Raw genomic sequence first — 144,179 nt, forward strand, 5'->3', positions numbered from 1 at the left:
ACAGTGGTCATCATCTACTCACACTGTGCTTTTGAGGCATCATTCTGTCCTCTTTGGCTTGTGACAGAGGGTGAAGTTAATTAAGTAGGTCATTGTAATATGTAAATTAGTTACACTTTCATCATAAAAAATGTAGAGACTGTGGCCAGAGTCAAATTTATTGTAATATCCTTTTTATTTCAAACTTGGCAGGTTTAGAGATGACAAAGAGAGTAATTTCCTTTCTAGACAAACATGTTACATTCCCACCCTCTCATGATGAATTCATGATGATAATCAACCTCCAACATTAATAATGAAAGAATCTTCCAAGTTAAGCTTTCCTATGCATGTCCCAGCAGCAAGGTAAATGGAGAGTGCAGTTCTGCAGGCCATGAAAGCTTTTGCCTATTATAGATTCAGAAAGGCAAGGCTTTTCTCTTTTGGCAGGGATATGGTCAACAAATTTCATTCTGGATCGCTTTTTATTTTCACAGAAAATGTTAGAGGGCTATGAAATGATGTTGAATAAACCCGTTTCTCACTGTATCTGATGTCGCATCTTTTTGTCAAACGTGTGCCAAAGGGTAGAGAGGGTACAAGTTCATGACCAGTATAGCTGTTAAACACATATTTATTAATCCAGCCTTAAGTGCTAAACTGTGTTGCCCAGAAATTCTCGCATTTGCTGGTGATCTGGATATAATTGCAACATTAACCCAATCACTTAGTTGCTGGGATGGACTGTAACTGGAGATGCTTGGAGCATAAAAGGAGGTGGGTCTGGGTGACAGTGACTGAGTGTCAAAAGGCAAAGTGCCAGCACACAGGCAGAAAATCCAATAATGATTTTTACAGAGAGGGAGAGGAAGAAGGGGGGAGAAGATGCTCGAAAGATAGACGGGGATGCAAAGAAACAGAGAGGGAGAGACCATACACAAGAAATATAAAGCAGAAGAGGGAGACAGAAAAGTAGGGCAAGGGTAGGTGTTGGGGCTTGGGGGACAGGGACATACAGAGTGAAACAGACCCAGAAGGTGGCAACTGTTACCATGACTATTTGTCTCATTCTCGTGCAGCGAGGATTTTATTAAAATATTCGATTCTATCCTAATTGTAGGTACAAGAAATGCACCAGATACACACAACAGAATGCATCCTGATTTATTTTCAGAATCATCTGCCCTCTCAGTGCCAACATGTAGCCCTATTTGTTGACACCCTATCTGTGCCCTTCTACTTTCAGACAGATCTGAGTGTTTAAATTTTTGTTCCTCTTCCCCAACCCTTCTCCTTTTACAGTTAAACACCCCCCCCCCCACCCCCGCTGCTCTAGCCTCCGATCTCATACACAAGGATCTGTAAAATCTCATTACTGGAGACACTTGTTTGCATAAAACTCAACCAGATTCTGCATAATTTATTCTCTTTATATAACTAGATAGGGAGCTTGGAGACATCTGTGACGTACATTAAGAAGGCAAGGGGAGCGAAGCAAAAATAGAAGGGGACATGGTGAGACAGAGCTTAGCAGACAAATATCTGTGAGCAGGAACAGAGGGCAAAATTACTACTTTGTGAAAGCTGAAAGTGTTACTCTGGGTGCATTATGAGAGATGATATAATGAAATTTACATTGTAGCAGCTCAAATAGGCACCTCTACAATGAGTGGTGCTGTGTATTCAGAGTGACGTATACCCATCGAATAAGCTGGTGCACGCCTTTTATGCTTAGTCACTTTCTCTGGATAGTGAGAGCCAGGTCCTGGTGTCTTCTCTTCTGCTTTGGAATTTGGGTGTCTTCCTTGCATAGAGAAAGCTGGCCCCTTCCTCAAATATCTACTTGGGTCAGTTTGCTGATAGTGAGCTGGACCAGGAGTCCCAGACAGATCTTCTGAATGACCACCATGGTGGTATTTCCCAGAGAGGGAGAAGGCAGGGGCAGAGACTTTCCCAGCTGCCCTGGGCCCCAACACTGGGGGTAGTGAGTAAGAGTTAGGTGCTGGTACACGATCCAAGGACCTGTAACGTGTCCGGGATCCCATAGAATAAGAAGGGACTTTGCGCTGAGTCATACACTTCTCTGGACAGTAAGTTCCAGGGCCAGGAACCTCAATCTTTTTGTCTGTCAGAAAACATATATGAAGTAATACAAAATTACAGATAGAGTAATAGAAGCAATTACCCCAGACATTTCCTGGTGCCTCTGACATGCTTCTTTTGAAAATGAGACATGTTCGTTATAAGATGATCACAGGCTAGACACATTTACTGGAGATGATCTAATTATTGCAATATGTAAAAAACACATAATTATTATTTTAACAAAATATATTTCCCAGGATTAGTAGATATAAATAATAATATGGTAAACAACATGATTAGAATGATATCTAATAGGCCAAAAATGTTATGCTGTATACACCAACACCATTCCTATAATAATACTCAATACACTGCCTGGCACATCTCAATCTGCATAGTTTAACCTCGTCATCATATACTTTAGAGGCTAACCATCCATCAGCAATCTACCATCCCATTCAATAACCAATTAGTTAACATAAATTAAACATATTGGGCTGTGGTATAACTACCATTGAGTGGGCAGGATGTGCACTTGGGCCCCCTCCACTCTGGAAACATACCCAATCTCCTTCAGACACATGTCGCACAAACTTCTCTGCAGTTCTGCATGCGATCAGATGCCAGTGTGTCTCCTGTGGGCCCCAGGGGGGTGCAGACCCACGTGCAATCGCACCCCCAGTAGTCACTTCACTAATATTAGCTGACTATAAAGGCTTGGCACTGGCTTAAGGAAGAGGAGGAAATGTACCTGTATCACTTGGAGTTGGTTGAGTGATGTATTGGGTTGAGGAAGTAATGGCAGTGTTTGAAATGGTGGTAGCATATATATGTAAACTTATGGGCAGTATACTATATATATATGTAACCCTTGTGGCTAGAATAGGGTTCTATTGACATAAGGGAGAGAAGTCAGAGTAAATCTACCACTGAGGGTTAAGAGAGATCTGTATAGCATAGGGGGGTCTAAAAAATGGTTGTCCTGAACTAAGGGAGATGAGGCAATGTACATGCAATGCTATGCAATGGGGATGGGTTGTTCAGGGCCAAGAAAGAAATAAGACATAAAAAATGTATCACAGGTTGCTTAAGGGGCAATGTATTGATATGAGCATAGTCTGAGCTATTTCTAGTAACACATAGCACCCACAGCATGTAGTATTTACTTATCTGCTGTTAGAAAGCAAACAATTGATTTGGTTTCTTTGGGTTACTAGACCTGATGTATGCTTATGTAATTACATCAGTTAACTCTCTATGTCTCAGATACCAAGCTAGGCGTGTTTAACTTATAGTAAATAATGTACCCCAATTGTAAAATATAAGGATAGTATAAGGGTCATGAAACTCTGAGGTGATTTCTAATATCCTCATATTTTACAACAGAGGGTATAGTATATATTATGACACACAAGTTAAAGTGAATTAATTATTATAACTGATAACATTACTAAGCACTGTTTATATAGTGAATTAAGTACCCCCTTTTGTAAAATATAAGGATATCATAACTCATCAAGGAGTTCCATGACCATATGAAAGCACAAGGCCAATTAGAACTAATGAATGACATCACCAAGCACCATTTATAAGGATATAATTTATAGGATATTCATGGCTCTTGTGTATTATAGGGATAGAACTTGTGTTTTATATATATGAACACAAATTATAGTAAAAGTATGGGATCTATTAAATGGAAAACCTGGGATTTTTAACATAACATAAAACACATAATATAACATATAACATTTTACACCAAATAGTATTGTTTTGCAACCAACATGTATTTATGACAGCTTAAGTAACATCAAGTACACAGTATTTATTATTATAGAGAAAATAAGAATAACTAATGAAGTAGTTAGTGTTTAGGTAATGACTTCTTTTACTAGAGATATTTTCTACTAGAATAGAAGTAATAATTTAAATCTGGATACATCTGGATTTAACTTGGTACCCCTAAGAAAAATGTTTAAAAAAACCTGACCTAGGGTTTTTATTTGGTCAATCAATAACTGGTATTGCAAAATTCCTTCTTGGTCTTTTTTTAACTCTGCTGAGTTATTTTATAAATCTAATACTTTATGAAATTGAATTCTCCCACCTTTCAGGCATGATGCTTCCCTCTTGTGGGCACAATGTGAGTTTCAGTACATTCTCATTTTCAGTACATTGTTCAAGTATGTTTTATGCTGAGTTTTAGGATGGTATTTTATGTCACTGATTATGGCTTGGCTTTCTTTCTTTGTTTATAGAACAGGCTGTGTTTGTGTATACTGTATATTCAAAATGAAAGTGTTATAAAGATAAGGAAATGCAAGGATGTAGAGTGTTCACTAGACACACACACACACCCCCACCCCCTTTTTGCAGTGCGGGTCCATTCTGAAGGCTGTATATTATGTTTGACCACAGCACCCACTATTGATTTTTGGAGGAAGCGTGCGGGTACTATCAGAACAATTATATATATATATATATATATATATAGTCCACGAGGTAGCCAGCACTCTCGAAAAATAGTTTAAATTGCCTGGGTGTAGTATCAAAAAATTTCAATTTATTTCCAGCAAATAAGATCCACACTCTCAGGTCTTAGGCAAAAAGTAAAAAGCTTTATTGTAACATGCGAGCCTAACGCTTCGGCCTTTCTCAAAGTGTCTAATTGTTTGTAAGAAAGCCATATAAACACAAGGGTTGCTAGGAAGGTTGACAAATTGAAAGTGATGTATTAACTTCATTGCCGAAACGTAACAACAATTTACATAACACTCATTAAAAACATGTAGATATAAAATTGCATAACACTTACATAAGATCCAGAAATTAACAATCTCTGTGTTATAACACTACATCCATTCTACTGTTAAAAACAAGATACTCTGTAACTTTGTTCCATTAAGTTAATCTTGCTGTCATTTCCTATTTCTTTATCTCAGCGATGAACAATGTTGCAAAAATATCAAAAGTTTGAGTTAAGATAACAGGTCTACTCTGAAGCTGCTTCCATCACTTGTACTAACTTATTAAATAAACTAGTGTCAAAACTATCACTCAGTTTACAGCTTAATGGCTCCTGCAGTTAATCACATCTCTAAATCATTAAATATATGCCCAGCTCCTACACGGTAAATAACTACTATCATTATACCCCTCCACAGTATATCCTTTATGACAGTATATCACTATGTATGTAAACCCTCTATTGTGGATCTATGATCTATGATCTATGATAAACGATAGTAGTTATTTACCCTGTAGGTGTGGTATGATAGCATATGAAATGTATGATCTTAGACTTGTGACTAAAGGCCCAGTTTTTTTAAAAAAAATCTGAAGTTGCAAAGAAATAATTACTGTACTATAAAAGAAAAGCATTGAACAAATCCCCTAATTATTTTCACTTATAGTATTTCACTTATACCTGCTGATCTCCCACGTGCTAGCATGGAATAGGATGGTCCAGCACTGTGGCCAAAGCGGGTCAGACTGGGCTCCACATAATATCTAGGCCCAGGGCTGGAATCGCTCACATGTGCTGGAAAGACAAGGAATGAATGTTAGCAGATCATAAGGGGTCACTGGGGATGTCAAAGAATCCAAATTACTTTGGCACACCACTTAGTTTTTTGCAGGGTGCATCCAAGCCAAATTGAACAACTTCTTTAGAAAAGGGAAATGAAGCACACCATTATTTTCGGCTCTTACCTGTAAAGCATTCATTGCAGCAGAAAAGTGACAATTTTCAAAAGACTAACAAAATTAATTGAGAATCCTTGAATAGAATAAATACTGAAGTAGTAAGAAGGAAAGATGGTAAAGCTGTTAAACTGGTTTATTACAAATATATGGCAATGTACAAATTAAAGGGATTCTTTTATGATTTTTATGGTGCAGTTTTTATTCCTAAATTACACTGTTTACACTGCAAATAATTCACTCTAACATAAAAATTCATTCCTAATCCAACAAGTATATATTTTTTAATTCTAATATTGGTGTGTAGGCAGCCATCTCAGGTCATTTTGCCTGGTCATGTGCTTTCAGAAAGAGCCAGTACTGAACTATGGAACTGCTTTCTGACATATTGTTTCACCTACTAAATGTAACTGAATTGGGTCGCAGTGGGACATGGTTTTTTACTTGAGTGCTGTTCTTATATGTACAAGGGAGCTGTTATGCTGCTGATGGGCTGCTGAGGGGGTGATATCACTCCAACTTGCAGCGCAGCATTAAAGAGTGACTGAAGTTTATCAGAGTGACTGAAGTTTATCAGAGCACAAGTCACATGATTGGGGACAACTGGAAAACTGACAATATGTCTTGCCTTGTGTCAAATTTCAAAATTGAATATAAAAAGATCAGTTTGCTCTTTCGAAAAATGGATTTGAGTGCAGAAATCTGCTGCAGCAGCACTATTAACTAATGCATTTTGGAAAAAAAGTTTTCCCATGACATAATCCCTTTAATAAAAGGGTAAATATAACTGGTAATTATAATTGCATTTAGATCTGTATGCTTTTAACTTTCAAAAATATATAGCTCCTCATTTGCATAATTCCAATACTTTTTTTGTACTTACCTAGAAACTTTTAGAAAATTGTTTCAGTATTTCAGTATGGGGTCCGTTATCCAGAACCCCATTATCCAGAAAGCTCTGAATTACAGAAAGGCCTTCTCCCAGAGAGGTATATTTATCAAAGAGTGAAGTTAGAGATCGCCGCAGTCCTCTAGAGTGAAATTCCGCCACTCTCTATGGGATTTTAAAGGTATATTTATCAAAGGATGAACTTTCACTTTCACCCATTGATAAATACTCTTTTAAAAATCCCATAGAAATTAATGGAGAGTGGCGGGATTTTACTCTAGCGGACTGTGGCGATCTCTAACTTCACTCTTTGATAAATTTACCCCATAGACTCCATTTTATACAAATAATCCAAATTTTAAAAAATGGTTTACTTTTTCTCTGTAATAATAAAACTGTACCTTGTACTTGATTCAAACTAAGATATAATAAATCCTTACCAGAAGCAAAGCCAGCCTTTTGGGTTTATTTAATGTTTACATGATTTTCTAGTAGACTTAAGGTTTGAAAATCCAAATTACGGGAAACCCACAGGTCCCAAACATTCTGGATAACAGGTCCCATACCGTATATCAATGTTTAATCTTATTTTATTTGTCTGTCTCTCTACTTTAGTATGTACAAATTCTTACCAGAGTTGCTTGGCCTTCCATGGAAAGAATATGCTGGACTGGAGAACTTCGTGTAATCGTGACTTACAAAACCCACAGTGGGAGGTAGGTTGTAACGACCAGGACCTGGACCTGGAATGAAAAAAACAAATCATTGGTGCAGTAAAAGCAACAGGCAAAGGCAGTGGGTAGAAGGATAAAAAGGGAATTATTCTAAAAAGTAGGTTCATCTACTGTATATCAACAAATGCAGAATGAGGTTAGAAGACAACTAAGTTGTGGCTGATGCAGCAGCAGGTCAATACATATTCACAAAAACACTATACATTTATTTACATATCTAACATGGCAATGGCAAATGCATGGAAGTACAGGCTTAAAGATACCTAGTATGAATGTCAGTTTGTCAAGTCATTTCATACAAAAAGGTGAAAAGAGCTTTTGGCATGCATCCACTATCTCACACAATAAATAATAAACCGTACAAGTGCAGTGGATTAGCAGGAACATAAATAAGTATGACAAAAGCAGACAGGTCAAAAGCAGGCAAGATGATGAGCAATGAAAACAAGATATCCTAACTAAACATGGGGAACACACATAGCGCTTCATTGGAGGGCATTTCTCCCCCCTACTTACCAGGCATGGGAAAAAGCGGTCCAAGACTTGCAAAAGGTAGAAGATCTCATAGCTAGAAGGAATGGTACTTCCAAACAGTTTCTTAAGATTTGGCAATTATGGATTTTGGAAGATGTATAACTGTCTGTTTGACCTTTTTTTCTGTAATTCAACCTTGTGTTTAGACTGTTTTGGACGTCTGACTGTTATGCATATATGCACATCTACTGCTGTGAAACTGCTAAATACCTGTGTAATGTTTGTTCTAATAAACTTACCTGAACCAAAAAAAACATGGGGAACACATTTAGTATGACATACTGTATATATAAGTATGGCTACATGGAGAGAGGTAAATGACAGAGGGACACACTAGTATTTTAACTCACCAGTCACTTTGGCTGCAATAACAGCAGTCTTCCTTTCTGGGTACTCATCCATTCTGTGCAAAAAGAAAATATAGTAACACTCAATCCTTCCTTAATCGTTAATTAACATATGAATGACGAGGAAATGGTAAACTATGTAGCTTATTGAGGATAACCCTGAAGTGATACTCTTGAAGAACCAAGAAAAATAAATGGAGTGTCCTAAGTGTTTCTTTGGCACTTTGCATGCCACAGCCCTGGTAATGTGACCTGAGGATGTTCTCATACATGTAAGCTTATCTAGTAGCTGTCTAACCAACTCCCCCTCCCAAACACTCCCATCATAAACACATAACAAAGGTTCCAAGCCACTGGTGCAAGACAGGTTCCATTATCCCAATTAGATCTGGATTAGCCTTTACTGTGTTATACTGTATATTGTGCATGATCATGTTTTTGGGGTGGAGACAATGAATGGTTGAAATTGCAGACTTTTTAAGCTTCATAAGGCAGTTCACTTTCAAATGCTTCAATCAACATGCGAATTGAAATATATTTTTAAATGCAATGAACAATACTTATTCTTTTTATGGCTTTGGGAACTGTAGATTTTTGCTAATAATGGAAACCTTACTCTGTCTATGACCCTCCATTGCCTGTGCGCCTTTGCACATGTCCTAGATAAGTCACTGTATTCACCTATTTATGGAGCAGTTTCTGCTTTGTTTCAGAAGTGAATAGAACTCCTGTGTGGTGGTATAACTTTACACTGCATTTTGTAGTTGTCCGTTCTAGCCAAGTAATTATCATTCAATATAGTATGCTAATAGTTATAGAAAGGGTTCCATTATTCACATTTGTAACCACCCCAGAGAAGCTTGCAATCTAAATCCCCTGCTACAGGCACACAACAATGTATGTTTGTTTTAGCAGAATTCAGTTAATAATGTGCAAAAAACTGTGAAAAAAACCATGTAAACACAAGAAAAAAATTCCAACTTCATACAGATTCATACAGATTGAACACAGATCTCTGTTCAGTATGCAGTCCAGGATGACAGCACTGTAAGCCTATAGTACTAACCATGGTTACACAGTGAATTATGCAAAACAAAACAAGAAAACAGTACAATGGTGCATAAGGGCAAAACAAATTCTGCTTGCAAAGGAAGGCACATGTTGTGTTGATTTTGCACAATGCGGTTACTTGACTATGACTTTAGCAATATCTAATCTGTAATAATCAGAGAAAAAAGTAAAACAGATGGAGCGTTGGCCCTTTTGGATCAATTATTTATGAATCAAGTCAGAAAACTAACTGAAGACTAAAAATATAGTATATAAGTATACTGTATAATAGTATATACTATAGTTAGTATATAAGCATAGTAATATATAATATCCCATATATTATATATTTATAAAAGGTGTTTAGTGATGTCATTCGTCATAATCAGATCTTATTGTTGTAAAATCACATGATTCACTGAAAACTGTATTATAATAAATAAAGTAATATGAGTATGCTAGAAGTCAACTTGGAGTTCCATGACCTGAATTCAGCACATGCTTTTATATGTTCATATGCCTTGGTGACTTATAATAGCCTAATATTTTACAATAGGAGTACTTTATTCACAATACTATATATAGATAAAATACAGATTTATAAAGAAATGTAAGCAACTTAGAATACAGTTGGAATACACCTATCATCCAAAATATGTTTCCCCCACTGTAGGTGCAGGTTAATAGAGCTCACACTTCTGTTTAGGTATGCTACAGTTTTAACAAAAAATTGCCCCCTGTGAGCACTAAGCCACCTGTGCCAGGTTGGAATTTCCAATGCCAGGTTGGAACTTCCAATGTAACCACCATGTTGGTTGACATGTATGCACATAATGAGCAAGTCTCCTGACTTACATATACATTTCATACTTGCATGCTTAGATAAGCTCTAGGAGCACATGCTCCGTTTTGTAACCCTATCTTTTAAGATTTATTCCCCATCTGTATGATAATGTATTACGGAAACATACACTGTTGCATATACTAGTAGTTCTTCATAATGCTATACATATATTTTAATCTGAGGTTTTCTAGATATGGGGTCTGTCTGTAATTTTAAACACCAACATCAAGGTAAAATGCTACACCTTTGTACACGTGATTCATTTTTAGCAGACAAATATTATTATTGTAGGTTTCTTTTCATTTGCACAGATAGCTTTAGTACAGAGTAACTAATTGCCCTCCATCCAAAACACAATATAGGGATATGGGATCGGTTGGAAACCCGTTTTTCAGAAAGCTCCAGATTACAGGATGGCTGTCTCTCATGGGGGCAAATTTACTAAAGGGTCAAGTGACTAACGCTACCGAAAATTCGCCAGTGTGACGTCATTTTTGGCGATTTACTAACGGGTGCTGGCGTAAATTCGCTAGTGAAGGGGACCTACTCTAGCGCTACTTCGCACCCTTACGCCAGACGAAGTTGCGCTATGGTGAAGGGACGTAACTACGCTAATTCTCTAACTTGCGGATTTTACTGAACATCACCTCTTGTGGCCAGACTTGCCTTCGCCACCTCAGACCAGGCGAAGTGCAATAGAGTAGATAGGGCTTGCTTCAAAAAAAGTTGAATTTCAAGTCCCAAAAAACGCTGGCGTCTTTTACTTTTTTAAGGGTGATAGGCTGAAAAAGATTGTAAATTTTTTTGAGGGTATCCTCCTTCCCCCCTACATTTCCTAACATATGGCACCTAAACTATACAGTGGGCACATGTATAGGGCACTATACAATAACCACTCTATTTTATACTATGAAGCTTTCCCAGGCTTGTGTAGTGTAATGTATGTAAATTAGGCATCGCTAGCATAATTTCGCTTTGCTTGGCGAATTAACGCTAGCGCAACTTCGCTACCTTTCGCCTCCCTGAGCGCAACTTCGGATTTTAGTGAATTAGCGGCACCCTGGCGAAGTGCATCGAAACCAACGATAGCACAACTTTGAAGGTAAGTAAATTTGCCCCATAGACTCCATTATAGTCAAATAATTAAATTTTTTATAAATAATTTCCTTTATCTCTGTAATACTAAAACAGTACCTTGTACTTGGTACCAATTTAAGTATAATTAATCCTTATTGGAAGCAAAACCAGCCTATTGGGTTTACTTAATGTTTAAATTATTTTTTAGTAGACTTAAGGTATGGAAATCCAAATTACTGAAAGACCTCTTATCAGGAAAACCCCAGGTCTTGAGCATTCTGGATAACAGGTCCCATACATGTACAATAATAATTCCGCTATTCCACTAGCTAAACCACTATCTGAGAAAAATGCCCATTGGTGGTATACAGAAGAGAGCTTTCCCTTGCTAGGGACCCAGTAGAGGAATAACACGCTCCGATAATAACAGCTGAAACAAGGAAACTAAAACCATAAAAATGTGACTGGCCAGTCTACATCAATTATTTATGAAATTCAAAGGTCCTTAAAGCCACCAGTTCATCAGTAAGTAAGTAGACCTTTCTAAAAAGGCTTACTTAGTTTTAAAGGGGACCCGTCACCCAAAGAAATTATTCATAATCCTATTTTATCACATCAGTCAAGCAAAATGAACTTTAATTACACTATATAAATCATTTGAATCTTGTTTCTTTCAGTCTGGGAATTCATAATTACAGCAAGCAGGCAGGAGCCATTTTGTGGACAATGTTATTAAGACAAGCCTTGCATCATCTCAGAAACTTGTTTGTGCACCAAAATGGGGGACCTGATGTCCATCCCCATGTCCTGGTTACACAATTAAACGTGAAGAGAGAGGGGGAATGTGGGGAGAGAAGCGATTTCTAGGAAGTGCTGAATGAAAGTAATTGTCTGCCCCGCCTCTATGCCCAGGGCATAGAGGAAGGGCAGACAATATTTTATTGACAGCTGAGATGTTTAAATGAGCTTACAAAGCTATGAATTCTGTAATAAAAAATAGAAATTGGATTTCATGTTTAATTTGAAAAGGACTTTTATTATACAGCTTTTTGTGTCTGGGTGACAGTTCCACTTTAACCTAGTAAAACATTCTACAAAATAAATATAGTATTCTAGCTTGCACTATTGCAGCTAATCTATTGGCAATAAAATGCCTCCGTAGCTTTCCTTCTCCTTTAAGGTGAGAAACAATAGTGTGCTCCTAATAAGCAGCGAGAATTGTTTTGGTCTTTAAACACACTTTAAAGTTACTGTATTGTTATGAACTTCTAGGCCCAGTGGCACATGTGGTGTTTTAAATGCTAGTAACTAAAAGTGGAAAACTGCGGCGGTCAAAACTCCACTCACCACCTCTAAAGTGACAGGCTAAAAATAAATTGAATTACCAGGTGCCATAGGCCTAAGAGTTATCGTTACTTATATTAAAAAAATACAACTCAAGGTCACCAAATGAGCAGATCTTTACTGATATGCAATTATATTCAATGAATATATGGATATATGCTAGCTGTCAGTGAGCACTATGCATGGGTCCAAAAAGGATTTAGTAATATCTAAAATGAAGAACATGCACAGTAGAGAGCAGTGTTGGACTGGCCCGGCGGGACCCTCCTGGGCCACCGCCGGGCCAGACCCCTTCTCCGGAAGACCCCACTCTAAGAATTTTTTTTCCGGGGCTGCCCAGCGCCATAAGCGCATGCGCATGCGGCGAGCCGGAGTAGGGGGACGGTAGTCCCGGTGGGCCCCCCAGCCTGACCCTGGTAGAGAGGGTCCAGACAAGGGAAACTAAACTGGTAAAAGGTATGGAAAATCTCATGAGAAAAGTCTTGCCAAGTTGCGGTTGTTCACGCTGAAGAAAAGGTGATTAAGGGGGGATAGGATATGATAACTATGCATAAATATATAAGGGAATCGTAAAATAACCTCTCTAACACTTTATTTACCAGAAGGTCCTTCCAGCTGACAATGGGCACCCATTCCAATTAAAAGAAAGGAGGTTCCTACTAAATTAGGGATGCACCGAATCTAGGATTCGGTTCGGGATTTTGGCCACGATTCGGCCTTTTTCAGCAGGATTCAGATTTGGCCAAAACCTTCTGCCAGGCCAAACCAAATCCGAATTTGCATGTGCAAATAAGGGACGGGAAGGGAAATCGTGTTTTGTCACAAAAGAAGGAAGTAAAAAGACAGGCAGAAGGCAACCCTAATACATGGGCTGATAAACTGCAGACTCGGCCCTCGAAGAATAACACATTTGCAGTTAGTCTATTTTGTTCTGCAGCTATCTGAGCTATTTCAACTTGTGTTAAACTTTCTCAACCTAACAAGGCCGTGGCCTGGGAGACAGATTCTGAACACCGAGTAATAAAAGTTGTCTTTTTATGGTTTTGCTGTGGATTTTGAATAAAGCCAACACTGAAGAGATAGTAAGAATAACACGTCGTTAAACACATATACGTGCACACAGATGTTACTCTTGCAGCTTTTCCGACGCTTCATAAACGTCGGCCCCATTTCTGTATATTTATATTCGGACAAGCAGTGTTTGTATAGACTATCACTTTACACAGCTCATCCAACTACAGTCCCGCCTTCCTAATCACACAGGTGACAGGCAGTATGACAGCGCCTCCACACGCCACTCTCAAGATGGCTGCCCTAATGCTACTTCATTCTTAAATGCGTCACTGCGTACGACAAATCCATTTTTACGTTCTTTCTCCCCGAGTGTTACTACAGCCAATAGCTTGTGCCTGTGAACAGGCAGTAACCAGTCATTGGCCATGCTGAGCGCACTAGGAGGGGCGATTGGCGGAGGCCGGAAGCGGGTTGTAAGAGCTGGTAGCAGATGAGGAGGGGGCCGCGGTTTCCATGGTAGTGTGGCCCGGTAAGAGGATAGGGCCTCGTAGCTGAAGTGTACCCGGCGCCGTGATGACGGGCCTGAGCTCAACATGACCGGGGAAAAGAAAAAGAAGAAGAGGCTCAATCGCAGCATCCTCCTGGCTAAGAAAATCATTATTAAAGATGGAGGAACGGTAAGTATATAGTTAAACCATATGTTAGAGCACAACCTGGGTCTGTAGAAAAGCAAATGTGTTGGAAGGATGGGCTGTAAACGGTGCATCTTCACGTGAAGTAATAATATTGATAAAAGCGCATCCTAGAACGTTACTGGCCTTTCCAATGATGTTAATGCGTCTCCCATTAAAGGATATGGGCCATGCAGCCACAGACTGTGCTGATTGTATGACGTCAGTATTACGCAGTGACATCATAACTTGATTAAAACGAAGTAACCCAGAAGGCAAGGGTACATGGGTTCATAAACTAGAAGAGAAGTGCATGTATCTAACAGCTGTAAATGTGCCTGTCCATCTGACTGAGAGCTCCAGATGACTGAGACTGAGCACACAGCTGTTACACAGATGAAAGGAGCAGGTGGAACAGAGAACATTCCCACTAAACCATGCAATAGCGCTGGCGCAACATATAATAAACAGTGGCAACTCAATATGCCCCTGTGTGTGCACTTATTCTTAGCAGTGTATTCAACATCCAATTGTAGACCCGCTTTTCATAATGTGATAGTCCCTGATGAGAGTGATGTCAAGTGCACTGCCACTTTTATCTGAAAGTTGGGTTTAATATACTCCAATTTTTGTAGTTAAAAAATATCTATTTGTTTTTTACTTTCTGCCAGTTTCAAATATTTTGCAGATGATTTTCATGACCAAGTTAACATTTTGTGCAAGGCTGAATTTATAGTGTGTCAATTCTCTTGTGCTTAGCATTCCGGAATTCCATTCTATTTGCTCCCTAAGCCCAAGGCCTGCAGGGCAGTTTTCTTTACAGAAATGACATACAGAGTGGAATTGAGGTAAAAGTGCTGGATCTGTGGCTTTGGCATCTGAGCTTTCTCCAGCCGTAAGTCTTGATAATGAGCCCAGATGGCTAGATCTTCTTAGCAACACTGAAGTATTAAATTCAAATCTTTCCAAATCAGTAGTGATGTGATGAGTGCCAACCTCCTGTTTCGCCCTCTACCAGCCCCTCCCCTAGCCTAGTGTTATTTTAATCCTCATTCAGGTTACCCTTTCTAACATTACACTGTGGGGAATGGCCTATAACTGCCTAAGTCTGACCACAGTTTAACATGACTAGGAAGAAAAGCTCAAAGGATGATACTTGGCCAGCTGTGGTAACATAGGTATGGGCAATTTTAGTGACAAAAATGTATTTATTTATATTTTTTGCTTCACAAGTCCATACATACAGCAAAGTGATATCACTTAATCTGATAATGATCATGTAATGTTGCCTTTGCTTCTGCTGGTAGCAACTACTGTATGTGCAAATATCCAGAAGTTTTCTAAACTAGAATCTGAAAATAATAAAATGTAATGACCACAGTTCGGTATACCATAGACGTGAGGGAAATAACAAGAAGCTGAATGCTAAGTTGCCGTTTGATATATTGTTGTTTTTGTACAAAGGCAAATTTTCTAACTTTTGCATTTCAAGCTTTAGACATGAGGGAAATAACAAGAAGCCGAAGGCTAAGTTGCCGTTTGATATATTTTTGTTTTTGTACAAAGGCATATTTTCTAATTTTTGCATTTTGAACTTTCTGGAATATATGGTACAATGATAAAATATGCTCACTTTGTGTTTTTGCAGTGATGACAATAATGCACTTTTTTTATATATATATTGCAGTACATAAAATATACCCAGTGGGTTTAGTTTGCAGAGACCAAAGTACTAACCATGAAAAGCTAAATCATTGTTTTGTGGTCAGTGTATATCACATTGTTGGGTATTCATATGCATATGTAGAATGAGTTTACTCGGCATTCTGGAACTAGAGCAGGCCAGGATCTAATGGTAATTCCAGCATTCACCTAGTCCTATACAGTCCAACTTCTGTGGTACTGAGGGTCTGAATTTTACTGGCCTATGTGGCCAGTTTTAAACCACACCTCCTTTGAGCCACACCCATGTTCCCACAAGAACTTTTAAGACCATGTCCATATTAAGGGTGGTAGCACACCAAAAAACCTAATGGTTGGTGCTCACAGCAGGGATAAACAAGTATTTACAAGTATTACAAAAGTATTACAAAAACAAGTATTTACAAATGCTAACAAACCACCACCAGGTTCACTTCCCACAGGCAAAGCATGGCACACAGGCAGAGTATGGCGCACACACAGGTTGCATAGGGCAGGCAGAGTATTGCACACACAGGGAGCATAGGGCAGGCAGAGTATGGCACACAGGGAGCATAGGGCAGGCAGAGTATGGCACACACGGGGAGCATAGGGCAGGCAGAGTATGGCACACACAGGGAGCATAGGGCAGACAGTAAGGCACATACAGGGAGCATAGGGTGGGCAGAGTATTGCACATACAGGGAGCATAGGGCAGGAAGCATATCACACACAAATGGTGCATAGGACAGGCAGAGTATGACACACACAAGGAGTGTAGGGCAGCAGAGTATGACACACATACTCTGCTGCCCTGTCTTTATTTGGAACTCTTGGCAAGACCTGGATAAGCGATGTTTCAGGCTACAAATAGCCTTTATCAAGTGTTCCAAATAGGCATTTTTCTTCTACAAGATTTGTGGTGCTGTATTTCAAGAGTTCCAAGTAAAAGGAGTAGACAGTGGCCCTTCACGGTACATGCACCAGAACTTTCTGGTATAAAGAATTAGGAGCTGATTCAGCCAATTAAGCACACACAAGGAATATAGGGCAGACAGAGTATGAAACATACAAAGAACAGTAGACAAGAATACCTATCCGGACTCCAAGATGAACAGTTCATACTGTGCTACATACAGTGATATAATGTTGGTGCCCCTCAAGCAGTAGTGTGAAAATGTGTCACTAGTGTGAACAATGCAGGAGCTTTCTGTCTGAATTTGAGGTCTAAACAATGCAGGGGGACAGTTATTCTCAGTACTGATACCTTTAAAAGCTCACAAGGTAAGCAGTCACAGCAGGCAGACTTTCATGTGGGCCCCATACAAGGGGGGCCGCTAGTTGGACAGCACTGCCCCAGTTGAAGCATAATGGATGCTAATTTTGTTGACTTTGCATGTATTGGGCACCAGCATTCTAGATAACAGGTCCCATACTTGTATGATGATCTTTTGTGGTAACTGTGCTATTTGGGGCTTGTGAGACACATGAAATAAAGGTATATTCATCTGTACCGGCGTTTGGTGCAGTTGTCATGTTGAGATCTGTACATGACACATACATGATAATGCATATGTTATATTAAACTACTTAAACTCACACTCAGAATTTGTACTTTTTAATTATAAATGGTTTTCCCAGGTACACCATATGCAGTCCGTGTAAGTCAATTAGCCACATTTAACAGAGAAACAAATATTGGATGGTGCGGAAGTTTACACTGATTCAGCAGAAAGCAGACCATAATGGGTTAATGAGTTATCCATAGCCATATGACTGCCAAATGTAAGAACTCCATGCTTAGCAAATATTAATTTAGGCATGATGCTATGTATGTAAACCAGGCACCATATGCTTCACTTTTAATTTAGTTCTTACTTTGCAAGGTTCCCTAACCTGTCGATCGACTGAACGATCGATTGCCATGGTACGAAAAATGTCAGGTCTGAAAATTGTAAAAATCTTCGTTTCATATGACTTCATCTTTGTGTATATGGCCAGCTTTATAGTTGTCTTGGTGCTAGCATTTAGACGTCCCACCTAAATTACAAGCCTACAGAAAGTCGGGGAAAATTAATTGTGTCCACACCTCTGCACCCTATTAGAGCAATTTTGACAGAAGGTGATTGGACTGTGGCTGTCTGCAAATAAAGTACACAGCCCTACTGGCTTCTAAAAGAAGAATTTTAATATGGGGCGTGTTTCAGGGTCAGAGGGGAGTCTGTTTGATGCTCCTGGCATAAAAGGGTGCACATGCTTAATCAGACCACGGGCCAAACGGATGGAGAGAATACAATTGGTCACACATGGTATAGGTGCATATATTATTTTATTTGTTTGTGCAAAATGCACAATTGGACCAGCAGAAAGTGAACACGAGCCGTGGCTGCTCTTTACTTGCTCATCTGCCAGTACACCATGAATTTATTTGACATGGTGCATCAGCAAATAAAAAAACTTTCCTGATTCCCTGCCTCATTCCCAAAACGAGCCAATACCCATAGTACATAGCTGTTATTTGCAGGGTACCACACATGTATTAATAATGTATGTGGTACTTGTATGGCCATTTTACTATCTATCTTAGATGCTCTTGGAACTATAGCTTAATAACCATCAGGAATCTTTTAAATGTTTGTAACTTTCTGTTTTGGTCACAGAGACAAGGGATTGGGGAACCTAGCGTCTACCATGCTGTGGTGGTTATATTTCTGGAGTTTTTTGCATGGGGCCTACTGACAACACCAATGTTAACGGTGAGTAAGAGAAAAGAAACATAGTATTTGCTGCACCTATTTACAGACAAATTATGCATTTGCTGTTATTTTAACAGGTGCTGCACCAGACATTCCCAAAGCACACTTTTCTGATGAACGGTTTGATTCATGGAGTTAAGGTGAGAAACTAACATGGTAGGCTATTTTATCATTTGAAAATACCTTTAAAATGATGGTTCACCTTTAAGTTAACTGTTAATATGTTTTTGAATGGCGAATTCTGAGCAAATTTAAACTAGCCTTTTTTATGTATAGTTTTTGAATTATTTGCTTTCTTCTGACTCTTTCCAGCTTTCCAAAGGGGGTTAGTGATCCCATCTAAAAAATAAATGCTCTTTAAGGCTACAGATTTGATATTACTACTTTTTATTTCGTATGTTGCTATTCAGGCTCTCTCCTGTTCATATTTCAGTTTCTTATTTAAATCAGTGCATGGTTGCCAGGGTAAATTGGACCCTAGCAACCAGATTGTTGAAATTGCAAACTGGAGAGCTGCTGAATAACTCAAAAACTACTATTAATAAAAAAAAATGAAAACCAAATCCAAAATATCTTGGAATATCAATCTGTACATCATACTAAAAGTTAATTTAAAGGCACAAGGCAGGTGATTGTAAATGATTATCAGCATTTGGGAGGTGTTCTTATTTTTGGTAGCAAATCACTGTAATCTAGAGTCCTGTGCAGGTTCAATTTTTGAAGCCTTTATCCACATGGAACCACTGCAACTACGTTCCCCAAACCAGCCCACTACCTGCCATCACCATTAAACTGGAATTGCTGTTACTGCATGCTGGAAGTGATATGATAAACAGTAGGCAATTCTAAAGGCACAGAACCTGCTGCTGGACTATACTGTAATGCATGATACTAACCGGACTTTGTGTTCCAAAAATATCGAGAGCCTACTACAAGCCTCTTGACTCACAGGAACGTAACACTTGTGTGTTTCTAGTAGCTTTGAGAGTTAGTGGGATTTTTTTAAAGCAATACTATGCTAAATTTTTAACACACAAATACATGATAAAAGGTGCTTTGTGATGTCATGGTTCTAATTGTACGGTCATTAATAACCTATTTATATTTAATAACAGGGGTACATTATTAATTATGCAATCTAAATATCCTTTATATTCTAATAGTATTACTGCCTTTCAGGGTCTCCTCTCTTTTCTAAGTGCCCCCCTTATTGGGGCATTGTCAGATGTCTGGGGAAGAAAATCCTTTCTCCTTCTCACTGTGTTTTTCACCTGTGCTCCTATCCCTCTCCTCAAGATTAGTCCATGGTAAGTGTGGGACTACAAGCCTTACTTGAAAATATACTATGGTTATCTGAAATGTGTTTTTTGCAATTTGACACTACTCTTCTCTCTGAAGATATTGCACTTTTGGTGACTGTTTTTGGGGCCTCTTGCAGGTGGTACTTTGCGGTTATTTCCATGTCTGGAGTTTTCGCTGTCACGTTTTCTGTCATCTTCGCTTATGTGGCTGATATCACCCAGGAACATGAAAGAAGTACAGCATATGGACTGGTGAGAACACTGTTTATGGGATATCTGTTTATAGTTATAAGTAACTACACCTTTCTTATAAATCATTTTTAGAAAATTCGATTGACAATAGATTTCCGTGAAATCATAAAATTCAGTTTGCCTGCATGGGACCAAAAACAGCATCCATTCAGGGAAAACATAAATTGAGAAGGAGCTTAAATTTGGGGATCTACTGTTCTAATCTTGTATAAAAACTAAAGGGCAGTGGCAGTTCTACATTTTACTGTCTGGTCAAAGTGTAGCATTAAATTATCACATTCAAAATATCACTCCTTCCACAAAAGTCCATCGCATGTTTAAATATAATTTTGGATTGGTCATTCTTTACCATTATACAGTGTGAAATATAAGAATGTGTTTAATAATATGGACTTCCTCAAATAGATAGCCTTTCTGCCATTTGCCAACTGACTGTTCTGTGTGAAGTTGAGATTATTATCATGCTCTTTACTTGTTGGAGCTCTACTGTTTGTAATGAGCAGTCTTCCTTGCACTTCCTTCCCACATATCTTCCGAAAAAGTCTTTCCATTGCCAGAAAACCTATATTTTAAGAGGAAATAAATCCCCTATTGGTAAAGTGTTTTTTATAGGAATATGTCAGTATCTGCTCTGTTATTGCTTGGTGATTGCCACTGACACCTCTTCAGCTATGGCCACTTCAGAAACAGGACCAGGATTGTAATGTATGACTGAGACACATTCTTATTGATGGCAATACATTTTCAAATCAAGCCACACACTTTTGGAAAAGGACAGCAATGATTTTAAATATGAACACTTTTGTATGCCTCTTTCCTCATTGTTAAAAATCACACAGAGATTGGTTTCACCAGCTGAATTTGTTTATAATTTTATTCCTCACTGTCAGGTCTCAGCCACATTTGCTGCCAGTTTAGTAACAAGTCCAGCCATTGGTGCTTACCTGTCTCGTGCTTATGGTGACACTCTAGTGGTTGTGCTTGCCTCTGGGGTGGCATTGCTGGACATAGGTTTTATTTTGCTTGCTGTCCCCGAGTCTTTGCCAGAAGAAATGAGGCCAGTGTCCTGGGGAGCACCTATATCTTGGGAGCAAGCTGATCCCTTTGCTGTGAGTATGAGGAGCAGCATGCTTACTGTTATGTAATGATCTTTCTATTGCTGTACAAGTAACAAATTAGAACTATTTGTATAACATTATGTTTGCACTATTAATACATTTTGGATATCCTTATAATTCTTTATGCTGAACCCCATACTCTACAAATATGAATCTAAGCTTTTGTGGTAAGATTACATTTTAGGAGTTCTATGTGGCTTACTCTGGAGGGAAAAGTTGTATGTGTGTGATACTGTAACAATTTAATAAAATAAAGGAATTGCAGTCACCTAAGTCATTCTTGTGTTTTAGTTCAATGTGCATTGTCTCCTGCTTGTATAGACTGTCTCCTTGGTTGTACTTCTCTTTTTAAAGGCGAACTATCGTGAAAATGAAAATTTAATATAAGCTTTGGCATACTGAAATAAGTTTTCTAAATATAATCAATTAAATTTTAAACCATTTCTAAAATATTCAAGTTACTTTTCACTATTCCATTCTCAGCATCTGTCTCTCTTCATTCTGTCTTCATGCAGGAGTTGGGAGTCTTATTTTGAATGACCGTCAAATCCAATATATCTAGAAGATGTATTGTAGCTTACTCTATTAAAATCACCAGAAATTCTGTCTCTCTACATGCAGAATTTGTGCCAATGGCAGTTATTTTGTTTAGATTTTGTTTGTACTGTTTGTATTTGCATTAGCAAAATACAAAAAAAAAAGTTACTTTTCACTATTCCATTCTCAGCATCTGTCTCTCTTCATTCTGTCTTCACGCAGGAGTTGGGAGTCTTATTTTGAATGACCGTCAAATCCAATATATCTAGAAGATGTATTGTAGCTTACTCTATTGAAATCACCAGAAATTCTGTCTCTCTACATGCAGAATTTGTTCCAATGGCAGTTATTTTGTTTAGATTTTGTTTGTACTGTTTGTATTTGCATTAGCTCAAAATCTATTTTGTTTAGATTTTGCTTGTACTGTTTGTATTTGCATTAGCTCTAATACATCTGCTAGGAAAGCCCCCCTCCCCTCCATATTGGATCTAACTGAAATCTAAAATCTGATCCTGCGTGAAGACAAAATAGAGAAACAGATGCTGAGAGCAGAATAGTGAAGATAAACTTTATTTCAGAAACAATACAGAATTTTTAATTGGTTGTATTTACAAAGTTTCTTATTTCAGTATGATAAAGCTTATATTAAATTTTAATTTTCACGACAGTTCCCCTTTAAGAACATAAATGCTTACCTCATGAGCTTCACTAACAGTTTATTAAAAATACAGAGGCAGCAAATAGATTAAAAAAGAATTCAACTGTACTGCAATACCATGTAACAAAGTAACTGTTTTGAAGAAATTAATTTTTTTTTTTTTCCCCTTCCTCTGTCCATTCAGTCATTGCGGAAAGTTGGGCAAGACTCCACTGTCCTTTTGATCTGTATTACAGTCTTTTTATCTTATCTTCCTGAGGCTGGACAGTACTCAAGCTTTTTCTTGTACTTAAGACAGGTAAGAAATGTGGTACAAAATCAAAATAATGTTTGTTACCACTCCTATTTGAATCAAGGACCTACCTGTATGTCTGTATCATAAAGCATTCAGCCAGTCTAAGCTTAAGTGCAATGGCGCAGCAGGAGATTAATAACTAGCGATAAATTTCTGCTTCTGCAGGCGACTTATCTCCTGAAATCTACAGTAAAAGCTTTCCTATAGGCAATAATGTGAATCATTGGTGGTAAAACCCGTGTTGCTTCAGTCTCCCAAAATCGCTTGAAGTTGCTACAAGAGGAAACAAAACTAATAGGAATATTCCATATAAATAAATGTCACTAAATCCTAAATTGTTATTGAACATAATAGGAAATATTTGTCAGTCCTGACACTACGTAGCTACTACTCCCAGAATCCCTACTTCAGTTTAACATCTGGAGAAATATTTGATGCTTTGATGCATGTTTTGGCATGCCATACGTTTCATATTCCCAGACAATTATATTGAAAAACCATAACTACATTTGCCAATACACCCCAGGTCTTGAGTTTTGGTTTTTTTTTTCCCTACTTGATTCTAATAATTGTTAATTGCATCTTTTCTTGACAGGTTATTGGGTTCACATCTGAAACAGTAGCTGCATTTATTGGTGTAGTTGGAATACTGTCCATTTTGGCTCAGGTTGGTTAATCAATTCAGATCTTTCACTGATGTGATTCGTATACATTCATGCACTTTTTGAAGCATTCAGCCAAATCCAAAATTTCATGTGACTTTACTTTGACAACTAAACATGACGGTTTTCTGCTCCTATACAATTTAATTTGTTTTTATTTTAAATTGGAAATTAAGCTTCATGTTCAGTCTGGTTTTGTCCAAATTGGAGAATCTGATCAAAACTAAAAATTATGTATTTGGTGCATGCTGAATGGGTTACTTCAACTTGAATTTGTCTACTTTTTTTTAGAAATTTGATTTGAACATGCATGAAATGCATTATAACGTAGCATTTAAATCAAAAATACACAATGTAACATGGCTGTGTTAAAAGATAATGGAGAATGCAATAGAGCTGGTGAAGTCAAATTTCTCACAAAATATGTCAACAAATATTTTCTACCCTTAATAGATCTGACCATTAAAAAATAGCAGTAAAATGATTTTGTTTTTTTGTGTATGTTAAAATATAATATGTACCGTATATACTCGCGTATAAGCCGAGATTTTCAGCACCCAAAATGTGCTTGAAAATCCTACCTCGGCTTATACGCGGGTCAGCTGCCTTACCGGTAAATTTGTAGCGATGAATCCCCCTCCCAGCCGCGAAGAAAGAGCAACAGCGCAAGTGTCATCTAGGCGTAATAAGGCAAACCCCGCCTCTGCCTGCCCCACGTGACAGCTTTGTTGAACTGCGCTTGCGCGTCTCCTCCTCCATTCCGTGATTCGCGAGTGCGCGCACCGTCTTCTCTAGTCCCGTGCGCGCAACCGTGCTTTCTCAGTTTCAGTGTGAGCTACGGTTCTCGACGTCTCCTTTTGGCCTTCCAGTTTCCTCGCCATGGGTCAGGGCAGCCGGAATCCAGGTTTCCCAGCGCCTTAAGCAGCGACCATCATGTTGAGCAGCGAATCACAGAGCCGCCGTTGAGTGATCCTCCTGGGCCAAAGCCCTAACACCTTCCCCCGGAGGAGCCATGGCTGAGCAGACGTACTCCTGGTAAGCGAGGCTGCGGGTGAGGAGGATGAGGGGGGAGGGAACAGGCCAGTTGAGACGCGCTGTGTTTGTTATGGGCACTTGCAGGGATGCCATGTTTGCGGCCCTCCATCTGTTGTCCAGCTATCACTTTCACCAGCGCATTCACGGCTCCTGCATGTTGTAGTGAGGCATCCCAGCCGCACGCTGACGTCATCAGCTCAGCGCCGGCTGCAGGAAGCAGTATCCCCGGCTCTCCCCTTCTTATACACGAGTACCGTATATACGGTATATCTCTCAGTCTGAATTGAACTTGAACTTGTTAAGGGTTATTTTAAGGGTTATTTCCTGCTTCGTTTGCTCATTTCTCGGGCCAGGTAATACATTTCAGTGATGCAGTGATCATGGCTTGATTTTTAACATTAAACCGACTGTTTGATATTTCTGAGACTTTTCTGAGTTGTGTCTAGGCTTATACGCGAATCAATAAGTTTTTCTGGTTTTCATAGGTAAAATTAGGTACCTCGGCTTATACACGAGTATATACGGTAATGAATATGGCCCATTAATAAACTCAGAGATCAGTGTTACCTTCAGGTTCCAGCACTCTTGCTTAATGTTAATGGCACATGGAAAGATTTGTTGCCCACAGGAAATCTGTGCTACCTGCCGGCATCAAATATACCAAAAATACCTTTGCTTTGGAGTCTCTGGAGCTGAAATTTTTCTTACCCCTCGGTGCAGATTCTGTCCAGTGTAGTTTATGGGTGCCATCTTCAGCCGCTTTGGTAATCTTATCCCGGCGTTTCAGTGATTTCCTTGAGTTTTGGCGCATGCAAAGTTGTCGCTAAACAGAAAATTGCTCCAACTGTGCATGCGCTGAAACGGCACTTACTTTCCGAAGAAGATCGTAATGAAGAAGATGGCGTTTGTGAACTACGCTGGACAGAATCTGCACCGAGGGGTAAGTAAAGACTTTGGGTCATTTGCCCAGGGTAACAGCTAGGATAGAGGGAGGGGGGTCTATGTAGGGTAGGGGTTTTTTAACTTTAGGGTTTGCTTCTCCTTTAAGTTTTAGTTTACCTGTTTGTTAAAAGGAAACTACACTAAAGCCAAACATGTGTTCATTGTGTGTAACGTGATGTATTTGACAAAATTAATTATTATTATCTTCCTTTGCAGACAGTGGTTTTGGGGATTCTTATGAGGTCTATTGGAAACAAGAATACAATTCTTCTAGGGCTTGGTTTCCAGATCTTACAGCTAGCTTGGTATGGCTTTGGTTCACAACAGTGGTAAGTGATTATTAACATTACTAATGTATTTTTTAGAGCACAAAGTTTTTCTGCAGCACTGTACAATAAATGGGTTTATACAAAGAACATACAGAAATACATACATAATGACCAGTAACTGATACAAAAAGTGAAGAGGACCCTGCCCAAAAGAGCTTAAAATTGAATAAGAGAAGGTGTTGAGACACAAGGTGTGGAAATCGACACGTTCAGAGATGTAGCATATGGTATTGCATTTTCTAGCTAAACCAAATGAGGGTATGCTTCTCTAAATAAATTGGAAATTGAAAGCGGAAAGTTTGCAAGAAAGTTGGACAGACCATAAGAGAGCATTCCAGAGGAGGGGTTCAGCCCTTGCAAGGTTTTGAATGCGGGCATGTGAGGCAGTAAGAGAAGAGTTGAGTAATTGAGTAGATGAGTGTTGTAAGTAGTTTGGTGAGTATTCAGAGATGTAGGGTGGGGCAGAGTTATGAGCTGCTTTGAATGTGAGGGTCCTGGTTCTGAAAGGTACTGGAAGCCCGTGCGGGGATTGGCAGACTAGAGGGGTAGGCCAATAGAGAGCTACAGTCCAGTCATGATAAGATGAGAGAGTGAATAAGAATTTTGGCAGCATCTTTTGTAATAACTGATCATATTTTGGAAGTGTTCCTTAAGTAAAAGTGAAGTGATTTAATAAATGACTGGATTTGACGATAGAAGGACAGGGCAGAATTTAGGAGAGCCCCAAGGCACCGGGCCTGGGGATACGAAGTGACAGTGGAATTATTAACTATTATAGATACTTCTGGGATGTTATGGGTGTTGACTGGGTGAAAGAGAACCATATAAGTTTAAGAGAGGTTTAATTAAAGGTAGCATTGTGACATCCAAGAAGAGATAGCAGACAGGCAGAAAGAGACTCGAGTTAAAAGCTCTGGGTTGAGATAATTAAAGGAGAGATATTGTCAGCATAGATGTGGTATTCGATTATCTAAATAGTTAACTTTTATCCTACACAGCAGTGGTCATGAGAGACTGTCTTACTTACTTCTGGAAAACTGGTCCAGCTTTTTGAGACCAATAACTTCATTAACCTTTTACTTCATATCTTCTACCTTAATAACATTTTTATTATAAAAAATTCTAGTGTTCATGTGAACCCACACCAATAAAGGGCGTTTGCAGTTTAAAATGGCTATCTGCAAGTGCTATTTAATTTGCAAACTCAAAGAATGTCCTTGTGTCTGAACTGTGGCACTGTTTTGAGCTTTTATACTTGGTAGTTGTATAAAGAGGGAGCATTGTATTTCTATTTTTATTATATGTAGTTAAAAAATGCTTTAGACTCAGAAAAAATAGATACAAAGGCATACTCCACACAAGGCTTCTGCAAAAACCGAAAACTTCTTTCTCTTTTATTGAAGCAAGATCCCAGCAAACATTTCAGGGACAAGCCACTTCATCAAGTGCTGCATCAAGTGAAGGGGCTTGTCCCCGAAACGTTTGCTGGGATCTCACTTCAATAAAAGAGAAAAGTTTTCGGTTTTTGCCTTGTGTGTAGTGTGCCTTTGTATCTATTTTTCTGAGTCTATGGTAAAAATGCCTTTATCTTGCAGCCAGGCATGCACTGAGCACCTCCCATCAGTAAACAAACAAAAGAAAGTTTTTGTTTTTTTTTTCTCTAAAGAGAGCAAGAAAGAAGTTACTTGTTTGGTTAAATGCTATACACTCTTGTCTTTCTTATATTCACTCTCTATGACAGACCACAGATAGAACCATTCCCCCTCCCCCCCCACCCTATGCATATTTCTCTGCCAGCATTGTACAACAGGTGCAGAAACGGCCAATGTACTTGTCTGGAGACCACCTATTATTTATGCGTTTTTTTAGGCCAAAAACCACCATTTCCATTCATGTTAATAACCAGTGGCACAGTAATTTCTCCATGGCAGGGAAATGTTTATTACCATTGGCATTAGGTCAGTCTTGTATATTTTCAAGTCAACAGATTTACTTCCCCTGTCTACATATGTCTGCACTATACTTGGCCACCATGGATATCTGTCTCTGCCCACTCGTAAACAAGTGGGGAATGACTGGCTTCTGTTTCATGAGATAAAAAAAAGTAAAGAAAAAATATTGGAAATACAAACTGCATCTTTAAATAACTACACCTCCACTACCTCTGAAAGCCAAGCCTTTCTGTCCCGACCCACCTCTGTATTTTATCGGGGTGCAAGCCGCCATATTGCTCCTCCTTCTTAATCATGACGTCAGTCCTGTGCAGTGTAATCTCTCTCATGCGCAGTAAATGAAGTGATGTGCATAGTATAGTTACACATAAAATAGAGAATGTTTTAAAATTAAAAAAATAGGTGTTTTAGTTTAAAGAGACAGTGCACTTTTGTAGATAAATGTATGTCTACCACAGTGACAGAAAAGTCTGGTTAAAAGGTTAAAAATGTCATCTAAAAAGAAGCCTTATTAGTGCCCCAGCTGGCATTAAATCTGACAAGTTTTTAAAAGAAAGTCAATCAATGAGATGCACAAAAGGGTACAGCCAATTACCTTATACAGATATGGGACTAGTTATCCAGAATGCTGGGGACCTGAAGTTTTCCGGATAAGGGATGTTTCCGTAATTAGAATCACTGTTCTTTCAGTCTGCTAAAATAATCATTTAAACATTAAATTAACCTGATAGGATTGTTTTCCCTCCAATAAGATTAATTATGTCTTAGTTGGGATCAAGTACAAGGTAATGAAAATTGAAAATATTTAGTTAATTAAAATGGAGTCTATAGGAGATGGTCTTCCCGTAATTCAGAGCTTTCTGGATATCAGGTCTACAGATAATGGATCCCATACTTTCTTCAAAAAATGTTATTCCATTAACCATGTGCTTGAAACCCAATATTATTTATTTGAACTTTGAATGTGAAAACATGTTTTAGAAAACACCCAGGTGATTAGAGATCAGAGACCAGAGATGTGGCCTTTATGAAAATGTATATAATTCAAAAGTTATTCTTTGTGAAATACCAGTTGTTTATGCTTACATACAAATCAAAACCATTAATTTTGTTGGCGAAATGGGGAAAGTGATGCGAGTGCCACAATGATTTTGCTATTGCAATAACATTTGAGCAAGTCATTTCCTAGAAAAGAGCTCTTCTTGCACTAAGATGGGGAACTCCAAAAGATATCTGTTTGGGGGAAGGAAAGTATGTTTTTATACGAGACACTGGTTCCCTAGAAAGGAATTTGAAGTATGAATATCATACAGGAATTAGCAGGAATTTCTTGAGTGGTAAACAGGAATTTCTTTCTTATAAATTAGACTTCCTGGCTGATTTTGTGTTTGTGCATATTCTTACTACTCCTGACCTTTGCTTTTCTTGAAACCAACAATTTTTAAAACTAATAGTTTTGCATAATACATCCTCCTATCAACCACTGTGTGGGAGCAGAGAGGCTACCTTTTTAACATTCTGTCCTTTTGTATCCTAGGATGATGTGGGCTGCGGGAGCTGTAGCTGCAATGTCAAGCATCACTTTCCCAGCTATAAGTGCAGTTGTGTCTCGAAATGCAGACCCTGACCAGCAGGGTAAGTAATTCCAATGCATTGGGTTCCCTGATCAATACAAGGATATGCAATAGCTTGACAGATGGAATCAGAAGCCAAAGAAAGCTATACAGAGATTTGATGCAAAGGAGCAGTGCTTGTAATGGGCATTGAAGGAAGTGTCTTGTAACCAAGGCCAGCAGAGTACAGGGGTCCAGTAGGATCTTGATTGATGTGCAGTTTAAAAATATTATTGTAAGTCATCTTCTGAAAGGTTTGCCCTTAAAATATATCCCTTGGGGCTTAGTGAGTACTTAGTCCTATGCATATGTGCATAGGTGCAGAAAATATATTCAGAAACTCATGTAACAGAACTAAATGTGCCAAAGAGACTACCCAGGTTACCCTTAAAACTTAGGAGACCGCAAACCTGTTGTTTATAATACATGTAATGGCTTGATTATTCTTTCTCTCTCACAGGGGTGGTGCAGGGAATGGTAACTGGTATCCGTGGCCTGTGTAATGGACTTGGTCCTGCACTCTATGGCTTTGTCTTTTACCTGTTCCATGTGGAGTTGAATGAGATGGCAGATGAGGATCCTGGAAGCAAATCACTCAAGCCCAACATGGCTAACCCATCTGATGAGGTAAATGTGGCATTTGAATTTGAAACATGAAGGAAAAAACGATTTTATGGGGTGTGCATGTAGGAGCTTAAAATAGAACATAATTACTGCAGTAGTGACTGCATGTAGGCACAATTGCAAGGAGTGTAGAATGCTAATAAATGTTGGTAGAATGGGGGTATTAAAGGCTATTCACAGGGGATGCCAGTTTGTTAAAAAGCAACCCCCCCCAGTGAGTATTGATCTAGCAAGTTGGAACCCCAAATAAACTGACTATCTTTCCCCTGTAAGAATAATTAGCGATGAAAGCTTACTTAAAATGATTACTTAATATGGATGCCTTATTTTTCTTTTGTGCCATTCTACCTTTAACAGAGAAGCATCATCCCTGGTCCTCCATTCCTGTTTGGGGCTTGTTCAGTACTACTGTCTCTGCTGGTGGCTCTCTTCATCCCAGAGCATTCCAGCCTTACTATGCGCTCTGGTGTTCACAAGAAACACAGCAATGGGGCTCAAAGCCATGCATTGCTGCCCCCCACCCACCTCCCTGAAGGCAAGGAGCCACTGCTGGACGACAGCAGCGTATGACACTAGGATAATGTCCACCACAGGCCAAGTGACCAATGAAAAGGCAAGACCAATGATTGTCTTTTCAGAGGTTGCTACAGAAAGACAACATGCCACAGATGAAAGAAAGGGCAGCAGGGACCAAGAGAACAATAAAAGTAATCATGGATTGTATGTTTCAACATCTGCAGTGGTTGAAATGGAGTAGAAGCATTACTTTAGTGTGCCATTTGCTGCCTTTATAGTGAACAGCATGGATAACTGGTTACCAAATCGAATTGTATGGCTAGGTGGGCATTTTGCATTTGGATTTGTTAGTTCTGTGTACCTGGGTTAAGCTCTCAGCTACAAGTTTGAGGAGAATATTTACTGGGATGCTGTGGCCAATCTAAAAAGTGAGCAGAGTATGAATTACAGCTGGGAGGAATTGTAGAGATCAGAAGAGGGCATCACCTGCCAAATCAACTATTCAGGAGATCCAAAAGGGATTTGCCACTTTCTGTACCATTACAGTGCAGAATTACAAAATGTTATGGGATTTTTTTTTTATTATTCTTATTCTCTATTTCTCATATAAGCCACAAAACTCCTCTGTTCCTTACGCTTGCTTTTATGTAGCCCTACGAGAGGGCTGAGTCAGATGAAGAGCGTTCCACCCCGGTCTGATAGACCAGTCTTTCACTGTACAGGATCCATTAAAACACTTTTTCCCACATGTTTCAATGAGTTTTTTTTATGTGTTTTAAGCCAGTTTAAAAGAAAGCATTTCGAACACATACAAGCTTGAGAAAAAATATGCCACTACTAACATATTTTTAAGAAGTGTCAAGTACTTGATTACATGAATAAATATATTTGCTAAATAGCATATTTTAACACTATAATATATGTGTGCTAAATCAGGAATAGAATTAGCCCAAATGGGTTGTAGTAAATCATCTGAGCCTATTCTGTCAGTGAGCTATCTCAGTTATAGGAAGAGGAATAAACTTTTTATACCTTCTTACCAACTAACCCTATACACCATTTACGGTTGACCCTTCCCGTAATTTAGTGTATTGTGTGGAGCCTGAAATGTAAACATGAGTGTCCTCAAGGAAATTGTGTGTTTTGCAGCTAAGGACATCCTGAAATATTCAGATAAACATACTTTTTGCTGATCTAAGCTAACCAACTTGTCTGCAGTTTCTGTGTGTGATAAAACATGCAGTTGTATACACATTACATCTACATTCTTTGATTTTTTAGTTTTCTAGTCAAATCCACATCTAAATAAACGGATGCCGTAAACGTATATTAGATTTTTTTCATCCACTCACAGGAGAACAGAGACTACTTAGAAATGTCAATACATTAAGTGGTTCATATTCCGTTTGGAAATTAAAATTGAGTAAGATCTGCAAACGACAACGCGCGTGACATAGAGCAAAGATTGTCTCTGTACTTAAAATAAACGGTCATGCTTTGTTTGTCGATTTGGCCACACTTTCTTCTATGAGCTGCTTTACTACCAACAAGTGAATACTAGAATGATAAGTTAAGGGAAAAGAGCAATGTTTGTTTGCTTTTTCTTATTGATGATTGACAGTATTTGGAAAAAACAAATAATAAGCCGTTGGAGATATATTTTTTTTTATTGCTTATTTATCTATTCAGTTCTTCTAAATTCATCTTCCATTCCTTCACTCAAATAACCACCTAGTCACTAGAGTAAAGTGGACCTTAGCAATCAGATAGGGGTTGTTCACCTTTAAATTAACTTTTAGGATGATGTAGAGAGCGATATTCTGGGACAATTTTCAATTGGTTTTTATTTTTTATTATTTGTGGTTTTTAAGTTATTTAGCTTTTTAATCAGCAGCTCTCCAGTTTGTAATTTCAGCAATCTGTTTACTAGGGTCCAAACTACCATAGCAACCATGCATTTATTTGAATAAGACACTGGAATAGGAATAGTGGAGGGCCTGAATAGAAAGCTGAGTAAAAAGTAGCAATACATTTGTAGCCTTACAGAGCATTTGTTTTTTTTAGATGGGATCAGTGAGGCCCATTTGGAAGCTGGAATGAGTCAGAAGAAAAAGGCAAAAAAATTCTGCTGAGCAAAAACAACCTCATTAAACAAACTACACCAAATAAAACAGGAGACCAAATGCAAATTGTCTGCATCATACTAAAAGTTAATCAAAAGATGAACTACCCCTTTAAATACCTTACCAATCAGGATGCAGTATTGGGGTCCAGATGAAATGTGAATTGGAGAAGGCTGTATAAAAAAAAACACAAGTCATGAAAAAGAAATATTAAACAGAAGCTATGCAGCCAATATCTGATTTCTCCAAGAATGACTAGGAGTTGCATGACACCTTGGTAATCCTATCACAGTAACTACAAAGCATTCACAATCGCTGCGAGTTTCAGATGTCACCTAGATCAGTGGAAGAGTTTATATTCCTTGGACTTCCCACACCAGTCAGTTGAACTGAAGAAGCTGCTCGTATGAGTAGTGAAACTTCTTCATTGATTACTCAGCAAGTCCAGTTGTTTTTAGAATTACCTATACTGTATTCGATATAAGAGTTATATTCCAATTCCTTTGTTTGCGAATATTTGCTATTTCATTCACTCGTGTATTTAAGAAATGAACAACTGTACAGACAGGAAGATTTAAAACTTCTTCAATGGGGCTTTTTAATCATATTTGGTCAGAAACAATGGCAGCACACTCCAGTAAAGGGTCAAAAGTAAACAGATAAAGTGAAACCTTGCTCTCTAGGACCATGTGCATGCTTATTAGGGGCCCTATTGGGAAGCAGATACATTTAGTATGTCTTAAAGTGGTTGTTCACCTTCCAACACTTCAGTTCAGTTGGTTTCAGATAGTTCACTAGAAATAAAGACTTTTTCCAAATACTTTCTATTTTCTATGTGTCACAGTTCTTCTAATACTGAATTGTAAGTTTAATTTTTCACCTTTCTATAGCAGCTGTGGGAGGGGGGTCAGCGACCCTCTAAACTGTCCTAAATTGATAAATTTGGTTGGTACATTTCTTATCTTTAGCCCTGCTGAGCAGAATCTCTGGGTTTCATTAAAGGCGGCTATTAGAATTGATACAATAGTTGCTAATATTCCAAAGAAGCTCCTGAGCAATGTGTCCACTAAATTGCAAAATTGTAACAGTTCAGAACCTACTGCTGAGCTGCCAGAGGCAGGGATATTCAACATATATTTTGTAAAAAACATAAAAAATTAAAAATGGAAAGTAATTGACAAAAGTTTTTATTTCTGGAGAACAATCTGAAAACAACTCAACTGAAAAACTTGTTGGAAGGTGGACAACGCCTTTAATTCCTTTTAGTCTAATATTTTCCTTTCTCTGCCCCTTTCCAACTTTTAAATGGAGTTCGCTGAACCTGACTGCTACAATTGTACTGGTCCTTTTTATTGCTTATCTTTTTATTCAGGGCTTTCCTATTTATCTTCCAGTCTCTCATACAAACCACTGCCTGGTTACTAGGGTAATTTGGACTCTTGTAACCAGATCACTGCTGAAATTCCAAACTGAAGAGTTGCTGAACAAAAAGCTAAATAATTAAAAAAAACACAAGATATAAAAAATGAAGACTAGTTGCCGTACTATCTCAAAATATCATTGTCTACATCAAACTAAAAATAAAATTAGTAATGTATTTTTTCTAATAGTGGACATCTTGCTGTAGTCAAGCCAAGGTGGTAATCCTTTTTGCATAGGGTCCATCACTCAAGATACTCTGTTTCTTTACTGGGCTTTGATGTGATTGAGTAGGTCCCCTAACCACAGCACAACTTCAAATGTATCCCACCTACTGGTTCTTTTCGGAGTGCTACTCACTGATAATGTCTTGTGTTAATGATAGGGTTTCCATCTTTTCGTTTTAAAAAATATATATATATATATATATATATATATATATATATATATATATATACAGTGGTGTGAAAAACTATTTGCCCCCTTCCTGATTTCTTATTCTTTTGCATGTTTGTCACACAAAATGTTTCCGATCATCAAACACATTTAACTATTAGTCAAAGATAACACAAGTAAACACAAAATGCAGTTTTTAAATGAGGGTTTTTATTATTTAGGGAGAAAAGAAATCCAAACCTGTGTGAAAAAGTAATTGCCCCCTGAACCTAATAACTCGTTGGGCCACCCTTAGCAGCAATAACTGCAATCAAGCGTTTGCGATAACTTGCAACGAGTCTTTTACAGCGCTCTGGAGGAATTTTGGCCCACTCATCTTTGCAGAATTGTTGTAATTCAGCTTTATTTGAGGGTTTTCTAGCATGAACCGCCTTTTTAAGGTCATGCCACAACATCTCAATAGGATTCAGGTCAGGACTTTGACTAGGCCACTCCAAAGTCTTAATTTTGTTTTTCTTCAGCCATTCAGAGGTGGATTTGCTGGTGTGTTTTGGGTCATTGTCCTGCTGCAGCACCCAAGATCGCTTCAGCTTGAGTTGACGAACAGATGGCCGGACATTCTCCTTCAGGATTTTTTGGTAGACAGTAGAATTCATGGTTCCAGGTCCTGAAGCAGCAAAACAACCCCAGACCATCACACTACCACCACCATATTTTACTGTTGGTATAATGTTCTTTTTCTGAAATGCTGTGTTACTTTTACGCCAGATGTAACGGGACGCGCACCTTCCAAAAAGTTCAACTTTTGTCTCGTCGGTCCACAAGGTATTTTCCCAAAAGTCTTGGCAATCATTGAGATGTTTTTTTAGCAAAATTGAGATGAGCCTTAATGTTCTTTTTGCTTAAAAGTGGTTTGCGCCTTGGAAATCTGCCATGCAGGCCATTTTTGCCCAGTCTCTTTCTTATGGTGGAGTCGTGAACACTGACCTTAATTGAGGCAAGTGAGGCCTGCAGTTCTTTAGATGTTGTCCTGGGGTCTTTTGTGGCCTCTCGGATGAGTTGTCTCTGCGCTCTTGGGGTAATTTTGGTCGGCCGGCCACTCCTGGGAAGGTTCACCACTGTTCCATGTTTTTGCCATTTGTGGATAATGGCTCTCACTGTGGTTCGCTGGAGTCCCAAAGCTTTAGAAATGGCTTTATAACCTTTGAAATTGAACTCAGGTGTGATAAACCACAGTTAAGTTATTTTTTAACAAGGGGGGTAATCACTTTTTCACACAGGCCCATGTAGATTTGGAGTTTTTTTTTTACCTTAATAACGTAAACCTTCATTTAAAAACTGCATTTTGTGTTCAATTATGTTATCTTTGACTAATAGTTAACGGTTTTTGATGAGCAGAAACATTTAAGTGTGACAAACATGCAAAAGAATAAGAAATCAGGAAGGGGGCAAATAGTTTTTCACACCACTGTATATATATACAGGTATGGGATCTGTTATCCGGAAATCTGTTATCCATAAAACTCCAAATTACGGGTTGGCCATCTCCCATAGACTACATTTACAGTACATTGTACGTGATCCCAACTAAGATATAATTTACCCTCATTGGAAGAAAAACCGCGCTATTGGGTTTATTAAGGGGGTTATTTATCAAAGGTTGAATTTTAGAGTTTTTTAATTCGTGAACAAACTCAAATGAACTCACAACTCGAATGGAAAGATCTGTTATTGAAAACCCCAGGTCCCGAGCATTCTGGATAATAGGTCTTGTACCTGTACTTCACTTTTCTTCACTTCTACTCTTATTAATAACATGCATCAAGTATAATGTTGATAATGCACAGGAGGATGTAAAATCAATTAGAATTGATTGATAGACTTTTCACTGCCGGGTGAATTTACACTTCACAGAGATGAGTGTGGTGCTTTCAGTTTCAAGGCATTTCCTGGGACAAACCTACTGAAGAAACATTTTTTGAGGGTAAGGTAAACTTTCTAAATGTGCTATTTTTGTGTTATTCCACTTTTGTAACAAGATCTTAATATTAAGGGGGGTTATTTATCAAGGGATCGAAAAATTTGAGTTGTTATTCTTTGGTCAAAATCCATTTTTCAGGTTAAATTTTTATTCTATTTTAAAAAAAAGTTAAAAAGAAAACAAAAAAAACCTCTTAATTTTTCAAGATTTTTTATACCCCGACCCTGGAATTAGCTTGAATCCAAATATACATCGTCTAGAACCTATTGAGGTCATGTAGAAGTCAATAGCAGAGGTCCCTTGAAACACTGGAAAATGTCAATAGCCTTCATGATGTTCGAGTTTTTGGGGGTTTCGCTCGAAAAATCGATCAATTCGATCAACTCAAGTATTTTTTTTTGTCAAAAACTCGATCAATTCTAGTATTTAAGAATTCATCCCGGCTACATTGATTTTAGTTTTTTACATTCAACTTTTTTCTTAAATTAGAGACCATTGAAGTTGTGAGTTCACTTGAGTTCATTCAAGGTCTAGAAAAGCTCACAAAGCTCTAAAATTCAACCTTTGATAAATAACCCCCTTAAAGGAATAGTTCAGTGTGAAAAGAAAAACTGGATAAATGCATAGGCTGTGCAAAATAAAAAATGTTTCTAATATAGTTAGTTAGCCAAAAATGTAATGTATAAAGGCTGGAGTGAACAGATGTCTAATAAAACAGACAGAATCCAACTTCCTGCTTTTCAGCTCTATAACTCTGAGTTAGTCAGCGACTTGAGGGGGGGCCACATGGTACATTTCTGTTCAGTGAGTTTGCAATTGATCCTCAGCATTCAGCTCAGATTCAAAAGCAACAGATATGACCCATGTGGCCCCCCCTCAAGTCTCTGATTGGTTACTGCCTGGTAGCCAGGGTAACCAGTTAGTGTAAACCAAGAGAGCTGAAAAGCAGGAAGTAGTGATCTGACTGACATAATATACATCAAATCACTCCAAACTTTATACATTATATTTTTGGCTAACTATATTAGAAACATTTTTTATTTTGCACAGCCTATTTACACAGTTTTTATTTTTACACTGAACAATTCCTTTAATGTTAAAAAATGTTAATATGACATTTCATTATATAAACAAATCTATCAAATATATTTTATTACATGGAGAAAATATGTCTGATTTGGAAAGCTGCTTGTATCCCAAGCTTACCAAATATATATATAGTTTTATGGGGATTACTGATTGTATGGATCCAGTAGTCTTGCTGTGCAATGAACTTTTGTGTGTCACTTACCTGAGAACAGGCAGAAGATAATATAATGGAGGTCATGCAGCTTGAGATTGCAGTGCAGAGTTAAGGGGGCTCATGAATAATGGACAACATCAGGTAGGTGTTTTATTTGTAACAAATTTGAGAGAGGATCTATACGATTAGAGAGGATCTATTGGGGGCTTCAATAAATATGTTGTTTATGTAAGTTTTAAATGTAATATTTATTTTTAACCATAATTTCTTATATTATTTACTATAGTGAGATGAGATGTATTTTTTACAAATTCTCTGTCACCTTTAAAGAGTAAAAAATATGCAATAAAAACTTGACCTGACTACCTGTACCACTGATGCAATGCTGAAGTAGGATGCTCACTATAGTCAAGACTCCATTTCCCCACAATGCCTTTCACACTATGATCCTCATTCATTACGTGTGTTAATCATAGAACTGTCATGGAATTGATTCAATGGTGCGTGTAGTCAGAACTAGCAGTGCAAAGTGGACCAGTCAGGTAAGATACAGAAGCTGCCTGTCTACTTGTACAGTTTGAAATGGTTACCAGGGATTGTTTATATCTGATACTTTACAAATTACTCAGCACTCTTGTAAAATAAATACACAAAGGTGGTATGTGCTCTCAATTTATTTGAAGATTATAACAATACAGAAGTATGGCATTAGCAAAAAATGTTTACATACAGGCTTAGCAATGTATGCCATACAGACTGTACCACCCGATAAAGACAAAAAAGGCTACCAGAGAGTCAATACTCTTTGGCAAGTGAGAATGAGCACAAGCCTTTCTCTCCCCCTTCCCCCAGCACAAACTTTAGTTGTCAAATCATGGCTCACAGAAACAACTTATAGATTGCTAATATCTAGTGCCAATCACAAAAGGAAGAAAAATACAACCAAGGAGAGTAATATAATAATAAAGATAACATACAAACTATAAGTAATACAAATTGCACTAGACCAGCAAAAGGATTGCTATGGGCCAAAGGTCACTTAAAGGAGAAGGAAAACTACGGAGGCATTTTATTGCCAATAGATTAGCTGCAATAGTGCAAGCTAGAATGCTATATTTATTCTGTAGAATGTTTTAACATACCTGAGTAAAAAGCTCTAGAAACTCTCTGTTTGTTTAGGATAGGAGCTGCAGTATTAACATGGTGTGACATCACTTCCTGCCTGAGAGTCTCCCTGCTCTGGGCTCAGATTACAGCAGAGAAGGGGGAGGCGGGAGAGGAGCAAACTGAGCATGCTCTTGCCCAAGGCAATGAGGTTTAAGATGAAGGCAGGAAGTCTGATACAGAAGCCCATGTGTACACAATAGATGGAAAGAAATGCAGTGTTTCTTTTGACAGGGGACTCAGAGCAGCACTACTTTGGGGGTTTACTGGTATATTTAGATGGACCTTTCTGATAAGGCTTACTTAGTTTTAACCTTTCCTTCTCCTTTAAGCAACAGATAGTTTACAACATATTAAGTAGCACATTAAAGAATCTTACCAAACTGGTCATTTAAGTAAATTTTGCCATTTTACATCTCTTGCCTTGAGCCACCATTTTGTGATGGTCTGTGTGCAGCCTCAGAGATCACCTGACCAGAAATACTACAGCTCTGACTGTAACAGGAAGAAGTGTTGAAGCAAAAGACACAACTCTGACTGTTAATTGGCTCACAGTGAATCGTACGATCCCAGGGGGCGGCCCTTACTTTTTAAAATGGCAGTTTTCTATTTATGGTTACCCAATGGCACATACTACTAAAAAAGTATATTATTATGAAAATGGTTTGTTTACATGAAGCAGGGTTTTACATATGAGCTGTTTTATGCAATATCTTTTTATAGAGACCTACATTGTTTGGGGAGTATAGCTTTCCTTTAAAAATATAAATCTATAGCATTAAGTACTTCTAACATATTTATTTTGAAATATGAGTTTACTACGATAATAGCATAATTCTGTTATAAAAAGTTGCATACATTGCAAGACCATAAAGGTCACATATCTCTTGCTACTCTTCAGAAATATATAATTTAAAAATATTTCCTTATCCTGGGTTAATTCCCATTTGAGAAGGGAATTCCTTCCTCATTATATCTTCCTCTATCCTAGTCCAACCTTCATCCTCTTGATTTCCCTGCAGACTAAAGAGTCCCCATTTCTAGCCAAATTTACAGAGGTATATAATGGAGGGGCAGGGTAAATGTGAGTAGAAAGGCAAGGAAGAAGGTCAGAGAAACAAACCCTTAAAAACACATGGCTCCTTCGTATTATGCATTCATTCTTTTATACCTACTGCATCTCTTCATTCATTGCCAAGGTGAGTTTTATTTTCATATCTTATGAACAACAGTGAGATTATGTCACACGATAGGTTGTGTGTGCTACATTTAAACGGTAATCTTTGGTGGTTTTATTATTTCATAATAAGAATTGCAGATATAATGAATGTGCTCATTTCCTAACTCTTGTAACTTTCACTATGAGGGAGATCAGCGCAAACATCAGTTTGTTGTCCTGAGCTTCAGGTCATGATCTGGACAAACATATGCCTTTTCCCCCTTCATTCATCTTCATGCGTGCCCTATATGCTTCAATGTATTGTAAAAGTGCAGAGCTATTCCACTATATCAACATTTCCACTTCTGAAATGTTATTCTGACCTGACCGCCTTCCTCCCACAGATTCAAGGGCTCTATCGCCCTTTCCTCACTGTATCCTGTAATAGAGTTCCTTGAACTTTTCCTGCCTTTATCCAAGCCCTTTCTTATCTCTCAGCATATTGTTTTTGAATACTTGTTCTTATTTTTTTTTCATTTGTTCTTATTTTTTTTTCATTTGTCCTACCATCCTTCTCTCTCCACAGCACAGTATGAGTTATCCATAGCCCCTCAAAATCCAGTGGTGTCATTGGGGGCATCGGTTCAACTCAACTGCTCAATCAATTGCCCAGGAGGCTCTACTACATGGAAGGGACTTGATACCAACCTCGGAGGACTTTCTATTGGCAGAGGTTTTAGCGTTTTAAATATTCAAAATGCCAGTATCTCTATGGAGGGGACCATGATATGTGTTGGAAGCTGCTCTGAGGCTGGCAAAAAACATTATCACAACACTGTGTTTCTGCATGTATATGGTAAGGAAACTGTTCTCTTTGCTGCACATCTTGCTGGGGGGAAACCGGAGATACTGAAGGTCTGATCTTAGTTCTGACCGATGATGAATTTAAATATATGTATACAAAAAAGATCATCTTTACAAATATTTGTGCAATACGTGTCTGTTTGACAATATATACAAATTGTTTTGGAGTTGTGGCTGGAGGGAAGCTGTCCACTGCTATATTGTTTCTCTGGTACATGTAGTCAGAACCAGCACTGCAAGGAACAGCACTCTTAGGTCTGTTTACATGTACTATTGAAACAGCAATATTTTATTATTTAAAATGTCGTATTTAAATTTACAGCCCCTTTAACGCTGTATCAATTACAACAGCAAAGGGTTTTTTATTTCTAAACTGAATTGTTATTTTTATTTGTTATTCATATATTACATTTACATGTATATTTTTGTCTCTTTCAGCACTGCCAGAGACATTGCTCCTGAGTACGCACCCTGAAGAAGAGCCCCCTTCTCTGCATTGCTTCATGAGGGCAGTGTATGTGACATCAGACATTACAGTCAAGTGGTTCAAAGGTTTAGAGAGTTTGGAGGCCTCCAAGCAGGAAGAGAAGTGGTATGAAGATGAGGATGGCTTAAGCTATTACACATGGAAACTGCCAGTTACAGAAAAGTGGGAACCAGGAACCTCATATAATTGTGAAGCAGAAATAGATGTTGGTGGATATTTGTTTACAAGAAAAGGAATCCTGCAACTTCCACAGAAAGGTATTTATATTCATAAGCTATGTATAATTCTATTTCACAAATAATATATTTTTTTTTAAAAGTACAATTAACTGTAGTTTTGATACATAATATATTTAACACAGCTATGGGATCTATCTAATTCAGGTATGGAGTCTATCCTTTTTAGGCATTATCCTTTTGCTGAACATTCTCCAGGGTTCCCCATTCACCTTATGTCTGCCGGCACCTCTGATTTGAGAATTTGTGCCCGGTTGAGTGCCGTGTAGTCTCAGGAGCATATATGGGGGGGGGGGGGCAGGATACCAGTTGCATAACAATGATGTACCATGCCCCCCCTGCAAAAAATATTAGGAGGGGCCTGGCCCACACCTACCCAGCACTCCCTCCCTCCACCTGCCAGCCCACTCACCTGGCTGTATACCCCTGCTCTGTGCTGCTGGATTTTTTGAAACAGAGACATTTTTGCCCACTACGTACATTGCAGTGGTATAACTATAGAGGAAGCAGACCCTGCTGTGCACCCCCATCCCTCCCCAGTGGGGTCTGCTACCTCTATAGTTATGCCACTGCAATGTAAGTAGTGGGCAAAAAGTCTCTGCACTCATACAAAGAGGACTGAAGGTGCAAGGAAGGGAGCTTGATCAGTGCACATTCCAGGCCCAATATTGTATTAGTTAATTATTTTATTCTAGTGCATACAGTTTCAGAAACAGGCTTCTTTATTTAATGATCACAACTTTGCCAGACCATCTCATGGTGGTCCTAACGATTTACTTCTGGTCATATTTTTCTGCCACCTCCCAGTATAGTTGCATTTTTTGAAAAAATATCTCCTAATCAAAGCTCTGGTGTAACTGACTGAATCCCTGCTGTCGCTTTTATTGGTGAGCGAATTCCAAGACTAATTTTATTTTATTTTAAAGGCATAAGACAAGCTCAAAATGGAAGGGAGGTGGCAAATAATAAGCTTGGCCTACCATTCAGTAGAATACAACTGCAAAAAATTCAAAAGGTGATGTTGGAGCACCCCAAAGCTAATTAAAGCATATGTAAAGTGTCATGGATGTGCAAATATCCAGATCAGCTTTAAACATTCATTCTGTGCAAGTGCATATAGTTCTAACAACAGGCGTTTTTGATTACAAGTTTATTATCAAAGAATTGCCAGGCTACAGAAATCATTACAGTTACACCTTGTTATTGGTTTAAACAGATTTTTTTTTCATTTGTCCTACCATCTTTCTCTCTTCACAGCACAGTATGAGTTATCCATAGCCCCTCAAAATCCAGTGGTGTCATTGGGGGCATCGGTTCAACTCAACTGCTCAATCAATTGCCCAGGAGGCTCTACTACATGGAAGGGACTTGATACCAACCTCGGAGGACTTTCTATTGGCACAGGTTTTAGCGTTTTAAATATTCAAAATGCCAGCATCTCTATGGAGGGGACCATGATATGTGTTGGAAGCTGCCCTGAGGCTGGCAAGAAACATTATAACAACACTGTGTTCCTTCATGTATATGGTAAGGAAACTGTTCTCTTTGCTGCACATCTTGCTGGGGGGAAACCAGAGATACTGAAGGCCTGATCTTAGTTCTGACCGATGATGAATTTAAATATATGTATACAAAAAAGATCATCTTTACAAAAATTTGTGCAATACGTGTCTGTTTGACAATATATACAAATTGTTTTGGAGTTGTGGCTGGAGGGAAGCTGTCCACTGCTATATTGTTTCTCTGGTACATGTAGTCAGAACCAGCACTGCAAGGAACAGCACTCTTAGGTCTGTTTACATGTACTATTGAAACAGCAATATTTTATTATTTAAAATGTCGTATTTAAATTTACAGCCTCTTTAACGCTGTATCAATTACAACAGCAAAGGGTTTTTTATTTCTAAGCTGAATTGTTATTTTTATTTGTTATTCATATATTACATTTACATGTATATTTTTGTCTCTTTCAGCACTGCCAGAGACATTGCTCCTGAGTACGCACCCTGAAGAAGAGCCCCCTTCTCTGCATTGCTTCATGAGGGCAGTGTATGTGACATCAGACATTACAGTCAAGTGGTTCAAAGGTTTAGAGAGTTTGGAGGCCTCCAAGCAGGAAGAGAAGTGGTATGAAGATGAGGATGGCTTAAGCTATTACACATGGATACTGCCAGTTACAGAAAAGTGGGAACCAGGAACCTCATATAATTGTGAAGCAGAAATAGATGTTGGTGGATATTTGTTTACAAGAAAAGGAATCCTGCAACTTCCACAGAAAGGTATTTATATTCATAAGCTATGTATAATTCTATTTCACAAATAATATATATTTTTTTAAAAGTACAATTAACTGTAGTTTTGATACATAATATATTTAACACAGCTATGGGATCTATCTAATTCAGGTATGGAGTCTATCCTTTTTAGGCATTATCCTTTTGCTGAACATTCTCCAGGGTTCCCCATTCACCTTATGCCTGCCGGCACCTCTGATTTGAGAATTTGTGCCCGGTTGAGTGCCGTGTAGTCTCAGGAGCATATATGGGGGGGGGCAGGATACCAGTTGCATAACAATGATGTACCATGCCCCCCCTGCAAAAAATATTAGGAGGGGCCCGGCCCACACCTACCCAGCACTCCCTCCCTCCACCTGCCAGCCCACTCACCTGGCTGTATACCCCTGCTCTGTGCTGCTGGATTTTTTGAAACAGAGACATTTTTGCCTACTACGTACATTGCAGTGGCATAACTATAGAGGAAGCAGACTCTGCTGTCTACCCCCATCCCTCCCCAGTGGGGTCTGCTACCTCTATAGTTATGCCACTGCAATGTAAGTAGTGGGCAAAAAGTCTCTGCACTCATACAAAGAGGACTGAAGGTGCAAGGAAGGGATTGTATTAGTCAATTATTTTATTCTAGTTCATACAGTTTCAGAAACAGGCTTCTTTATTTTATGATCATGACTTTGCCAGACCATCTCATGGTGGTCCTAACTATTTACTTCTGGTCATATTTTTCTGCCACCTCCCAGCATAGTTGCATTTTTTGAAAAAATATCTCCTAATCAAAGCTCTGGTGTCACTAACTGAATCCCTGTTGTTGCTTTTATTGGTGAGCGAATTCCAAGACTAATTTTATTTTATTTTAAAGGCATAAGACAAACTCAAAATGGAAGGGAGGTGGCAAATAATAAGCTTGGCCTACCATTCAGTAGAATACAACTGCACAAAATTCAAAAGGTGATGTTGGAGCACCCCAAAGCTAATTAGAGCATATGTAAAGTGTAATGGATGTGCAAATAACCAGATCAGCTTTAAAAATTCATTCTGTGGAAGTGCATATAGTTCTAACAACAGGTGTTTTTGATTACAAGTTTATCATCAAAGAATTGCCAGGCTACAGAAATCGTTACAGTTACACCTTGTTATTGGTTTAAACAGATGGTTGCCTGCAGACCAGGACTGGCGATATGTGGGCCCTGGCCAATTTCAGAGGGGCTGCTGTAAGGTCCCATAGACAGTCACTATTTAGTGGGCTAGTGGAGGACTATTTGGGCCTCTTCTATGTACTTGGAATGCCAAGGCCTATTTTGACTCCCAGTCCAGATCTGGTCTGGGCTACATAAGTACTGAACTACTGCAGAATTACACCTGGAACTCAGTTTAACTTTTACTACCATTAACACAAGATATTTGTCAATTGTATGCAGCCTTAAAATTCACCAGCTAAGGTGCTGTACTATAATGTTGAGTCAAATAACACACATATTGTTGCAGAATTCATTCTTATAAAGTGTGTTCTCTTTTTCCAATATACAGCTGTCATACATCCAACCACTTCCCAAGATGTAGACCTCCATGCCACCAGTGCTGCAAGTTCAACCATCATGTATACTATCCCATCTTTTGCAGGGTACCCTAAAACCTTGCACAAAGTTTCAAGTCCCTCATTAGCATACAAATCCAGGTTATCCATGAACACTGAGACACAGACTGTTCCCAAACGTGCATCAGAGAGTCACAAGAAGCTTATAACTGCAACTATACCAAGCAGCATGCCAGGCAGTAGTGATCCTGTCAGAAGGTTTCCAACAGTCAAGCCCACAAATCTGCTTACAGAATACCCAACAGTTAGTACAAATGTTAACATCAGAATTTATTCCAAGCCCCTCACTGCTGACTTTCAAGGTACACCATCTGCCGCTGTTGTCTATCATACTACTGAACAAGGAAGTAGCATGAAAGAAGGCCAAACATCAATTTCTTCTTATAACACCCAACCAGATAATCCCAAAACAGAAAGTCTTCCATCTGTTTCTGCAGAAGAGAGCACTACCCAAATGAAGTCTGTTGAACATCTATTCACAACACTACCATTAGTTCATCAAAGAAAGTCATATAATACTCAAGTACGACTGAGCCCTACACCTTGGCCTACTGTAATACTTCAATTTGTGTCTTCTCAAGGGATCCGTGCTACAAATAAATCTCCAATCCAAGTAGTTCCAAGTGGTAAGTTTGCTTGATGTATTGCTTAACTTACAATACTTGGTAATACAGGTATGGGATCTGTTATCCAGAATGCTTGGGACCTAGAGTTTTCCAGCTAACGGATCCGTAAAGGGCCTATTTATCATGCTGTGTAAAATATTGGAGAAAACCATCACCAGTGATGTTGCCCACAGCAACCAATCAGCAATTAGATTTCAATAGTCACCTACAAGTTAGAAAACAAAAGCAAAGAGTTCATTGGTTGCTATGGGCAATGAAGTACTACATATCTAATTCTACCAACACCCAAAAGATTCCATGCCATGTATTTTGAAATATTGCGTTTAGTAAACATAAGTCTCTTTATCCATGTTCCAGTGCCGTTAAGAAAAGATGGTTTGAACTTATTTATAGTAAAGGTATCTGCAAAGGTATTGTCCCAAGTATAGTTCTTAGAAGTGATGAACTTAGTATACTTGAATCTCCATGATATAGTCATGTTCTTTTAGAGAAAGGTGTCAGCAAACATTTCTTTAAAGTGCTTTGGAAAGAGACATGGAAAAGACTTCCGTATTAAAGGCAACTGTGAAATAGGAATGGTTCCCATCTATCACAGATTTCGAATTATCAATAAAGAGTGTTCATTTGAAATCATCATCATCATAAACATGTAGCAAGTAAAACGATTACCAAAATCTTCCATATGCTCAGTTGTTCTATAGAAGTAAACAATTTATAATGTTAGAAACTACTTTTATAAAGAATTTCAGAGTAAGGATCTTGAATCCTGACACGGTAGATATGTTTAGCATTAGGTTTTCTACTTTGAGAAATTATAAACACAGTAAGTTTATAAAGGGCATAAAATGATAGCAATTTAATGAAAACCATGAACAAGAAAACACTATCTTGCTTAAGTAAAACTAAATATATTACTAAATTGGAAACCTTTAAAAGGGTTCCACCCCTTATGCTTAATTGCCCTTGCTTCATATTGTAACTCTGTAATCTTATTTACAATTCCCCAAAAAATATTAAACTTTACTATGGTAAACAATTCTCTTAAGAAGATTGTGGCCTGATATTAAAAAAAATTGCTGTTACATTATCCTAATCTACAATTGCTATGGTAGGAGCTGAAGTAGCAATAATACAGGTACCATATCTATTCTCTGGTAACCAAACATAAGCCCATGTACCACATTCAAAGTACAGGTATAGGATCCCTTATCCAGAAACCCAATATCCAGAAAGCTCCGAATTATGGAATGGCTGTCTCCCATAGACTCCATTTTATCCAAATAATCCAAATTTTTAAAAATTATTTACTTTTTCTCTGTAATAATAAAACAGTACCTTGTACTTGATCCCAACTAAGATAAATTAATCCTTATTGGAAGCAAAACCAGCCTATTGGGTTTATTTAATGTTTAAATGAATTTCTAGTAGACTTAAGGCATGAAGACCCAAATTACGGAAAGATCCGTTATCCGGACAACCCCAGGTCCTGAGCATTCTGGATAACAGGTCCCATACCTGTAGTAGGTAGATTTCTATGTAATTAATCCATTAATAGCTAATTCTATTTTAGAATAGAATAGGTTCCAATACTCTATACTTTTCTTAAAGTTAGTATCTGTCAAATTAAGAGTTATTTTATAAATACCATCCTCTGCTCGATGCTAAATTAATTAGCTTCATCTTTAGTTGCCTGTAAAAACACACTTAGATCAATCATTATTTTCCATGTGTCATTTAAACTTGTTTAATGCTTTAATAGTGCTATTTTCCAAGCTGTATATAAATAATAATAGTTATTGTTAATCTAATTTATGAGCAGAAATTGGGAAAACTACCATGGGTAGTCCCACTGAATCAGTTGGCCTAATGCCACACACCCAACAATTAGTTCTATTTGCTTCCTTAGTTATTCTTTTTTTTTTATAAAGTTATGTAATGATTTGATTGTTCATAAAAATTACTTTTGCTAGAGGACATATGAACGAAACTAAAAACCAGTAGTACTCAAAATACAAATACATGCTTGTCGGGTACACTTGCTCTACTACAATTTGAAACATGTATCTATATATCTTTGTTATGTAATTTTACTGAAGTAGGTGTTACTGATTGCACTTAGAAAGGACCTTCAAACCTTGGGTCCAAGCTGTTCCTCACGTGTTTTTTAATCACTACCCAGTCACCTGGTTTAAGATAGTGTGAACCAGTATAGACATTTGGATCTGGAATAGAATCAAAAACATATTTGTGTATTTCATTTAGACATTTCTGTACAACAGCTACATAATCAGTCATTGAGAACAAAGCAATGGAAGGCAGTTAACCCAAGATTTTAATGGGGATTTTTTTCAGAATCTATTAAATGTTATTTTATATAAATCATTTAGGCTTTCAACCTTCCCAAAACTCTGAGGGTTATTTTTTATTTAAGACATTATCTGCCCTGTAAAATGTGTACCCCTGTTACTTTCAATGTAGGTTGTAGGGATGTCGCGGACTGTTCGCCCGCAAACTAGTTCGCGCGAACATCGGGTGTTCGCGTCCGCCGAATGTTCGCGAACGTCGCGCGACGTTCGCCAATTTGGGTTCGCCTTAGCTGGCGCTTATTTTTGCCCTCTCACCCCAGACCAGCAGATACATGGCAGCCAATCAGGAAGCTCTCCCTCCTGGACCACCCCCACACCCCCTGGACCACTCCCCTTCCATATATAAACTGAAGCCCTGCAGCGTTTTTTCATTCTGCCTGTGTGTGCTTGGAAGAGCTAGTGTAGGGAGAGAGCTGTTAGTGATTTGAGGGACAGTTGATAGTAACTTTGCTGGCTAGTAATCTACTTGATACTGCTCTGTATTGTAGGGACAGAACTCTGCAGGGATTTGAGGGACATTTTAGGTTAGGTAGCTTTGCTGGCTAGTAATCTACCTTCTACTGCAGTGCTCTGTATGTAGCTGCTGTGGGCACTGCTGCTGATCTCTCATCTGCTGACTGCTGCCTGTAACCCAATAGTCCTTGTAAGGAATGCTTTTATTTTCTTTTTTGTTTTTTTACTTTGCTACTATAAGAGCCCAGTGCTATTAGTCTAGCTGTGTTGGGGAGTGGGACTGGTGTGCTGCTCCTAGTAGTTCAGCATCAACCAGAGTAATTTTTTTTTTTAATATACATATACATATTTTTTTATTTTACTTATCTTACTGTTCTTTAACGTGTCCAGTGCTGTTTGCTGTTCTTCATAGTAGTGCACCAATAGTAGTGCACTTGCAGGCATTATTTGCCCAGTGTGTTCTTCAAACAACTGCCACCTAGCTGTGTGAGCTTGTTCACATTCTGTCTAAATATCAATAATAATACCGTCTCCAGAAACACCACCTGAGTGACGTTTTTCAAGCAGCAATAATATATTCCGTATCCACTGCTGTAGTGTATACGTTGACCTTGCAGGCATTGTTTCAATTTGTTTGCCCAGTGTGTTCTTCATTTTCAAACAACTGCCACCTAGCTGTGTGAGCTTTTTCACATTCTGTCTAAATATCAATAATAATAACGTCTCCAGAAACACCACCCGAGTGACGTTTTTCAAGCAGCAATAATATATTCCGTATCCACTGCTGTAGTGTATACGTTGACCTTGCAGGCATTGTTTCAATTTGTTTGCCCAGTGTGTTCTTCATTTTCAAACAACTGCCACCTAGCTGTGTGAGCTTTTTCACATTCTGTCTAAATATCAATAATAATACCGTCTCCAGAAACACCACCCGAGTGACGTTTTTCAAGCAGCAATAATATATTCCGTATCCACTGCTGTAGTGTATACGTTGACCTTGCAGGCATTGTTTGCCCAGTGTGTTCTTCAAACAACTGCCACCTAGCTGTGTGAGCTTGTTCACATTCTGTCTAAATATCAATAATAATACCATCTACAGAAACACCACCTGAGTGACGTTTTTCAAGCAGCAATAATATATTCCGTATCCACTGCTGTAGTGTATACATTGACCTTGCAGGCATTGTTTGCCCAGTGTGTTCTTCAAACAACTGCCACCTAGCTGTGTGAGCTTGTTCACATTCTGTCTAAATATCAATAATAATACCGTCTCCAGAAACACCACCTGAGTTGTTGTTGTTGTTTTAAAAAAAATGCCAGGCAAAGGCAGGCCGCCACGCAGAGGCACTAGGGGCCGTGCTGCTATGCTATCCTGTGGCCCTAGGAAATTGCCCAGTTTTACAAAGGCAATTACCCTGAACTCCCAAAATGCTGAAGAGGTAGTTGACTGGCTTACACAGCACACCCCATCCTCTACCGTTTCTAACTTTGCCACAACATCCTCATCCTCCTCTGCTATGGGCACCCCACGTAACACTTCCTCCACCACCGGCGCCCCTTCTTCACTGGAGTCAGAGGAGTTATTTACACATGAGTTTTTTGAACTGAGTGATGCGCAACCATTATTGACAGAAGAAGATGAAGGAGATGAGGACGTTACACCAGATATAATTCTGGCAGACAACACAACAGAGATGGACATAATGAGGGATGAGGAGGTCCCCGCTGCTGCTTCCTTCTGTGAGCTGTTAGAAGAAATTGATGCATCTGAGGAGAATGATGATGAGGAGATTGATGTTTTGTGGGTGCCCAGTAGAAGAGAGCAAGAGGAGGATAGTTCAGATGGAGAGACGGAGAGTCAGAGAGGCAGGAGGAGAATAAGACTTAGAAGAAGCAGGGAGGACAGCTCGCAGGGAACAGTAGGGCAACAACATGTATCGCCACCTGTGGTCAGCCGGCCAACGCACCCGCCATTGCCGCCAACTTCTACTGTTACCGCCAGATTGCCAGCTTCAAATAGGTCAGCAGTGTGGGATTTTTTTAATGTGTGTGCCTCTGACAAAAGCGTTGTAATTTGCAATGAGTGCAGTCAGAAACTGAGTCTTGGGAAGCCCAACACCCACATAGGTACAACTTCTATGCGAAGGCACATGAACGGCAAGCACAAAGCACTATGGGAGCAACACCTCAAAGGCAGCAGACAAACTAAAAGCCACCCTCCTTTTGGTCCAGCATCTTACTGCTCTACCTCTGCTGTCCTTGACCCGTCTGAACCACCCTCCACTCCGCCTTCCACCTTGACCACCAGTTCCCAGTCATCTGCCCCCAGCCAAGTTTCTGTGAGGGCCATGTTTGAGCGTAAGAAGCTAATGTCTGCGACTCACCCCCTTGCCCGGCGTCTGACAGCTGGCTTGTCTGCACTCTTAGCCCGCCAGCTTTTACCATACCAGCTGGTGGACTCTGAGGCCTTCCGCAAATTTGTTGGAATTGGGACACCGCAGTGGAAGGTACCCAGCCGCAATTTTTTTTCAAAGAAGGGAATACCACACCTGTACCACCATGTGCAGAGCCAAGTCACCGCATCTCTGTCACTTAGTGTTGGGGCAAAGGTCCATATGACTACTGACGCATGGTCCTCCAAGCATGGTCAGGGCAGGTATGTCACCTACACTGCCCACTGGGTGAATTTGGTTATGGCTGGGAAGCAGGGAATGTGTGGCTCAACAACAACAGTGGAGTTGGTGTCACCGCCACGGATTGCACGCGGTTCTGCCACCACCTCTACTCCTCCTTCGCTCTCTACCTCGCCTTCTTCCTCTGCTTCCTCCTCCTCTGCTGCTGGGTCCTCCTCCTCCACACCTGTGCACCCCCAGCTCCCCCTAGGCCAGTGATCCCCAACCAGTAGCTCGCGAGCAACATGTTGCTCTCCAACCCCTTGGATGTTGCTCTCAGTGGCCTCAAAGCTGGAGCTTATTTTTGAATTCCTGAAAGCCTCCTATAGGCTGCCGGTCCACAAAGCAGCTACCAAATAGCCAATTATAGCCCTTATTTGGCACCCCAGGAAGTTTTTTCATGCCTGTGTTGCTCCCCAACTCTTTTTATTTTTGAATGTGGCTCACAGGTAAAAAAGGTTGGGGACCCCTGCCCTAGGCTATTCGACGTGCCAGGTACGCCGTTGTCATGCTGTCTTGGGGATGACGTGCCTGGAAAGCAGAAACCATACCGGATCTGTACTCCTGTCATCTCTGCAGTCACAGGCCGATCGGTGGCTGACCCCACACCAACTGAAGATCGGAAAAGTGGTGTGTGACAACGGAAGCAATCTGTTGGCAGCACTGAGACTGGGCAATTTAACACATGTGCCCTGCATGGCACATGTTCTGAATTTAATAGTCCAACATTTTATCTCGAAGTACCCAGGATTCCAGGACATTCTCAGGCAGTCCAGGAAGGTGTCGGCCCATTTCAGACGTTCCTACACAGCCATGGCACGCCTTGCTGACATTCAGCAGCGGTACAACATGCCAGTCAAGGCGTTTAATTTGCGACAGCCAGACTCGCTGGAATTCAACGCTCCTCATGTTTGAACGTCTGCTGCAACAACAAAGAGCCGTCAATGAATACCTGTTTGAACTGGGTGGTAGGACTGGATCTGCAGAGCTGGGGATTTTTTTCCCCCGTTACTGGGTGCTTATGCGCGATGCCTGCAGGCTCATGCGCCCTTTTGAAGAGGTTACAAACATGGTCAGTCGCACCGAAGGCACCATCAGCGACCTAATACCCTTTGCTTTCTTCCTGGAGTGTGCCGTGCGACGAGTGACAGATGAGGCTGTAGACCAGCGTGACGAGGAGCAGGAAGCGCACGATTTCTGGTCGGAATCACCAGAACGAGCCCAGGCGTGGCTGGGGGGAGGAGACCGTGGATGATGTAGTCCTTGATAACGAGGAAGCGGAGATGGATACCTCTGCATCCAACCTTGTGAGAATGGGGTCTTTCATGCTGTCATGCCTGTTGAAGGACCCCCGTATCAAGAGGCTTAAGGAGAAGGACCTGTACTGGGTCGCAACGCTACTAGACCCTCGGTACAAGCATAAAGTGGCAGAAATGTTACCAACGTACCACAAGTCCGAAAGGATGCTGCATTTACAAACCAGCCTGCAAAACATGTTGTACAATGCTTTTAAGGGTGATGTCACTTCAGGAACTCATCAACATTCCAGGGGCAGAGGTGCCAGTAATCCTGCCACGAGCGCACCTGCAAGGACAATGCACTTTGGCCACTCTGTAACGTCAGACATGCAAATGTTTTTCAGTCCAAGGCAGCGCCAGAACCCTTCTGGATCCACCCTCAGAGAACGCCTCGACCGGCAGGTAGCGGACTACCTGGCATTAACTGCAGATATCGACACTCTGAGGAGCGATGAACCCCTGGACTACTGGGTGCGCAGGCTTGATCTGTGGCCAGAGCTGTCACTATTTGCCATGAACCTCTTGTCTTGCCCCACCTCAAGTGTCCTCTCAGAAAGGACCTTCAGTGCAGCAGGAGGGATTGTAACTGACAAGAGAACTCGCCTAGGTCACAAAAGTGTGGATTACCTGACCTTTATTAAAATGAACGAGGCATGGATCTCGGAGGGTTACTGCACGCCGGAAGACTTGTTCTGACTCCCCATGCAGCTGTCCTTCTCTGCACGCCGCATGACTCCACACACAGCTGTCCTTTAGTGTCCTCCTCCCTCCGCCACCGTTACAAACTAGGGTGCAAACCCTACTGGTTTGGTTTCATTTGAATCAAAACTTTTTGGACAGGTAAATCCTGAGTTTTTCTGGCCTCTGTGCTTCAGTGGCTGCAACCAAAAAAATTACTATTTTCAGCAGTTATATGGCATATTTTTTCTGGCCTCTGTGCTTCAGTGGCTGCGACAAAAAAAATGACTATTTTTAGCATTTATATGGCATATTTTTTCTGGCCTCTGTGCTTCAGTGGCTGCGACAAAAAAAATGACTATTTTTAGCATTTATATGGCATATTTTTTCTGGCCTCTGTGCTTCAGTGGCTGCGACAAAAAAAATGACTATTTTCAGCATTTATATGGCATATTTTTTCTGGCCTCTGTGCTTCAGTGGCTGCGACAAATTTTTTTTATATTTTTAGCATTTATATGGCATATTTTTTCTGGCCTCTGTGCTTCAGTGGCTGCGACAAAAAAAACATAATTTTTCAGGAAAGTACACATGCCTAATTTTTCAGGGTTCTGCAACAGTGGCAAAATCGCATCTTTTATGGTCACCGCAGGTGATCAATAAAGTAGACCAAAACTGGGCCCACACTGCAGAATCAGTGTTTTTTGGTTCACTTCACTGTACATTGAATTACCTCTGCCTGACCGTGCACGTGCGCACAAGCACGGTGACTGCTAAACACACCACTACAGAAATATTGCCACCAACAGGACGAACATCCTGGAGGTGACTCACTTGACGGTATCATTCATAAAAATTGTTACAAAGTATCTTATTTGCACCTGTTAGCTGTTCTGAGCTCTCTGCCAAAAGCTAATTAAGTTAGAAACTGTTTTTTTTCTGGCTGTTCAGTGCAGAGAAAAGAGGGACTTTCCAGTACAAAAGAGGGACAGGGGGTTGAGTGGTCAAAAGAGGGACAGTTGGGAGGTATGCAAGTGCCACCTAGCTGTGTGAGCTTTTTCACATTCTGTCTAAATAATAACAATAATAATTCCGTGTCCGTAAACATCACCTGAGTGATGTTTTTACAGCAGCAATAATATATTCCGTATCCACTACTGTATACGTTGCCCTTGCAGGCATTGTTTGCCCAGTCTTTAACCAAGTGCCACCTAGCTGTGTGAGCTTTTTCACATTCCGTGTCCAGAAACATCACCTGAGTGACGTAGTGTGATTTACAGCACAAAACGCAGCGCTGTGTCAACAATGTATTTTTCAGAAACATTTTTGCCCTTGATCCCCCTCTGGCATGCCACTGTCCAGGTCGTTGCACCCTTTAAACAACTTTAAAATCATTTTTCTGGCCAGAAATGTCTTTTCTAGCTTTTAAAATTCGCCTTCCCATTGAAGTCTATGGGGTTTGCGACGTTCGCGAATAGTTCGCATTTTTGCCCGGAAGTTCGCGAACATGTTCGCGAACATTTTTTCCGACGTTCGCTACATCCCTAGTAGGTTGGGAAAGAATACCTACAGATTACCTCATTTAGCAGTTGCTTTTGTTGTAGCCTTAGCAACTTGGCCATGCCTCAGGCCATCCTGAGAACATGTCAATACATACTTGTACATATTCATATGGACCTACTTTAGGCAGTTGGCTGTAGTCTATTTGTAATCGCTGGAAGGGTTATTCTGTTTTAGCAAAGTGCTGTCTCGGAGATTTGACTACCTGACCAGGATTATGACGTAAACAGGTAACACAAGAAAATACACACAAATGCTGGAAACCCAGGTGCTATCCAACTATTCTGAACTGAAGCAGCCATTGCATTCTTACCTGAGTGCGCAAGTCCATGAGTTAGGTGTGCCAACATAGCATACACTGCTTTTGATAGACAGTATAATAGACCATTTCTCCATAGACCCATGTCATCCTTGGAGGCTCCCAGCTTCGACCACTTTCCTTTTTCCATCTCAGGGGCCTAGTCCTGTATTGTAGCCAGGATATCCATGTCCAACAGCCCTTTGTGTTCTTTCTGGATGCAACTTACTGTCATTATAGGCAAGAGGGCTGCTGACTTGGCTCTCTTGTCAGCTTTTGCATTTCCTTTTAGGTTCTGGAGTTTGAAGCTTTGTGTGCGCTTGTACTTTAAGAATGGCTACCTCAGTTGGAAGCTGTAATGCTAACAATAGCTGTTTTACTAAATTTGTATTTGTATTCTTACTTGTACAACATTTAGTTAGCTGTATGTAATCTATCTGCAATATCTGAAATGGGTACATTGAGTGTACATATTTGGCTGCGATAGATGAGAACCCGAGGGCAAACCACACTCTTGATACTGCATCACACCTCCCCCCTTTTGAAATGTAGGTGAGACCATGTGTGGCAGCAACCAAATATGGTAACAAAGCACAGGGTGTGACAGGGCAATTGCCTAAGCGCAAAAAAGAAACATCACCTTCTGGAGTTTTGCAACCTGCTTTGGTAGTCAGATTAGGCACTACCGGATGGGATGCAATAACAACTTTATTAATTGCTTTGAGATCCTGAACAAAACGCTGAAGGGTTACTTTTCTTGTCTCTTGTTCTATCCTGTTATGGCCTGCAACTGTTCTTAGTTTTTGCTGACCCAGACATATTGTCTTTCTGTTACGCTATATTCTTGCACAATATGAGCACGTGCAGTACTTAGCATAAACATGTTTTTCGCAGCTGCATATCCATGGTTATATTACACGCATGTAACACGTCAATATTTTGGAATATTCTTTGTCCTTGAGTTTCATATAAGCTGTTGTAATACTACCAATAAACTGAATTTATTATGAGTCTCACTGCCTACTAGTGTCACTCTGTACAAGCTCCTGGATCCGAGGGCGTACGGACGCGCTGTGAAGGTGACCCCAGGCATCAGTAGCCGGTTACCCCAACAATCTGGTGTCAGAAGTGGGATTACAGCAGGCGGCACGGAGGGTAGGTAAAAATCTGTCTTATTGACGATCTTTTCCTTGCTATCCGTATATGCTTAATGCTGTATCTCTAAGTTTAGTGTTGGGGTACTAATAGCTCTGGTGGCTATTAGATAAAGAGGATCCCTGACGAGGGACCTAATAGGAATTTTAGGTTAAATTCCAAGGAGTCGTGGTGGACTCACAAAGAGTTTTTGGTAAAGCTCAAAAGTTTGTAGTAAACTCAGGTTTTGCTACTTGAGACGGGTGACCCTGTAAGGTTTCAGCGCTTTACATGTTGTGCATGTCATAATTGTCTTGTTATACCGGTAAGTGTTTTTGTCATTAATTGCATCCTAAATATTTTGCAAGATTAAAGGACCAGTAACATCAAAAAAATTTTTGGAAAAAATCGTTAGTACACATCAAAAAAAAAAACACCACCACAAATTATAATTTAAAATCAAAAAGCCTTTATTAAGAAATAACTAACAGAAACTGCACTTCCTGTCCTGTACAGAAACGGTGAAAGGGCGACCATCGATGCTGCTGGGCTCGATTTCTCCTCCCTGGCTACTCTACTGACAGCTTGTGAAGGAGCAAGATGGATGCCTCATGCCTGCGATGCGATGCAGTGACTGCTCGGGCCCCCTCCTCCTCCTGTACTATAGATCAGAAGCGCCCACCTGGACACTGGAGGAAGCGGTGGTAGTGGAGGCGGTGGAGGGAGCTGTAAATCAATGTTGGCAGCGGCAGCCGCTTCTCATCATCAATCACTGGCCAGGCCCCCTCCTCCTCCACCGCTCCCTGCCCTGGTCGCTCCTGCTCCGTTCCCTGCACATGATTGATTGTTTCTGCCTGCATTCCGTTTAGCTAACAGACCTACGTGTGCCTTGTAGCTGGATGCGATACAGCTTTCCTTTTCCCCGCTCCGCTGCACCTCCTCTGCTCCTGCGCCCAGTGCTAATCCAGCGCACAGTACAGCTACAAGGCACACGTAGGTCTGTTAGCTAAACGGAATGCAGGCAGATACAGACGCTATCGAAACAATCACTCATGTGCAGGGAACGGAGCAGGAGCGACCAGGGCAGGGAGCGGTGGAGGAGGAGGGGGCCTGGCCAGTGACTGATGATGAGAAGCGGCTGCCGCTGCCAACATTGATTTACAGCTCCCTCCACCGCCTCCACTACCACCGCTTCCTCCAGTGTCCAGGTGGGCGCTTCTCATCTATAGTACAGGAGGAGGAGGGGGCCCGAGCAGTCACTGCATCGCATCGCAGGCATGAGGCATCCATCTTGCTCCTTCACAAGCTGACAGTAGAGTAGCCAGGGAGGAGAAATCGAGCCCAGCAGCATCGATGGTCGCCCTTTCGCCGTTTCTGTACAGGACAGGAAGTGCAGTTTCTGTAAGTTATTTCTTAATAAAGGCTTTGTGATTTTAAATTATAATTTGTGGTGGTGTTTTTTTTTTTTGATGTGTACTAACGATTTTTTTAAAAAATTTTTTTGATGTTACTGGTCCTTTAAGGATTACCACTGAACTAAGGTGTCAGGTTTTGTCAGGATCTCATCCCAAAACAACCTACCCTTACTAAGCTTTCTTGCACTATATTTACCAATTATCTAAATTTGTTGCAATATTAAGACTTTTCTCGGATTTGGATAAAAGTTTTGTCGGGACCTCTGATCTCAAGACAGCTTTGTCCATACTCCTGATTTATTATAACATATTTACACTATACTTCCACTATGGGAAGCAAAGGTTCTAAAGATTTGCCACCACCCAATCCTCGTGAAATGTGTAAACAATATGTGTATAGAAGTAGCCCCACAGGGGGATTTTATGTAGACCCATAGGTAGATAAAATAGCAGGATGGGGAGAAACTTTTTCTATACTGAACATCTTGTGTCAGTGTGGTTCTTCTGGTGTACACCCATAATCTAATTAGGACAGGAATAGATATCCGCAGGACTGTTTGTGTCCTTAACAATTTTGGTGCCCAATGTGGTGCTGCAGGTTCTGACTGCTCATCAGCCGACACAAAGGACACAGGTCGACCAATAGAGGACGGGACGGAGACTGATCACCTCCGGGACACGGGAAGACCTATTTTTTTTTAGTTTCTTACTCGTGTCAAACCTGTTATTATTGTTCATACCTGTTGTCTAAATCGACTGCTGGCAGCCAGCAAAAACAGGTATTTTCTTGCCTGCAGCTCTTTATTGAACCTGTATAGAGCTATCTATTACCCAGCTTGTTTTTTGTGTTTTGGGATATTCTCTTTCCGAGAAAGTAGAATTAGATGATTAATGCGTGTGGTATCCGGACGTCGATAGGACGCTGATACAACTCTGTCTGTACATCATAATGATAAGGGTCTTGTAGAGACCGCTGAAGCATGATTCAAAGTTGCTACATGCTTACACAAAGAATTTTGGTCTGAACAAAGAATAATCGAATCAAATGGGAAAGTTAAAGTGATGTATTAGAAGCTCTAGCCCTACAAGAGTTGAGTGGTTGTAACTCATATGGCATACATAGAGCTATCAACTCCTTATGCTAGGAATGTTTCCCTTAATTAGAGCAGGGGAGAGCAAGAATCAGAAAGTGCAGTAGAAGAAGGTCAGGTAAGTGACATAGAAGAAATTCAGGAAAGTGACATAGAAGAAGGTCAGGAAAGTGCCGTAGAATCAGAGGAAGCTAGAAATCAAAGAGAGGAACAAGAAAAGCTGCTAGTAGAAGGGTTAAGTTAGAAAATAGAGAATAGTAAGAAGAGACAATTCATCTTTCAGTGCTGAAAACAGCTACAGGCAGTTCTCAGCCCCGCAGCCAAGCTCTACCCCACCCGTACAGTACAAACTAGAGAAAAGGGGGGTGGGAGGTGGGCGTCCCTGCAGCACGTCTCATTTACGCAGACAGAAAGCTCATTCCATGGACAGCACCAAATCTTAGAAGGATTTTTCAAAATGTTCCACAGCCCCGTACTAATCCACACAAATTTGGACAGGAACTCTTGTGCCCATAACCCTAATTGGAATGATATTTTAGATGTAATCATACATGTGTGTGGTCCAGCGGATTACCAACATCTGCTAGCTAAAATGAATTGGGACACTAACCCTGCTGACCCAGCCTAAGTAGGGGTCCCGTAACTACACAAGCTGCCTTTCTTATAAGTGCCCCCATCCCTGACAGTTTCATAGGTAGGGACATCCTTTGTAAACTAGGGTGCACTATATACTGCATTCCAGATGGAGTGTGTGTTTCTGTCCCACCTCAGTAAGTGTCTGAGATGACCAATACCCTAGATACAGCTAATCTTTTGTCACTAAAAGAAATGTCTAAGGAGGAACCTACCTCCTGAATTACAATGTGTCCTAGGTGATGTATGGGCTTTATCACCGACGGATATCTAGTTGATGTCATCCATCCCACCTGTGTCCAAACAAGTAGACCCACGGGCCCCCCCTGCCCAAAATCTCACAGCACCCACTGTCCAGGGCGCAAGTAGAGGGTATTCGCCCAGTCATTCAAGGATTACTTGACAGGGTAGTGTTAATTCACAAGATCAGCCCATCTTGCCAATTAAAAAGCCCGGCAAGAATGAGTGGCGTTTGTTGGGGTAACTGGCTACTGACGCCCGGGTCACCTTCACAGGGCGTCCATGCGTTCCTCGGATCCGGGAGCTTGTACAGAGTGACACTAGCAGGCAGTGAGACTCATAACAAGTTCAGTTTATTGGTAGTATTACAACAGCTTATATGAAACTCAAGGACAAAGAATATTCCAAAATATTTATGTGTTACATGCGTGTAATATAACCTTGGATACGCAGCTGCGAAAAACATTTATGCTAAGTACTGCATGTACTTGTGCAAGAATGTAGCGTAACAGAAAGACAAGATGTCTGGGTCAGCAAAAACTAAGAACAGTTGCAGGCCATAACACAGGATAGAACAAGAGACAAGAAAAGTAACCCTTTAGGCAACATCACCAGTGATGGTTTTCTCCACTGTTTTACACAGCATGAAAATTAGGCCCCTAAATCTACTAGAAAAACATGTAAACATTGAATAAACCCAATAGGCTGGTTTTGCTTCCAAAAATGATTCTTAGTTTGGATCAAGTACAAGGTACTGTTTTATTATTACAGAGAAAAAGGAAATAATTTTTAAAAATGTGGATTATTTGTAGTCTATGGGAAATGGCCTTTCCCTAATTCAGAGCTTTCTGTATAAAGAGTTTCTGGGTTATGGATATGTGTACACTTATACTCCCTCTAGTTCCCGACTAACCAATTGTTTTGTAAACTGATAGTTGGCATTTTTATAGCATAGTTTTATTTTAGTGTCCTTTTAAGGGACTTAATTTTACCATGGCTCGCTGTCATCATATTAATGGAATAGCAACTTGGGTTTATTATTAAACTTGCCGAATAATTTTATTTATATATTTTAATATATTTTTTCCACATATAAGTGGGCACCTTTGTGATACCAATATATGGTGTTCCAAAATATGCTCATATTTATGGGAGGATTTTATGTAGTGAGGAAGGGGGGAAAATCAAAGTCAATGGTGGGTGCCAACAGTTATTATAATCACTTACCTGATACTGTACCTCAGACCAGTACTCCTGTTACCAGAAAATTGCACCATCCCAGAGTACTTCTATGCAAGCCACGTCGACATCTTCTTCTACTACTTTCTTCTGTTGCTCCGGTTGACACATGAACAGTAGAGAATAATCCAACTTTTTCTTAAACTATTGAGCATGTGCATCCACCAAGAAGTAAGAAGCAAAGATCACTCCATTTCGCCCCTACAGAAGTAACCTGGGCTGGTGCAGTTATCTGCTAACAGAAGCACTGGCAGGTGTATCACGTTAGAGTCCTGTGTGTAACCAATTTCTAAGACCCGAACCTGACCCGAACCCGCAGCCCTCGACCCGAACCACAACCCACATATTTACCCACTTTGATCTGCTACCTACCCGAACCCGCAACTGCGTTATCTGCAACCCGACCTGCAACCCGCCGACCTCTTCAAACAGGAAGTGATGGTGCTGCAAACCCGAAGTGATGTCATCAAAAGTGGGTGGGACAGAAACAAGTTTTGTAAAACTTTAAAAGGAGTAAATTATAGACATTACATAAGATAAGAAATTTAGATGAGACCCGCTACCCAACCCATGACCCGTGGGTATACCCGCACCTGAAAATCCTCCCCTCATTCCACAGGGTGCCCGCTTTTTTGTCGGTAACCCGCTGCAGGACTCTATATCACGTAAGTGATTTTACCTTTCATTCACCTTTAAGGGTGGATAGTGGCAAGGTTTTTGTGAGTTTTGAGGTGTCAGCAGTCTAGTGTGAGTGACAGTCTAAGTGTATAACCCCTTAAAGCCATGGAGCTTCTCTGCTGCTATGTTATAACTGCATGCCATGCAAATAAATACTTCCAGCATTTAAAACTAATTACACATTATAATTACTGGGTTTTTTTTTTTTTAAACTTTCAATAATGTTGCGTGGGCATTATGCATGATCCTGTGCTTGCAGAAACAGCAAACAAAGCGCCACGATCGTCCTTTCAGGCAGCTACTGCCTCAATTATTCAACTCGTATCTCCTTGTTCTATCAAACATAAATTTTCCTCATCTACTCCAGCTGATTGCTATTCTTTCATCTACCACCAGGTGGTTCATGGATGTATATTCACCTGTGCTGAGTTTTTCTGAGCAAATTTTGATCTGAAGAATCATAAGATCTACTTTGGAGGAGTGGGGGGGGGGGGTAAGCACTTCTTGCCTCTCACTGTACATAATACATTGATTTCCGGTGACAGTAAATACTGGCTCTCACTGTACATAATATATTTTTAATTTGGCAAACCATTCTTGGATGCCATGAAACATCATTGACAAGTGTATGTATAACCTTTACTGTACAAGACGATTCAAGGAGTTTGAAGCTAATGGGGTAGTTTTTTTAAAACAAATTTTAGCTAGCCTTGAAAGCGGCAGTGCAAACAATGCTCTGTTATTGTAAGCAGTACACTAGTACAAGAGTCTCTTCCCTCCATTCCCAATGGTGCCACACATTCTTGAGCAGACGCCTTCTTGAAAAACCTTGCTGAACTCTTCTACTTCCTCTGGTGTTCCCCTGGCACACACCCACTGATTTCTGTGACAAAAGTATTGCCCAAATGTGTTATATAATTCCTGGTCGGCCCATACAAATTTTCACCATGTTATCTGAAATTCAGCTTTATGTTAAGGACAACTTCAGTAGAAGTACTTTTGTGTCTCAGGGCTGATGTGCATATACAGTAGCCCTATGTCTTTAAACTTAGTGAAGGTTTTCAATTCTAGGCTTTTAATATATATCAACAGACTATCTCATTGCTTCCAAAATTTTGGTTGATGTCACATTGATTATTCTGAAGTGTGAAAATACACTGAACCAAAGTGTAAGATAAGGCATTTTTTCCCTACAGACAGTGAATAGTACACTGTAGCATGCTGAGTTAGGGGCAATATCTATTTTAGGTGCCACATAGAGCACCCATGAGCTTAGCATAGGAATTAGCTGTGTACTTTACTATTATAAATATAGCGACTATATATATATTCAGTTTTTTGTATGGTGACATTGTATTCCCGGATCTGTTTTCCTGACAAAATAATATATCCAGTGGTGCTGTTTAAGTGTGCTGTGTGCTGCTTATGTCGCAATCGCCCTCTCTCCTGTATTTTAGAAGTGTTACCGCAGTCAGGAATAGCAAGTCACTTATTCTGTTTTTTATCTTCCAGACAGGTTGGCATTAGTCTGGGCTGTTGTCCCAACACTTGGCCTAATAGGAAGCCTGATGCTCTCCTTTCGACTCTGGACAGCTCTGAGACGGAAAGGATCCTTCATACCTAAACAACTGTAACCTGAGCAGAGATGGTCAGTCAAGTAGAATGGGATTCCCTATAGGCAGTATCTGCTTCTCACATCTAAATGGACAATGATGCTATGGGATTCAAGAAAAAAGACTGTAATTGGGCTACATATTAGAAACAAGCCCACAGGGCCTACTAAAAGGGGATTATATATTCCTTTTGCTTTCAAAACTGTGAAAACTATCTATTGCTAAACTGTAACATTTTATTATGCTGTAAAATAGAATGTGTACTGACTTGATATTTAGAATTCCTGCAAATATTGTGGTGGTTTGCCTTTGTGAAAGAAACTTTAGAATAATAAAATTGTGTTTCTATTTTTAGCTACGTTTATTATACAGGAATATACCTTTCTTGGAATACTATTTTATTGCACCCCTGGCTTTTAAGTTACTTAAAAGGAAAGCATTGGGCTCCATTATTATTTTGGGTTGTATTCTTATTCTTGAAATGTAATCTTATATTTCTAAGGCTCCTCTACAATTCTCACCCATATTGCTTTAAGGCTCTATCACATGGCAATACATTTTTCAGAACAAATCATTATAGCATGCTGGGTGTCACATGCCTTGCTTGTCTGATTTGCAGCAAAGGGTGAAACAGCTTCCTACAGCGTCAAATCACACAAGCAAAGATTATGTTAATCACTTCTATTGCTTTAAAAATATTGTAAAATCAATGAATATCTTTTTTACCAAATGTTTGTGCAGCTAGGTTACAATTTAGCCTGTGGGAAAGTATGATCCTTAAAAGATCAGTAACACAATAAAGGGAAATACTTTTTTTTTACATTTAAACTTTGTGTGTGTCCAACCAAAACCTAAAATAAACTTTCTTTACAACAAATGTTATATATTTTATATGAGAAAACTTTTAATTCTACAGTTCTGTAGAGAGTCATGGCTGATATTTATCCCGTTTATGTGACTGGATGAGTACTAAAAAAATATTGTACTCTACAGTGCTTGCCTGTTATTTGCTGTAAATGTAAATATGTGTCCTGTTAAAAATTTCAGTTTAAAAGCTTATTTATAAACGCTATATTCACGCCTCATTTCGAAATTTGCAATTTGCACCAATGAAAGACTTTTTTTTATCATTTTGCTTTTGTTAGCATCTTCAGTTGCCATGGCGACTGAGATGTCGACCGTGGAAACAACCTTAGTAAAGATGGCGCTGTGGAGAACTTGTCTGTAATCCCATAGGATATTGGTTTTGCCCTCACTAGATATGGCGCCTGTACGGCTTCACGCAAACATAATGATGGCGGAGAAACGGCGTGTAATGCCTGGCTCGCCGGTTTCCCGAGCAGCTCCAGGTCCGGTTAACGAAACAGAGTTTTTAGCGCAGACTGGAGCGAGGGATATGCTGCGAGAGTCCGTACTGAAGCTGCTGGAGGCCAGGCCAGAGGACCCTACAGCTTTCCTGGCAGATTACTTTGAGAAGCTATGGATCGGTTCAGAGACGGCGGTGGGGGACAAGGGCGCCCATCTGTTGGGCCAGCAGCGTCTTAACCGGGCTCTTTGGTACTTGAGATTGACCCACCACTCCCAAAGGTGCGATAGTATTAGGGATGTGGAAGGTGGGAAGGCCTGCTTCTTGTCTAGCTACCATATACAAATGTTGCATATGGTTATATATATATTGGTATATTTTGGGCAAATAAATGATTGCTTAGCTGGCAAATGCTCAAACATATTTTATCCATGTTATGTAAAATAATTTCCCTATATTCTTCTGCATAACTCTTTTAGATTGAAAGCTCATATGAGCAAGGCTCTCTACCTACTTCATCTGTCAGTCATAGACTGCAGCTGAATATCTAGATACCTGTACCTGTTAATAATAATGCCAATGGCTAGGTTAAAGGAGAAAGAAAGCTAAGGAGGCATTTTATTGCCAATATATTAGCTGGAATAGTGCAACCTAGAATGCTATATTTATTCTGTAGAATGTTTTACCATACCTGATTAAACAGCTCTAGAAGCTCTCTGTTTGTTTAGGATAGCAGCTGCAGTATTAGCTAGGTATGACATCACTTCCTGCCTGAGTCTCTTCTTGCTCACTTATAGCTCTGGGCTCAGATTACAGCAGAGAAGGGGGGGGGGAAGAGGAGCAAACTGAGCATGCTCACGCCCAGGGAAAGGAGGTTTAAGCTGAAGGCAGGAAGTCTGATACAGAAGCCCATGTGTACACAATAGAAGGAAAGAAATGCTGTGTTTCTTTTGACAGAGGACTCAGCACAGCAGCACTACTTTGAGGGTTTACTGGTATATTTAGGTGGACCTCTCTGATCAGGCTTACTTAGTTTTAACCTTTCCTTCTCCTTTAAAGACAAATTTTCTATTATTGCAACAGAACCCTTTGTATAGTTCAAGCTTATTATGCAGCAGATTATACTAACATTACACAGGAACTAACACAGTAATTTGTGCCACATGACTCACCTTGGTGTTCCATGACCTGTATAACAGCACTCATTCTTCAGCCTTATCCTTATATTTTACAATAGGGAATACATTATTCACTATTCTAGTTTTACAGAACAGGTTTATTAGCTGCTGGCGTCCCTACACTTTGGAGGATAATACATGAGTATTTTTTTGAAATCTTAAATGGTTGGAATTTATTAAAGAAAAGCAATGAGAAAAGCCACCAAGTAAAACTCAGCCTCATTGAAATTAAAAGAAAAAATGTATTTCCTGCAGGCATGCAACTTTTTCGTGTTTTTTTTCTTAAATGAGCTAGCATTCAAGAACAAAAGTTGCACAAGTTTTGTCAGCTTTTTCTTTTCACAAACTCAAATTTTGATAAATTTGTCCCTGTGCCTTCATTTTTACATCTTTATTTTTATATCTTCCATTTTTTTCCAGTTATGTTCTACATCTCTCAAGCTTATCGTTTAGATTGCTATCTGGTTGCTAGAAAATCGGAATGCAAGATCAATAAGGGTGTGTCTTAAAATTTGAAAAAAGCATAAAAAAAAACAGATGTGCTGTAAGATTTTATATTTATTGCTAAGTCAGTGACTGACAACTGGATAGCATTAACAGTAAAAAAAAAAGCTTGCTAGGATGCCTAATGAATCAAAAACAATACAGAATAGAACATGACGATCAGATGAAAGGCTACTTAGAAGAGATCCATTTACAATAAAATATAATTTAGAGAAACTAATTTCAGAGAATAGTGAGTAGTATACATTTGTGTCTCCAAACAGGACCGCATTTAATAATAACCTCAGCATGGCGTATGAATGTTTGAGCACAGGAGGGAGGAAGAAGAAGACAGGCTTGACTGGAAAGATCTACAGTGAAGTCTTATCTAGGATATGCCGGGAAGGAGAACTGCCTGAAGAGGTTTCTTCTGAGCTTCTGAGGAAGATTCGGTGCAGAGACCATGAGGCTGTCCCCTTTGATATTTTCCGTTATGGAGTCTTGACCTGCTTTGTGCTTTTAGAATTCAGGTCCAAAGCTGACTCTCTGTTTAATGTACTCAATGAACAAGGTCCAGCTGACGAAAGACTAAGCAAGGCTGTTCTGGACACCTTGGAAGAGGCTTTAGTGACTAGTGATCTCTTTATCCCAGCCAGTTATCTGGAGGCTGGGTCAAAACTTGGTCCAGACGGTTTGGCCTTAGCAATGAATAAAGCCTTTTTGGGCAACAGTTCTGAGGCTGTTATAAGCAGAAACCAGTTTTTAAAGGATGCATGTGCCTTGTTTATCTGTAAGGTGAAGTCTGTAGGATAAAGCCTGTGCCTTAGATAGTTTTCTTAGTAAATGGAGAAGTCAAATGTTCACAAATGTGAAGGGGGCATTTTGCACTTCAATTAACGTTTATTATTAAGTAATATTAAGCTTGCAAGTGGTATTTACTTTGTATTCTATGTGATTTTGGATTATTCCTTTTTGTTTCCTAGTTCTAGAGACCCAGTTGCCCTAGCAACCAGGCTAGGAGAACAATGAATATGAGATTACTAAATAGAAAGTAAAGTAATAATAATATAAACAAAATATCTAGCCTTTAAGTATAGGCGAAGGAAAGCTTCAGTCACTGGTGAAAGCCAAATGTTAGACCCCCCCAAGGACTGTTATCACTTACCTGATACCCTGGACCAGTGCCACAGGTTTCACATTCATCACACTTCACCACCAAATCACTGTACTCTGATGCACGTCCAGCGGTTTCCACCTTCAATCTGTTCAATCAGACCATATTAGTTATTGACGGCACCAGTCAATGGTTTCTTTTGTTAAAATGTCTTTATTAGGACATGGGCTCTGACCCCAAACAATTGGCAACGTTTCAGACCACACAGTCTTTTCTCAAGCCACTCAGACAGCACCTGTGCTCTGTTATTTATACAGTGTATCACAGTGACCCCTAGTGACATTTTTCCAAAATTACAATGTTTCACATTTATAAATCGCCACAGTTGTATCAATTTACATTAACAAAAAACGTGTATCTCTATACCTTTGTGCAAACAGTCCAGTGATCCTTAAAATGTCCATAAATTTTGGTGTGAAAAAACCTTTTTGCTCTAAGAGAAGGACACATAATTATCCCTTTAATAAAAACGGTTTAAAATTAAATTAAAAACAATTCAGCGATATATCTTGCTCAAATCATATTCCCTGTTGAGACCATGGGGGACCAATGTTTCCAATTTTCTAATCCATCTTGCTTCTTTCTTTAATAGCATTTTTACTCTATCTCCTCCCCTCCGCATTCTCGGTACACTATCTATTATTTGATATTTTAGTTGTTGTACCCCATGGCCTGCAACAAGAAAATGATTTGCAACTGCTTTGTCACTTTTTTTAGTATTTATTGCGGACTTAGCACTTCTTGTGGTTTGTCCAACATAGGACAACCCACACAGGCACTTAATTACATGCACAACGTAAGTACTTTATAGGTATGGTAGCCATTAATTTTTATCGCTGTACCCTTCCTTGGATGATACAATGTATCCCCCTTTAAACAATTAAAAAACAGCAGCAGTTGCAACCAAGACATGGGTATGTCCCATTCTTTCTTGGCCGCAACAGTCGCTCTTGAGCACCACTCCCTCCTACATCCACTCTTACAGCCATCAATCTGATTTTTTATAGGAAATAAGTGGGACATTTTTAAAGGAGTCAATATCTGGACCAGTGCTCCTATTAGCAAAAAACTGCACTGGCCCAGGGTTTTTCTCAGCGAGCACCACTGAGTGATCTCTTTCCTGCTTCTTCTTGCTTCACTTCCCCCAGGATTATGCATTGGCAGTTGAGTTACTAGGAAGAGCACCGGCCCGGAGTATCCGGTAAGTTATAACAATCACTATGAAGTTTTTCTTCTCCTTTTTATGGAACTGTCCATTTAGAAGAGGAAACAAAAACAACACCGGGTGAATAAATTCAACCTTTCTAGTCCATAAAAAAAATTAACCAGGCACGTTAGGCTTCCCTTGCAACATTTTAACTCAGGCATGTGCACAGTACAGTAAGCTCCCAAGAACTATTACTATACTATACCTGCCCCCAGCATGATTCATAAATATGTAAATATTAAATGCTTTTACTGTTATTTTATGCACAATAGGTTGACAGAAATGTATGTGCGATGGAGCTACCAGCTTTTTACAAAACTATTACTATTTGCAACAATAGATCACTTTTTGATTGGAGCATAGGCCATTTGAACAGAGGCAAGGTTGGAATATTCTGATGTCAATATGTAAATAATCCACAATAAATTCCTTTCCATCTCACCTTTTTGTTTTTATTTTTTAAATTAGTTTTCACCTCTTTGTTTAATATAATTAAAATATAATGTACTGTTGCCCTGCACTGGTAAAAAATGTCATGTTTGTTTCAGAAACACTATCCTCATTTATATAAACAAACTGCTGCTTAGCCATAGGTGCTGCTGAAATCCGCTAACAGAATCCTTTTCTGTGCTCGGTCCAGGAAGCCTTGTGTCAGCTCCGGCACGAATGCGAGAATTTGCATTTCACACTGAAATCTGCCTTAGTGAAGGGGAGCAGCTGATTCTCCACCATCGGAGAAATTTTATCGTCTGGCCCTAGCCTTAGGCTATGGGCACACAGGCTGAAGGCTCCTGCAAACAGCTGAAATATGGTGGCTGATTTCACTCCTCCCGCTGGCAGTAGCCTCCTCTCTTTTCCACATTCAGAAGTGCTGAATCGGCAGCAGCACAAACAGACTTCGGCGGATAGCTATTCAAAATGCAGAGATTTACAGTGTGTTCATACCACTTCCAATTCAACACTGCTGAATGTTGAAGAGAGAGGAGGCTACTGATCGCTGTAGGACTGAAGTCAGCAAACATATTTTCGATTTCGGCCCTGATGTAGCCCTAGCCTTAAATTGAACTGGGCTTAAAGGCATTTGGTTACACAGCAGATTACAAATAAGATCTATAAATACAATGGGTTTAGTTCTTACAGAGGAAGACTAGAAGAGGGTCAAATGTCATTTATGGCTCTCATTGGAACTAGAGGTTGAAAATTTAAAAGAGGGCATTTGAAGGCAAGAAAATAAACAGATACTATAAAAGTAACTAAAATTATTTAACTTTTTTGATGTTACTGGTCCTTCAAAAGTGATTTTGAATACAACACACCATTAATGTACACTTCAAGTAAATCCCCAGGTTTGTATCTTGCCTTTGGCATTGCAGCACTATAGGTCATCAGGGAGGGTTAGGGAAAAGGGAAACACATCAGGAGGGAAACATAGACTTTCATGGTAATCGCCTGAACTTTGCTAGTGCACACAAGGATCAGGTAATTATTAATCATAAATGCCCATCTGTCTTAATAGTAACAACTTTTGTATAATAGTCTTGCACACTCAAAAAGATAGACGCAGGGGGTAGTAAAGAAAAGAATCACTATCAAAAAGATGAGTTGTACAAATAATACAAAGCAATGCTCAATACAAATAGCACGTCAAATCAATTCAGAAGTGTCATTTAAACACATGCCACCCAACCCAAAGAGGTATAAATAAAAATTACATAAACGTTTCAGCGTAAAGCCTTTATTGGGGAATTCTGATTCTGGTGTGCAAAAGGTTGCCAGCAGTATAAATACCCTTTAATTTAATCCCATTTAATTGTACGCCAGCCGTCCATTACCACGCACGTACTTTGCTTCCGGGTTCATGATGTCATGTCTGCTTAAGTGACGCAGCTCCCTCTCACTACAGACTCTCATGCATGGAAGAGCTGACTTTCTTCTACAAACTGTATATTATTAATATAAATAAACCTCTCAAGCGATAGTGCTTTATGTCAGAATAAAACGGTTTAAATCCATTTTATCAATCCCTCACCATCATTCAATTCAACACCAAGTATAAATGAAATATGTAAGAAATATACATATATAAACATTAGGGATGCACCGAATCCTTTGCGAAAGATTCGGCTGAATACCGAACCCTAATTTGCATTTGCAAATTAGTGGTGGGAAGGGGAAAACATTTTTTAACTGTCCGAAAATACAGTCACTTTGAGAAAGGCTAGCCGAAACGTTAGCAGTTTCTTTGCCGAATAAACACCATTTTCTTTTAACATAAGACCTGTGAGTGCATGCCCACCAGAAAGACACTCATTTTTTACGCTGGGAAAAAAAATGCCATCTAGAACTAGTATTAAACAACTCCCTAGAAAGCACATATTCAGCTGGGTATATAAGGCAAAAACATATGACAGTTGAAATGCATTTCCTGAACCTGAAGAATGCATTTATTATGTATTATTAAGCCACCATTATTATTATTCAGGTGGGAAACGTCTTGTATTCTTAATACAAATTTGCATTCATCCCCTTACATTGTTGTGCTTTTATACATTCTATGTTTTAAATGTATGTCTGGGAAATTCAGAGACCAGAGATCATTTGAGGTGAAAAGATAAACAACGTTTATTAACTATATAATAAACATATATGAGCTGCGTGGATTCTGTACTCAGACAAAACAAAGGCATTATATACCCTCTGGTAAGACCACCTTTATGGGAAGGGAGGTGAAGGAGTAGTTGGGAGTGATAGTGCACTCTGTGAAATGAACTGTTCTGGGAAAAATAAAAGAGTTACTGTAGGTGCATTTAGAGATAGCTCTCCTAGGCAATATAAACAGTACAGATAACTCTGCAGATGTTACACAACTAACTACAACTGTTACACAACTTAGGGCAACTTGAAGAGCCTCAGTCCAGTCCACTAAGGGGGGCACGAATCAGAGGGTAAAGTGTGTCTTGCACTTGTACACTTTATTCATTGCTAAAACCTGCTGTAAAATGAACGAAAGGGAAAACGTTTTCCCCATACTCAATCCTTTTTCTATAGTGGTCCAATAATCACATTTTAGTTTTCAGGCTAGATTTGAATAAAACTAAGATGCAATACAAAGACTTTTATGAAGCCTTTGAACAGGCTGGGAGATTCATTAATTGGACAGTATGAGAGTTTTTGTGGACTTCTGTCTGATTCAAGTCGGTAACTAATAAATCAATTAAAGTGCTGTCTTGCATATAAATTGTCATTGTCTAAAGGGATGAAAACATAATGTTCCTCTTCATAGGTCCCTGGTAAGGCCTCACCATGAGTATGCAGTGCAGTTTTGGGCCCCAGTCCTTATGAAGGATATTAATGAGCGTTTAAACAAACTGGTAAAAGAGATACAGCAATAAAACTTTGAGGAACAACGAAGAACATTGGGGTTGTTTTCTCTGGAGATTCGTAGTGGCCTACCAGTAAAACATGTGCCAGTCAGATACCAGAAGCAGAATGGTGGTTGGGACAGTCATGAGCCAGCAGGTAAAATCTTTGACCTGTTGTTTGAGCAAATATTTAATCAATTCTTGTTCTGAATGGTGCGGAGTTTAGTTTTTAAGCACTGGGACATTAAATATTGAATTTGATTGCCTGGTTTAGTGCATTCTCACTTTGCCCTGCAAATATTTGCTTTTAGTGCTTCACTGGTCTGTAAAAAGGCTGCAATCTGAGACTGTTGTGTTTATTCTTTGTGTGCAATAGAAGAGAACTAACATTTACCTTTATTTATTTGATTCCTTCATGCTAACCATCATGCTAGGTTTCCTATTTTACGTAATGATTAATTTAAATATCAATCAGAGAGTACACTAGAGCAATATTTTTTTAAATAAAATTGTTGTTTATGGTCTCATAATTGGGTGCACTGGAGTGCTCATTTGCACCTGCTTTTTTACTTTACTCTTTATAAAATGTGCTTTTAGGTTGGTGCAGCTGGCCTGACATTGTCGCCTGTGCCAATTTCTACAATTCAAATTTGAACTATGTAACTATTGCAGCTTTTGTTTTTTTGTTTATTTCACATTTAGGCCCCAACACTAAAGACTCCCAGGTTCCAAGGTTCTTCAGGGCTGTTTTGATCTGCACATTTTTAGTGACATGCATGGGTAGCTTTCAACACATTCTCTAGCTCTAGAACAACCATTTTCGTTGTTCTTTTAATAAGTAATGGGAGATGCTCATTGAAAAGGAATGCAACATCCCGTTAGAAACACTGACCGCACATGCAGAACAGCGCAGCGGAGCACTGGGGCGTCATGTTCGTCAGCCTTCAGCTCTGTAAATTACCAAACAGTAAGAAGAGGATCCAGAAGAAGCCGAATAAATTATATAGTGTAATTAAAGTTAATTTAGCTTAACATGATAAAATAGTATTTAAAATATTTTTTTGGGGGGGTAGGTCCCCTTTAAGAGCATAACTATTAAAGAAGCATAAAAAGAATAACATAGGGGAGCATTGAAAATCCAAGACAGAGGGGGAAATAGGCAAATACATTATGGATATTTCAGAGCTGCCTAGTAAAAGAAAAATAAGAGGGCTAACAATCACTTTAAGAACAATCCAGTGCAGTATATTACCTTACAATATGTTACATGGATTCCACAGAGGTGATTTATTCCCCCTACTGTTTCCCATGCATTTGAATGGTTTCTTATATATTGGCTGACATTACAACTAGTGATGGGTGAATATGACCAGTTTCAAAAAATGTGGCAAATGCATTGAAGGCAACTGGCAAAATTTTTGAAATCATGCAACATTTTTTTCTACTATCCACAAGAGCCTAATTACAACAAATCCTAAAGCACTTCAGTAGCCCTTTTCTGCCCTTTTAAAACTGGCAATAGATGATGGGCCAGGGCAGCAATGGCACAGAGGTGAGGGCTGGAGGCAAGTCTGCTGAACTGGATGTGGGGATGGTGTGTTGGATAGATTGCATAATATACAAGGAGAGGAGGGCAGAAGGGGTAAGTGCATGGCTGGAGATAAAATGTTTAATAAGGCCCCAGCTTTAATTAGCAATTTACAAGCTAGACTGGTGAGAAATTGGCTTTGCTGACTATGATGTAAAACTCATCACTAGGAACATTTTTGCTTACAAATTTTATTGGCAGGGAGCATTGAGTAGTGTCAGCCAGAAATGACTCTTTACAAGGGAATAGAAGTTACTTGATATATGATCTGCAGGGGAACGCCCATTGAAACAACATCTTCTGATAAAAATGTACCTTGGCTTTTCATGTCCTTTTTACTACAACCTAAAGAGAATGTACTTTGCTGCCACAGGGGGTTCCATTTTTATTGGCCACCTTGGGGGGCATGATATAGTGAATAAAGTACCCCCTCTTGTATAAGGGTATTATAAGTTACCGAGGAGTTTCATGACCATATAAAAACACGAGGCCGAAGGCCGAGTGTTTTTATACAGGTCATGGAACTCCGAGGTAACTTCTAATATCCTCATATTTTGCAACTGGGGGTACTTTATTTATTATAATACACAAATTTCAGTGAGTAGTGACAGAAATGACATCAGAACTCACCGTTTATAAGGATATCATTTACAGGATATTCATGGCTTTTGTGTATTATAAGCTTATATCAGATAATGGATTTGGTTTCTTACATCACTGTGTGCAGTTTCTGGCATTGGCTACCCTTGGTTACAACCCTAGTTCAAGTAACAAAATACCCATCAGTGTAGAAAAGGTTTTATTAAGATTTTTATTTTAAGTCAAAATCTTCCTTTTAAATGATGTGTAATTAATATTTCATTAGTGGGTTATTGAAACTGATCAGACAGCAACTGCACCAGAATTTTGTCAGCCATTTTATTTTACTCCAAAAAATCATCGGGTTTTTTTTGTGCAGGAAAAAATGTTCCTTATCTTTGGTCACCTGAGTCCCACAGCACAATCAATTTTGATTTCTTCCCCTTAAAGGAATAGTTCAGTGTGAAAATAAAGACTGTGTAAATAGATAGGCTGTGCAAAATAAAAAATGTTTCTAATATAGTTAGTTAGCCAAAAATGTAATGTATAAAGGCTGGAGTGAACAGATGTCTAATAAAACAGCCAGAATCCAACTTCCTGCTTTTCAGCTCTATAACTCTGGGCTAGTCAGCGACTTGAAGGGGGGCCACATGGTACATTTCTGTTCAGTGAGTTTGTAATTGACCCTCAGCATTCAGCTCAGATTCAAAAGCAACAGATATGACCCATGTGGCCCCCCCTCAAGTCTCTGATTGGTTACTGCCTGGTAACCAGGGTAACCAGTCAGTGTAAACCAAGAGAGCTGAAAAGTAGTGTTGTGACTGACGTGTTATACATGAAATCACTCCAGCCTTTATACATTACATTTTTGGCTAACTAACTATATTAGAAACATTTTTTATTTTGCACAGCCTGTCTATTTACCCAGTTTTTATTTTTACACTGAACAATTCCTTTAATTTCCATAAGGATGTTCCTGTAATGAGATTAGTTTTCAGTCACTTAGTTTTTTTCAGTTACTTATTTTTAACCTTCTTTCTCCTTTAAGGTAAGCACAAGGGGCAGGGCAGGTGGCATTGTGAACACCACCTCAGATGGCATTAATACCTGAAACGCCCCTGCTCTCCCTGGTCGCGACCTAGTATGGGCAGCTTCTGGCCCCTAAATTTATAGACTTGTGCCTTTTGTAATATTGCTGCAGGGCTGGTCTATAAATAGAAGGGGAACGGCGGACCAGGCAGGGTGCAGATTGGGAGGGGCGGGGGGGTTTGAGTCAGGTGCAGGTTGAGAATTTCTCGACCTGCACACCACTAGTGGTTACCTGTTAGTCCCTGCATCTCTTACATATGAAACCACTGCCCTCTCTCCATGTTACAAAGTGCTCATGGGAAAAGGAGCAGCACTGAGCTGGAGGCTTCCGGCATCTTTTGCCTAAACAGAGGCAGTGGCATACATGTGTCTGGAAGTAACAGTTTCTGCCACTCTGATGCCTGTTCTTTAGCATGTTTATAACACTGCAGTGTACTCAGACTCTATGCATCTATTGTGCAGGCACCAAATTAGTTATATCTCGGCTATATTCTAAACCTTCCATAGAAGGGTACTCAATATTATACTCTGGCCACCAGTTTTTTTGTCTATAACTTGTAGGAGTTCCCTGACCACCAATTATTTTTTATAAATTTTTATGAGCACTGGCCATTTATTATTTTTTTTGTTACTTGTAAGGGGGCCCTGGCCACCAGTGTTTTTAAGAACTTTTAGGGGGCCCTGGCCACCAATTCTTTTTTTATAACTTGGTGGCCTGGCTAATGTTTTTTATTTTTCTTTAACTTGTAGTGTGCCTTGACCCCTAATTATATTTTTTTTATAACTTTTAAGGGAGCCCCAGCCGACAATGTGTTTTTTTATAATTCTTATAAGGGCCCTGGCTGCTGATTTTTTTTTTTTTGTAACTTATCAACAAGCCCTGGCCACTTAGGACATGTTTCTATTTATACATATAATACTTAGGGGGGCCCTGTCCGCAAATGATTGTTTTTGTAAATTATAAGCGAGACCTGTCCACCAACGTTTTTTTAATAATGCTTAGGGTGGCCCTGGTCACTAATGTTTTTTTTTTGCAACCACTGGCCACCACTAGAACGTTTCTATTTATACTAAATATGTTATTTATTCATACTAATAAAAGTTCTTATTGTGTTTATTTATAATTGTTGTGTATCTGTTGTGTTATGTATTTATAATACACAAGAGCCATGAAAATCCTGTAAAGTATATTTTTATAAATGGCACTTAGTGATGTCATTGGTTATAATCAGAGCTTAGTGATGTCATTTCTTTAACATGACTCACTGAAACTTGTGTATCATAATAAATAAAGTACCCCCTGTTGCAAAATATGAGGAAATTAGAAGTCACCTCGCAGTTCCATGACCTGTATAAGGCGTTAGGCCTTGTGTTTTTATATAGTCGTGGAACTCCTCGGTAACTTATGATATCCTTATATTTTAAAAGAGGGTCTACTTTATTCACTATATACAAATAAAAGTTCTTATTGATGGCCTGTTTGTTTTTTTAATAACTGTGCAGTGTTTAGTTTCCAGTCTTAACATGTATTTATAAAATGCCAACATAGTCCTTAGCTTTGTACAATAAATGTGTTTATACATTAGACATGCAAGTTAAATGGAGAAGTTGTTTTTTAGGATATTTGCTGCTCATCAGTGGTGCAGATTTTAAGCAGGAGACAAATTTCCATCTTCCATTGCCCTTATTAGGACTGATTATTTTTTGACTAAAGGGTTAAACCAAATGGCTCTTATTTATACATTAGAAAAGCAATAAAATTCTAAACCTAAGTGCAATCTAGGTTAGAGTGGGCACCTGCTTCTACCTTGACGTGGTGGCAAACCCTTTGGCCAAATGGATTTTATTTACTGTTTTAGTCTGTGGCCTTTGTACTGATAGGTGGGGAAGGGATGGGCCAGAAAATGTTGTGCAGGGCCCCATGATTTCTGATGACAGCCCTAATCATTGTTTGTAACATACCTCCCAACTGTCCAGTTTTCAGAGGGACAGTCCCTCTTTTGACAGCTCAACCCATAGTCCCTTGTTTGTACTGGAAAGTCCAGATTTTCTCTGCACTGAACAGCCAGAAAAAGAAACAAAGTTTCTAACTTAATTAGCTTTTGGCAGAGAGCCCAGAACAGTCGCAGCTGCAGATAAGATACATTTGGAACAATTTTGAGATAAGCAAATAAGTACTTGTAACAATATAAGATAACAGGTCTCTTGAGAGAAGTTAGACTCACAGCTTAAAGGTCAATTCACCTTCATTACCAAAACTGTAATAACTGAAAAAAACCCACAGAAATATGTTCAAACTTTCATTACCTGCCATATTTTGTAAAATGAACATGATAATTAGGGGCGTGACCAAAAACATGTCCACAAACTACGCGCCATTTTTTTTTACCCCTCTTTTTATTCCCAAAATATTGGGAGGTATGTTTGTAACCAGGGATAAAAGCAAGCAGACCCTTGCATTGAATTTTTATGAAAATGTATTTTTCACAATGTTTGGGGGTGCTAAAAAGATTTTGCTGGACCCAGTAGCAGGGCCAGCCCGCTGCCCGTCCCCTCTCTTTTATCCGCTCAAATTTCATCATCAGGACCGGAGGAATGGGGATTTGCGCACAGAAGATTTAAAATATTATTGTATCTCTTGCACATCCCCAGTGTTTCTGAACCAATGTGGGTGTGGTTGGGCAGCATGCAGCCCCCTAAAATCCTACCGCTCCAAGCCCGGGCCTTGGTGGCCTCTCCACAAATCCGGCCCTGCCCAGTAGCTTTTATCTTTGACAGTCTACAACTTCAGTTGACTGGGATGCCTGCAGTTTCAACTTGTATTAGTGTCTTCTTTCTAAATAATGCCCTAGCCTGGGTGAGCACCACGAATTGATTACTTCTTTTAAGCATCCCTGCTTGCATAATTTAGCAAACTCACAAATATTCCTATACTTATTACTGTTCATGAAGTGCAAGTATCCCTGTGAGGAAAAAAAAAAAGAACCTCCTTTCCAAAGAGAAACACCGTCCTCACTGAAAAGTCTTCCCTTTTATCGCATGGAATCGCCCAATAATTTTGCCAATTCCCACTGAATTTGAAGTTTATTTGTTTATTTATAGAAAACTGTGTGAGAAAGCCATATTACAGGCGACTAAAGCATATATTAACCCTTTAAGTGCCAGCAGAATTTCACATTTTGGTTACGCGAAATGCCAGCCGTTTTTGAAACATTTTGTGCTCTCTCACTTTAGGGGCATTTTCTGAGGGGAAACCTATAGTTTACCTAGGAAAACTATACATTGTTTTTTTCGGTAGAAACTGAGCTTTCTAAATCTGCCTGAGTTTTCATGTATTTCCACCTGTGCAAAAAAATTTATAGTGCTAAATACCAAAAAAAAATGAAAAATTACCATTTTTCATCGTATATCAATTTATACAAGAAAAATATTTCATTTTACGGATGAAAATCCAACTGATTTGGAAAGCCTTATGTCTCTTGAACGTGCCAATACCAGATATGTATAGTTTTAGGGAGATTTAGGACTTCTGTACCTCAAAAACTCCCGGCAGTATATTGCCGAATTTTGAAAGCACTAAGGCAGAAAACGGCATGCTTTAGATTCCAAGGCAAAAAATCCTGAAACCGTAGGTTTACCCCAGAAAACCATACATTTTTGAAAAGTACACATTCTGCCGATTACAAAATGGGTAACTATGTCTCTCTACTCCCAACTACCAAACATAAAAGCTTGTCTGAACATAGCGGTTTTTCAAAAAAAAAATTCAAAATTCTGAAAAATCATTTCAAAGGTTTTATTTTGCTACTCCGCATATCCCAAACTATATTAGGTACCAAGAAAAAGCACCTGAAATATGATTGCCAGGGGTCCACTGAACAGTTTGATACCCATTATGCATAGGTTTACCAAAGTATCTGGCATTTAGAGACACCAATATGAAGTTAGCGCATCCAAATTGATCAGGACTTTACTTCAGCTACTGAGAAAGCAACACATTGACTGCATTTTTTGTGGGGTAAAAACACAGAAATATATGTTTACCCCCCAAACCCATATATTTTTGGAAAGTACACATTCTACCGAATCTAAAATGGGTACCCACGCCTTTCTGCTCCAAACTACTGAGTCGCAAGGCTTTCCCAAAATTGTCGGTTTTGGTGAAATATGTGAAAATTGCCTCAAACCTTCAACTTCCCAGCACCATATCACCCATGTATCATTATGCACTAAGAAAAAGCACCCTAAATATGATTGCCATGGTTCCTCTGAACATTTTGGTGGCCATTGTTCATAGGTTTACCAAAGTATCTGGCATTTAGAGGCCCCAAAATGAAGTTAGCGCATACAAACAGTCCAGTGGGTAACTTCAGCTAATGAAAAATCAACACATTGACTGCATTTTTGTGGGGTAAAAACACAGAAATATATGTTTACCCCCAAAACCCATATATTTTTGGAAAGTACACATTCTACCGAATCTAAAATGGGTACCCATGCCTTTCTGCTCCAAACTACTGAGTCGCAAGGCTTTCCCACAATTGTCGGTTTTGGTGAAATATGTGAAAATTGCCTCAAACCTTCAACTTCTCAGCACCATATCACCCATGTAACGTTATGCACCAAGAAAAAGCACCCTAAATATGATTGCCAGGGTTCCTCCAAACAGTTTGGTGGCCATTGTTCATAGGTTTACCAAAGTATCTGGCATTTAGAGGCCCCAAAATGAAGTTAGCGCATACAAACAGTCGCGTGGGTAACTTCAGCTAATGAAAAATCAACACATTGACTGCATTTTTGTGGGGTAAAAACATAGAAATATATGTTTACCCCCAAAACCCATATATTTTTGGAAAGTACACATTCTACCGAATCTAAAATGGGTACCCATACCTTTCTGCTCCAAACTACTGAGTCGCAAGGCTTTCCCACAATTGTCGGTTTTGGTGAAATATCTGAAAATTGCCTCAAAGCTTCAACTTCTCAGCACCATATCGCCCATGTATCGTTATGCACCAAGATAAAGCACCCTAAATATGATTGCCAGGGTTCCTTCAAACAGTTTGGTGGCCATTGTTCCTAGGTTTACCAAAGTATCTGGCATTTAGAGGCCCCAAAATGAAGTTAGCGCATACAAACAGTCCCGTGGGTAACTTCAGCTAATGAAAAATCAACACATTGACTGCATTTTTGTGGGGTAAAAACACAGAAATATATGTTTACCCCCAAAACCCATATATTTTGGAAAGTACACATTCTACTGAATCTAAAATGGGTACCCATGCCTTTCTGCTCCAAACTACTGAGTCGCAAGGCTTTCCCACAATTGTCGGTTTTGGTGAAATATCTGAAAATTGCCTCAAAGCTTCAACTTCTCAGTACCATATCACCCATGTATCGTTACGCACCAAGAAAAAGCACCCTAAATATGATTGCCAGGGTTCCTCCAAACAGTTTGGTGGCCATTGTTCATAGGTTTACCAAAGTATCTGGCATTTAGAGGCCCCAAAATGAAGTTAGCGCATACAAACAGTCCCGTGGGTAACTTCAGCTAATGAAAATCAACACATTGACTGCATTTTTGTGGGGTAAAAACACAGAAATATATGTTTACCCCCCAAACCCATATATTTTTGGAAAGTACACATTCTACCGAATCTAAAATGGGTACCCATGCCTTTCAGCTCCAAACTACTGAGTCGCAAGGCTTTCCCACAATTGTCGGTTTTGGTGAAATATGTGAAAATTGCCTCAAAGCTTCAACTTCCCAGCACCATATCACCCATGTATCGTTACGCACCAAGAAAAAGCACCCTAAATATGATTGCCAGGGTTCCTCCAAACAGTTTGGTGGCCATTGTTCATAGGTTTACCAAAGTATCTGGCATTTAGAGGCCCCAAAATGAAGTTAGCGCATACAAACAGTCCCGTGGGTAACTTCAGCTAATGAAAAATCAACACATTGACTGCATTTTTGTGGGGTAAAAACACAGAAATATATGTTTACCCCCAAAACCCATATATTTTTGGAAAGTACACATTCTACCGAATCTAAAATGGGTACCCATGCCTTTCTGCTCCAAACTACTGAGTCGCAAGGCTTTCCCACAATTGTCGGTTTTGGTGAAATATCTGAAAATTGCCTCAAAGCTTCAACTTCTCAGTACCATATCACCCATGTATCGTTACGCACCAAGAAAAAGCACCCTAAATATGATTGCCAGGGTTCCTCCAAACAGTTTGGTGGCCATTGTTCATAGGTTTACCAAAGTATCTGGCATTTAGAGGCCCCAAAATGAAGTTAGCGCATACAAACAGTCCCGTGGGTAACTTCAGCTAATGAAAAATCAACACATTGACTGCATTTTTGTGGGGTAAAAACACAGAAATATATGTTTACCCCCCAAACCCATATATTTTTGGAAAGTACACATTCTACCGAATCTAAAATGGGTACCCATGCCTTTCAGCTCCAAACTACTGAGTCGCAAGGCTTTCCCACAATTGTCGGTTTTGGTGAAATATGTGAAAATTGCCTCAAAGCTTCAACTTCCCAGCACCATATCACCCATGTATCGTTACGCACCAAGAAAAAGCACCCTAAATATGATTGCCAGGGTTCCTCCAAACAGTTTGGTGGCCATTGTTCATAGGTTTACCAAAGTATCTGGCATTTAGAGGCCCCAAAATGAAGTTAGCGCATACAAACAGTCCCGTGGGTAACTTCAGCTAATGAAAAATCAACACATTGACTGCATTTTTGTGGGGTAAAAACACAGAAATATATGTTTACCCCCAAAACCCATATATTTTTGGAAAGTACACATTCTACCGAATCTAAAATGGGTACCCATGCCTTTCTGCTCCAAACTACTGAGTCGCAAGGCTTTCCCACAATTGTCGGTTTTGGTGAAATATCTGAAAATTGCCTCAAAGCTTCAACTTCTCAGTACCATATCACCCATGTATCGTTACGCACCAAGAAAAAGCACCCTAAATATGATTGCCAGGGTTCCTCCAAACAGTTTGGTGGCCATTGTTCATAGGTTTACCAAAGTATCTGGCATTTAGAGGCCCCAAAATGAAGTTAGCGCATACAAACAGTCCCGTGGGTAACTTCAGCTAATGAAAAATCAACACATTGACTGCATTTTTGTGGGGTAAAAACACAGAAATATATGTTTACCCCCCAAACCCATATATTTTTGGAAAGTACACATTCTACCGAATCTAAAATGGGTACCCATGCCTTTCAGCTCCAAACTACTGAGTCGCAAGGCTTTCCCACAATTGTCGGTTTTGGTGAAATATGTGAAAATTGCCTCAAAGCTTCAACTTCCCAGCACCATATCACCCATGTATCGTTACGCACCAAGAAAAAGCACCCTAAATATGATTGCCAGGGTTCCTCCAAACAGTTTGGTGGCCATTGTTCATAGGTTTACCAAAGTATCTGGCATTTAGAGGCCCCAAAATGAAGTTAGCGCATACAAACAGTCCCGTGGGTAACTTCAGCTAATGAAAAATCAACACATTGACTGCATTTTTGTGGGGTAAAAACACAGAAATATATGTTTACCCCCCAAACCCATATATTTTTGGAAAGTACACATTCTACCGAATCTAAAATGGGTACCCATGCCTTTCTGCTCCAAACTACTGAGTCGCAAGGCTTTCCCACAATTGTCGGTTTTGGTGAAATATCTGAAAATTGCCTCAAAGCTTCAACTTCTCAGTACCATATCACCCATGTATCGTTACGCACCAATAAAAAGCACCCTAAATATGATTGCCAGGGTTCCTCCAAACAGTTTGGTGGCCATTGTTCATAGGTTTACCAAAGTATCTGGCATTTAGAGGCCCCAAAATGAAGTTAGCGCATACAAACAGTCCCGTGGGTAACTTCAGCTAATGAAAAATCAACACATTGACTGCATTTTTGTGGGGTAAAAACACAGAAATATATGTTTACCCCCCAAACCATATATTTTTGGAAAGTACACATTCTACCGAATCTAAAATGGGTACCCATGCCTTTCTGCTCCAAACTACTGAGTCGCAAGGCTTTCCCACAATTGTCGGTTTTGGTGAAATATCTGAAAATTGCCTCAAAGCTTCAACTTCTCAGTACCATATCACCCATGTATCGTTACGCACCAAGAAAAAGCACCCTAAATATGATTGTCAGGGGTCCTCCAAACAGTTTGGTGCCCATTGTGCATAGGTTTACCAAAGTATCTGGCATTTAGAGGCCCCAAAATGAAGTTAGCGCATACAAACAGTCCCGTGGGTAACTTCAGCTAATGAAAGATCAACACATTGTCTGCATTTTTGTGGGGTAAAAACACAGAAATATATGTTTACCCCCCAAACCCATACATTTTTGGAAAGTACACATTCTACAGAATCTAAAATGGGTACCCATGCTTTTCTGCTCCAAACTACTGAGTCGCAAGGCTTTGCCAAATTTGGCGGTTTTGGTGAAATATCTGAAAATTGCCTCAAAGCTTCAACTTTCCAGCATCGTATTGTCCATGTATCATTACCAGCATAAAGCATCCTAAATATAAACATACGGGTCTACTAAATAGTTTGATGCCCAATGTGCATAGATATACCAAACTATGTGGCGCACAGAGACCCCCAAATGACAATATGTATAGACATTTTCACGGCTGACGCGCTGGCTGCTGCAACATAACCACCCGGTGTGTGTATTATGCGACATTAGACCACCTAACAGTACAGAGACCCCAGAAAACCATATATTTTCAGAAAGTACACATTCTGACGAATCCAATATGGGTAAATAAGTGTTTCTACTACAAACTGCCAAACTGCAAAGCAATGCTGAACATAACGGTTTTTATCAAATTTCTGAAAATCGTCACAAAGCTTGAATTTTACCCCATTATATGCCCCACATTTCATAACTTATCAGCATAAAACATCCTAAATATGAACGCCAGGGGTCTACTGAACACTTTGATGCCCAATATGCATAGATATACCAAACTATGTGGCGCACAGAGACCCCCAAATGACAATACTGTATATACATTTTCACGGCTGACGCGCTGGCTGCTGCAATATAAGCACCTGGTGTGTGTATTATGCGACATTAGACCCCCCTAACAGTACAGAGACCACAGAAAACCATATATTTTCAGAAAGTACACATTCTGACGAATCCAATATGGGTAAATAAGTGTTTCTACTACAAACTGCCAAACTGCAAAGCAATGCTGAACATAACGGTTTTTATCAAATTTCTGAAAATCGTCACAAAGCTTGAATTTTACTCCATTATATGCTCCACGTTTCGTAACGTATCAGCATAAAACATCCTAAATATGAACGCCAGGGGTCTACTGAACACTTTGATGCCCAATATGCATAGATATACCAAACTATGTGGCGCACAGAGACCCCCAAATGACAATAGTGTATATACATTTTCACGGCTGACGCGCTGGCTGCTGCAATATAAGCACCTGGTGTGTGTATTATGCGACATTAGACCCCCCTAACAGTACAGAGACCCCAGAAAACCATATATTTTCAGAAAGTACACATTCTGACGAATCCAATATGGGTAAATAAGTGTTTCTACTACAAACTGCCAAACTGCAAAGCAATGCTGAACATAACGTTTTTTATCAAATTTCTGAAAATCGTCACAAAGCTTGAATTTTACCCCATTATATGCTCCACGTTTCGTAACGTATCAGCATAAAACATCCTAAATATGAATGCCAGGGGTCTACTGAACACTTTGATGCCCAATATGCATAGATATACCAAACTATGTGGCGCATAGAGACCCCCAAATGACAATAGTGTATATACATTTTCACGGCTGACGCGCTGGCTGCTGCAATATAAGCACCTGGTGTGTGTATTATGCGACATTAGACCCCCCTAACAGTACAGAGACCCCAGAAAACCAGATATTTTCAGAAAGTACACATTCTGACGAATCCAATATGGGTAAATAAGTGTTTCTACTACAAACTGCCAAACTGCAAAGCAATGCTGAACATAACGGTTTTTATCAAATTTCTGAAAATCGTCACAAAGCTTGAATTTTACCCCATTATATGCTCCACGTTTCGTAACGTATCAGCATAAAACATCCTAAATATGAATGCCAGGGGTCTACTGAACACTTTGATGCCCAATATGCATAGATATACCAAACTATGTGGCGCATAGAGACCCCCAAATGACAATAGTGTATATACATTTTCACGGCTGACGCGCTGGCTGCTGCAATATAAGCACCTGGTGTGTGTATTATGCGACATTAGACCCCCCTAACAGTACAGAGACCCCAGAAAACCAGATATTTTCAGAAAGTACACATTCTGACGAATCCAATATGGGTAAATAAGTGTTTCTACTACAAACTGCCAAACTGCAAAGCAATGCTGAACATAACGGTTTTTATCAAATTTCTGAAAATCGTCACAAAGCTTGAATTTTACCCCATTATATGCTCCACGTTTCGTAACGTATCAGCATAAAACATCCTAAATATGAACGCCAGGGGTCTACTGAACACTTTGATGCCCAATATGCATAGATATACCAAACTATGTGGCGCATAGAGACCCCCAAATGACAATAGTGTATATACATTTTCACGGCTGACGCGCTGGCTGCTGCAATATAAGCGCCTGGTGTGTGTATTATGCGACATTAGACCCCCCTAACAGTACAGAGACCCCAGAAAACCATATATTTTCAGAAAGTACACATTCTGACGAATCCAATATGGGTAAATAAGTGTTTCTACTACAAACTGCCAAACTGCAAAGCAGTGCTGAACATAACGGTTTTTATCAAATTTCTGAAAATCGTCACAAAGCTTGAATTTTACCCCATTATATGCTCCACGTTTCGTAACGTATCAGCATAAAACATCCTAAATATGAACGCCAGGGGTCTACTAAATAGTTTGATGCCCAATGTGCATAGATATACCAAACTATGTGGCGCACAGAGACCCCCAAATGACAATAGTGTATATACATTTTCACGGCTGACGCGCTGGCTGCTGCAATATAAGCGCCTGGTGTGTGTATTATGCGACATTAGACCCCCCTAACAGTACAGAGACCCCAGAAAACCATATATTTTCAGAAACTACACATTCTGACGAATCCAATATGGGTAAATAAGTGTTTCTACTACAAACTGCCAAACTGCAAAGCAATGCTGAACATAACGGTTTTTTATCAAATTTCTGAAAATCGTCAGAAAGCTTGAATTTTACCCATTATATGCCCCACATTTCGTAACGTATCAGCATAAAACATCCTAAATATGAACGCATGGGGTCTACTGAACACTTTGATGCTCAATATGCATAGATATACCAAACTATGTGGCGCACAGAGACCCCCAAATGACAATAGTGTATATACATTTTCACAGCTGATGCGCTGGCTGCTGCAATATGAGCACCTGGTGTGTGTATTATGCGACATTAGACCCCCCTAACAGTACAGAGACCCCAGAAAACCATATATTTTCAGAAAGTACACATTCTGACGAATCCAATATGGGTAAATAAGTGTTTCTAATACAAACTGCCAAACTGCAAAGCAATGCTGAACATAACGGTTTTTATCAAATTTCTGAAAATCGTCACAAAGCTTGAATTTTACCCCATTATATGCCCCACATTTCGTAACGTATCAGCATAAAACATCCTAAATATGAACGCCAGGTGTCTACTGAACACTTTGATGCCCAATATGCATAGATATACCAAACTATGTGGCGCACAGAGACCCCCAAATGGATATATAGTAGATAAAATTTACAAGGCAAAACAAAATAAGGCAGTAAAGAGTGAAATGAAAAAAAATCCAATAAAACCACAAAAATCAATGTTTTTTTTCCAGAATAGTGTTATCGGCCGTCAGAATCACAGTTTGAATATTTTAGCTGGGCCAAACAGGTTATACGGCTAGAAACAAGTGAACACAACATATGCAGAGCTGAAAATGCAATAAAATGGCTAAAAATTCAATAAAATGGCTAAAAATGCACCAAAATACCCAAAATTGCAATATAATCACCGAAATAACATACAAAAGATATTGCACAGTACGGTTAGCGAATACGCTATTCGTAATGGCAATAAAACATTTTTTTCAGCAAAAAAAAGAGACGATGCGATAAGAAAAAAAAAAAAAAAGCCACAATGCCATGTATGTGCGTGTGCGTGTGTACAAATGGTAAATTACATGTTATGTGCGCGTGTGTGCGTGTGCACGTGTGTGTAAGTGCAGTGAGTGTAAGTGACCCCCCCAATCCCCAAAAATGTATGTGTAAGTGTGTGTAAGTGTGAATCTAAGTGTGTATTACTGTAATAAGTGTGTGTTGGTGTGTTTGTGTGTGTAATTGTTGCACTAACCTGAAAAAGTCGCTGAAGACTGTTGCACACGATGTGGAGGGGTCCCAGGAAGACATCTGCGACGATCTGCGTGTCTCTGTGCTGTGGGGGCGGAGCTGATCGGCGCAGTGCAGGCTGCAGCAGCAGGACACGTAAGGAACACGTGCCTGCTGCTGTTTTTGGGCCCCTGGGCGATCGCGCCCCAGGGGCCACTCGATCCCCTGCTCTGCTCGTTGCCTAGGGGCAGGGGATCGAAGCGGAACGGAGCGAGCGGCTCTAACAGCCGCTCCTCCGCTCCAGAACCCGGAAGTGCTGCAGAACGTAGAATCTACGTTCTGTGGCATTTCAAGTTACTTTTCCACAGAACGTAGATTCTACGTTCTGTGGCACTTAAAGGGTTAACTGTTAATATAAATAACAAATAAAAAAACAAACAAATACAAAAAGTATTGTAGAAGTGATACCTATATTGGCGAACAATAAAAACAAAATACATTGCAAGCTTTCGGAGCGCCAAGGCCCCTTCGTCGTGCTCTGAAAGCTTGCAATGTATCTTTTTTATTGTTAGCCAATATAGGTATCACTTCTACAATACTTTTTGTATTTGTTTGTTTTTTTTATTTGTTATTTTTGCTACTGGCTAACATGGTACCACCGTTTTTGTTTTGTACTGTTAATCTAGAAACGCAAGTCTAGTTCAAATCTTGTACTTATATTCAACTATTACGCAGCTGTGGAAATCACAATTTGCACACTAGAAAAAAAACATTCCCCATCAGCCACAGTTAGGCTCCGCCTCTCCCCCAGCTTGTACATCTACGTCCTTCCCACGCAGTAGTGCGTCAGAGTGTTTGTAGGCTTCTGGGATTTGTAGGCTGCTCCTCCCACAACGCCGTGGCTTCCCAGTTTCCGGCACCCGTTACTCTTCCAACCAGCAAGTTAATTGGCAAAGCGGCTTCATTGTACCGTAACATGTCGTAATAAAGCCTTTAGTCGTCTAACAACCCCTTCTCACTAAAACGCCAAAAGCCTACTGATCCCATCCTGCTCTGCGCGGAGAAGGCTGTGGGTCCCTGGTTAGAAAGCGGGAAGCGGAACTGCCATGGCCCGGCCAATGGCGCCGGTGCCCAGCTCTCAGAAGGCCTTGATGCTGGAACTCAAGGGGCTACAGGAAGAGCCGGTGGAGGGGTTCCGGGTCACCCTGGTAGGCGAGGGGGATCTGTACAACTGGGAAGTGGCAATCTTTGGACCCCCAAACACCCTCTATGAGGGGGGATACTTCAAGGTGAGGGCTAGGTGTGTGTGTGTGTGACGAATAGAGGAATCCGAAAGCGTGATATTTGATGAAGGGGCTTTGGGGAGAAAGCCATGCTGGGGGGGATTTAAAGAGGCAGCTATTAATGGAGGCGTGTGTTGAACAAATCGCTGGGCCTCTCCGTAGAACAATACTCTTTGTTTACTTGTCTTCTTACAGCCATAGCCTCAACTGGCCCTAAACGCATTTTCCACCCGAAACTTAAGCAGCTCTCAAAACTACCCTCCAGCTAACTTATTGAAAGAGAGTTGCACTCCAAACGCTTTAATCAAAGAGTTCTAGATCAACAACAGCTGCTAGGCCACAGGCACACAATGCTCTCTGCTGTAAGGCACCAAGGCCTATGGGTTATTGTTGTTTGCTATTCTCTGAATATAAATGTCCCTGTTTTTAGATTTATTTAAAGAAAAACTTAACTGAAAAGCACAGTAAAGCCTTTTCTTGTATCCTCTAATTTGGCTGTCTTATTTTTGAGGATCTAATTTGTTTACATGCATGTATTCTGTGCCCATATAATAATATATATCAGAAGAGTTAATCAAACCCAGGCCTTGTTTCAATTTGTGACATTTTAATTAACCCAACTAGTAACATGTATGAAGCCCCCATTCTTTATAGCAGTTAAATGGTCTGTTTAGGCTCAGTACTTTGTTTTGTATGCATAATGGGCTTCTTGTTCCTTGATGTTTGCACAGAACAAGAAATTTTATAAATAGCGTGTTTATAATGAGCTACACTTATCACTTGTTAAATGGCTATAACAACTGTGCTAACAAAGGTTCCGCTCGCACACCCTGGCCTACAGCTCGATGCCTGGTGCTCGGTGATGGAGAGGCGGCACCCTCCGAAATTTGCAATCGAACAGGAATCACTGGCACACAAAGGGGTTTACCCCGAAACGTTGCATTTTTTTCTGCTGAATAAACATGCAAGGGCTTGGCCCTGCTTGTACCTGCCTTTGAGTGCCAGTGATTCCTATTCGATTATAACTGTGCTCTAAACACTCATTTCTGTTTGATATAAAGGACTACATTCTGGTCATGAAAAAAATTAAAAATACAATTTGAAGTTTTTTGTTCTGTTAGGCTACATTACCAAGGACTGTCATGGAATTTATGGTCTGCCATTTTCTATATAATCTACAAATATCTACTATCCCCAAATTCATTATCCAAACTCCTGTAGAGTCATCTCAAACAAACCTTATTTTTATTTTTGTAATAATAAGACATTTCTTTTAGCTGACAATGACTGAGCTAACATACCATTCACATGCACATACAGTTATGGGATCTTATCTCGAACGCTCAGGGCTTGGTTTGTAGCACACAGCAGGGCATGTTGAGACCTGTGTCGCTTTGTCCACTAGAATTTGTAGGAAAATAGACCAGTTATTGGCCAGGAGATCCCCATACACAAACCAATAAACTGGCAACTTGGTCTGGAGGCACTGAGTTAGCAGCTTTTATTGGCCTGTCTGTCTAGTAGTTTACCTTTAAATTAACTTTTAGTATGACACAAACAATGTGAGACAATTTGCAATTGATTTTTGTTTTTGAGTTATTTAGCTTTTTTTCAGTTTCAGCAATGGTCCAAGCTACCCTAGGGACAAAATTAACCTACCAACCATGCATTGATTTGAATAAGAGACTGGAATAGGAGAGGGCCTGAACAGAAATGAGTAATAAAAAGTCGCAGTAACTACATTTGTATCCTTACAGAGCATTTGTTTGTTTTTTTAGATAGGATCAGTAACCCCCATATGGATGTCAACCATACTTATTGGCTTGCTAACCATTGTGTTCTTTCTGTCCTAGGCTCGCTTAAAGTTTCCCGTTGATTATCCCTACTCCCCTCCTGCATTTCGTTTTCTGACAAAAATGTGGCATCCTAACATCTATGAGGTTAGTAAAAACAGATTTGCAGATTTCACTCTGCCATTTGCCTTTGTGTATTATTAATAAAGGCAGTGGAATAAAGGGCATTCAGTTTGTCAGACAGAACTACAGTAACGAAAATATCCACACTTCTCATTAGTAGTGGATATGTGGTGTATGTCACAAAGGTGCCTAACGCTAAAAAATATTTCACAGTAATTAAAAATTCCTTGTAATCTTTCCTTTGGGATAAATTCTCTCTAAATGATCCTTCCAATCTGAGATTTAGCCAAACAGTCTTTGTGAGTTATAGTTCTTAAATCCAAAAGGTCTTTAAAGCTGTATATTTGAAGAGTGATGTTCTTAAACTGCTTAATAAAGCACTAGGGGCGAAATGCATCCCAGAATAGAGGTGTCGAGTCACCTAAGCAAAATAGAGGTGTCACTTCAAAATCCTGATTGTATCTGTAAGGCATCAAAACTCCCTAATCCGCAATCCCGTGACTTGGTGTGAGAAGGTCCGGAGCTTTGCGTTCTGCAGTGAAACAAACACTGAACAGCAACCGGTGCCATCTTGGATCGGCAGAGAGAGGAGTTCTGAAGTGAAGCATCTACACAGCGCGCAACTACAGTTGCACTAAGCTAATTTACACAAAGGGAAAGCGCATTATTCTGCTACAAATCGAACCGGATCGTAGGATCTGGTGAGAGCTGTCCATTATTTTGGGGCACGTGTGCGAAAAAGAGGGTGGTGGGGGACGCCCCATGCATACCCTTTTTGCCCTTCAAACAATTCTACATGCCCCCTGTATATAATAGTAATTAAGACTCTGCTTAAAGAGGAGTATCTTTCACTTCATTCCAAATATACAGCTTTGTAGACCTTTTTTGAGAACTATAACTTGCACTCACAATACTTTGTTTGGCTAAATCTCGGATTGGAGATTGGGAGGATCATTTAGACACAATTTATCCCAAAGGAAAGTTTACAAGGAATTTTTAATTACTGTAAATTACAATAAGTGACCATTTATTTTATCTTTATGAATTTGTACTGATTAATTTGGGGTCCTGGCCAGCCAGGTTTTTATTTTGAATAAGAATTTTTAAGGGTTAATAAAATTATTTCTTATTAACTTGGTTTTTAATTACACTTTTTAAATGATTTATCATATTTATTGGTATCCTCAAAAGGACGTTGGGGATTAAACGTGTATTAGGAGTTGGTTGGAGAAAAAAACTTTTCCTTTAATGTCACATTACCTTTGTCTTTTTCTAAAAATAAGTGTTGCACCTTAAAAATTCCCTTGGTAGTACCAAGTCTGCTAAATTTGAAATGGCTGCCAGCTCAAAACAGCTTTATGATCACTGGGGTTCTTTCCAAATGACCCTTAACTAACCTTGTTATTATAAGGGCAGAAATTCTAAATTTAAATTGTGCTTATCACTTTTGCTCAGTTTGTTGTTTTGACACCGTCCCCTGGGAAATGTAAAATCTTCTATCCAATTTAATGAAACAGGTTTAGCAGGTTGTGGCAAAAAATATTTACACCCTCGTCGCTCCTAACTCCTGTGCTCCTGCCCAGGCACCTGTAACTCAGTATTGCAAAAAATTCATGGAGGACGCTGGGGTTACAGAACTCTGCTGCAAATCTTCCTTTATTCGGAGTGTATCACCACTACATGTTTCAGGCAGACATGCCCTTTGTCAAGTGTACAACTCCTTAACACACACCATCTTAAATCACAGTAACAATCACCCAAAGCCCCACCTCTCAGTGTCCATTGATGTAATCAAAAAATCCAATTACTTTGAACCTAAAATAAATATTCAAATTTTTAGGTTAATAAATATTTGGGGAAACTGCTCAATAGCCACAATATCATCTAAAACAGGCTTATCCCAAAACAAAATATTTTTTATGGCTGAAAAACAGGAACTATCCAAAACAACTGGGATCTTCCCCTTAACTCACTTAACATTAAGGCATAAGATATAATATAATCTTTAATCGGAAATTTACATTCTAACCATTTAAAATAGGAAGAGAACTAATCTTACCCTGCTTTGCTCTCACAAATATATAAAGCAGCTTATCTGTGCAATTTAAAAGAGATACATTACTAATTGAGCCTGTATGGTACAGCACCGTGTTTAAACTGTGTTTGCTGTTCTGGAGTGATAGAGGGACAAAATCCACCATCCTACTAAAGGACATAAAATTGCAACCTGCGATACAAAACAGGTAATTTACTTACTTAAATGCCCTTGCGGCCTTGTGTATATAGGCCAAACCATGAGGCCGGTGAAAACTAGAATAAAGGGAGACATACGGAATTTTAAAGCTAAATCAAGCGCTGATACAGTAGTGTATAGACCTTTTTATGAAGCAAGGCATAACCAGGCCCAACTACGTTGGCAAGTCTCGGAAATATTTAAACGGCAGCCAAGAGGAGGTGATATACAGAAACTGCTATTACAGCGAGAGGCAGTGTGGATAAAAAAAACTGAACAGCCTTACACCATTTGGGTTGAATGACTCCTTGAGTAGAAAATGTTTCCTTTAACTATGATTGATATAAAATGTATATAAATGTATCCTGTTACCCCATACATATACATGTAAAATGTTGGTTCTGTTGTATTTTGAAATTGTGATGATTTGAGTAGTAATGAAGGCAACTTTCAATTTAAAAAAATTTACATCAAGGTTATCTTTGTTTGATGCAATGCTGTGCTATCCTGTAGTATCTGCTCCTATGTTTGGTTGATCTCAAACAGCATGCTGTAAGACATCTGCATTTACTGGTCCATAACTTGTTCTATTTTTTTTCTTCAGAATGGTGATGTATGCATTTCAATCCTGCATCCTCCAGTGGATGACCCACAAAGTGGAGAGCTACCTTCTGAGAGATGGAATCCTACCCAGAATGTGAGGTGAGGTGTTTTTAGATATTACTGTTTATTTCAAGACTCAAACACATGACAGACGGCTCTTTGTGCAGCAAAGGTCTCCGGAAGAATCACCGTTATTAAAGTACACCTCATCCGATTCTCCCCTGGAAGCCGTTTTACTGGTTTTCTGGCTGGCCTCTCTCTTTGGCTGCTAGTGATGCTTTGAGTTGCCACCATATACCTGGGGTTTCTTTGAGACATCAGAGGATAGCATAGGGTGCTATGTAAATTATCTGCAGAATGCTTACAATTAGGGATGGGCGAATTTTTTCGCCTCGTTTCGCCAAAAAAATGACGCCCATAGACTCGTATGGCAGCGTGCGTCAAAAAAAAAAGACGCGCGTCAAAACAGTTTTTTTGACGCCCATAGACTTTAATGGGCGTCTGCGACATTTCGCCGGCGGCGAATTCGCCCATCCCTGCTTACAATCGCTACCATACATCTGGCAGCCATTTTGGGCAACCAAGTCAGGAATGTTGCATTAAAGGGGACCTGTCACCCTAAGAAATAATTCCAGATTCTTTTTTTTTTTTAATCATGTTAGCTGAGCAAAATAAACTTTACTTACACTATATGTATTATAAAGGTTGTTTCCTTTAGTCTTACACTATCACAGCAAGCCGGTAGGAACCATTTTGTGGACAATTTTAAGATTAATTTAGTTTCACCCCAAAATCTTGTATATGCACAAAATGGGGAACTTAATGCCTATGCACAGTACCATACTCAATTCTAGAGCCTGCGGAGGGAAGGGGCAATATGAGAAATGCAGTGATATGTAGGAAGTGCTGAATTGAAAGTGAAAGTATTTGCCTGCCCCACCTCTGCCTCAGGCATAGAGGCGGGGCATATAATATTTGACAGCTCAAATATTTAAATACCTATACCTATAACAGGTATGGATGTCTGCAAAGGACTTTCATTGTGCAACTTTTTATGTGTAGGTGACAGTTCCATTTTAAAGGGGACATATTGTGCCAATGTTCCTTTAACTGTTAGATATAGAATGAATGTGTTTAGAACAGTTGCATCTTCAGGATGATTTATTGAAAATTTCTCCAAGAACCCTACTAGCAATGCCCATCTGTTCCAATTCCTACTGCCTCCTTTTCCAGGCTATGCAGGGGAGCTGGCCGCATACTGCACAACTAAACAGACATGATAGGAAACTGAAGCCTGTCTTTGCTTGTGTGAATGCATTGGCTATACCCCCTTTCTGTGCTTCTGGCAGGGACTGTTTGAGCACACCCATTATTTGTAACAGGGACAGTAGAAGATCTATAGGGAGCTCCAATAAAGAGTTTGTATTTAAAAGTTAATAATCATTTTTTAGCTCAGAGTGAAACAATATATGGGGAATTTTCACTTATGCTATACGTCATCTGTAAAACATTCATGGATATTAACTTCTCAAATGTGTTTTAACTGATCTTGCAATCCAGGCCCTTGTCGTTGCACTCTTGACAAGAACCGCATTCACTAAAGTTTTAGATGAAATTTGTTTCTATAATGGCTTTTTTTTTCACCATTTCTAAAGATGCAGAGGCCAGAAGTTACTCTAATGTGCTGGATATTCTAAGAGCTACAGCACATAGGGTATTTTGTCCGTGACTGCCATTGGCAGAAAATCGGTAAACAAAATGCTCCCCTCTGCTAGTAATAACTTCTGATAATATTAATGGCCCTGACACACAAATGCTCAGTGAAAAGCGGACCTGTGGGGGGAGCAAGTGAATGTACTTGGCAAGACAATATAAAATAAAAAGACATAAAAATATAGAAGATAATATAAAAGGGAAAAAAAGAATAAAGATTTTTTGACAGTTGGGGCAAGATGCATACAGTTGACCAGAACTATTTTAAAGGAGAACTAAACCCTAAGAATGAATATGGTTAAAATGCCATTTTATATACTGAACTTATTCCACCAGCCTAAAGTTTCAGCTTCTCAATAGCCGCAATGATCCAGGACTTCAAACTTGTCACAGGTGGTCACCGTCTTGGAAATTGTCTGCGACACTTACCTGTTCAGTGGGCTCCGAGCAGCTGTTGAGAATTTAAGATTAGGGGTTGTTCCAAATTATCCAGCAGAAAATGAAGTTGGTCTTTAATATAAGCTGATGCTACAAAGCTGATTATTAAATGATGATGCTAATTGCACTGGTTTCTGTGATGCCATGTATTAATTACTAATCAGCCTTATATTGTGACCGTTATATTCTATGTATATTGTGAGTGGGTCCCTAAGCTTAGTAAGTGACAGCTGCACAGAACGTGCAGTGAATCAGCAGAAAAGAAGATGGGGAACTACTGGGACATTTTTTGGAGGTTTAGCTCTTCCCTGCTAAAGGGCTGTGGTTGCCTTGGGTTGGTACAGAAGTCTAAAACAAAATATACAACATTTGTAGCCTACCACTTTAGTTAGGCTTTAGTTCTCCTTTAAGTATAATCAGTCTTGTAAAATTTCGATTCTGTCTACACTGTATTGCGAGTCTGTCCCTAAGTGACAACAGCCCAGAGCATGTGCAGTGAATCAGCAGAAAAGCTGATGGGGAGCTACTAGGGTTACTTTGGAGACACAGATCTTTACTGCTAAAGGGTTGTGAGAAAACCAAAACATAATATACAACATTCCTAGCCTACCTCTTTAGTTAGGCTTTAGTGCTCCTTTACGTATAATCAGTCTTATATTGTGACATTTCTATTCTGTATGTACAGTATATTGTGAGTGGGTCTCTAAGCTCAGTAATTTACAGCAGCACAGAGCATGTGCAGTTAATCAGCAGAAAAGAAGATGGGCAGCTGGGGCACATTATCTTTACTGCTTAAGGGCTGTGGTTGCCTTAGGTTGTTATAGAAACCCAAATTATAATGTTCAGCATTTCTAGCCTACTGCTTTAGTTCTCCTTCATGCAGCTACCAATGATTAGTGCACCTGATGTCATTCATAAACATTCTCAAATGTTCAGCCCTGCAAAAGCAAAGCACCAAGACGGAGGGCACAGAGTACATTAAGGGGCATATTTCTTAACACTGTAGACAATCGTCACTGGTGATGTTGCCCATAGCAACCAATCCACAATTATAGGTGACTGATCAAATCTAAGTTAAAAACAAAAGCAAAGATCTGATCAGTTGCTATGGGCAACATCACCAGTGAGGTTTGTCACCAATCCTAATAAATTCACCCAAACCTATGCCTGAGAATTCTTCATGGATTTACAAAGTTACTTGTTTTGCTTTAGATTATTGGAGATTTTTGTACACATTCCCCTAGAAGGCAACTTTTGTTCATGTGCATGACCTTTGTTTTCTTCACTTATATAGAACAATCCTGCTCAGTGTCATCTCCCTGCTGAATGAGCCTAACACTTTCTCTCCAGCAAATGTGGATGCATCAGTTATGTACAGAAAATGGAAGGACAGCAAAGGACGTGATAAAGAATACACAGACATTATCAGGTGTGTGTAATAGCAATCTCAAACTATTCTTTCCATGGTGACAGTGTTCTCCCTGGGAAGGTGTTACTGGCTGTTAATGCAGTTTTTGCAGTGCCTAAGCTTGCAGTGAATCCCAGGTTTCTGCCTAATAAACCAGAAGATGGTATGGCCTAGAAGCCCAAAGCTTGTATTCTGTCATTAGGTCTTGTGATTAGCCAATATGATGATAACTGAACTGCTCCATCGCAGGAACAATGCTATACGTTTTATCCATGTTAAACTAATTTTGTTGTAAATGCTGAACATAAAAAGCACCATCACAAGACAATGACATTTAACCTGTTATCTGTTTTGTAAAAGCTGTGGGAAAACCCATACACTAGGAAATATTGGAAATGTTTAAATAGCAAAGGACAATTGAACAAAATGCTTTTGCTGTCATGTTCTGTGCCCAAAAGCAGTGTAAGGTGTAAGCAGTGGTGAAATTTGAAGCAAACCCTGTAGAAAAAGAAAAAAAAACACTTACCCCACCCCACGTAGACTCCCTCCTCCCCCCGAGGCTGACTGACCCCCCCAACGACATGCCCCATACTTCAGGGTAGAACTCCACGGTGCAGCTCGAGCCAACATGTCATCATGTGACGTGTCGGATGTTCTGAAGATGCAGGAATTGAAGTAGAAATCACAGGTAAGAACTACATTTATCCGCCTGACGGATGAAAAACGATGCGCTGCGTTTCATCTGACAGTCAGATAAATGTAGTTCTTACCTGCAATTTCTCCACTTCCTGCATCCACAGAACATCCGACACGTTGCATGCGTTTCGTTGCATGGCGACCTGTCAGCTCGAGCCGCACCGTGGAGTTCTACCCTTATACTTACTCCTTGTCGCAGATTCTGGCAGCGGACTTCACTACATCCATCTTCCGGGTCCTCGGTAACCTGACTGGGAGATCGGTATGTCGTCGCATGCGCAGTTGGAGCAATCTGCTGGTTTGACGGAGATTGCCGATCTCCCAGTCAGCTTACCAAGGACCCAGAAGATGGATGCCGTGAAGTCCTCCAGTGCCAGAATCTGCGACGAGGGGTATGTATAAAGTATGGGGCATTTCCCCAGGGGTTGGGGTGTACTTTTTTTTTTTTCTACAGGGTTTCCTTCTCCTTTAATGTGCCACGCCATGAAGACAAGGAGGTATACCTAAACTACTTGAGCGCCTAGTTTACTACAGACTAACGACATCCCTCTCTGACAATAATTTGCTAGACCTCTTACAATTGGGTTTTAGACAACACTCCGCTGAAACTGCTCTTACCCACCTAACTAATGACCTTATAACCACAAAAGCCGACAGCTACTAATACTTCTTGATCTCTCGGCTGCATTTGACACTGAATCATCCTCTCCTCCTCCAGTCCCTCTATTCTCTTGGCCTATGTGACATGGCCCTGTCCTGGTTCTCTTCTTACCTCACTAATCGTTCCTTCAGTATCCCTACAATAGAGTATCATCTTCTCCCCTATCTCTTTCTGATGGGGGTTTCTCAGGGCTCTGTCCTGGGCCCCTTATTATCTCTCTGTACTTCCTGTATAGATAGACTCTAATAAAATCTTATGGTTTCAATACCACCTATATGTTGCCGATACTCAGATCTATCCCTCCTCTCCTGCCTGTCCACTATCTCTACTTGGATGTCACAACACTACTTTAAATTAAACCTCTCTAAAACGGAAATGGTTTTCATTCCCCCAATTAACACCCATAACATCCCAGGAGTAGCTATCATAGCTAACAATTCCACTATCACCCCATCTCCCTAGGCCTGGTACCTTGAGGTTATCCTAGATTCTGCCCTGTCCCTCACTCTTCACATCCAGTCACTTGGTAAATCATGTCACTTTCACCTAAGTAACATATCCAAAATACGATCATTTATCACCCAAGATGCTGCCAAAATTCTTATTCACTCTCTCATCATATCACGTCTAGACTACTGTAACTCTCTATTAATTGGCCTTCCCCACCACAGACTGTCACCTCTACAGTCTATAATGAACACTGCAGCCAGGCTTATACACCTCAGCAACCTTTCCTCCTCTGCCATGCCACTCTGCCAATCCCTGCTTCCGCTACTTTTCAGAATCAAATTCAAACTAATGACCCTGACAAAGTACTCCATAACTCTGCCCCATCCTACATCTCCGAACTCACCTTTAGATCTTCCCCCCCCCCCAACTGATTACTACGCTCCTCTACTGACCTGCTCCTCAACTCTTCTCTCATTACCTCCTCACATGTTTTCAGTCAAGACTTTGCAAGTGCTGCACTCCTCTGGAATTCTCTCCCACAATCAGTCTGACTTTCTCCCAACCTTTCTGCTTTCAAAAGATCTCTTAAAACACACTTATTTAGAGAAGCCTACCCTCACTCTGTTTAGCTACCAATTGCAAGCCATATTATACATCTCTCACCTTGCTTATTTCTGATCTTGCCCACTCCCACACCTTGTCTTTCATTCCCTTTCCCTTTAGTTCTTTTGCACAGGGCCTTCCTCAAATTTTGTAGCATTCATTATGTTCATTATGTATGTTATATGCATGTAATTTCTTTGTATAAACATTTATTTTACAGCACTGTGCAATATCTTGGCGCCTTTAAAAATACACGTTAATAATAATAGTTTGGCTCAAATGCTTCTAAAGGAAATGTTATGCAACCCTCAATATTACTTACATGTGGCCAAAAGTTCTTTTTAATGGCTTTGCTCCTCCGCTTTTGTTTTCCCAGCAGTCCCTTTGGCTATCAGGTACAGTCCCTGACAACCAAAGTAGCTGTTGGGAAGAGACAGATGATTGTGGAGTAATGCTGTTAGGAACCAAACACATGCTGGTGTGTTTTTCTGCCACAAGGAGCACCAGCCTGGGGTGCGAGGTTAGCGATTGTATTCACTGGCCGTGTATGAAATTGATGTATTGTACGGTGTATATAGCACTGGTGAAAACTGAAGGGTTTCATGACGTAAATGAGGTCTTTAACTTTACAATGACATATAAATTATGAACAGCAGCTCAGAGCTCTCATTATGTGGCGAAAAAGGCAAGATGAGTAGTTACAAGGGGATTCTGCTCATAGACTAATCCAGTGAATAAAGTACCTCATTTCTTTTATTATTTTTTGGCTTCAGTTGTTTCTTAAAGTTGTAACTGATTTTGTCTGCTCTGTATATGTAGGAAGCAGGTTCTGTCAACTAACGCTGATGCTGAACATGATGGAGTGAAGGTCCCTACTACTCTAGCTGAATATTGTGTAAAGACCAAGGCTCCTGCTCCAGACGAAGGTTCTGACCTCTTCTATGATGACTACTATGAGGACGATGAAATGGAGGAAGATGAGGATAGCTGCTACGAAGGCCAGGATGACTCTGGCAATGAGGAATCTTGACATTGTGTCCTTCATGCACCTACCACTTTTTGAGCCCCTTGCTCATTATGGCAACAGTCAGCATTTTTTTCACCTTTAATTTACCAGGGTTCTGTTGCAAGAAACCATGGAAATGACTGCTAATGCATAATAAAGTCACCTTATGTGCGAACATAGTTCTGAAGTGAAAGGGAGGTTTTTGGTTTTTTTTGTTTGTTTTTTTTTAATCCGCCCTTTTGCAAAACCATCTCTAAGAGCTGCTGTAGACAGGTGTCTGAACTGCTGCAGTTCATGTTTGTGCCACAGGTTGGCAGTAGACTTCAGCAAATCCTGCTGCACTGACTGCCCTTGTTTTCAGATTTACTGGTTGCAGAGCAGGGCTAAAATGAAAGGCAATGGTGGGTGGATATATATTTGGAAGGCTGATAGAGTGGATGCTTAAGCTGCAAGGTTTTTTCTGCTGTTCTGAGCTTGTCACTCACACTGCATTTACTGGCTGGATTTTTTTTTTTATGTGGGAAGAGGTTGAAAAGGGGTACTGGGTTATTGTGTGACATTTTCTTTTCATTTGTTTCTTTGCAGGGTTTCTTGTTTGGTTTATTTAATAATAAATACTGAAAAGTAAATACCTTCCTTCTAGTTTTATATATCACATAAGCAATCAAAGTTGTCTATTTGCTGATTAATTGCTGCACTTTATTTCTAAAATGCTGCACTTTTTGTTAGGAAGGGTTAATGCTTTACAGGAAAGTCACATGTATATGCTCTGGAATATGTGAATGAAATCAGAGCGATGTGACTGGAAAATGTTCTCACTTCATACAGGGGCGATTCTCAACCCCAGCATTAAATGTTATTGAGAAATCCTCTAGGGAACACGGACCAGGAAGAATAAACCTCTAATGTTGTAACAATATCTGCACTGTTGGGATTGGAATTAAGTACTGCTGCTAACAGTCAAAAGAAACCCCAAAATAAGTTGGATGTAGTTATCTTACAATAAAAGCAGTGTGTTTTCCTTTGTCTTAATTTTTAGGCTGCAGTATTGGGAAAGTTACCTGGAAGCCACAATTTAAAACGTGTTTTTAAAGGCTTTTCACACTTCTTAGGTTCATTGAATTTCATTTGATATCCTACTAGTCACATGAAAATATGATCATTATACCACCACTTTCTCACTTTCATTCACTCTTGTTACAAACGAGCAGTCTAATCAAGTCATTTCAAAACCCCTTTACATACAGGTTTCACATGAATCTACATATCCTTTCTTTAAAGGAGAGCATATGAAAAAGTAAGGTCTCCCTGCTGTTCTTAAACTTTTGAGTGCCATGTAGCATTGTGCAGATGATAGTGTTATTTACACAAGCAGTATATTTCCACCCAGGAATAGAAATTGTTTGTCAAAAACTGCAGTTCAAATAATCGGTTGGTTAAACACAGACATGGGTGGGGAATGTAGCATTAAGCAAGAATATAGCAAAACAAAAGGAGGCCTAGTATATGCCTTATAAGTGCTGCAAACGGGCATTAAAAAAAGTGAAACTGCAATGTTGCTTTTTTTTTTTCTTATATCTAGTGCCATTTGCTATATACAGATATGGGACCTGGAGTTCTGGCTAATGGATATTTCTGTAATTTGGATCTTCAGACCTTAAATCTACTAAAAAATCATATAAACATTAATTAAAACCAATAGACTGGTTTTGCTTCCAATAAGGATTCATCTTAGTTAAGAACAAGTACAAGGAAATCGGTTTTAAAATTTTGGATGAAATGGGGAGTCTTTTGGAGACAGCCTTTCCATAATTCAGAGCTTTATTGACACCGTGATACATGAATGGTAGTAAGCTTAGATATCGGTAATTTATAAGAATACACAAAGACAGAGCTTTACAAATGCCATAATAAGTTAAATAATATCCGTGCTTGTGCAGGACTGGGACTAACACAGGGGGCCTAGCATATATTTGTAACAGAGTGTCACTTTACACTGATTTATTTTATTGTAAAGGCCCCCCCAAAAAATATATATGTATTTCAATAGCAGAAAGCACTCACGGCAAATAAGTTTGTGCAACAATGTGGCAAAAAATATATTCCTCATAGGCAGATAATGCTTTCACATTGTTGCACAAACTTATTTGCTGTAGTGCTTTCTGCTATTGGACTAGAATTTATATACGCATGGGCATGGTCATAAAAATTGCTCTGTGCGGCAAGACTTTTTATCCCTCTTTCTGTTTCCAAAATGTTGGAAGGTATGAACTTATGTGCATGTGATCAAGACTGCAGCTATTTGCTTTTGATGACAGACACCCAGTTTCCCATTAACAATTACTGCAGATGGCAGGAAAATGTGTAAGAGCAGTGTAGATTGGCTATACTATTAACTATTGCCTGCACTCACAATAAACTGCAGCCTGATAAAAAAACAGTACATTTGTAGTGGTGCTCCATGAGTTCTTCCTAGTTTACCTAATGAATGTGTGCCTTCTTTAATGCTGTTAAAAGCTCTCATTTATCACCTTTATCCTCTTTGGGTAGCATATGCATGTAAACTTTTCACTGTTTGTTTTTACCTTTAGCCCCCAAAATGAAATATGGTTTAATTGCCCTGTAAATAAAACGCAGTTAAAAAAAAAAAATGGTGACTGAGGGCACAATTAGCCTGTCTGTTTAATAAATACCATGGTACATAGTAAAGTGCACAATAAGATATTTTCAGAGTAAATAAGTAACCCATAAGTAGTAGCTGGTGCCTTGCTTTGCAGAAATGTATGTACCTTTTCCATTCCTACATGCCTAGTTATAGATGTGGACATTTCATAAAACCCAGAGCTATCAAACCTCACACTGTTTACTTGCTTACCCAGAGCTCCAGGAATGTTGGGTGTAGTCAGGGGTGGGTAGATCAGCACTATCTCTTGCTTCTCTATTATGAAGGCTCTAAAATGGGGAAATACATCCAAAATACAGGTACAGGACCTGTTATCCAGAATGCTCGGGACCTGGGGTTTTCTGGATAATGGATCTTTGTGTAATTATGATGCCTTAAAGGGATACTGTTGTGGGAAAACGTGTTTTTTTCAAAATGCATCAGTTAATAGTGCTGCTCCAGCAGAATTCTGCACTGAAATCCATTTTTCGATGAAATCCATTATATTCAATTTTGAAATCTGACATGGGGCTAGACATATTGTCAGTTTCCCAGCTGCCCCCAGTCATGTGACTTGTGCTCTGATAAACTTCAGTCACCTTTTACTGCTGTACTTCAAGTTGGAGTGATATCACCCCTCCCCCCCAGCAGCCTAACAACAGAACAATTATTAGAAAATCATGTAAATATGAAATAAACCCAATAGGCTGGTTTTTCTTTCAATAAAGATTTTTTTACCCAAAGTAGTTCTGGAGTGCAATAAGTACTATAAATGCAAGTGTGCCAGTTTGGTATCTGTTTTTTTTTTTTACAAAACAAGTGCTTACGTTCAGTGTTTGATCTGGGTTGTTCTCCCTGAACCAACAATCCTGCTTGCCAAGAACCTTTATCAGCGTATCTTCAACTGCCTGGCAAGTAATAAACATACTGGATGGATCAGTGAAACTGCTTGTTGTTTTTAAGTGGAGGAACTGCATTCTGCTCCTCATATTACATGTATAGGGCCTGTTATCCAAAATGCTTGGGACCTGGGGTTTTCCAGACAATGGATCTTTCGGTAATTTGAATCTTCATTCCTCAAGTCTATTATAAAATCATGTAAACATTAAATAAACCCAAAAGACTGGTTTTGCTTCCAATAAGGATTAATTATATCTTCGTTGGATCAAGTACAAGGTACTGTTTTATTATTACTACAGATATAAAGGAAATCATTTTAAACATTTGGATTATTTGGATAAAATGGAGTCTATGGGAGGCGGCCTTTAAGTAAGTTGAAGGTTTCTGGATAACGGATCCCATACATATAAAGATATTATCATGGAACTCCTAGGGGACTTCTAACGTACAGTACTGTTTTACAACAGGGGGTACATTATATATTATAATTCACAAGTTTCAGGGAGTCATGTGACAGAAATGACATCACATTGCAAATTATGAGTATATTAGAAGTCACCTCTGGGTGTTCCATTACCTGTATAAAAGCAAATAGCCTTCGGCCTCATGCTTTAATATAGTCCTCACCAGTCCTCACCATGAACTTTATCAAGATATTAAGGTATCGTGATAAATGTCCCTGGTGAGGACTTGCGTTTATCCAATATATAGGTGTATATTGTTTAAATTCCTGGTCTACAATATATATATATATATTTATATATAAGTCCCACCTGGTGCACTCAGAAAACACAAAATTATGCCTGGGTGCAGGTTAATTATAATTATGTACATAAAGCAAATGTAAACCCCACTCACAGGTCTTTCTCATAAAATTAAAAATGTATTTTATTCAACGTTTCGGCCCCAAACTTGAGCCGTTTTCAGGAACACAGTAATATTTAAAAAAAACACCAGAAGATTAAGTGATGATGTCATCTGTGGACGTAACCTTACCCCATGTAGTATTACTACATAGTCCTTAAACTTTGCTCGAAACTTAGTGAGTCCAAGAGTGTACATAAACCCGAGTATTCACAGAATGTGAGCAGAGTAACAAGGAACAACCCCCCCCAAAAAAAATATTTTTAATATTTTTACTTTAAACCATTATAACACTATCACAAGAGTTATAACCCTTTCTGTTATATCAAGTGTAACTCATTCTGTTATATCAAGTACAGTACAAGTATTGCTCGTGCTTCAGGAAGGGAACAATGCGTGATTGTTTTATACTGCGTGATCAGCTTAGTCAGGATTTTTTAAACCCTGGAATGCAACAGGGCAGATTTGTTCTGGTTGACTACACCATATAAAAAGACTAGCATTTAAGAAATTAAAAACTTTCCATGTCATAGGCCAAGGGCATAAAAGAGACCCAGAAGTTTATGGGATCCTGCTGGGAATTTATTCACTTCTGCAGTTTTTCAAAATTGTGTTAAGAACACACAGATTATGTCCAGATGGTTTTGAACTTGGGGAGATGGTTTTAGTGTGGGTTCAAATAAGTAAACATGCATTTACCTTTGACATTGGGCTCATTTTCAGTGTGTGTTGTTTACTGACCTCAGCACAGTGTAGTACCAATGTTATGACAATATATTCACAGGCTTGTGTGTCAGCAAAACGGTGACGTTATCATAACTAATTATAAGGGCAGTGTCAAATGCATTGACATTTCACAATTAGTAACAAGTAGCAGAGCTCCTGTATAAATTAATAGCAAAAGGGGGTTGTGCTATTTGGTGCTGGACAATCTTCTGTTTAATTTATACCCTTATTTTATCAAATTGATTGTACATATTAATACATATTTCAGTTTCACATGTATTTTGTGATATTCTGTGTCACTCACTAACCACCTGACGGAAAAAAGTAATGAGGTTCTAGCTGTAGCAGAAATTAGTGTGCGAGTAAAAATGACAATGCTTTCTATTTATTGGCTGATGTAACCCAGCATTTATGTGTCCTTGTGTATTGGTAGGACAACACAGACATTTTCGGATGGATCCGACGTGCTGCAACAAAACGCCTGTGACAAGTCGCATGCGACGGAAATAAGGTAAGAGATATAAATGTCAGATGAAGCTGCAGCGTTGATCCGACACGACTGTCGGATGCAGACGCATCGCGTTGCAGGAGTTTTGTTGCAGCGCCTCGGATCGCGCCAAAAACGTCCATGTAGTCCTACCCTAAGAGTTCAGTGGCTTATGGCCAGAGGGATGAACTGTAGTACATTAAATGGTAGTGTTTCCATTTGGGACGATCCAATGGCACAAATTGGAAAGAAAAATCATAAAAACTAAATTGATTACAAAAATGTATACCCCTTTGTCCAACATGAATGCAATGAATAGGACTTGTGCGGAACGTAATTTTTTAATATTGTTTTAATCCAGAAAAATCTATGATTTTTATTGTTTCTTGAGCTAAACAGGGAAATCCTTCTGCTCTATCTTTGGTTCTTATGAGGCAAAATTTTAGATTACCAGTATACAATGCCCCCCTACCCCCTAGGTTGTGACTGTTTTGTTAGCAGAAGCGCATTATGCAGTGTGCACTGTTAACCTAATTATTTACCTTGCAACAACCTTGCTCTCTTTAGCTCAAGAATTTAAAAAAAACACAAAACATGATCTTTCATGATAAAAAATAGGCAAATAGTATATTCATCACACAACTTATTCATTGAACCCTATTCATTGAGGGAGTACACTGCCCTTTTTAAATAAACGTGCAAAGTTAAGGGGTAAAGTTTCCCTTTTAAGTGTTAATAATATATAGTAGCTTCCTGCATCTGTGTTTCCAAAACAGGACAATATAGAATGCACCCAAAGCTAAACTGCACTCGAATACTCAATCCACCACAAGCCTTATGTGGGGTTGTCCTGCTGAAATCAGGCCCATTGGGAAAAAAAGTCATAATCCAGCTGTTATACAAGTAAAATGTTTCAGTCTGAATCTGAAAAAACTGGTTTGAAAGCTGTGCTATAAAGACAGAATTTAAGCCATAAATGTGTTTATTTTTTTATTGTAGTGTTACTGTAACATTGAATGTAACATATCTTGCTCTGTAGGCCAATGTGCAGGTTTGGGTGGGGAGTTGGTTGTTTTTTTTTTCTTTGCCTTTTGATGTTTTACTTTCATTGCTTTCGCAATATAATTGAGAAATATTCCGACTGTATGGTTGCCAAGGAAATGCTGTTATGCAAGTTCCTCTTATTGCCTAAACCTGACGTCTGCATAGACCATTGCATATTCCTCTGGACTTAAAAGAGAAGAAAAGTCGTTTAGCACTTGGGGGGACAAATGTTAGGCACCCCCAAGTGAATGTATTTACTTACCTGAAACCCTCAGCAGAAAACTGCACCAGCCCGGGGTTATACCAGCGAGCACCACGGATCGATTCTCTTCCGGCTTCTTCGCTGCTGCGCATGTGAAAAGCCTAACTTTAACTAAAAAGTCAGCTTTTTCATTCTACTGCGCATGCGCCCTGTTCCATTTAAAGAAAGAAGAAGCCGGAAGAAGATCTCTCCTTGGTACTCGCTGGAAGAACCCCAGGCCGGTGCCGTTTTCTCCTGATAGGAGCACTGACCCGGGGTTTCAGGTAAGTAAATACATTCACTTGGGGGTGGTGCCTAACATTTGGCACCCCAAGTGTTGAATGACTTTCCTTCTCCTTTAAAGGGGTCCCCCACCAAAAAACAGTGGTGTAGTGTAGTGTGTAATAGGAGCCTCCTCTAGGTCTGTTAGCTGGCATGCATCATTGCCTCAGAAGTTAGTCAGGTCTGCACAGAAGTTTAATATAAATAAACAGCTTCCAATTGCAAGTATATTTATAAATAACTATTATAATTATATTTTGAAAAGTTGCATTTAGAATAGTTTTTTCACTATGCAAAAAATTGTTTTTGTGTGGCAGGTCAGTGTGAAAATAAAAACTGTGAAAATAGATAGGCTGTGCAAAATAAAAAATGTTTCTAATATAGTTAGTTAGCCAAAAATGTAATAAAGGTTGGAGTGAGCAGATGTCTAATAAAACAGCCAGAATCCAACTTCCTGCTTTTCAGCTCTATAACTCTGAGCTAGTCAGCGACTTGAAGGGGGGCCACATGGTACATTTCTGTTCAGTGAGTTTGCAATTGATCCTCAGCATTCAGCTCAGATTCAAAAGCAACAGATATGACCCATGTGGCACACCCTCAAGTCTCTGATTGGTTACTGCCTGGTAGCCAGGGTAACCAGTCAGTGTAAACCAAGAGAGCTGAAAAGCAGGAAGTAGTGTTCTGACTGACATGTTATACATCAAATCACTCCAGCCTTTATACATTACATTTTTGGCTAACTAACTATATCAGAAACATTTTTTATTTTGCACAGCCTATCTATTTACCCAGTTTATATTTTTACACTAAACAATTCCTTTAAGGCAAAGGGAAGACAACACTATGCGGATAATCTGCAGTTCTTCTCCAGGGTTTTGTCTGCAGACTGAGAAAAGCGCATCTGTTTCCATTCCCTTCTTTGTGTAACTCCATGGACAGGCATTGCGTTGGCCAGTGTGCAGCTACACTGAGCAGATATTGGCCTGAAAATGCATGCTCTTGTGTCTTTGGGCCAAAATCCACTCCAGAGTACCTGCACACTGGCCAACAATATGCATGCCAGTGAGGCTACATGAAGAAGCTGGTGGGAGCAGATCCACTTTTCTCAGCCTGCATAAAAAACACTGGCGTGGAAATGCGGATCATCTGGAATTTGTGCCGGTAGCCTTATAAAGGTTCTTCACATTAAAAACAATCATCCATATAGGGGGTATTTATTAATTTACACAATCTGTATTTTAAAATCCTTGTGTTTGAGCAATTGTGAATAATAGATACAGTAAATGAGAAACAGGTCAAAACAGTTAACAATAATTGTTTATTGTTCCTGTAAAACTCTGAATGTCATTTATTTGAAAGATGAAACTGCACATATATTTACAGTATATGCTGTAAAACAGTCAACTTGCTTTATTGTAAAATTCAATAAAAAGAATTTGAAAAGAAAAGAGAGTTCACGTAGAAGTCAAAGGGAGTTGTCCTAGGCAAAAATTCAAGACATTGTTTTTAGTTCGAGATTTTCGAGGTTTTCTGAGCTTGTAAATTCACAAATTTGAGTTTTTTGAGTTTTATATTCAGATTTTGTAATATGTAAACAACCAATAATAAGTAAAATAATATATTAAATTGTGAGTTTAAATTAGATTTTTAATAAATGATCCACATAGTGTGCCCTTTTTCTTATAAGGGTCCTCCTTCCAAAACAACAATCATCCACATAGTGTGCCCTTAGCCTAAGAAATTGCATAATTGAGTAACACCCTAAAGTGCCCTACTGTAACCACTTCTTCTTTCATACTGTATGTTTATTTTGGAGAGCATTGTTATATACATACACATGGGTGTAACAGTACATGATGGGGGCCAAAATCAAAGTGTACCTGATGTTTAGGAGATGGGTGGCTATTAGCTGTACAGACCTACAAGATGTTTAACAGGCAACCTTTTTGCTATTTGTTTTACATAGTGAGACTATTTGTTCAGATGCTTGACGTGCTTTCTGTGTTTTATGTCTGATGCCTAGGGTTTTGTCTCTCTGCTATTCCAATAAGCTCCATACAAGGGCGTTGTTATCTTTAGGTTTCTGTTTGGACAATTCCATGTATCATATGCTGTGCCAAAGATTATCTGGAAAAAAACAGGTCTCATTGGGATTTTCCAAAAATATTTACTATTTCTTCAAAAGTACAAAAAGACTTGCTTTTCAACCATTTGTTATGTAAATTGGGGGTACAATGGACATTTTATTATTGCCTAAGGATGTTATGTGTATGTAAATCTGTTGGGCCAGTTTGTTGATAACATTACAGAAAGGGATGCCCAATCTAAAGCCTGCTAGCTGTTGCTGAACCACATCACATAATAGAATCTCTGTATACATAGCATGCTTTTATGGTAAAGACTTTCTTCAAACTTTGTATACATTTGCACTTATCTGTTTTGAACTATATTGCCTTCCCAAATCAACTTGGTTTAAAAAAATTATTTATGATACTTACAGGTGTTTTCACAGCCTTTAGGTGTAGTGTCAGAGTGTGCCTGAGCCTATACAGTTTGGTGTACTCAACACGAAAGACCAGATTGGTGACCTTTGCACTGTTATGCTACTCATGCATAAGGGGAACAACAAAACTATGTAGAACAAGCCAAACAACTGGACAGAGAATGTAAGTTGTTATCAGCAACAGGAACCTGTGACCCTATGTCTTGCTTTCAAAATATGTAATGAAAATTGTCTATTTTATTTTTTGAGAAACTCAGAACTGTTGTACTGTGGTTTATTCAAATGGATAATTCCTCACTCCAGCTGTGGTGAAAATAGTAAAGAAGTCCTTTGCTTGTCCTACTCAACAAAGCAGTTGTCTCTAAACCACCTATGTCCTACAATCACTTATGGCCTTAAAGGAGAAACAAACCTACCACCCTAACCCTACATAAACCCCCCTCCCTCCTCCCCCCCAGCCTAGCTGCCCCCGTGCAAATGCCCCTAAAGCTGGCCATAGACGCAACGATCCGGTCGTACGAATTGTGGATTCGTACGATTTTTGGACCGTGTGTGGAGAGTCCCGACATTTTTCGTCCGGCGGAGATCGGTCGTTTGGTCGATCAGACAGGTTAAAAAATTTATGTCGGCTGCGGGTAATATCTCTGCGTGTATTGCCGATCGTAAGATTTTCAGTGGGAGACTGTCACTAGCTTTGTCTATCGTACGATTGCTGTCAGGGGCAGAACATCGGCTGATCCTTTCTTTAACTACTTTATTTGGTCGGAATGGTAAGACTTTGATCTGAATGGTTAGTGGCAGGTCGGGAGATGGGAAAGTCCGATCGTACAATTATTCGTACGATTGGATCTTTGCGTCAGCTTAAGTCTATACTTACCCCTCCGTGCAGATTCTGTCCAGCTGAGTTCACAAGTGCCATCTTCTTCTCTTTAGTAATCTTTGCAATAAGACTGGAGCAAATTTTTGTCTTGCGACAACTGCGCATGCGCCAAAACTCACGAAAATTGCTGAAGCGCTGGTCTCATTCCAACGATTACTGAAGTAGCTGAAGATGTCGCCCGTGAACTCCGCTGGACAGAATTAGCACGGAGGGGTAAGTAATGACTTTGGGGCATTTGCCCAGGGTAGCAGCTAGGCTGGGGGGGAGGAGGGAGGGGGTCTATGAAGAGTAGGGGGGTAGGGTTTTTTAGTAAGGGTTTATTTCTCCTTTAAGAGTGGGTGTCACCAAACCTGGGCATTTGATTTTAATAAGTGCATAGTGTGACAATATACTGGCAATGCAAATAATGTAGTCTTGCCAATAACAGGTGGAATACTTATAGGAATGGATAGGGTAACTGAGACAAGTTGAAAAATGCCTTTTGTAATATTAACAAATAGTCTTAAAGGAGAACTAAAGCTTTAGAAATAAGTAAGGTAGAAATGTTACAGATAATGTTTTGAACTTCTGTACCAGCCCAAGGCAAAAACAGCCCTTTAGCAGTGAAGATCTGTGCCTCCAAAGATGCCCCTGTAGCTCCCCAACCTTTCTCTGTGCTACTGTCAGTTACCTGAGCTTAGGAACCGACTCATAATATACTGTGTATATATCAAATATAAAAGTCACTATACATGGCTGATTAGTAATTAAATCCAATTCTCGTTACATGGCAGCTCACTCTCAACAAAATCCAAGATGGGAAACTCATGTGACAACTTTGAAGGCCTGGATCATTACTTCTATACAGATGCTGAACCTTTAGGCTGGTGCATTAAGTTCTGTATATAAAATGCAGCACTTCTAGCCATATTCCTTTTTTTTTTTTAATTAACGTTTTGATTTTGCATAGATAAGGTAAAATAAAGTAAGATAATATTAATTAGCATAAACATAGTTCAGGAGCTGCAAATACTGGAAATCCCCAGTTTGCAGGAATATTAAGGCGCAGAGTACAACATTTTTAAATCCTGAGCCATTTGAAGAAATAACAGTAAAAAACTAACAATTACAACTGGGTATTGTGGGCAGGGCCATATTTATATATAGGCCCCTAATTTTTGGGGGCGGCACACAGGGTGCCTATTTTTTTTTTTCAAACCCTCCCCACCCTCCGCTATGGATTTACAAGTGGCTGCTATAACTTGTTTTGAGGTTGAAAAAATATCATTTTCCTGAGGTATTTATTACTTCCCAAAATTCTCAAGTGGATTAGTGCTTTTGCTGGGTCTTTTCTTAGAGTTAGGCCCCTATCATTTGTAAGTAGTGTATAGATGCAAATCCAAAACCGGACAGCATTAGGACATTCCCACCAGATATGCATGAAGGTTTCTTGCTGGTCGCAGTTTCTAAAGCATAAAGGGGGCCATATTACTTTTTAAGGCCTAGTTCTCTTTTAAAAATAAGCTCTATGCCATTTTTTTAAAGGTTCAAAACAAAATAAATGTTTTTACATGCACTGAGCCCTGCTCGTTATAACTTAAACAGGGGAATGTCATGCAACCCCATCAGCCATATTTTGTAAAAATCTAGCTATAATATCTATTGTTACATAACCTCTCCTTGCCTTGGAGCACATTCATTAGCAGCGGTGCATCTGTCACCACTACTCACCCACTGACTACTCCATCTGTGCTCCAATAGGCAAAAGTGCTAACACATTCACTGTTGGGGGTCTCAGAGCATATGGTGAGCACTTCTAGCAAAGAACAATTCAGAACTTCCTTTCTTGGACATGTTCAGCTGAGCATAATATATTTACAGGTTATCTGTGCCATGGTACAGATGAATTGGCAGAGGCAGGTAATTCTGACTGATTAGATATCAGTATGGGTCTTGGATCTGAATTAAAACTGTAATGAGAAATTTCACTCATAAATGATTTAAACCTCTGCATTTTGAGCATATGGGGGAAACATATGCAGATAAACATAGATTCCATTATTTCATTATTTCATAAGCAGGCAGTCTGCTTGATGTCCTTGTACCATCCCCGAGAAAAATTCAAATAAACAGTACGCTCTTTACTTCAGTTATTGGCTGCTTTGTGTGTAACCCTGCATGTTCCATGTATACACCAATTTACTGTACAGCACTGCATAATATGTTGGTGCTTTATAAATATGTGATAATAATTCCTTTGACACATCTAACAGATTTGGCCTGAAATGTCCATGGGCTAAGTCAAAACAGTCATTTGGATCAGTATTTACAGAAATTTTTTTTTTAAAAAAAATGGCAAAGTTGAGCATTTTCATTCTGGTACAGAAGCCAATCTATATTACATGGTTACATAGACGAAAGTCCATCAAGTTCCACCCTTCCATAAACTCTTTGCAATAAATGAGTAGCACACTGGATTTGACTTGTAAAGTGCCCAAAAGTGATTTATTGGTTTACAGTGGCATATAGACAACGTTTTGAACCTCACAGGGCCCATGAATAACCCCTCCATATAAACTCTAGTGCACATATATACACATAGTTATACTGACTGATCTATACCCTCACATATATAAACTATATATACCGATATCTATACTAATTATAGATTTTAGTATCACAATCATGGGCTTCTAACCATATAGCTGCCTGAGCTAAAATTTATGGGTTAGTGGAAATTCGGCTCTTAAAGTTACCAGGAGCAGCTTTTCTCCGCCTCTGATAATTTGTGGGGAACTACAACCTGAGGCAAGGTTCTCATCTGGCTTCATGGCAGAAACACAACTGATCAGTACAGCTTTTGCATCACAGTGGTTAGACTAAATCTAGGGTTCCTTGCAGCCCACTATTCATTTGGTAATTTGATGTAAATACCCACGTACCTTTATGATTAGCTTGTTTGCGTATAAAGACAAACCTTTTGCACAGATGTTTGTATTGTAACAAGTCCCAGAGATGATGAAACAACAACACTGTAGAATGTTTCAACAGCAAACTTACTATTTTCAAATTAAACATTTTTTTTTCCAGCAGTTCATGAAATGTGTCTGTTCTGATAAATATTTCTGTGTTATCATTTTCAGCTTGCCTCATAAGTGCCCTGGAAACCATAACAAACAATCTTCCTAGAACAGTAGATTTTTCATGTTTAAGACAGCAAATGAGCAGGGCTGCAGCATACTTTTTGCTTAGATCATGAATAACCAGGGTAATAAAGTATTAAAGAAAAACTAAAGGTATAATCACTGGTGCCAAGATGTTAGGCACCACCAGTGATTATAATTGCTTACCTAATACACTGTACGGTGCTTGTTTTCTCTAAAAACGGCACCAGCCCAGGGTATTTCTGTAGATTTGTAGAAGCTCATTGTCACCATATTTTTTTGGCTTCTTCCATTTTCTCTTTGTTCTGGTCCAGGCAAGCACATGTGGTGTCGATTAAAAAAGCCAAAATTAGAAACAAAAAAATGGTCTTTTCACTCTGCTATGTGTGTGCCTGACTGGGTTTAAATACCAGAAGAAGACTCAAGCAGAAGAAGATTGCAATATTTCCTACAGAAATACCCTGGGTCAGTGCAGTTTTAAGTGTAAAGGGGCACCTGGGATACCAGGTAATCAATTATCGATAGATGGTGCCTGAGATTTGACACCCTTCTGTAAGTATACCTTTCCTTCTCCTTCAAAGTATGGAAAATTTACCATTTACCAATATAATATTAAAGTAATTTACAACTGCACAAAAGAACAGAACAGATAGGTTAATACGATTTCTGCAGATACTAGGCGAACTGTAGCTCAGACATGGAAATGTGCCCAGCATCTATATATATCATTCAGATTTACAGACTGATTTTTATTAAACGTAAACATTTAAGAAGGTATAGTGAGAAGAAAAGTGAAGGAGGAGATAAAAGGGAGGAAGGGGTGTCTGGAACATTTGAAACTGACAAAAAAATATCAAGCTTTTTTGTGTAGTGGAACAATTATACTCTTACCACTATGTTTATATTAAAAGAATGATATATAAAAAAAAGTCAGTCGTGCCCTTGGGTAGCCTGGGAACTGTCAACATTTCTAGAGAGTTACATTGAATTTAATTCATTGAATTGAACTAGAGAGTTACATTGAATTAAAGGCCTATAACATGTAGAATCTGTTGTTTCACATGGATCAACATGATATTTAACAGCTTGTATTGTCTGAGAAATATAGCCATGGTCAGCTTTTGGGTTTGCAACCTATGTGATTATGCTTTAAGGATAATATAACGGGGTATAATGACCCGGCCCTCTAACAACATCTGTGAATTGTGACCCAATTCCCTCTAGTGGTATTTACCAGGTACAATTTCCCCTGAAGGTATGGGAAATGCTCTTTGATAGTTTTACCACTGTATAGACAATATATGCTATATTTCTTATTGAAAGGATGCAAACTACAGTATTTTGCATATCCTACTATCCAAGCATGCCAATATTGCCACCCTTGACCAAGTCTATAGCCTAATTGCTGCAATGACAACCCCAAACTGTGATTTGATCTGATCACAAGTGACAATTCACTGACAAATACAGTATATAATGTTTTTATAATATTTTGCTGTAATTTATTGGGCCACCCTGTTAAAATTACAATTGAGGCCAATGTTATCAAATTGCCCAGGTCTGGACTGAGAATCAAAACAGGCCCTGGAATTTCAGGTACACAGAGGCCCAAACAGCCCCCCCCCCCCAGCAGCCCAATAAATAGTTACTGTCTATGGCAACTTGCAGCAGCCCCTCTAGTCCTGGCCTGAATTTGTCTCAACATACCCCCTATGGTGCTCTGGGGGGGGAAGTGATGTACACCTGTTCTTTGTATAAAAAACTGTGCATACTAAATTTTCATTACATGTGCACAATACAAGTGATAACTAAGGATTCTAACAAGAGAACCTGGTTTTAGCCCAAGATACACTAGACAGAATATAAAAAGACTGGAGTGCTGAGGGCCTGGCCTCCATTTTGGTGAATACGTTTCTGGAAGGACTTTAGTGTCAAGTGTACATGCCTAGCTAGCCTTGAACAACTCTGTTATTACATTGTACCTCAGAATCATATTAACACTATCACACCCTAGAATATTAAAGTAATATAAAATAATAGTGAAAAATGAAACACAACGATATTTTACACATAGACATTAAGGTAGGGTAAGTTGACCCAAATAAATCATCTATATCTCAGTTAAAACCTGAGAAATAGCTATAAAGCTGAAATCAGTCACTTGGATAACTGCAAACCCAAAACACTATTTCTTTTACCAACCATCCCATTAGCACATCTGAGTGACAGAACCCCAGCTGAAGAAGGACTACATACCCCAGAATTCCTGAATACAAATTATAGTTCCGTCACTGCTGAAGGTGTGCTGAAGGGGTTGCTCACCTTCCAAACCTTTTTTCAGTTGAATTGTTTTCAGATTTTTCACTAGAAATAAAGACATACAGGGGAATGTAATAAAAGTCGCAAAGAGCAAAACAATTCGCACCAATAAGACTAAAAATCCACATCTCGCAATGTAATATTGTTCCTTAAACTGTTATTGCATTGCGAATTTTAATTGCGCATTGCGAATTTTAATTGCGCACTCATAAGAAGTGCTTGAAGGTGTCGTAATCTTTTGGAGCAAACATAACGACTTTTTCAGTAAGAAGTTTTATTACATTGACTGCGCATTGGCGCAAACTATAAAATTCGCAAACGGTCTTTCACTGTCGGAAGTGGTCGCTAAACAGTTTCCGGGCTCGCAAAAGCTATATTAAATTCGCACAAAGCAAAATTTGTTCGCGCAAAGGCATAACTTTTCGCATTGCGAATAGTTTTTCCGTTAGCGATTTTTATTACATTCCCCCGTTTATTTCTATGACTCTCCATCTTTAATAATTTACAATCTTTCCAAAATTTTAGTGTAAAGTTTAATGTTCTGGTGTTTAAAGGGCACCTGGTGGGTAAAAACAGTATCCCCAAACAAAGGTATGGGCTAATAGAGCCCGTATTCCAGTTTGGGATAACAGTAGTTGTTTTTTTTTTATTAAAATCCCCCTGCCAGCTCTAGACTACCCACACCAGGAGGGTGCTCCTGGTGCGAGCATTCATGTCTAGTCACTCGCATGTGCTTAATGGGCATGTGATGTGATGCGATTCGCATAATAAGCAATTCGGTGCATCCATTCATTATGCGCATACGAGTGACAGGAAATGGCTTTTTGCACCGGGAGCTCCCTTCTGGTACGGGTAGCCTAGAGCTGGCGGGCGGCATTTTTTTTAAAAAAAAAAACAAAACTATTATTATCCCCAACCCGAATGCGGGCTCTGCTTTGGTTATGGTTGCCACCTGGCCGGTATTTTACTGGCCTGGCTTTTAAAAATGATGGTTGACCCCAATGTTATTAAGAGGGAAAAAAGCGAAATATATTGGAAGGCCGGTATTATTTTCCAGAAAAGGTGGCAACCCTAGCTTTGGTTGGGGATACAATTTTTACTCAACAGGTGCCCATTAAATCTGGTAGCTCGGTAATCCAGGCGCAGATTTGGAACTGTTACAATTTTGCAACATTTAGTTGATTCATTTCTCAGCAGCAGCATCTATGGAATATTAGGAACAATTGCATCAATTACATCAGCTGCTTTTAATGAAACTAAGGAATTCTGCTCCACAGGGACAAAGGTATCAATTTAGGTATCGATTTAGAACAGTTTACATAGTTGTTGGCCACCCTCCCAGAGCTACATTAGAAATACATAAGAATGTGAAAAAGGAAACTTATATTTCAATATTAGAAAAACAGTCGCAAACATAAAATAGAAAGTAACTGGAAAAAGTCTTTATTTCTGGTGAGCTATATGAAAACAACTGAACTGGAAAAAAAAGTGTTTTAAGGTAAACAACCACTTTAGTTGTTATTTGTCATAGGTAAGAACGAAAGCGAGGCGTGGATAACAAGAAGCCACGCCTCCCAGGCGGCAATAAATGATCGTGTGATTCTGGGCGTCATTAGTTAAGAAACGTAGTAGCGAGGCGATTGAAGGTCTGGTGATAGACGGCAGAACGATGGGTCTCGGGTTGCTTACGCTGCCCGCTGTGCTGTTGCTGTTATGTGGGTGGAGAGCTGAATGTACAGGTAATAAGGGTGGAATGGGGAAGAAGCGTGGTACAATAGGTCATCCTTAAAATCGGTTTTATATTGCTAATTACTTCGGAGAGGGTCCCCGATTTTTATTCCTGTGATTCATATTCGTGTGATTGGCCTCCATTCGCAAAAGCGTGCGTCTGCCTGAATGTTAAACCATGGGTTAACCATTGCCGGGAATACTTGGCCTAGTCCAGCGCCAGTGGTTTCTGCGCCATGATAACTACTAGGTGTCTGCCTAATAAAGGCACATCACTCACCGTTTTATACGTGCGCACTGTTGCTTATGATTCCTGCCATAGAGACCTACTTTGTACGATTCAATAGTGTCTTATGTGTGTTGCTTCAATTTCCCTATTCAGCTCAAGTAACAATATACTTATTTGTTAAAATGTGTTTCCTAATACTTATTCTTTGTTGAGATTGGATTGTCACTTTCTAGGTAAAATGTGAATGAAAGGTTATTAGGTGACCTGGGCACTATTTATATGGCATTCCTATTTAATAAGGAGGCCCCTGAGCCAAAACATGTCTAAATACCTGAAGTCACTTGAGTTTAATTTGTTTTATAGGGTTTGTTGTCTTCATTACTAAACATGTATGAGTTGATGGTTCTGTTACTATTTATTTTGGGGGGGTAGAGTTGCTACATATCTCTTTAAATCTGAAGTTCATTCACAATTCTTGATTGGCAGTACTGTAATCTGTATTGGTGCTTTACGGAGTTCTTTAACTCTGCCTTGTGGTATTAAGATACATAATTGCAAATCTGAAATTTACATGTCATATTAATATAATTTTTACATGGTATATGAAAGTTTGAGAAATTTACTGTAAATTATGCTTTTTGGCCATAATCCTTATTAGTGTGTTCCCTTATGATTTTATGGGGTGTGTACTGGCTCTGTCTGACCTCTTTATATGCCCTAGATTCTTTCCATAAATCTGATGGCATACTTAACTCAATGATGACTGCACCATGCAGGCTGTGACTAGCACTTGCATTGTCTGTGTCTAGATCCAAAGGCTTGTTCACCTTAAAATGACATGTTTGGGAACCAGAACATTTTTGCAATCTGTCCTTCTAATTGTTTTTTTATCCGTTCAGTTTCTTATCACCAGAACTGCTTAAAATAATAGGTTTCCCTTTAAACTGTAGTATCAAGTAATTCGAACGTATCTCCATTTCTTTCCCCTCTAGATTTGACTTGAATAAATTAAGTATATTTGGAGCTCTGAATTAAATCTTTAGTGGTGCTAGTTTTTTTTTTTTTTGTTTTTTTTTCCTGTAACAGCCTGTTAATGGCTTGGATGATGCAACTTGGTTATAGCTGGGCACAAATTAAACAAGAAATGCAAACTGAGGACTTGCTGCAAAGCTTTTTAGTGCCTTTCTATTTATCCAAACTTCATTACCCGGTGGGATGTCCATCAAGACTGTTAACATTGAAAGGTGTGTGTTTATGGTTTAGCATAAAATTTGCAATTTTCGGAGAAGTTTGGTGAACTGGATATGCGCTATAGGCCAAATTGTTGTGTTTACAAATTCCATCCAATGGACAGCACTCCTTTTTCCATAAAACCGTCTTTATTTTTCTTAGGACAGCAACATGCAACGTTTCGAGTGGCACTCCACTCTTTATCAAGCATAAATCACAATGTTAACACCTGGACTTAAATACCCTGGGGCACAGTGCCCCCTGGTGTCATCACACATTATAGCAAACATATGTCGACACCATAATTGTTACAAAAAATATATATCTCTTCAATCATAGTTACAAAGTATCAATAAACATGTATATATAATTTCCTGTTCTATTGCAGATTCATTTATCTTAGTTGAAAATAGACCAATTTATCTGTAGCATGTCCAATACAGATTGCAACCCAACCAGGGTAAGGAAATTTAAAATGTCCACATAACGACCTATAAAAATAAAATCAACTTCAGGTTAAAATCATTTCAATAAAAATGGATGTAGGTCATATTCATGGTTCAGACCGTTAGGGGCTAGTGTACCCAACCTTCTGATCCACTGAGCCTCCCTTTGTAATAATTCTTTATCACGGTCTCCCCCACGTCTTTCTTGAGACTGTATCTAATATTTGAAATCGCAGTTGACTTATAGTGTGACCACTTTCATTAAAGTGCTTAGCTAATGGCTGGTTCAGTCCATTTCTAATTGCAGATTTGTGTTCAGTTAGCCTATCACGTATACAACGAATGGTTTTACCCACGTAAATTTTCCCACAGGGGCACTTAATACCGTACACCACATACGTGGATGCACAGGTAAAGAAACCCCTAATGGGAATACGTGTACCTCTCAGTGGATGGTAGATCCATTCTCCCTTTAGGACATTATTACAATGGCTGCAACCACAACATGGGAACGTCCCATTTTTTCTTGGTGCCAGTAAAGTCTGTGTATGTTTTATAGAAGGGCCCAAATTGTTGTTTAAACAGTGCTTTTACATTTGTTCAGGATCTTATTTTAACCGGACATGTAGAGTTGCTCTTCTCGCTTCCACATCTGCTGAGGCCCAATCAATTTGCCAAACTGGATATTTGCAGATAAGATTTTTAGATGTGACCGATCACAGAATGTCTTGTCCCAGGTGCTGTATGGTTTAGATGGTCGTGCTGTGTGGTCAAATTATTCCCAAGAAATAGACTTTTTTTCAATTGCTTTGCACTTTTTATTTTTTACCGGTTTTCTAAAATCTAAGTTTAATGTTCCTATATCTGGTGTTTTAGTCTGGCTGCTCAGTAATCCATGTGCAGACTAAACTGTTGCAATTTTGCAACATTCAGTTGATACATTTCTCAAGAGCTTCTCTGGATTATTGGCAGCTATTGTATCCATTATCTCCAGGATTCTGCTCAACAGGGACAGATATAAGAAATTATATCCATTAAATGTCAACTAAATGTGTTAATATAGAAGTTGCTACAAGTACACAAAAACAACCTAGATGGGCTACGTTCAAAATGGGAGGTAGATGTGGGCACCATTATGGATGAGGAGTGGCAGGAAGCGCAGGAATCCCCTCAGTTAGTATCCCCCCAACCATAGATTACGGCTAATTCAACTGTATATTCTCCATAGGGCTTACTACACCCCTGTCAGACTTCATTATATTAGTGCCAGCACCCCGGATGTTTGCACTAGATGTGCTTTGGAAAAGGGGACTTTGTTGCACATGCTGTGGAGCTGTACTAAGCTCTCTACATACTGGAGGAAAATTCTCGACACATTAAATGCGGTGCTCCAGGTGACCATTACCAGGTCGCCAAAAGTGTGCATCCTGGCCATTATTCAAGACTTAAAGCTGACTCATCATCAGTCGTTTTTCCTTCTTGAGGCCTTACTACTAGCTAAAAGGTTAATTACTCAGAATTGGAGAGCGGTGGCTCCTCCTACCTTCTCTTCTTGGAAAGCAATAATGCAGGATACCTGTAACACTGAATGCTTAATGTACTTAAAAAGGGGAGTCCCCATCAAATTTCAAAAAATCTGGGGGCCCTGGACCGACCTTTACCCCCAAGACAACTTCTAGCAGTTTAATCTGTCAGGTTTCAGGGAAGGTGACCTATGTAATAATACAGATGTGAACTGTTGTGCCTAGTAGTGATGTTATATTTTCTGCAATGTTTTTTATCTATGACATGTAACTTGTGATACATTGTTCTTCCTTGTTTTGACTATTTTGTAAACTGCTATTTTTATACACTCGATAAACTACCCGAATTAAAAAAAAAAAAGTGTTAATATAGAACTGTTTAAGAGTCGGCGACCTCCCCTCCCAGAGCTGCTTTAGAAGGAGAAAAACTAGACTTGACACTTCAATATTAGAAGAATGGTCACATATAGAAAGTAATTGGGGGGGGAAGTCTTATTTCTGATGAACTATCTGAAACCAACTGAATGAAAGCCATACTGTACAGTTGATGGTTAATTTGTTGTAATGTTCTGCTGGGGTATGACCAGTTCCAGTGCAATCCTGATTTAGAGTGTAAAATGTGACAAGCCAGCTTAATTAAACCTGAGCCAGTCAAACTTTTTGGTTGACTGATCTGAGGTCAGAGTGAAACTTCTCAGGGTGGCTTTTGTGCGAGTTTGTACACTTTGTTCTGCTAGCTTTTCTGATTTACTCCATGCAATCTGGCTCGCTCCGTTTCTCACAGCTGTTTGTGTGAACTGAATAAACCTACAACAGCCAAACCAGAAGCATCCTTTTTATAATCTTCTATTCAGTCGTGTATCCTCTGCAAAAACTGTTACAATTTTTCTGATAGAAAGTTATTTGGATCACATGTTTAATAGTATATACAAGTCGTTTATTATGTATTCCTTTTGCACAAAATAGTGCTGTGAGGAATTGCCAGTAGGTTTGAATAAACCAGGCTGCCAGTTAAATAGGATGAACTCTGTACGCAGACTTAATTCCTGCAGCAATAGTCAGGTTAAATAAAGGTTTCTTTGGCTAGCTATAGCAAACACTGCCTTGTAAAGATTAGCTTGGTGGGGGTGGTTACACAGTGTGAAGGTGACATTGAGGTAGTCACATGACCTGTGAGGCAGCATGGAGCTTGTTGTCAGTGCAGACCTGACTTAAAGGAGCAGTCTGATGTATAGCTCATTGAATGAGGGAAAAAATGTTCTGTCGTGCCCTGCATCCAAGAATTTAACATTTGGTTCTGAGGCGGTGTCAGATCTTGTGTTACTGACAAAGGTCAGCAGCTGAGTTCATGCCCTTTAGACCACTCTGAGCACCTCACAGCAGCTTCTTAGGTGAGTTGGTGATCTAGAGCAGTCATCCCCTCCCAACCAGTAGCTCGTGAGCAACATGTTGCTTCCCAACCCCTTGGATTTTGCACTCGGTGGCCTCAAAGCAGCTGTTTATATTTTAATTCCAGGCAAGTTTTTGTTTCCATTAAAACCACATGTACTGTCCAATACACACCTGTAAGCTGGCAGTCCACATGGGGGCTACTAATAGCTAATCACAACCCTTATTACCTGTAAGCTGGCAGTCCACATGGGGGCTACTAATAGCCAATCACAACCCTTATTTGGCACCACCCAAGAACAGGTTGGGGACCCCTGATCTAGAGGAAAAACAACTATTGGACTCCTCAGGAGTTCAGCACCACCTAGCAAAAAAATTACATTAAACAGGAGATGCCAAACAGCAATGTCTTTGATTTTGGTTAGATTTCAACAATCGTTTAAATTGGCCTTTTTAAATGGTCAGTATGACCAGATAGTAACATGATCTGTAGTTGTGCAAACTGGCCTGTTAACTCTCTACATACTATATATACTCGTTTTTGGTGTAGGATCTCTACTTGCTTTGTCCAGCTAGCAAAAATTCTTCTGACCCTTTTATGTGCGCTTTTTTTAATGCATGTTTTTTGAATAAAAGGTCTTTCAGACCAGTCCTGTCTGTTGCCCATTTTTTCTCCTACTAAAGGGTACCAGAGAGCCACCTTATTTAAAGAACTAAAACCTAAAAAAGTCTAAAAAATTTAATTTTATATACTGAACTTATTGCACCAGCCTAAAGTTTCAGCTTCTCGATAGCAGCAATGATCCAGGACTTCAAACTTGTCATGGGGGGTCACCATCTAGGAAAGTGTCTGCGTCATTTTCATGTTAAGTGGGCATCTGTTGAGAAGCTAAGCTTAGGGTTGTCTAAAATTATCAAGTAGAAAATTAGTTTTGTCTGTAATATAAGCTGATGCTACAGGGCTGATTATTAAATTCTTATGCTAATTGTACTGGTGTCTGTGCTGCCATGTAGTAATTATCTAATTCCTAATCAGCCTTATATTGTGACATTTATATTCTCTGTGTACACTATTTTCCCTGCAGCTAAAAATCCTGTGTGCCAGTGAAAATCTTTTCTACACTATTTTCAGTCACTCCCCAAGTTCAGTAAGTGACAGCAGCACAGAGCATGTGCAGTGAATCATCAGAAAAGCAGATGGGGAGCTGCTAGGGTAACTTTGGAGGCACAGATCTTCACTGCTAAAGGGCTGTTACAGAAACTCAAAACATAATTTACAACATTTCTAGCCTGCTTTTTTTTTCCATTCTTTCTTTTGCCTTCCTGACAAAAACCAGAGTTGAGCCATTTTCTTTTCTTCCACTGTCCTCCCCATGCTCCTTACAGCTGGCTTCATTAAATCTCCGATTTCAGAAGTCGGGTTGACAGGGGAAGCTGTGGAGCTACACTGTGAAGCGATCGGCCGCCCCATACCAGAGATTCAGTGGTGGTTTGAGGCAGACTACAGCAACAATGAAAGCTTCTCCCAGCTATGGGATGGTGCTCGTGAAGAACGTGTGCAAATTAATGCCACCTATATCTCTCATGCCACTAGTACTCTCTATGTCATAAGCTTGATTCCTGAGGACTCTGGGACCTACGAATGTCGGGCTAGCAATGACCCTGACCGCAACCATCTAACAAAGATCCCACGCATCAAATGGATCCGCTCCCAAGCCAATGTGATGGTCATTGACCGTGAGTGGGAATATCTGAACTCTTCCCATTACCCCAGTACTCCTTCCCCAGACTTCTACTGTTTAGGCAAACCTCTTGCCCATTTAACCTGGAACCCTTCGCCTGTTGCTTAGATTCCTTTGTCCTCCAGCTGCCTGAAGATTAGATCCCCAACCACAAACCACAGCATACCTATGTAGAACCTTTTTTTGTGGCTCCTTCCTGTAAATGTTTCTGCCGTATGTTTCCTGCTCAATTCCTGAAGTACGAATTCTGTCCTTCACACAGACCCTAGAAGATGATCTTCCTGCCTTGTAGTCTTGAGTCCGGTTATCTTACCTTGCAGTATCCAAACTGGCATAACTTCGAAACATCTTTGTACCTTTGCTCCTATGGCTTCCATTAGACCTCTTTCTCCTTTCAACCTTTTTCTCACACATCTGTCACTTTGATTTGATTAACTTGCTAAAGATGGGGGTAAAAGGGATCTCCCCTGTAAGTTATGTATGTCAGGTGCTTTTTACCATTTGACACCACAGGGAATATGGATTTTGTAGGAGGCATGTGACAGTCTTTTTACATTATGTAACAAGTTCCCTCTGAATAGTAATTACCTGATTTATTTGAATTAAAAACAAGGGCAGAAAATATTTTTTTAATTTTGTGGTGTAATTAATCTAAAAGGGTAACCTTTTTGGTTCCAACAAACATGGTATTGTAGCACTGTAATATTCCCAAATTGGATAGCACCCCAGTAGCTTGCCTTTATTTCTTAATGGCAACAAGATGGTAAGAACACTTCAAGTGAAATAGTGGTAGACCATTGCAGGAGGTGCACTTGTAGTTAATTATACTGCAATAACAGCATTTTTATTTTTTACCTAAACAGATCCAGATATTACAACAGACACCCTGTATTTGTCAGAGAAAACCGTGATTCTGAGTTGTAACCTGTCTGCTAATTCTCTTACGGTCTCCGGCCACCGTTGGCTGAAGGGCAGTAAGGTCCTTAAGGAAGATAAGGACTCTTCTAATACCATGACTTACAAGTAGGTACTTTTGTCAAATTAAAGTCTTGGATCCTTTATAATAGGGCTCCTACAGAAGTGTTGGTAGATTTAATTGGTGTGGAATGTGATTTTTAGTCTTCCATTCCAACCTTGTGGCTGTATCTGCATGACTTCGAAAGTTTTTTTTATTCTGTTGGCAATTACAGACCAGTGGGTTGGAAACTTTCTGCTTTTATCTGACTTGGCGAGCGTAAAGTCTTTCTCCTGACCATGAGACTAAGAATAGTCTCTGTGCAAAATAAGGAATTTAGCAGTCATGTCTGATGGTACTTGTGTGTATTATAAAAGGTCTTGTTAATCTGTTTCTTGCAACTTCTTTGTAGTGTTACAGGGTTGCCTGGTGATGGCTCAGGACAGTACACGTGTGAATTCTTGACTACACCTGATGTGAAACAGGTTATTAATGTGTCAGGTAATGTTTGATATCCTCCCCCCCCCCCCCCCAATTCTGACTCTTAAAAGCTTTGCCCAGTGTGTGAGCAAGTGGCTTTGTACTAATTTTGTTTTATTTTCCCCCTATTCAGTTTCACCCCAAGTGCTGCACCTAAAAGCAAGTGAGCATGGCAATGAGGGTGATACAGGTGTGCTGACCTGTCAAAGCAATTCCTTCCCACCTGTGACTGACTGGGCCTGGTACATTATTTCTCCTAATGGAGTAGAGGTTTGTGTTCAATATTCCGTTTTTAAGGGGCTGATTTGGTCCCACAAAATCAAAACTCATTCATTAATAGTGCTGCTTCGCAGATTTCTGCTCTAAAATCCATTTTTTTTTTTCCAAAAGGGCAAACAGATTTCTTTTTTTAATTTTGAAATGTGACCGGGCTAGACATATTGGCAGTTTCCAAGCTTCCCCAGTCATGTGACTTGTGCTCTGATAAACTTCAGTCACTCTTTACTGCAAATTGGGGGTGATATAACCCCAACTCCCCCCGCCCCCCCCAGCAGCCCACCAGCAGAACAATGGGAAGGTAACCAGATAACAGCTCCCTGGTAAATATAAGAACAGCACTTAATAGTAAAAATCCAGGGCAATATAAGAACCGCATTTAGTAGTAAAAATCCAGGTCCTACTGTGACACATTCAGTTATATTGAGTAGGAGAAACAATAGCCTGTCAGAAATCGGTTCCATGGTGCAGCACTGGCTCTTTCTGAAAGCACATGACCAGGCAAAATGACCTGCGATAGCTGCCTACACACAAATATTACAACTAAAAAAATATATATACTTTGTTCAAGAATGAAATTTTACATGGTAGAGTGAATTATTTGCAGTGGAAATAAAAACGACACCATAAAAATCATGACCGAATCCCTTTCATTTGACCAGCAATCCAATTTAATTGTATTTTTGTGAAGATTCTCATTCATCCAGGTCATGGTATATCTGTAGAAATAAGTCAAATCAACAGAACTTGCTGTGTTTTTTTTTTTTTTTTCCTTGATGTTTCACCAGTCATCCAACTGGCTTTCTCAATTTAGAATAACTTGTAAATAGGATCTTCCTTTGAGAATATATCTTCTGGAATGTTGCTCCAATCATCATAATCATTTTGTCATAATCAGTTTATCATAATCCACAACAATTAGCAAGATTACAGCTTTGATGTGAAACAGTGATTTTTTTTTTTTATTTTAAATTGCCCCTGCCAGTAGCACTTGGGGGGGGGGGGGGAAGCTCCCAGTGCGAGCTGCCTTGTCACACAGCTCATGTGCGTAATACACTTCTGACATCAAGTGCATGTTGAGCAAGTTGTGGCTTTTCATGCTTGTGTCCCCACATGGCCACTAGTACCAGGCGCTCACTCCTGGTGCGGGTGGCCTAGTGCTGGTGGGGGCAATCTTTAAGAGAAAAGCTGTTTACCCCCCCCCCAACCAGAGTTCAGGCTCTATTAGCCCGCACCTTTGGTTTGGGATAACATTTAGAAAGTGAAATTCCCTTTTGAAGTTTTTGGTTTGTCTGACAACATTTAAAATATATAGTCCTCCAGTCTAGTAGACTATTGTGGTGCCCCCCCCATCATAACCTTTGTAGCTGTTGAAACATAGCTACACAATGTTGCTGTCAGTTGACCAGTTAAACCATATTCTTGTGTTTTGCATTACCCCAGAACTTTTATGCAGTTATACTGGAACAAATGCTGTTTAACTGGCAGCTGTTTATATCGGTGCTTGCATGAAAACTGGTTTCCTCTAAAGAAGTTGGAGTGATCCGGGTTGCCACTTAATTTACTAATGCGTGTTGGAGTATAGTACCAGCGGAATATGATTTTATAAGCTCTTTCAAGCTGATATTAAACTTTAACTATATGGATAACATGGATTTTTTTTTCCTTCTCCCTAGGTCATAGGAAATGGAAGCTCAGATCGTTATGTTATAAAGTCCACAGGCAATCAGACTGTGTTGAGGATAAGTAATGTGGATATTGAGAAGGACCAAAAAGACTACACGTGCAATGCCACAAATGAGCTGGGCAGTGGTGGAGATATAATACATTTCCACGTGCGAAGTCGTCTGGCTGCTCTTTGGCCCTTCTTGGGCATTGTTGGAGAAGTATTGGTACTAGTCACAATAATCTTTATTTATGAGAAGAGGAGAAAGCCTGATGAGGTGTGTGAAGGTAAGTGCCTCCAGTTAAGGTTTCCTTTCTAGTTTCAGGGTTCAGTATCCCCCCCCATAGCTTATTGGTCAGTAACACCAGTGTCCTTTATCCTGTATGTGTTTTGCTTGTATGCCTTAAATATAGTTAAATTAATATAACTCTCTACAGAAGTGTTTAGTTTAATGCAACAGGAAGTGTGAATTCCTACTTTGGCAAGCATAAGACTTAAATTGGTGAAGTAAGCAGTGCATAGGCACCAGAAAAGACATGCATAGGTAATGGGTAGTACTGTTTAGTCTGCAGTTTTGCATTCCTGGCTACAAACTTCTAGCAGACATGCTCTAAATGTATCTTTATTTTTTTTCAGATGAAGATTCTGCAACAGGTGCTCTGTAAGTATACATCTATACATACTACACCTACCCCCTCTAAGACCTGTTCGGTCAAACTAGTATACTGCCTTAGGCCCTCAAATATTTTCTTAAGTTTGGATTTTGATTGTAACATGGTAAACTGTCTATTTAAACGTAATTTGTGTTCCAGTGTTTTCATGACTTTTACTCTGTTTTTATCCTGTTATGTAAGTGCACTGACGTAGTTAACTTGGGCTTTTTTATTTACCTTAACTGCTTTGCTTAACAGGAAAAGTAATTCCGGTGCAAACAATGACAACCTGCGCCAGAGGAATTCAAACTGAGGTCCTAAAGGTAAGTGGTGGCTTTCAAAAAGTTCCTGGGGGTGCCAAATGTGTGCTGTGATTGGCTATTGGTGGCCCCTATTTCTACTGGCAGCCTGCAGAAGATTTTGTTGGGCAGTATACATGGCTTTTATGCAACTAAAGCTTGCCTTCATGCCAGGAATTGAAAAATAAGCACCTTCCTTGAGGTCACTGGGTGCAACACAGATGGTGAGCAACTGGTATGGGACATGACCTATGCCATAAGCCTAATTTCTTGCTGATTCATTGGGTCCATAACACGCACAATATCCTTAAAGGAACAGTTCAGTGTTGAAATAAAAACTGGGTAAATAGGCTGTGCAAAATAAAAAAAAATGTTTCTAATATAGTTACTTAGACAAAAATGTAATGTATAAAAGCTGGAGCAGGGCAGCCGACAGGGGGGGAGAGTTGTAGGGGGCCCCGAGGGTAAGGGGGCCCAGCCACGCTTACTCCTTTAGCCGGGCCTCCCATCTTTCCGAGAGCTGCGGACTTCAGGAAGGCACGGACGTTTAAGGGGCCCTGGCCACCAATTTTCATATGTGGGGGGCCTGGCCACCAATTTTTTTTCTCATGTGGTGCCCTGACCACCAATATTTTTTTTTTCTGTGGGGAGGGCGGACCTGTAGGTGGGGCTTGCGGTGGGTGCAGCCCGGGAAATTGTCGTATGGGGCCCTGCGATTTCTGATGGCGGTCCTGGGCTGGAGTGTGGAGATGTGTAACATAATGGCCAGAACTCTACTTCCTGCTTTTCAGTTCTATAACTCTGAGCTAGTCAGCGACTTGAAGGGGGGCCACATGGTACATATCTGTTCTGTGAGTTTGCAATTGATCCTCAGCATTCAGCTCAGATTCAAAAGCAACAGATATGACCCATGTGGCCCCCTTCAAGTCTCTGGTTACTGCCTGGTAACCAGGGTAACCAGTCAGTGTAAACCAAGAGCTGAAAAGCAGGAAGTAGTGTTCTGACTGATGTTAGACATCCAGTCACTCCAGCCTTTATACGTTACATTTTTGACTAACTAACTATATTAGAAAAAAATCTTATTTTGCACAGCCTAACCATTTACCCAGTTTTTATTTTTACACTGAACAATTCCTTTAAGGCTAAATACTCTATGTGGATCGTGGCTGCTGTTTTAATTAGAGGTCAAAATGCCCTGTACAGAGTCCTTGAGTTATACACCCAACTTACATACAACTCACTTACAGATGGGGGCTGTAACATACTACAGTTTGCTTGACTTTAATTGGCATTTAGATTTAATAAACCACCTGCCGCAATCCCCCCTCTGGTGTGTCTACTGCAGAGCAAAATAAATACTATGTAAAGACAGGTAAATGTATAGGTTTCAACTTAAATACAAATTCAACTTAAGAACAAACCTACAGATCCTATCTCATAACCCAGGGACTGCCTGTATACCATATATCCGATATGAATAAGGTGTAATGTAGGCTTGAAATGCTTGGCAGAATTTGGTGTAATATTTAGCCATCACATTGTAAATACAATACACCCCCCCCACACACACACACCGAACTGAAAAAGACAATGACACTAGCCTCTGCTGAATTAAAAAAATGCATATACACTTAATTTGAGGATTTCTGCTGCATAATATCAGGAATCTGAAACAGGATTTTTTTTTTTTTTTTAAATTTACAAATATTTTCTAATTTGTAGTGGTTAAATGGAAATGCTGCTTACAATTACAATTAGTTTCACAGTAAAAAAAAAATTTGGTTGGAGAACACTTGTCACAATTTATTGGAAATGGGAATTTTACCCATTCCTATCATAGTGCCAAAATAACCACCTGTAAATGCAGTATTTTTCTTATACATTTTGAAACCTATATTAACACTTGTAAGGTGCAAGCATATTCCACAACATTGTACAATAAATAGGTGTATACACTGTACATTGTATACAAAAGAGAATTCTGAAAAATGTCCTAAAGCCTCACCCACCTGATACATGTAGGAATTTCAGAATCTGGCAAAGCAGTGGGAGCAGAGTACCTAAGGAGATGCTGGTTAATAAATATAGGAAGATATATGGCAACCGGCACAGTAAGTTTCTTCCAAAAGCATTTTTATTCTTTACAATGCAGACTTTGAGAATCTTAGGTATAAAATGATGCTTTTGGAAGAAACGCTTATTGTGCCAGCTGCCATACCGTTTTTGTTTTTTTTTTTGTTGTTTTTTTTAAAACTGGTGTCTCCCTAAAAAAAAAAAAAAAAAAAAAAAAAATAGACCATATAGAGAGCTGTCCAGCTGGCAGAATCCTATTTGTTTTCACGTTGACAGTTTAACAAAAGACATCCTTGAAAATTAATGGTTGGCTAAATGTAGAATTGGGGATTGGATTCCCCAGCTGCATCTACTGTAGAGTAGGAAATTGTCACCATCCCTTATGTAGGGACAGTCTTGAGACCAAGCCAACTATCACTACACTCTTACAAAGGTGGTGTTCACCTTCCAAACTAAACCCTCCACCCCCTATTCAGTTGTCTTCAGTGTTCACCAGATACAAGACCTTTTTCAGTTACTTTCCATATTGTATTTTGGGGAAAACTTTCAAAAAATTGTGTCTTTCAGTCTGGCAGCTTGGTAATGAAAGCACAACTAGTTGATACTTTTATCAGCAGCTCCTGCATAATGACAACTATTGTATCAATTCTAACAGCTATCATAATGAAACTCGGAGATTCTGCTCAGCAGGGCCAATGATAAGAAATGTATCCACTTAAGAGTTTTGTAGTCTGTGCCCCCCTCTCCTCCCAGAGCTGCTTCATAAAGTCATAAGAAGGTGAAAAATGTGATTTATTTATTTTTTTTTTTAAACGTGTTCAAAATTAGAGTAACAGCTGAAAAATCTTTCTGATGAACTATCTAAAAAGGTTAGCAACCCATGTTTAATACACATTTTAACCTCCAGTAACTACATTTCAGGACTTATTTACCCACACCAATATGGGACTTAGCCTCTAAATGCGAATAAACAATACTAGATAACCAAGGCCATACATATGATATTAAAAAGCAATATTTATTATCACCATGCCAAAATTACTAAAACCATTTAAAATATGCAGCGCTGCTTGGGGGTGAGAATCCCATTATCCCTGTGTAGTTACTAATAGATACAATGCAGTGAGAGAGGCTGCGTGCACGCTGTTAATGGAGGCCTCCAATTGTTTCAGTTGTAACAAACTTTTGATCAGGTGCACGGAACATCAATCTGGAAAGATCCAATGTTCATCAGAAGAGAAAAGCGATACATCATCGCATCCGTAGTATAAATCACCAATAGAGTACTCAGTTTAGTGGCAGAAGAGATAATTGATCCAGTGAAATTAATAGGTGGTATAATGTGTAACGGTATGTGAGGGCGGAGCCGGTGTGGGGTTAAACATTTATTGCCCAAAATAGTTTAGGCTATATGATAGAAAAATGAAGCACTGAAAAGGAGGGGATCACTTTTATGTGTCCAATGGGCATCCGGATCCCAAAACTTTGGTGGTGTAGCAATCGCTATGCTGTCATAATCGTCCAACCACACTGCAGCAGACCGCTGATCAAAGACAGAAAAATTACTGACCGTAGTGGATTACCTCCTACACTGAATGCTCAACGCTCCATACTCACATCCGAAGTTCAGTCACTTGTTCCTCTATTGTGCATTATCCTTGAGGAGAGAAGGGAAGCGGGACTCCAAGGTTCCACTTGCGGCGCTGTGCCTCGACAGCTGTTTCGCCGCTACCTGCGGCTTTGTCAAGACCGCCAAACCTGAAATAACGTCCTTTTAAAGGTAAGGTCACATGACTTCAGTGATCGTATTTATCGCAACACTGTTGCGTATAGCCTTAAATGTCACTAGTATCCATACGATGACAGTGGTAACATAATGCATAATCTGAAAGCAGCCTTTAAACAAAGGGAGACAAGTCAATTCGTCCTATGTTAAATAAAAATATAGCATACAAAGTAACTCCAGCACACGTAACATGCTCAAGGGATTGCTCCCGTGTTTAATGTCAATCCAACAATACAACGTTTCGGGGACGTTATTTCCGGTTTGGCGGTCTCTTGACAAAGCCGCAGGTAGCGGCGAAACAGCTGTCGAGGCACAGCGCCGCAAGGGGAACCTTGGAGTCCCGCTTCCCTTCTCTCCTCTCGAGGATAATGCACAATAGAGGAACAAGTGACTGTGAACTTCGGATGTGAGTATGGAGCGTTGAGCATTCGGTGTAGGAGGTAATCCACTACACTACGGTCAATAATTTTTCTGTCTTTGATCAGCGGTCTGCTGCAGTGTGGTTGGACGATTGACAGCATAGCGATTGCTACACCACCAAAGTTTTGGGATCCGGATGCCCATTGGACACACAAGTGATCCCCTCCTTTTCAGTGCTTCATTTTTCTATCATATAGCCTAAACTATTTTGGGCAATAAATGTTTAACCCCACACCGGCTCCGCCCTCACATACCGTTACACATTATACCACCTATTACTTTCACTGGATCAATTATCTCTTCTGCCACTAAACTGAGTACTCTATTGGTGATTTATACTACGGATGCGATGATGTATCGCTTTTCTCTTCTGATGAACATTGGATCTTTCCAGATTGATGTTCCGTGCACCTGATCAAAAGTTTGTTACAACTGAAACAATTGGAGGCCTCCATTAACAGCGTGCACGCAGCCTCTCTCACTGCATTGTATCTATTAGTAACTACACAGGGATAATGGGATTCTCACCCCCAAGCAGCGCTGCATATTTTAAATGGTTTTAGTAATTTTGGCATGGTGATAATAAATATTGCTTTTTAATATCATATGTATGGCCTTGGTTATCTAGTATTGTTTATTCGCATTTAGAGGCTAAGTCCCATATTGGTGTGGGTAAATATGTCAATGTAAAGTAAATGTGGACACCTCTCTAATGCAGGCTACCAATTAGCCATTACCGATTGCATGCACCTTGCTTGGGTCAAATGGGTACTTTACATTTCAGGACTGTAGTAGCTTAAATTGGATACAGTATTTAAAGATGTGTACATTTGTTTTTGCACAATTTGTTCTGCAATGTAGAATCTAATTTTTTTTTTTTTTTACAGGTATTTGTAGAAGAAAAGCCTGAACTAGTTCATGTGCTCAAAAGATTTTTTTTTTTTTTCTCTTCTCCTTCCCTCCGTTGCCATGTTCCCAGTGCTTCACTTTCATCCACTGTATGTTGCTAGCACTCGGCCTTCAGTCTGTTTTTTTTCCATGCTTGTGGTACTGCTGTTCTAGACGCAGTCCACTTGTTGGCTTATTAAACCTCATTTTACTTGTCTACTGATATTTCAGATGTCATTAAAGCATCTGCTAGGTTAAGCCATAGAGTATATTTTCCACAGATTCCATAGTGATGTTTGGTTGTATTTATAGGTCCTTGTCCTGGAGATTTTTTTTTTGGATTGGTTTGACTTTGTTGCGACTGTATATATTAGAAGGCGGCTATATTGTTAGGGGGGAGGGGGTTGATGGGGTTAATATTGCAGATCTAGTCCCACAGTCAATGTATTAATATTAAATCTATACCTTGGAGTTCTGCAAATGTCTATTGGGATTATAAAAATGTTTAGAGATCAGTTAATGTTTTTTTTTAAAAAAAAAATTACTTAAAGATCAGTTTAAAGTATTTATGTACTATTGTTTGAGATGTTTGATTCAAATAAACTTTTTTTTTTTTTTTCCTAAAATATCTTGTGTGCTTTTAGTCAGTGATTTATATGGTGGCTTTATACCTATGCTAAAGAATGAATGGTGGCATCAATTACACAATGTTTTTATTGTGTCAATGCTGAAACACTAGAAATTAACTTTCACCAGTAGCAATCGCTTCTTGTGTAACTTATTTTGAAGCTTTAGTGTAGAAGGGGTGCTTCACCAGTGAGTTACAGTTAAACATAGCTTATCCATTCAAAAAGTGCATCAAAGTCCTTTAGGCTAATAGCAAATACTGTGTTGATCAGCCAACAGAATCCTGCCAGAATTGCTATTTGCTGTTCAGTTGAATTGGAAACTCTACAGTTTGCCAAGTGTGTGGTCCAGGCAGTGATTTGGGTTCATGTAAAAGGTGTAACACATTCCCTGTTTGAGGTTTTCTTGGTGTATTGGCATACAGAAAATCGCTCTCAATGAAGTAACAAATGGCTGACCACACAATCCCATTCTTAAAACACCAAACATTATTTACAGTATATATAACAAATCATTTATTCTAAAAGATCCAATGGCACTGTACTGCTTCTCTAACATAAGAATTCTAATCCCACCCTGCATTTGTGCACACAACGTAAACTCCTAATGGCAAATTAAGAACATTTTAAACTAAAAGTAATGTTGGCCCCAGCAAGATAACTGGGAGGAAGCAACAGAACATATATACACTGGCCTGATATCGTTGAAAGACAAACTAATACAATATAAAATTATGCATCATATTTACATAACTCCCACATGACTCAAACTGATGGGCCAGATCCCCTGCGACTCCTGTCCCAGGTGTCACCAACAAGCTGCAGATTTCTTCCATCTAATCTGGGACTGCCACTACATATTGAGCTTTTGGACACAAGTCATAAACTATCTATCAGATAATCTTGACTTCCCGAGAATAATTTCACCTACAGTTTGCCTTTTGGGGGTCCTAGAAGACCTAATCCCAGCTAAATATACTCGAATCTCTTTTTCGTATCCTACTCTTTTATGCAAAAAAAACTGTAGCCCTTCATTGGATGGGTAACCTCTCACCCTCTCAATGCGTGGATACAACTGGTTAACAAAGCAGTACCCCTATATAAGCTCACCTACGAAGTTTAGGGGAACACCAACAAAATTTGATAAAATTTGGGGCTTGTGGAATGACATTGACCCGATCCCTCTATAGCAAGTATTAGCAGAGTCCATCTCCTCCTATGAAATCCTTCATGATTTGCTATCCTACATATCCTCGAGGGTCCCAACCTAGCCTTCAGATGTAAAGTTCACCTGAGTTTGATAGTGTCCATCTCAACTGCTCAATGACTGCATTGTGTTATGCTTGGTGATAGCCTGTGCCATATTTTCTTCCTGCCTAACTTGTACAGTTTAATCTGCGAGTGTACTTATTCGTTGTATGTATGATTGTTGTGTGTGTTTAAAAATGAGAAATAAAACTTACCTTTAAAAAAAAAAGTAATGTTAGCCCCGCAGTTGTAAGGGAACTTAAAGCTCAGAGAACCACAAGAAGGCAGTTTTGTCTTGATATGCTCCTCTATAGAAATACTGTAAAATAGGGCATTGAAAAACAAAAGTATATTAAAATGGCGGGGGGGGGGTGTAACTTTGCATGCTGCTGCTAGCTCCGTGAGGTTAATAGGGACTGGAAAATGTATTTGCATAAGCTTTATGCTGTGGGCTTTCTCTATCCCAGTGGTATTGCAGCCAGCTGACCACCAGTAAACAGGTTCTGTTGCTGCAAACGGATATAAGAATGATATAATTTAGTAAAATATCTATAGCTTATAAGTCCCACAACCCAATCCATGACCTGCATCCAAAAATCCTATTCACGGGTTACCCACATTTTTATGGGTTATCTACTCGCCCCTGGACAGTAGCTACAGTTGCCACCTGGCAAGTATGGTTGATCCCAATGTTATTAATAGTGCCTTTGCACTCTCTGATGTAGTATTGTCCAGGAGTAGAGCTTAATTCTGAGTAAAAAAAATACTAGGTTAATTAAGATAATAGGTTTTAACATAGGACAGGACTGTCCAACTCTAAACTAAATAGTTTTTTATAATGCAGACGTTTCCCTGTGTCACTAAAAACGTTAGAAGTATATATTTAAAGGAATTGTAAAGTGTAAAAAGAAAAACTGGGTAAATAGGCTGTGCAAAATAAAAGTTTATAATATACTTAAATATGTAATGTATAAAGGCTGGAGTGACTGGGTGTGTAACATAAGAGCCAGAACACTACTTCTTGGTTTACACTGACTGGTTACCAGGCAGTAACCAATCAACGACTTGAGTGGGGACCACATGGGTGCTTTTGAATCTGAGCTAAATGCTGAGGATCAATTGCAAACTCATTGAACAGTTCTGTACCATGTGGCCCCCCTTTAAGTCGCTGACTAACTTTGTTATAGCTGAAAAGCAGGAAGTAATGTTCTGGCTATTATGTTACACATCCAGTCACTCCAGCCTTTATACATTACATTTTTGGCTAAATACTGTATATTAAACCTTTTTTTATTTTGCACAATCTCTATTTTGTTTTTATTTTGAACTGTTCCTTTAAGGATATTAATCAGTCTGGTGTATTATACCTGCTGTACTACTCTAATATTTCTATATAAGCTTGCGCCAAAACAAGGTATCCTGGGATTTATTCGTTTTATATGACTATTTTAATGGCAGCTAAGTCCAATAAATTATCAGTTTCCTGGGAAACCAAAAGTAGGGCACCATGAGCAACTGCTGCCCTGAAGACTAGTAAGAATTTCAAGTAGGAGTCTAGAAATGTTTTTTCTGGTGGGTTGTCAGATCTGTTATAATGTAAGCAGATATCACATGTCTAGCTGGGATATGATTCAGATTTACATGGGTTAAAATCATTCTCTTGCGAAGGCATTTTAATTGGCAGAGCAGATCTCCAGTTCAAAGTTGGATCAATCCCTTTCTGAATGCTGGGGCTGCTCACTAATCACTGTAGCTGTACCTTGTTACCAGTGACCTGAACAGTACAGACTCGGGGGGGAAATGTCTCCATTTGATGTTGTTAATGCTGGTGAAATTGTGTTAATGGCAAAAAGCTTACAACTACTTAGTTGTGGCCTGTCCTAACACATTTGATTGTTAAAGCGGTGGTTTGCTTTTAAAGGAGAGGGAACGTGGTCTTGCACTTGGTGCCAAATGTTAGGCACCCCAAGTGATTATATACTTACCTGAAACCCCCGGCTGGTGCTCCGGTGATCGGCAGAAAACTGCACAGGATGGGTAACTTTGAAGCCCCAAGTTGAAGTCCAGCCAGGGCACTACCTGCAAGGTAGGTAGACAGGCTCATTGGTTCCTGATAAAATCAACAATGTAAGGCACTAATGTGAATGGTGTATAATCTCTGTACTACAGAATGAGATACAACTGATTCTGCTGCAGCTGTGAACACTGCATTCTACAAGGATTCTAACCTTGGTGCATGGGCGTTTGTTGTTCCTGAGTCCCCCTATGGTTAATCCTTCACGTGGTCCCCAGCAGTGGAACCACAGAGGGTGGCAGGAGCAAACACCTGTGTGTAAGGGCCCTTAATGTGTTTCTACAAGGACTGGTATTTGCATGCTCAGAAGACGACATAACCTATGATTTTGAGTATGAAATTGTATTCTTTCTTTAATTCTATCTTACTGAGCCTATATAATAGTTCTAGGAATAGTTACATCGAAGTGTTATCCATTCTGATGGTGTACTGGAAATGCCAGCCAATGTACACTGTCTACTATGTATATCTATATATATATTCACAGAATATAAAGTGAGAAGACACTGGTAAGTATGAGTAATAACAAATATTTGTCTATTTCTGACCAATATGCAATTGGTTTCTGTCTGTATAAGACTGTAGTATTTTATTTCACTGTCTTTAGTCACCTCCCCCATGTCTTTCAACACTTATTTGACAGCTTGACCTTTGTGTCATTCAGCACCATTAAATGTGCTCTCTGCTTGAAACAGAAGTGGTGGAACAATTGTCTCTTGATGAAGAAGGCCATATCAAACTGATAAAAAAAAAAAGTAAGACCTAATTAAAGTGATAGCTTGGAGGTGACATTTGGCTCAGTGTCCTGCAGATATTTCACATGCCCAGCAAGCTTTCTGTGTGCCATCTCTGCAGGAGTCAGTAGGATGCAGAAAACCGCCTTAGACACTAACCTCTATTTAACAACAATCTTCTGCATAGATAAACTGAGTCTGCATCAGTCACCCATTGGTGCTTTTGAGTCCTCATTTGAAAGCCACTGGCAAGAAATATTATTGAAATAAGGGTACCAAACACTAAAGGCAGGTGTAGCGGGGAGATCCCCTGCACGTTTATTTAGTCACTTGATGCAGTCCCTGCTACACCTGCCTTTAGTGTTTGGTACCCTTATTTCCATAGTAAATTGGGAGAGGTGCCCACCCCTCCAACCAACACGGGGCATTTCGAAACTGGGGGGAAAAGGAAAAACTGTTTGGCAAGAAATATTATTGACATGACCTTATCCGATTTACCAAGTGATTTTTGTAGCCATTTGGGCAATTTCCAATAACACCAACCGCATGGTGTCAATTTGGGTAACTTTATAGATTTTTAAAGGGGTTGTTCACCTTTGAGTTAACTTTTAGTATGATGTAGGGTGATATTCTGAGATAATTTGCAATTAGTTTTCATGTTTTATTGTTTGCGTTATTTAGCTTTTTATTCAGCAGCTCTCCAATTTACAATTTCAGGAATCTGCATTGTTTTGAATAAGATACTGGAAAATGAATGAGAGGGCAAGTAACAAAAAGTAGCAATAACAATACATTTGTAGCCTTACAGACCATTTGAAAGCTGGAAATAGAAGAAGTAAGTAATAAAATAAATAAATAAAAAAGAACCAATATGAAGGCCAATTGAAAAGTTGCATAGAACTGTCCACTTTATAACATGTTAAACTTTAATTCCCACCTACATTCTCTTTTAAATCCACATGCCGGGTTGTATGTAGAATACAAATTATATATAATACAGAAGGCACAAATTTGTATTGCTGTTCAGTAAGTATGTCCGTATATAGTGCAGATTTCCTCTTACAGAACAGGAATCTCCATGGTTTTAGGTGGCTGCACTGCAGCAGTCTTCCCATTGCAGATCTAATACAGGTATGGGAACTGTTATCCGGACATCCGTTATCCAGAAAGCTCGGGAAACCCGTCTCCCAAAGCCTCCATTTTAATCAAATAATTCAAATGTTTTTCTAAAATATAATGAATTAATCCTTATTGGAAGCAAAACAAAAAAAAATGTATTTAATGTTTATTTGATTTTTTTTTTTTTAGCAGACTTAAGGAATGATGATCCAAATTATGAAACAATCCTTTATCCAGAATACCCCAGGTCCTGAGGGGGATAACAGATCCCATCACATGACCACACACTGTACAGTGTGAAGTGTAAAGCCAGTTATTTGCTGTGACTTGTGTCAATGTTATCTGTAGGAAAGTGTGTTAATTGTATCTGACATCATGATACATGTGAGTCATCATAGCAACTGTATTTGTCTTCTTCCTAATTCCACATGGGATTTGTAATACGTCTGCTTACTAAACTATGTCCTTGATCACGCTATAGAGTGACATATACACTGACAATATGCCAGAAAAAAGATCTATAACTGGCAACATTTAAATTAGCATCTTTAATTTGAAAGCCTTCACACTTCCAAATGCTTGTGTGTGCTAGATTTCTAATGGTAATGATGATATATTGGTCAAAATATTGGAAACAGAATGACTGACAGTGCTAAATGTGCTCCTATATTTGTTGTCAGGCTGGTTTTCCTTACACAAGAAATTGTGTAACTGCATTTTCGTGTGGGGGCTTTTATGTGCGTTCCAAAAATGAGAGCTCACTGAAATGTCAAAAGTGGCTAAAACATGTTTATTTGTACATCCACACGGGCTGAAAATCGACATGCTGAAATACACAGGCCGAGACATTCTCCTGTCCTACCCGCATCCAGAACAATTGTTTTAGTGAGTTCAGGCAAGATGGGAGGTTAATGCCAGTATAGGGGCTGATTCTCGACCCTTAGGCTGCTTTCATACTTTTCGGGCTGATCTCTGCTGCCTACAAAATGCAGTAAACAGGATATTAAAAGTGCCCATGGCATTTCATGACCATATTACAGTAAAAACATACATATACATGGGATGGGACTTAAAATTACTTGTATTTTTAAAGCATGTGTAAGTTATTTCTTATAATACCCAAGTTTAAAGGAGAACTAAAGTCACAATCACTGCCTAATGTTAGGCACCCCCCAGCGATTGTAACGGTTTACCTGATACCCCTGGCAAGTGCCCCTGTTAGCAGAAAACTGAGCCAACCCAGGATATTTCAGCAGATGTTCTACCTCTTATTTCTTCTTTTCTTTGGGCATGGACCTGCCCGAACCAGAACGAAAAAAAGATGGAAGAATCTGATGATGGCGACAAGGATCTTCTGCAGAAATAACCTGGGCCGGGGCAGTTTTTAGCAAACATAAGCACTGGCCCAGGGTATCAGGTAAAAGATTAATTACCAGGAGGTGTCCAACAATTTGGAACCCCTGGAGCTTTTAAGCTTTAGTTAGTTAGTTTAAAACAAGTTATGTGACATAAATATGGGAATAGGATACGTTGGCTCATGGCACATACAGTACTTATAACTAATCGGCAGATAGCATTTACTGTTAACTTTTATAAAGCAAATCTTATTAGTCACTACAAGTCACTGTATCTGGGTGTTTTAGTACAACCACACTTAAATTACCCTTATTGTCTTTATTGCAAATAGGTTTTCAATAAGAGAGAAGCTTCCCATTAACTACAAAAATCAATACATGCAGCCGAGTCTTTTCTGTTTAGTGTCAGAGACTGGCAGGTCTCTCTAGGTTACCCCACCCCTAAATAATATATGTCATCATTAAAAGAGGATGTCCAGAACATTTTGCACTTTTTTATTTTTTTACACAGATTCACTTAATTCCACAGACTGAAAGACTGTCTCTGACAGGAACCAGTTTGCCAGCCCCCGTAGGCTCACAGTGTAATAACACCCCACCCACTATTATAATTTCTTGATGTTCCAATTGTTTATGCACCTTTATATATTTAATTAACAAGATGTAAAGTATAACTACTCCAGCTAAAGCTTAATGGATTGCTGCTCTTAAAGAGATTGTAATATGAACTAGAACATTTCAGCCTGGATGTGGTTTCCTTAATTAAATTAACATTATTTTATTAACTCAAATGCTCTTGGTAGCGTATAGCAAATCAATATTAGTGTTTCAATCTATTCCATTAGCCATTTACAAAGTCTTGATATCAGGCTCCTTGGAAATGCTCAGAAAGCAGATGTAAGTTGTTATCATTATGAATTGGGAGGAGGTGTAATTTGTATAAACAGGAAAATGAGTGGGTTATTTGTATAAAGATACGGAACCTGTTAAAGAGAGGGTGCATGCTACTAAAGAGCAAGCACATGGTACTCACACAACAAACGAAAGGCTTCATACTGAGATCATTTGGTTTGCTTTTATACTCTGGCACATATAGTAGGTTGCGGCATTTTGACCATCATGTTTATTCCCATGCACAAAGCACCACATGCTGCCTTCCACCTCCTCACACACTGAAGCAAAGTGTGAAACATCTGATTTTAATGCAGATGTTGCCTAGAGACATTCTTGTAAATGACTGCCTGACTGATGGATTGTTTGATTGATTGAAAGATTACATGACCACAGTGGGACGTGAGGTTTAAACAGTGTATATAGATAGGTGGTCAAAATGCTGCAAGCTGCTATATGTGCCATACCCTCATTTGCAATATTTTGACATATTACACAAATCAGTTGGTACTATCATAAGCAAGATGGGGAAGAATTCCCAAAAGGAACTATTTACAATTTCCTATGTACATATCTCCCAACATTTTACAAATAGAAAGAGAGACAAAAAGATCTGCTCTACAGTAGCCCATGTGCCCATGTGCCCTAAATACCACAACAATTTTACCAAAAAAAAAGCCCCGAAGTGCCAGTATAATTAATATAGAAAATGCATAAGAGACATATTAACCCCAGACATGTCAGTGTTATCACTACATAAAATGGAACACTAAATCATTAACCCCAGACACGCAGTATAAATACTAAGAAAACAAATGTAGAACAGGAATATTAACCCCAGACAAGCCAGTAAGATCACTGCCAGAGCCAAAATGGCCAAAGATCACTCCATTATTTCCAGACTAGTGAGATTAATGCATAAATTGAAAGCATTGCCCTGCTTATACTTGCACAAGCAGAATGCCAACACCAAAATTCTTCTTTCCTAATGCTTCCACACTGCTTGGCTCTCTCTCTCTGCCTGGTTTAAACTCTTGTTAAAAAATCCAAGATGGCTGTGCATTTCACAGTGGAATGCACAACCATCTTGAATTTCATCTCCGAGCAGCAATGAGCTGAGAGCTGGCCAAGCAGGACAATTTAGAATACAATCTGGGACGGTGGCTATGCACTGAAAATTGGGATCGTTGGAAAGTGTGCATGCAGAGTGCAAACTGCAAAAGGCAGGCTGCAATCATCCATTATTTGCACTGTGCCCACTGGGTGCATCATTATACAAATATCCGTAGGCCTCTGCAGTCTATTTCAGAGTACAGAGGCCTGCGCAATGCACTTTGAATGGAATGCTACAACACTCCATTCAAGAGGGGAGGGCAGGAGGTGGAGGAATGTAGGCATCCCCCCTCCTGCCCCAGATTTTGCATCTGGCACA

At 39.4% G+C, this 144,179-nt stretch overlaps 6 protein-coding genes across 7 annotated transcripts; 5 read left to right on the plus strand and 1 right to left on the minus strand.

Annotated features, from left to right (window-relative positions):
* Positions 1–1,316: 1,316 nt before the first annotated feature.
* odf3l1.L (outer dense fiber of sperm tails 3-like 1 L homeolog) lies at positions 1,317–8,668 on the minus strand. Its single transcript, XM_018256023.2, has 4 exons — positions 8,274–8,668; positions 7,288–7,398; positions 5,492–5,605; positions 1,317–2,104 (listed from the first exon to the last, which is right to left on the minus strand). The coding sequence occupies exons 1-4, from the start codon at positions 8,323–8,325 to the stop codon at positions 1,626–1,628; spliced, it is 756 nt and encodes a 251-aa protein (XP_018111512.1). The 5' UTR covers positions 8,326–8,668; the 3' UTR covers positions 1,317–1,625.
* A 5,363-nt stretch (positions 8,669–14,031) lies between these two features.
* On the plus strand, positions 14,032–31,288 carry mfsd14b.L (major facilitator superfamily domain containing 14B L homeolog). 2 transcript variants are annotated; one of them, XM_018256035.2, is made up of 12 exons: positions 14,032–14,276; positions 18,611–18,706; positions 18,784–18,846; positions 19,886–20,013; positions 20,145–20,259; positions 21,150–21,368; positions 22,757–22,870; positions 23,463–23,534; positions 25,723–25,835; positions 29,325–29,422; positions 29,861–30,027; positions 30,382–31,288. In XM_018256035.2, the coding sequence occupies exons 1-12, from the start codon at positions 14,193–14,195 to the stop codon at positions 30,592–30,594; spliced, it is 1,482 nt and encodes a 493-aa protein (XP_018111524.1). In that variant the 5' UTR covers positions 14,032–14,192; the 3' UTR covers positions 30,595–31,288. The 2 variants fall into 2 exon arrangements, with proteins under 2 accessions (XP_018111524.1, XP_041418246.1); XM_041562312.1 differs by lacking the exon at positions 21,150–21,368.
* An 8,384-nt stretch (positions 31,289–39,672) lies between these two features.
* On the plus strand, positions 39,673–64,365 carry LOC108695244. The gene is made up of 7 exons (XM_041562316.1): positions 39,673–40,065; positions 40,612–40,881; positions 41,328–41,633; positions 42,870–43,139; positions 43,586–43,891; positions 45,431–46,123; positions 63,388–64,365. Exons 1-7 carry the CDS (start codon positions 40,002–40,004, stop codon positions 63,507–63,509), a joined length of 2,031 nt encoding a protein of 676 aa, XP_041418250.1. The 5' UTR covers positions 39,673–40,001; the 3' UTR covers positions 63,510–64,365.
* Positions 64,366–64,704: 339 nt separating this feature from the next.
* On the plus strand, positions 64,705–69,277 carry tpgs1.L (tubulin polyglutamylase complex subunit 1 L homeolog). The gene is made up of 2 exons (XM_018256048.2): positions 64,705–65,075; positions 66,740–69,277. Exons 1-2 carry the CDS (start codon positions 64,750–64,752, stop codon positions 67,266–67,268), a joined length of 855 nt encoding a protein of 284 aa, XP_018111537.1. The 5' UTR covers positions 64,705–64,749; the 3' UTR covers positions 67,269–69,277.
* A 19,511-nt stretch (positions 69,278–88,788) lies between these two features.
* Positions 88,789–101,495, plus strand: cdc34.L (cell division cycle 34 L homeolog). The gene is made up of 5 exons (NM_001086142.1): positions 88,789–89,145; positions 90,993–91,079; positions 93,893–93,990; positions 97,337–97,471; positions 100,680–101,495. Exons 1-5 carry the CDS (start codon positions 88,963–88,965, stop codon positions 100,888–100,890), a joined length of 714 nt encoding a protein of 237 aa, NP_001079611.1. The 5' UTR covers positions 88,789–88,962; the 3' UTR covers positions 100,891–101,495.
* A 17,076-nt stretch (positions 101,496–118,571) lies between these two features.
* bsg.L (basigin (Ok blood group) L homeolog) lies at positions 118,572–135,315 on the plus strand. The gene is given in 9 exon segments (NM_001097761.1): positions 118,572–118,656; positions 124,849–125,199; positions 126,068–126,227; positions 126,572–126,660; positions 126,773–126,909; positions 128,592–128,868; positions 129,218–129,242; positions 129,493–129,557; positions 134,700–135,315. Coding segments are annotated over 8 exon segments (1,164 nt in total). The 5' UTR covers positions 118,572–118,586; the 3' UTR covers positions 129,548–129,557; positions 134,700–135,315.
* Positions 135,316–144,179: the final 8,864 nt, after the last annotated feature.

The sequence above is a fragment of the Xenopus laevis genome, chromosome 1L (genome assembly GCF_017654675.1).
Source record: "Xenopus laevis strain J_2021 chromosome 1L, Xenopus_laevis_v10.1, whole genome shotgun sequence".
NCBI lineage: Eukaryota > Metazoa > Chordata > Amphibia > Anura > Pipidae > Xenopus > Xenopus laevis.

Bases quoted from the DNA above. Each gene is read 5' to 3' on its own strand.
- odf3l1.L (XM_018256023.2), bottom strand. From the start codon at position 8,325: ATGGATGAGTACCCAGAAAGGAAGACTGCTGTTATTGCAGCCAAAGTG. The intron at 7,399-8,273 runs GTGAGTTAAAAT...TTTTCATTCCAG, and splicing joins TATTGCAGCCAAAGTGACTG to GTCCAGGTCCTGGTCGTTAC. The intron at 2,105-5,491 runs GTATAAGTGAAA...GTTTTCTGACAG, and splicing joins AGCACGTGGGAGATCAGCAG to ACAAAAAGATTGAGGTTCCT.
- mfsd14b.L (XM_018256035.2), top strand. From the start codon at position 14,193: ATGACCGGGGAAAAGAAAAAGAAGAAGAGGCTCAATCGCAGCATCCTC. The intron at 21,369-22,756 runs GTGAGTATGAGG...CTGTCCATTCAG, and splicing joins AGCAAGCTGATCCCTTTGCT to TCATTGCGGAAAGTTGGGCA. The intron at 25,836-29,324 runs GTAAGTGATTAT...TTTGTATCCTAG, and splicing joins GGCTTTGGTTCACAACAGTG to GATGATGTGGGCTGCGGGAG.
- LOC108695244 (XM_041562316.1), top strand. From the start codon at position 40,002: ATGGCTCCTTCGTATTATGCATTCATTCTTTTATACCTACTGCATCTC. The intron at 40,882-41,327 runs GTAAGGAAACTG...TGTCTCTTTCAG, and splicing joins TGTGTTTCTGCATGTATATG to CACTGCCAGAGACATTGCTC. The intron at 43,892-45,430 runs GTATTTATATTC...TCCAATATACAG, and splicing joins CCTGCAACTTCCACAGAAAG to CTGTCATACATCCAACCACT.
- tpgs1.L (XM_018256048.2), top strand. From the start codon at position 64,750: ATGGCGCCTGTACGGCTTCACGCAAACATAATGATGGCGGAGAAACGG. The intron at 65,076-66,739 runs GTGCGATAGTAT...GTCTCCAAACAG, and splicing joins TTGACCCACCACTCCCAAAG to GACCGCATTTAATAATAACC.
- cdc34.L (NM_001086142.1), top strand. From the start codon at position 88,963: ATGGCCCGGCCAATGGCGCCGGTGCCCAGCTCTCAGAAGGCCTTGATG. The intron at 89,146-90,992 runs GTGAGGGCTAGG...TTTCTGTCCTAG, and splicing joins ATGAGGGGGGATACTTCAAG to GCTCGCTTAAAGTTTCCCGT. The intron at 91,080-93,892 runs GTTAGTAAAAAC...TTTTTTCTTCAG, and splicing joins GGCATCCTAACATCTATGAG to AATGGTGATGTATGCATTTC.